General features: G+C 49.3%; 2 protein-coding genes and 1 long non-coding RNA gene across 6 annotated transcripts; 2 read left to right on the top strand and 1 right to left on the bottom strand.

The window, feature by feature from the left end:
• Positions 1-34,680: 34,680 nt before the first annotated feature.
• NDST1 (N-deacetylase and N-sulfotransferase 1) lies at positions 34,681-108,693 on the bottom strand. Of its 3 annotated transcripts, XM_070045211.1 has the most exons (16): positions 107,926-108,070; positions 106,755-106,949; positions 77,041-77,943; positions 70,138-70,632; positions 67,187-67,274; positions 59,863-60,017; positions 59,027-59,212; positions 57,272-57,400; positions 55,824-56,006; positions 54,801-54,897; positions 53,452-53,575; positions 51,353-51,527; positions 48,488-48,658; positions 47,711-47,820; positions 45,893-45,995; positions 34,681-42,326 (listed from the first exon to the last, which is right to left on the bottom strand). In XM_070045211.1, exons 3-16 carry the CDS (start codon positions 77,551-77,553, stop codon positions 42,207-42,209), a joined length of 2,649 nt encoding a protein of 882 aa, XP_069901312.1. In that variant the 5' UTR covers positions 77,554-77,943; positions 106,755-106,949; positions 107,926-108,070; the 3' UTR covers positions 34,681-42,206. The 3 variants fall into 3 exon arrangements, with proteins under 3 accessions (XP_069901312.1, XP_030689964.1, XP_030689963.1); XM_030834104.3 differs by lacking the exons at positions 106,755-106,949; positions 107,926-108,070 and adding an exon at positions 108,371-108,693; XM_030834103.2 differs by lacking the exon at positions 106,755-106,949 and having other exon boundaries at positions 107,926-108,073.
• Positions 106,616-118,176, top strand: LOC115840765 (uncharacterized). 2 transcript variants are annotated; one of them, XR_011377349.1, is made up of 5 exons: positions 106,616-106,760; positions 107,132-107,205; positions 114,130-114,331; positions 115,288-115,322; positions 116,031-118,176. It is a non-coding gene; the product is annotated as an uncharacterized lncRNA (long non-coding RNA). The 2 variants fall into 2 exon arrangements; XR_009563494.1 differs by lacking the exons at positions 106,616-106,760; positions 107,132-107,205 and adding an exon at positions 108,230-108,631.
• Positions 118,177-132,129: 13,953 nt separating this feature from the next.
• On the top strand, positions 132,130-138,638 carry RPS14 (ribosomal protein S14). Its single transcript, XM_030834115.2, has 6 exons — positions 132,130-132,287; positions 133,155-133,305; positions 133,810-133,971; positions 135,505-135,581; positions 136,518-136,631; positions 137,219-138,638. The coding sequence occupies exons 2-5, from the start codon at positions 133,157-133,159 to the stop codon at positions 136,583-136,585; spliced, it is 456 nt and encodes a 151-aa protein (XP_030689975.1). The 5' UTR covers positions 132,130-132,287; positions 133,155-133,156; the 3' UTR covers positions 136,586-136,631; positions 137,219-138,638.
• The last annotated feature ends 4,218 nt before the right edge of the window (positions 138,639-142,856 follow it).

The raw sequence follows: 142,856 nt of genomic DNA, 5'->3' as shown, positions 1-142,856 counted from the left end.
CTGCAGACCTGGGGCCTCATGCACCACACTCCCAGGGGCTTGGAGTCCACCCCGACAGCTCCACCGGGCCTTGACGAAGGTGGAGGGTGTCTGTACCAGGCCTGACAAAATCCAGAGAGGCTGGCCTTCCCAAGAATGCGAAGGAAACCCTAGATTTTGCAACCTCTTCTTTTAAAGGGAAAATAGAGGTCCAGTGACTCATCCCAGATCACACAGAAACCACAGAAGAGACAGGACTGGCACAAGGGATTTTGACCCCATTTTCAGAGGCTGTTTTTGTATGATAGTTAGAAAACAGGGATTTAGAGTCACCAAATTTGCTGTGTGATCTTAGATAAATCTACTTTACCTTTCTGGGCCTGTCCATCTCTTATAAGAGAGACTTGAACTCTGTAATTGTCCCTTCTAATTATAATGCTGAGCTGTTTTATTCTAATGATATAATAAATAAAGAGCATCTGACTTTAGCAATCTAGAGTTGTATGATTATAAACATTCTAACAATCTAACTTCTGAAGTTCCGCCTAACCATCCTTCTGCTCATGCTTCTGTCCATCCACCCATTCATCTACCTTCCCACCCAGGACCCATCCATCCACCCATCCATCCATCCGTCCATATATACATACAACCCTTCCACCCACCCATTTGTTCAGCAAATATCTATCAGGTTTTTCCTATTTGCCGGGAGCTGTAGGTACACCCAGTGAACATGACAGACACATCTCCTGCCCTCTCAGAGCTTGAAGCTAGAAGGTACCCAATATCAACCGAAGAATCCCACAGATGAGAGTATAATTACAAACCGTTCTAGGAGAAGCCCCGGTTCTGTAAATGCTATTCCAGAGGAATTTGGCTGCACCTCCAGTGTGTGGTGGGGCTTGCGGGCAGGTATCAAGGTGGGCTTCCCCAAGGAGGGGTCGCTTGAGCTGAGACCTGAAAGAGGAGGGGGCATTAACCAGAAGACAGGAAATCGGGGTGGACAGTGACCCCACAGGTTGTGGTTTAGAGGGTTCCTGCCTGAATTGCCCTCTGCTTCTCCTACAGTGCGATGGATTCTAACCCCTGTGCCTTGGGGATCAGGCTGAGCACATCACAGTGCTGGTCTCAGCTGCCCCGGCCTAGATGGAGACAGCTGGGGAGGTGGGGTTCCCCTTCTCCCTCCTCCATTCCCAGCCTTTGCCTGGCACACTGGCCCGCAGTCAGCCCTGTGCCAGGGAGCTTGATGTCAATGTGTCCCAAGGACCTTCAGAGCCTGGTACCTGTACCAGCCGGCAGTGTCCCTCTCTGGGGGTGGCACAGCCACTAGGGGCCTCTTGGCTACTCATGGTCCGCTAACCATGGGTCCTGGTTAGTGACACCAGGGAGACCTTTGCCTGGCTAAGGGCCTCCTGTGGTTCCTCCAGGGCTAACCCTGGCAGAGTCCCCAGGAGCAACCCAGACCAGGGTACCAGGGTCAGGCTTGCCTGTCGGCCCCTCCTTCAAGAAAGAAGGAGGATGGACAAAGGTCTGTGTGACTCCTCAGCCACGAGCCTCCCCTCAGGTTGGTCTGTCCCCTGGCTGGTGCGGGGCTCACAGGGACATTCCATCCCTATCCCTTGACTCAAGCCGTGCCCACTTCCTAGAATGCTCCTCTCTTTCCTCCCATCCTTTCCCCCAACCCTTTAAAAGACCGCTCAAATCCCAGTTTCTCAAAGCCATCAACTGTTTGGTGCCCCAGTCTCTTCCTCATTCAAGCCAGTGAGTGCAGCCTAGCGAGAGAGCTTGGGTTTTGGAGAAACAATCCTGGGTTTGAGTCCTGAATGGCTGTAAGCTTTGGTTTCCTTATCTGTAAAATGGGGGAAAGATAGTAATAATAATATCTACCTTAGTGGGTTCCTAGGAGGAGTAAATAAGAGAAGCCGTGAAAAGTACCTGCCACCAAGCTGTACCCAGCTACAATCAGTGTTCGTGCTGCTCTGATCTCCTGTAGTGTTCCATGTCCGAGCCCCAAATTCAGAAAGCAACACAACCGTTAGTTCTCCTGGCGGGGAGAGGCTGTACTATGTCTCCTCAAATAAAAGCCCCAGCCTGGGCGTGGGGAGACTTCGCTATTAGGCCTGGCTCTGCCGCTCACTCCTTGTGTGACCTTGAGCAAGCCCGTCCTCCGGGCCTCCTATGACTGACGGAGCTGTCAGTCCCTCGAGGATGGGAACCTGGGCTACCCTCCCCACTATAGCCCAGCATTGACCTCAGTGCCAGGCACACAGGAAGTAGGTCCTCAAGGTTGGCTTGAGAGGGCAAAGGAGGAGAAAGAGGGGAGAGGAGGAGGGAGGGAGAGGAAAGGAGAAGGGAAGGAGGAGGGGGAGACCTGGGAAGGTAAAGGACTCAGGGACGGGGTTGGGGGTGTGGGGCTGCCCCTTTCCAGCTCAGAAGCACAGGGCTGGGGAGAACTCTGGGTCTACACAAGAAGCTGAGGAGATGGTTGACAGCCTGGATTTACTGCATCTCCAGCTGCCTGAATCTGGACAAGCCAGGTCTGTTCATTGTGTACCAAGGATTGGGAGAGGTGTGGAGGGATTTGTGTGGCCAGCACCCAGCCTGAGCAGGAAGGCAGCAGTCAGGGAATGGGAGTGGGCCGGGTGTGTGTGCGCCAAGGGCGGGGCTCCTCTCTCATCTGTGCAATGGAGCCAGTGATGGTGCCTGCTGTTGGGAGGATCAAACAGTGCCTGGGAAGTGCCTGGCACGTAGTAAACGCTCAATCAATGTATTAGTAAAAATATTGTTTTTTACCATTATTATTAATTATTATTATTACTCTTATTGTGGGTCTAAGTACGATCGAGCGTGCAAGGCAAGGCAAGTATAGGCTTCAGCGTGCATGTATGCGCATGCCCGCACATGCGCACATGTGAAGGAAAGAGATGGCTGGAATGCTTCGGGAGTAGTTGATGCTGAGTGGGAGTGTGCAGGGGAATGTGTCACGAAAGGTGCGGGGAACTGATGCTGAGTGGGAGTGTGTCACCCAAGGTGCGAGTTCCACGCAGTTCACGGGATTCTTGGGTTCCAGGAACTCTTGAGAGGTCACCTCCAAGACCATTCGCCTTGTCCAGTGTTTTTCCGAGACATCACGGCTCCTGCCGAACTGTCACACACCCCTCTCCCCAAGGACCCCGGGAGTCTTCCTCAGCGACTCGTTCGAGGCTGCACTGCTCACCCAGCCTGGTCTTCCGTGTCTGTCGGGGGTAAGCAGGCCTGTCAGTACCCAGGCCCAGGCCTGGGGTAGGTGCTCAGGAGATGATGTCCTGCCCTCGTGGCTGCCACCGTCCCCACCTGAGTCACAGAAGTCCCTGCCAGCTGGGCGGGATCATAGTGGAGATGCTGTGGTTCACAGACCCTATGAGCTAGAAGAGAACTGTGATACCGGCTCCCCCACTTTGCAGATGGGCAAAGTGAGGACCAGACAGGACTTACCCAAGGTCCCCTCAGTTCCCATCCAGGACTCCCCGACCCCCAGCTGCCTTCTTAAGAACAGCAGGGAAGGATGTGTTTCTGGTCCCACAGGCAGACCCCTGCAGGCACGGCCAGCCACCTGCCTCCAAAGGTGGAGCCAGGCTTGGTGGACATGGAGGGCAGGTCCGGGATGAAGCAGGTGAGCCGAGTTGGGGGAACAAGGGCCTGCGTGTGTGCGTGAAATAGGCTCAGGCTTTCAGGAAGTCGGTTTCATCACGCGTCTCCCAAACCCCATACAACATACTCTTCAACCGACCAATTTTACTTCTTGGAATTTATCCTAAGGAAATAATCCACATGTGTACAAAGGTATAGGTATTATACAGAGGGATTCAGTGTCTCACTGTCCACATTAGGGAGAATTAGGAAATCACCCAAAGCCGACAACATGGGGCAGCTGCACAATGGAAAGGCACCAAGGCTGCCGTGGAGTTCCTGGATGCGGCCAGGTGGTCGTCGTGGGCTGCTGAGTGGAGGAAGGCAGGTTACAGGTCCAGGAAGCTGGACGCATACGATGAGCCCACTTTTGGGGAAACTGCAAACGTAACTGTTTATATACATAAGCCCAGAATATAAGTAAGAGTTTACACAAATATGTTAGCACTTAATTATTCTCCATGGTGAATCTTGGGGTGATGTTCTCTTTTTTGTTGTTGTTCCTTATATGTATATTTTTCCTGTTCTCCTCTAATTATTACGTGTTTAATACAACAAATCATTAGCAGGCCTGGAGATGATGCCCTGTAAGTCTTTGCTACAGTCATGGGACTTGAGAGGAGCACGAGGCAATAAGCCTTGGGTCTTATCTTAGCGCTGGTGGAACCACCTTCTTGCCCAGAATCTGCCTTCAGCCCCACTCCCCAAATCACAAATCCGGGGGCCTCACTGGAGTCTCCTGACCCCATGGAGGGCTCAGGCCCCGGTCATACCTCTCCATGTGGCTCTGGGGGGAATAACACAAGAGCCTTGGGCAGGATTTGGGGAACATTTTTCTCTTTGGACCTTAAAGCCCTTTCCTGGGCAGCTACGTGCCTCTCCCAGCAGGACAGGGTAGGGGAAGACCATCATCCCCAATTCTGAACAGAGTCAAGTCCCAGGGAGATGTGGCCACTGGCCCAAAGTTCAAAGCAGAACCAAAGCCACCTGAGTCCAGCTGCCAAAGAGGAGGAGGCAGAAGCTCGACTTCAGGGCGGCTGCCCCCTGGCCCACTGCCAGCCTTCCCTGCCCCCATCCCCGGTCCCCAAAGACCAGGAACATCTGGCTGCTGGCCTTGCTCCAGGAGGGGTGAGCGGCGGAGGGGCCTCCTTCCGCCAGGCCCTAACGCTGCTGTGATGCAAGGCACATCAATCAAGGCTGCAGGGCTGGCTGGTGCTGGGAAGGGAGCCGGCTCCTTCCCACCTCCTCCCCAGACATTCCTGCGTAATGGAATCTCCTTTCCTGTCCATTTATTACCAACCCGCAGAGCTCTGCCAAGCACAGTCTGCACATTCAAACCTCAGCAGCCCTGCCTTTTCCTGGGGAAAGGGGTTCCCCAGGGGGGACCTAGGAGGAACGCCAGACCCTAACCCTCACTAGCATGTCCCACCCTGTCCATGGGTTTGCTCAAGGGGCCGGATCCAAGCTAAGCACTTCACATAAGGTTATCTTGCATGTCCATACCTGTGAGATGGGCACTCTCTCATATCGTTGTGTTAACAGATGAGAAAACTCAGGCTCAGAGAGATGAACTCACTTGCTCAGAGTCACACAGCAAGACAATGGCAGAGACTGCCTGATACCCCAACCCAAACTCCTTGCTCTTCTCTTCTTGAAAATACTACTCTTTCCTCATTGAATGGTCTTGGTGCCCTTGTCAAAAATCGGTAGAGCGCAGATGTATGGATTTATTTCAGGACTCTGACTTCTATTCCATTGATCTAAATGTCTAGCCTTGGGCTGATACCACACCTGTGTGTGATACCACACACAGCCAGGAGTTTGATAGGCATTGCATTGAATCTGTAGATCAGCTTAAGGAGTATTGCCATCTTAATAATGTTAATGGAGTCTTCCAACCCAGGAATACATGATGTTTTTCCACTTTTTGAGATCTTTAGTTTACTTCAGCAATGTTTTATAGCTTTCAGAGGTAAATTTTGCATTTCTTTTGTTGAATGTATTTTATTCTTTTGGATGCTATTGTGAGTGGAATTGTTTTCTTAATTTCATTTTCAGATTGTTCATTGCAAATGTATAGAGATACAATCGATTTTGGTAGATTGAACTTGTATCCTGCAAACTTGTGGAACTCGTTTATTAGTTCTAATAATTATTCTTTTTTAATATTTATTTATTTATTTGGTTGTGTCAGGTCTTAGTTGTGGCAGGCGGGTTCCTTAGTTGTGGCTTGCCACCTTATTTGTGGTACGTGGGCTCCTCAGTTGCAGCAGGTGGGCTCCTTAGTTGCAGCTCACTGGCTCCTTAGTTGTGGCATGTGAACTCTTAGTTATGGCATGCATGTGGGAATAGTTCCCAGACCAGGGATCAAACCCTGGCCCCCTGCATTGGGAGCACAGAGTCTTAACCACTGCGCCACCAGGGAAGTCCCTCTGATAGTTTTTTAGTGAATTCCTTGGGCTGTCTATATACAAGATCACGTCATTTGCAAAAGAAGATTAGTTTTACTTCCTCCTTTCCAATCTGGATGTCTTTTATTTCTTTTTCTTGTCTAGTTGTCCCAATTAGAATATCCAGTACAACACTGAGAGAAGAGGCAAGAGCAGGCATCCTTGCCTTGGCCCTTCTCTTCTGTCTGTACCGTGTCTCCCCTTCCTTTCTCAAGCTGCCTTTTCCTCTCCTCCCACCCCAAACAGGGGTGAGTTTAGGGGTATCAGGAGAGAATGTATGTACAGGTAGGTGACAAGTGTAAAATGAGAAAAAAGGAAATCAACTGGACACCTGAAACTTCAAGGAATGTATCAGGATCCCCACTGTATAACTGAGAAAACTGAGGCCTAGAGAAAAGATGTAATATTTATTGAACACCTGCTATGTACCGAATAGTCAGGATATAAAGATGAATCAGGCACTGAAGCGTCAAAGCTGGAATTCAAACTGAGATCAAAGCTCAAGGAAACCCACTTTACCATCTTGTAAAGAGGGAAAACATAAAAGGAACCTAACATCATCACTCCAAAACCTCTTTTAGTTTCTAGAAGGGGCAGGCCCAGAGCCGTCATGAAGGCAGCAGGAGGAAGAATCTGATTCAGGTTGGGGCCCTGCTCCTTTACTTCCTGGCTGTGGGATCTTGGGCACACAATGAGCTTCCCTGTGACTTAGTTTCCCCTTCTGTAAAATGGGGAGAATTATAGTCCCTACTTCAGAGGGCGTTATGAAGATTAAATTAGTTAATATGTTAAGTGTTTAGTAGAGGTCCTGGGGCTATGTGTGTGTGTTTGGCACCCACAGATGCCAACCTAGTTATGATATGGGGTCGTGAAGCTGCTTGTTTCTGGGGACTTGGGAAGGGTCTTGTCCTTGTGGCTTGGGCCCCTTTGGAGTCATGAAAGAAACTGACATGACTTCTGCTCCCTTATAAGACAGGGGCTCCATGTTATTTTCCAAGAGCCTACTACGTGCAGGCCCACTGCTGTGAACTTCTCAGAGAAGATGATAGTAACTGTTTTATTTTTATTTTAGTTTACTATGTGCAAGAGTCAGGGTCCAGCCAGAGAAACAGAACCAGTAGGAGGGACATATTAAGAGATTTATTACAAGGAATTGGTTTATACAACTGTAGCAGCTGGCTAGGCAAGTATGAAATCCATAGGTGATGGTTAATTTCATGTCAACTTGATCTGGTGCCCAGATATTTTGTCAGACATTATTCTGGGTATTTCTGTGAGGATGCTTTTAGATGATATTGACATTTTATCAGTAGCCTGAGTAAAGCAGATTGTCCTCCCTAATGTGGGTGGGCTTCATCTAATCAGTTGAAAGTCTGAGTAGAACAAAAGTCTGAGGTCAGCCTTGTGAGTAAGGGAGAATTCTTTCTGCCTGACTGTCTTTGAACTAAGACATTGGCTTTTTCCTGCCTTTGGACTCAAACTGAAACATTGGCTCTCCCGGTTCTCAGGCTTTTAGACTCAAACTAGAACTACACCATCAGCTCTCCTGAGCTTGCCAACTCACTAGACGTGTGTGTTTGTGTGTACATATGTATGTATACATTCTATTGGTTCTGTTTCTCTGGAGGACTCTGCGTAATACAGTAGGGCAGGATGTCAGGAAGGGCAGGCCGGAACTCTCAGGCACAGGTGGAGTATCTTCTTCAGGGAAACCTCAGCTCTGTTACCAGGGCCTTCCAACTGATTCAATCAGGGCCACCCAGATTATCTAGGATAATCTCCCTTACTTAAACTCAACTGATTATGGACTTTAATTACATGTATAAGATACTGTCCCAGCAACACCTAGATTAGTGTTTGACTGAATTAGTGTTTGACTGGGGACGGCAGCCCAGCCTGGTTGGCACATAAAACTGACCACCACAGCATTGGTCAGATGTAATGCCAAGCCCAAGCCGGCCAGTTTGCTTTTCCAACAATCCCATAAGGAAGATTTTTTTTAACTCTTTTTTTCTAGAAGAAAGTAACTTGCTCGAGCTCACACAGCTGAGAGGTGGGAGCTGGGGCTTGAACCCAGGTTCCCTCCAGCACATTGCTCCCACCTCTCTCCGGTTCTGCATCACAGCCCTCGTTACAGCCCTGTGTGGTGGCTTCTCTTCTCTGCTTTAGAAGCAGCTGGAGGCCCAGAGGAGGGTACGTGGCCGCCCCAGGCACTCAGCTGGGAAGTGGAGGGCTGTTCCACATCAGCTCAGGTTCCTCTCTTCAAGACAGCCATCTGCTCGCTCCCCCTACCTCAGCCACCCACCCTAAAGGAAAATACTTCTGCCCCTGGATGCTCTGTGAGACACGGGCCCCGCTCCATCCTGGCCTCAGCATTGCCCTGTGTCAGGAGGGGCAGGGCTCTTCCAGGTTTGTCCTAGGAAGGCCTGGCCTTGGAGTACAGAGTGGAGTCTGGGGACCCCTGTCTCCAGGGAGCTCGATTTGGGGCCTAGTCTCATCCTTGGGGATGTCTCAAGGGCATCCCGTGGGAGATGCCCAGCCAGGACCAAATGCCCTCAGAGTGTCTGTCTCCCGAGCCTCAGGCCAGACAAGGCCTGAGCTGCCCAGCAGAATGTGCATTCCTTGGGAAACCAGGGCGCCTTCTGGGACACCAAGCCCCTGAAGGGTCCCAGCTCAGCCAAGCCTGCGGTCAGTGCTGGCCGTGGCCTGGCCTGCCCACCCCTTCCTTTGGGGGCCTCGGTGCCAGGGAGGAGGCCCTGTGAACAATGCCCCACTCTGTTCTCGGCCCGGGAGGGGGTGTGGCTAATTCAGCCGCACTTCACACTGGCTGGGGATCCAGTGCTCCCCGGCTCACCCTCACTAACTGGCACCTTGGGCCTCAGAGGAAAGCCAGACACACCCTCCCAGACACACCCTGTGCTTAGCACCCTCCCAACTCCCAGACAGGCCACAGCTCAGAGGTCAGGAGTCAGGGCTAAAATGACTTCAGAGGCCCTGGGGCTGGGGGCTAGGGCCCAAACCCCACCCCAGAGTGTCCTTGCTTGGGCGTTTTGACCAGGCCCCAGGCCTCACTTGGTGAGTGAGGAGAGGAGCTCAGAGAGGCTGGGCAGCGTGCTTCGGGTCACACAGCCAGGAAGCAGCAGAGGTGGAACTCCAGCCCAGGCCTGTGAGCCTCCAGATTCCATCAGAGAGCCCTATGGAAGCCCTGAAGTGACCATGAGTCCAAGGGCTCAGGGCACCCTCCATGGAGGTCAGCACACGGGTGCACACACACACGGGCACACGCACAGGCACACGCGAGCACACAGTCCTCAGTTGCCAAACCATGCCAAGGACAGCCCTGGGAAGGACCTTGAGGTGCTCCAGGCCCAGTTCCCCACCCTCACCTGGAGGGGCCTCTCTACTTCCCACATTCCCAGCCTGGGCACAGGAGTCAGGGCCGCAGCCCAGGGACCCCTTGCTGTGTGCATAGCAGCGGGGAGGTCAGTCTTGCACTGGAGCTCCCGCCAGCCCGCCAGGCCTGTGGGTCAGCTGGACCTCCTTCCCCAGGGCCCCCAGGCCCCCGGCCAGGCCCGGCTTCCGGAGCTGCCGCCACCTTGGCCGGCCTCACCACACATGGTTTCAATTAGCAGCCTGCCGGGATGAATGGTGCCTTGTGAGAGCGAGGCAGGCTTCACCTGCGCACAGGCTGGGCCAGGTGGGCAGCCTTGGAGAGGGAGGAGTGCAGGGGCGGGGGGACCTCAGTGGGGGCTGTGCTGGGGGCGACAAGGCAGCACCCCAGGTAAGAGCCAGGGCCTGTGGTCAGACAGAGGAGGGCGGGGTCCTGGGCCTGCCACCCACAGGCTCCGTCTGGGCGACACACAGAAGTTTTCTGGGCTGTGGCACCAACCTCCGTGTAAAGGGGGGTAACAGAGCCCCTTCCCGGGGCTGTGAGGATTCAGGGAGACGGGGCTTGGCATGGAGAAAGGGCCTGGCACATAGCGTGCACTTTGTACCCAGAGTCCAGCCTGTCAGGGGCTCGCAAACTCAATTTAATGAGGAAGGGTAAGGACCCCAGCTTGGAGCAAGGGGGCTGGTCTCCGTTGTGACTTCCTTTGTGACGCGGGGAAGGCTACAGTCCCCTCTGTAGTTCCATCAGCTCCCTCCACACTTCAAAAGGCCTCACCCAGGGAGCTTGAGAAGCAGACCTCAGCTCCATGAGGAGGCGGGCCAGGAGGGGCTGGCTGGCCTCCCACCTCCATTGCAGCGGGAGGGGCTCAGGGCAGACAGGACGGGAGTAATGAATGTCCATTGAGCCCTTGCTGGGCGCTGCGCTCTGTGCATTGCATGCAGCATCTTACTTAATTCTCCTCCTCCTTCGATTAATGTTTGCATTACACAGAGCCAAACGGATTCAGAAAGGGTAAGCAACCAGGCTGCAGCCACACAGCTGGGGAGAGGCCGAGCGCACAAGGAGCTCCAGAGCCCGGGCTGGAGCTTCCACACCACCTGCGGCACGGGTGGCCGGCACAGGGCAGCCTGCCTGAGGGAGCTGAGAGCTCCTTCCCTGAGGGTCTCCAGTGCCTGGGGCTTTTGGAGGGCAGTGGTCCCGGCTCAGATTCCTTTCCCACCCACAGAGCTTCCCAAGGCCCAGTCTAGAGGCCCGGAGGACCCGTGTGCTCCTTCCAGCACCCAGCACAGCCTGGCACAGAGGAGAGGCTCCTGGGCATCTGAGAACAGAGCGGAGGGAGGAGGAAGTGTCTAGGGGAGGCGCAAACCTTGTCACGTCTCTCTGTACCAAACCACGGTGGCAGTCCTGCCCCCGTCTGGATAAAGCGCAGACTCCTTGCCCCTTGGACGAGGTCCCAAGGACCTGGCAAAAGTCTCTGGCTTCATCACCCTTCCTCCCTCACCCCTGCCCCAACCTCCACTCCCCAGGCTAAGGCCTTCAGCTTCTCGGTAGCCCTTGGTCCTCTGTCCCTCACCTTCAGGCTTTGCTCCTGCTTCCACCTGCCTGGAACCTTTCCTTTTCCACCCAGGCTAACCAGGCCTTCAAGACTGAGCCAAGCACCCGGTGCACCAGGATACCCCATCTGCCCCACTGGGCTCCAGAGCATGCCTTCCCCCCTCTTCCGAGGGCCAGGAGCAGAGCCCTGGGGCCTCGTGGGCCATTCTATGGGCCTGGCCCCAAATTCCGAATCTATCTCTGTGGAGGAATGAGAGGCTTCCGCTCCCCTCTGTTGAAGATGGGGCACTGCCTCTTTAGATCGGTCTTCTCTGGGCCTCTTCTAACTCAACCATCTAGGGAGTCCAGGGCGTCATTTGCTGAACGGGTCCCTTCTAGCTCTAAGCCTTTCAGTGGTTCTGTCAGCGGTTCTCTCAGCTCTGCTGAGAAACCACTTCTGGAGGATGGTTTTATGATGAGCCGTCCCTTTTGTCTGTTCCATATACTACGCTATCTCCCTCAAAGTGAGCTGAAGCAGCCAACAGCTGGTGCTCACATCTCACTCGTTGTCCTCCTTCACCCTGACCCCCATGCCCTTTGGTGTGAAGGGTCAGCGAGGGCCATTGGAGAAAGCAGCCCTGTGGAAATAACTATGGATGTGCTTAAGAGTTAGGCCGCAAAAATATTGAAGTGGCTTTGTTTATGATACTAAAAATCCATCATGTTCAACAATTAAATAAGAATGGGACAGTCACAAAACTGAATCCCAAGAATGTTTAATGATACCGGGAGATAGAGAAAAAAAAGCAAAAGAGGAAAACCCCCATGCAGACATGTAGAAGTAAAAGAAGCAGGAGGTGCAGTGTAAAAGCATAGACTCAGAAGCTACAAGGCCTGGTCCACAGGCAGAGTCTGCCACCCTGTAGCCAGGAGACGATGGACAAGGCACCAAACCTCAGAGCCGAGTTGTATCACCTGTAAGATGGGGATGACACTGCTTTTATGATTATAGACAGCAAAGTGTGTTATGAGTGATTTTAATTTTCTTAGGTTTGCTTATTTAACTTTTTTTCTGTAATGAATGTGTATTACTTGTATTAATTTGAAAAATAAAAACAAACATGACTTCCTAAGGAAGCAGACTAGTGGGACTCATGCCTGTGTTTCCTGCCAGCGTGTTGTTGAGGACATTGCTCATTATGATGCGCTGATGAGATTTTTCTGGGAGAAACTGATCTGTTTTTGGTACCAGGTGGTTTCCCTGATCACACTGGCTGCCCGTGGGCTTCAAGCCACAGCCAGGCACCTAACCCCAGTGTTCAGGGTGAGGGGATCATTTAAATAAACTACAACACAGCTCTACAGTGTGCATAGGAGAGCGTGTGAAGGAGTCCCACCAAAGAGAAGTGTTAGCCCAGGGACCGGGGCAAGAGAGACACTTATGATTTGGAGTTTGTGCACTTCACTGATGACTGCAATTCTTTCACAATAATCTTGTATCACAATAATAATAGAAATAAGTTGATGTAGTAGAAAAATATTTAGTAACATGTAAAGATGTTGACAATTTATCACGATTAAAAAGTGTTTTGCAAAATAGAATGTTGGTATATTCTCATTTCTACAAAAACGATTTTATACATCAGACAGAAAGGAGAAGTCCTAAAATATGAACAGTGGTTATCCTGGAGTCATGGGGTACAGACATTTTCATTCTAATTTGTCTGTATGTTCTCAGTTTTCCACAATGGACATCTATAACTTTTGTGATTAAAAAAAATGTATTTTCTTTAAAGGAAGGATATGGCCCAAGGCTTTGCCTGCATTAAGTGTCTAAGTCACGGCAGCCTGCATTTTTAGCCTTTTTCTTGCCTCTACTTTCCCCTCCTTCTCTGTGCGCCTGTTTTCTCACCCACTTTTAATTGGTGCCATCTTGCTGTCCTTCCTGCGTCCTTGAAAGAGGTCTGAAATCCTTGTTAAACCGAGGCTAGGGGGCTTCCCTGGTGGCGCAGTGGTTGGGAGTCTGCCTGCCACTGCAGGGGACACGGGTTCGAGCCCCGGGCCAGGAAGATTCCATATGCTGCGGAGCAACTGGGCCAGTGCACCACAACTGCTGAGCCTGCGCTCTAGAACCACGAGCCACAATTACTGAAGCCCGCGTGCCTGGAGCTCGTGCTCTGCAACGGGGGAGGCCACCGCAATGAGAAGCCCGCGCACCACCACGAAGAGCGGTCTCCGCTCGCTGCAACTGGAGAAAGCCTGCGAGCAGCAACAAGGACCCCGTGCGGCCAAAAATAAATAAATAAATAAATTTATTAAAAACAAAACAAAACCGAGGCTAGGCAGAAGCCAGGGCTTAGGTCCAGCCGATGGTTTCCCATCCAGTGGTCCCCCAGGACCCCATGCCGCCTCCAGGAGTATTGTTCTAATTAGAGTGGGGATGCAAAGCAGACCCGAAGGCGGAACTATAAACACCAGAACTATAAACATCTGGGTAAGTGACTGCAGCTGTGTAGATGGCCCTGGCCCTTGTGCACACTGGGAGCTGGATGGGGGCTGGGCTGACCATTGAGGACTTGCCTTGGCCTCACCTCCTTAGACCACAAGCTGCTATGAGCTGGGCAGTTAGAGAACTAGGTGCGTCAATCGTGGGTGAGCGGGTGTGCTTACATCTAAGTGAGCTGGGGGTGTAGGGGCCAAGCATCCTCAAAGTCATTTGAATTCTATTATCTATTCCCCTTGGCCTCAATATCCCCTTCTGTAAAATGGGAGAGAGAGGAACCAAGAGACTAGACGGGCCTTCTCAGCCCTACCACATCATGCTTGACTCATAAATCTAGGCACTGGGACTAAATGCCTGTAATTATCTGTAATAAAAATATATACCATGTGATACTATAAACATGGTATAATAAATTATCTCCAGTATAACTCATACATTATATTATATATTATATTACCATATCATACTCTTTAATATTATATTTCTATATTTTTAAAGTGACTGTGAATATCTGTGATCAGAGAGTATGTAGAGGCAAGCCAGGAAGACTTCCTGTAGGAAGAGAGATTTAAGGGTTATAAATTTGACAGGCAGAGGAAAGGAGAGCAGAAAGGGAAGAAAGAGACTTGAAAGAGAGATTTATGGGTCTTTTTGGAGGGGTCATCTGGGACAGGGATCCATGTCTATATTCCACCCCAGAAACACACAGCCTGGTATAGTGGAGGGCAGGAAGAAAGCACACTGGATTAAAATGATCAAGACTTGCCAGCCCCAGCAGCTCCCAAACCTGGCTGCACAACGGAAACCTTGGGGAACTTGGTAAAACACAGATTCCTGGGCCCTTTGCAGAGTTCCTGAATTAGAATCTGGAGCAGCAGCGCCAGGTATTTGAATTTTGGAAATTGCCCAGTTGATTCTGAGGCCAGAAGTGTCTGTGTCTGGCACAGGTGGGTGTTTGGGAACCTTGGCCCAGAGTTCCCAGTGTCTGTGGATAGAACGTGGGGTGGGGAGTCACTCACAGTTCTCACATCCTCCTCTCTTCCTGGCTATCCACATGCAAAAGAATGAAACTGGACCCCAACCCTACACGCTATACAAAAATCAACTCAAAATGGATCAAAGACCTAAATGACCTATCTGTTAAGGGTCCAGTATCCAGAATATATAAAGAACTCTTACAATTCAAGAAAAAAAAAAGACAACCCAATTCAAAAATGGGCAAAGGGGGACTTCCCTTGTGGCGCAGTGGTTAAGAATCTGCCTGCCAATGCAGGAGACACGGGCTCGAGCCCTGGTCTGGGAAGATCCCACATGCTGCGGAGCAGCTAAGCCCGTGCGCCACAACTAATGAAGCCCGCATGCCTAGAGCCCGTGCTCCACAACAAGAGAAGCCACCGCAATGAGAAGCCCGTGCACCAAAACAAAGAGTAGCCCCCGCTCACCACAGCTAGAGAAAGTCTGCGCGCAGCAACAAAGACCCCATGCAGCCAAAAATAAATATTAAAAAAATAAATAAATTTACATTAAAAAAAGAATGAATTAGAAAAACGGGAAAAGTTCTTGAATAGACCTTTCTCCAAAGGCATACAAATGGCCAACGAACACGTGAAAAGATGCTCAACACCATTAGTTACCAGGGAAATGCAAATCAAAAACCACTTTGCACCCACTAGGATAGATACAGTTTTTAAAAATGGAAAATAAGTTTGGGCAAGGATATGGAAAAACTGGAACACTTGTACATCGCTGGCAGGAATGCAAACTGGCTTGGCCACTGTGGAAAACAGTTTGAAGTACTGATTCATTCTACAACGTGGATGAACTTCGAAAACATTATGTTTTAGTGAAAGAAACCAGACACAAAAGGCCATAAATTGTAGGATTCCATTTATGTGAAATGTTCAGAATAAGCGACCCATAGAAACAAAGTAACTGAGTGTTTGCCAGAGGCTGGGAAGAAGGAAGAATGGGGAATGGCTGCTAATGGATATGAGCTTTCTTTTTGAGGTGATTAAATGTTCTGGAATTCGATAGTGGCGATGGCTGCACATCTTTGTGAATACTAAAACCCACTGGTTGTACACTTTAAAGGATTATTTTATGGCATGTGAATTTTATCTCAATTTTTAAAAACCAGAGCTGCCTTTAATGATGTATGTGTATCTTTATTGTGCTAAAAATATATATATCATAAGATTTCCCATTTTAACCACTTTTAAGCATTAATTACATTCCCAGTGTTGTATAACCATCACTCTCTATTTCTAACATTTTCCATCACCCCAAGCAGGAACCCTGGATCCATTAAGCGACAACTCCCCATTCCCTCTCCCCTCAACCTCTGGTAACCTCTAATTTACTTTCTGTCCCTATGAATTTTCCCATTCTAGATATTTCATATAGGAGGAGTCATACAATATTTGTCCTTTTGCCTGTCTGCCTGTATGGTCAGGCCACTCAAGATGGCTGTTCTCTTGCTTTGTGTACATCCCCTGCTTGACCAGTCTCTGCTTCTCCTGCACCTACTCACTCGAACGTGCTTCCCCCTGCTTTAGCCAGTGATTGTTCTAATCCTCAAGGCAGAGTGGCTCTACCTGCTAGTTTATTAAACGGAAACGTCTGCCCTCGTGATGGTCATTAACCTGAGGGCTGTGAGGGAGGTGCCCCAGCCGCTGGTTTCCTTGGTAACTGATGAGCCAACGTGACGTCACTTCCCCTATAAATGGCAGCCTCCATCTCCCCATAGCAGTGCAGATAGCTTGTAACGTCCTGCCTGCCGGCTGTCGTTCGCAGTGGGGGTGTTGCTCCAGGCCCCTTTGTTTTGGATGTGTAAGATTCCCCCACCCGATAAACCACTGATGTCTCTGTCACTGTTTCCAGGCCCTTTCTTCCGTCTCGAGGCTGAGCAACTACAACACTTGCTGGGGTGCAGCCCAACAATTGGCGAGCCAGCCAAGGAAACTCCTGGGAGCCTTGAGATGTCCGGAAATAAGGACGGGGAACGGAAGGTTGTGAGAGTGATCCCCGGGGTGGCCGTCCACTTGCATGTGGAGCCCTGTGGCAGCTGACTACCATGAGAAACGTCTTTCTCTTCCGTTATGTTGATGCTATCCTGTTAAACCTTCCCAGTTTAAAAGTAGCAGCCCCGTGCTCGTGGCTCATCTGACTACGTGAGGTTGGCTGGTGAATACAGACAAAATGTAAGAACCTGGGTTATCTTGGATGTTAACTGGTTGGGTAAAACAAGCATACCCCCGAGCTACCATCCCTAAACAATTACAGACACAGGCTTTAGGGATATTAACTCAGGGACAAGCTTGTGAATTGGACATGGCCAGTTACCTGGAAGGATTTGGGTGCCGCCTGCAGCAGTGGCAAAATAATATGAGTACCCTTGGTCCCAGCTATGGGAGGGTGCAGAGCAGTGGTATAGTGTGATGGAACACTATCTATACACGGTCTACAATGTGTTACAACAGGTGAAAGACGTGACGAAAGTCAAACAATGCAAAAAGCCACTATTTTGGATCTAGAACAGCTGTGCGTGACATACAGGACCTCCACGGACATTGACAGCGACCAAGGAACCCACTCTACCAGCCGTGAAGTTCAGGAATGAGCCGATAAAAATGACACACTGGCACTTCCAGCTGCCTTACAAGCCCACTGCTGCCGGGCTATGAATGGACTGAAACGACTCTAGAGACGGGAAACCCCCTCTGTCAACACATGGACACATCGCAGGAGCAATCCTCCCAGTGCTCATGCCGTGTTAACCCAGAGGCAACCAATCAACACAATCAGAGTTCAGCTGTTGACCACCAAAGGACCGTTGCCAACTATTCATCAGGACAACAACTAGCTTCTGCCCTTTGCCACAGCATCTGCCCCCAGAGGAACACGTTACAAAATGGCCCTGGAACTGGCAGGTAAGTGTCTGGTGGTTTGGGTTTGCCGCCTCGTGGGGAATAGGATTAGAAAGGGATTTACAGATTTCACCTGTGTTCTACCTGGCCCCGCCTAAGACTACTAAGGTAATTAACCTGGGCCCCTCACCGGAGAAAGGCACCATTATATTAACCCTGTGGTCTGTTGTTAAACTACCTCCCCGGTATTCCACACTGGCTGTGGGTACTGAGGGTGGACGGAGGGTATGGTAAGGCAGGCCAGGACAAAAACCACAGGCAGGGCTGCTATTATCTCAGAATCCTCTTACTTCTTGTATTTTGCTTAATGGTCATGATCGTCCGTCCCTGTGTTGTGCCTGTTAAACAGCTTACATTTCGTCCTGTTACCGAACCAAACTTGGGTCCCCTTGCCCACATTGCAGCAAAGCCAATCTACCAACACCAGGTTGCGATGAAGGAAAGTGCAGTGTTGATTGCAGGGCACCGAGCAAGGAGTCCAGCAGCTATGCTTAAAAGGCCTGAATTCCCCCAGGGCTTTATTAAAGACAGGGTGAGGGAGGGGGTTACTGGGTATGCACCTTCTTCTGATTGGTTGGTGGAGAGGTGATTGGGAGTCAACACCATCCACCTTCTGGTTCCACTGGGTCTGGGGTCTACATGCTTGTGGTCAGCATACAGTTAACTTTTCCACCTGGGTGGGATTTCAGTATCTGCAAAACAGCTCAAAGGACTTGGCTCAGAGTATTATCTATAGCCCTTGAGGAGGGGCTAAAGGTCCTTGACTTTGTTTAATAGCTAAATTATTATTTTGCTTGCTTGACTGTTTTCCTTTTGTTTCTGCATTTTCTTACTTCTCTGAGTAAATTTATGCTGTGGAACTTGGGGAAGGCCTAGGAGGCTCAAGTTTTTCTACAAAGAGATAGGCAGAGGAGACTCTGTCCCAGGAAGGCCCCACTGGGTCCTGCTCACTTACAGTCCATAGTCTGAGGGGAGGGAATCTGTTGGCCAACTGGGGGGCAACGGTGGCCTCACTGCGAAAATACTCTGTTTGCTGGGTCTACAGTGAGATGCTGTTGTCAGCCTCCTCGAATTCCATGAAACATTGATCCGATATGCGCCTGGCTCCAAAGTTTGCCCACCTCTTAGACTCTAGACACTCTCTAGCTGCTGGTGTCTGTATTGCATTTGTGGTATTTGGTTGCAGTGCACCTCTGCACACCTGACCTCATGGATAGAGTGGAAGACGGGCGGACTGAGACAGTAAGGGTCGTGCAGGACATACACGGGTGGAGTGTAGGGTCAGGCCACTCAAGATGGCTGTTCTCTTGCTCTCTGTACATCCCCTGCTCGACCAGTGCCCGCTTCTCCTGCACCTACTCACGTGAACGTGCTTGCCCGCTGCCCCAGCTGGTGATTGTTCTAATCCCCAGGCCAGAGACGCTCCACCTGCTAGTTTGTTAAAGGGAAACACCTGCTCTCGTGACGGTCATTAACCTGAGGGGCTGTGAGGGAGGTGCCCAGGCTGCTGGTTTCCCTGGTAACTAGTGAGCCAACCTAATGTCAATTCTCCCTGTAAATGGTGGCCTCCGCCCCCCAGTAGCAAATTGCTACCGTGGCCTGCCTGCCGTCTGCCGTACTTGGTGGGCTATCCATCTAGGACCCTTAGTTTTGGAGGTGGAAGATTCCCCTGTCCACAAAATCTTTATCTCTGTCACCGTCTCAAGGCTCTTTCTCCTGTCTCGAGGCTGGGCAAATACAAGCCTTGCTGGCTGGTAGGGTACAGCCCAACACTGCCATATTTCACTTAGTATAATGCTCTCAAGGTTAATTCACACTGTTCACATGTACCAGAATGTCATTCCTTTTTTTGACAGAAACGTTTCACCGTATGTATATACCACATTTTGACAGAAACGTTTCACCGTATGTATGTACCACATTTTGTTTATCTGTTCATCTATTGATGCTTAGCTTGTTCCCACCTTAGGCTATTGTGAATAATGTTTAACTCTTTGAGGAACTGTTTGCCATAGCAGCTGTACCATTTTAGAGACACACCAGCAACGTCTGAGGGTTCACATTTGTCAACATCCTCAGCAAAACTTTTCATTTAAAAAAAATTATAGTGATTCTAGCAGGTGTGAAGTGGTGTTGATTTAAATTCCCTTATGACTAATAATAAATTTCCTTGATGTCTACACTAATGCAGTACCACATTTTTGCAGGATTATTTTGGCCCTTTGGCCTCCCTTGGAACTCCATATGAATATTAGCATCGTTTATCCCATTAAAAAAAAACACTCTGAGATTTAATAGGGATTGAATTGAATCTGTATATTGTTCTGGGTAGTTATTATTATTTGAACAATATTAAGCATTCTGATCCTTAAACATGGGTTATTTTCCATTTACTTAGGTCCTCTGTAAATTAAGCAATGTGTTGTAGCTTTCAGCGTACAAATCTTTCACCTCCTTGATTAAATTATGTAATATATTTTAAAAAATTTTTATTGGAGTATAGTTGATTTACAATGTTGTGTTAGTTTTAGGTGTACAGCAGAGTGATTCAGTTATACATATACATATATTCACTCATTTTTAGATTCTTTCCCCATATAGGTTATTCAAAAATATTGAGTAGAGTTCCCTGTGCCACACAGTAGGTCCTTATTAGTTATCTATTTTATATATATATATATATATATATATATATATATATATAGTAGTGTGTGTATGTTGATTCCAGTCTCCTAACTGATCCCCCCCACCCCCTTCGGTAACAATAAGTTTGTTTTCTACAACTGTGACTCTATTTCTGTGTTGTAAATAAGTTCATTTGTACCATTTTTTTAAGATTCTGCATATAAGCGATAACATGTGACATTTGTCTCACTTAGTATGAGAATCTCTAGGTCCATCCATTTTGCTGCAAATGGCATTATTTTGTTCATTTTTATGGCTGAGTAATATTCCATTGTATATATGTACCACTTCTTTACCCATTTGTCTTTCGATGGACATTTAGTTTGCTTCCATGTCTTGGCTATTGTCAGTAGTGCTGCAGTGAACACTGGGGTGCATGTATCTTTTTGAATTATAGTTTTCTCCAGATGTACACCCAGGAGTAGGATTGCTGGATCATATTGTAGTTCTATATTTAGTTTTTTAAGGAACTTCCATACTGTTCTCCATAATGGATATACCAATTTACATTCCCACCAACAGTGTAGGACGGTTCCCTTTTTTCCACACCCCCTCCAGCATTTATTGTTTGTAGATTTTTTGATGATGGCCATTCTGACTGGTGTGAGGTGATATCTCAGTGTAGGTTTGATTGGCATTTCTCTAATAACAGCAATGTTGAGCATCATTTCAAGTGCTGTTGGCCATGTGTTTGTCTTCTTTGGAGAAATGTCTGTTCAGGTTTTTGGCCAATTTTTGAATTGAGTTGTTGGCATTCTTTACATATACTGGATATTAAACCCTTAGCAGACCTATCGTTTGCACACATTTTCTGTCGTTCTGTAGGATGTCTTTTTGCTCTGTTGATAATGTCCTGTGATGCACAGAAGTTTTTAATTTTTATGAAGACCAATGTATCTATTTTTCATTGTTTTCTGTGCCTCTGGTGTCATATTTAAGAAACCATGGCCAAATCTAAGGTCATGGAGATGTGCACCTATGTTTTCTTCAATAGTTCTCTAGCTTAGCTTTAAAATTTAGGCCTTTGGTTGATTTTGAGTTAAGTTTTGTATATGGTATGAGGTAGGGTCCAACCTCAAGGTTCTGCATGTGAGATCCAGGTTTTTCAGTACCATTTGTTGAGTCTGTTCTTTGCCCAGTGAGCAGTCTTTGCACTCCTATCAAAAATCAAGTGAAAATCGATGTGAGGGTTTGTTTCTGGGGTTTCAAGTGTATTCCATGGTCTGTACGTCTATGCTAATGCAGTACCACAATTCTGCAAGATTATTTTGGCTCTTCGGCCTCCCTTGGAACTCTATATGAATATTAGCATTGTTTTTCCCATTTCTAAAGAAAACAACTCTGCGATTTAATAGAGATTGAATTGAATTTGTATATTGATCTGGGTCGTAGTATTATTTGAACAATATTAAGCGTTCTAATCTTTAAACATGGGTTGTTTCCATTTATTTAGGTCCTCTTTAAATTAAGCAGTGTGTTGTAGTTTTCAGGATACAAGTCTTTCACCTCCTTGATTAAATTCTGTAATATTTTAATTTTATTTTTTAATTTTTATTGGAGTATAGTTGATTTACAATGTTGTGTTTCAGGTGTATAGCAGAGTGATTCAGTTATACATATATTCACGCATTTTTAGATTCTTTCCCCATATAGGTTATTAAAAAATATTGAGTAGAGTTCCCTGTGCTACACAGAAGGTCCTTATTAGTTATGTATTATGTATATAATAGTGTTTATATGTTGATCCCAATCTCCTAATTGACCCCTCCCCCCTTCCCTTTTGGTAACCATAAGTTTGTTTTCTACATCTGTGACTGTATTTCTTTTTTGTAAATAAGTTCATTTGTGCCATTTTTTTAGATTCTGCATATAAGTGATATCATATGACATTTGTCTTTCTCTGTCTGACTTCACTTAGTATGAGAATCTCGAGGTCCATCCATGTTGCTGCAAATGGCATTATTTCCTTCACTTTTATGGATGAATAATATTCCATTGTATATAAGTACCACTTCTTCTTCACCTGTTCATTTGTTGATGGACATTTAGGTTGTTTCCGTGTCTTGGCTATTGTAAATAGTGCTACAGTGAACATTGGGTGCATGTATCTTTTCAAATTATGATTTTCTCCAGATGTATGCCCCGGAGTGAGATTGCTGGATCATATGGTAGTTCTATATTTAGTTTTTTAAGGAACATCCATACTGTTCTCCATGATGGGTGTACCAATTTACATTCCCACCAACAGTGTAGGACGGTTCCCTTTTCTCCACACTCTCTCCAGCATTTATCCTTTATAGATTTTTTTGATGATGGCCATTCTGAATCGTGTGAGGTTATATCTCATTGTAGTTTGGACTTGCATTTCTCTAATAATTAGCAATGTTGAGCATATTTTCATGTACTTTTTGGCCATCTGTATGTTCTTTGGAGAAATGTTTAGATCTTCTGCTCATTATGACTGGGTTGTTTGTTTGGGTTTTTTTTTTTTTTGATGTTGAGCTGCATGAGCTGTTTGTATATTTTGGAGATTAATCCCTTGTTGGTCACTTCATTTGCAAATATTTTCTCCCATTCTGTGGGTTGTCTTTTCATTTTGTTTATGGTTTCCTTTTCTGTGCAAAAGCTTTTAATTAGGTCCCATTTGTTTATTTCTGTTTTGATTTTCATTACCCTAGCAGGTGCATCAAAGCAGATATTTCTGCAATTTATGTCAGAGAGTGTTCTGCCTTTGTTTTCCTCTAAGAGTTTTATAGTATCTGGCCTTACATTTAGGTCTTCAATCTGTTTTGAGTTTATTTTTGTGTATGGTGTTAGATAGTGTTCTAATTTCATTCTTTACATGTAGCTGTCCAGTTTCCCAGCACCACTTATTGAAGAGACTGTCATTTCTCCATTGTATATTCTTGCCTCCTTTTTCATAGGTTAGTTGACCATTGGTGTGTACGTTTATCTCTGGACATTCTATCCTGTTCCATTGATCTCTATATCTGTTTTTGTACCAGTAGCATACTGTTTTGATGACTGTAGCTTTGTACTATAGTCTGAAGTCAGGGAGCCTGATTCCTCCAGCTTTGTTTTTCTTTCTCAAGTTTGCTTTAGCTATTCAGGGTCTTTTTTGTTTCCATACAAATTGTAAAAATTTTTGTTCTGATTCTGTGAAAAATGCCGTTGATAATTTGATAGGGATTGCATTGTACCTGTATTTTGCTTTGGGTAGTAGAGTCATTTTGACAATATAGATTCTTACAGTCCAAAATCATGGTATATTCTTCCATCTGTTTGTGTCATCTTTGATTACTTTCATCAGGAACTTATAGTTTTCTCAGTACAGGTCTTTTGCCTTCTTAGGTGGGTTTATTCCTAGGTATTCTTTTTGATGTGATGGTAAATGGGATGGTTTCTTTAATTCCTCCTTCTGATCCTTCATTGTTAGTGTATAGGAATGTAAGAGATTTCTGTGTATTAATTTTGTATCATGCAACTTTACCGAATTCATTGAGCTCTAGTAGTTTTCTGGTAGCATCTTTATGATTTTTTTATGTGTAGTATCATGTCATCTGCAAACCTTGACAGTTTTACTTCTTTTCCAGTTTGGATTCCTTTTTTTTTTTTTTTTTTTTTTTGCGGTATGCGGGCCTCTCACTGTTGTGGCCTCTCCCGTTGCGGGGCACAGGCTCCAGATGCGCAGGCTCAGCGGCCATGGCTCACGGGCCCAGCCGCTCCGCGGCATGTGGGATCTTCCCGGACTGGGGCACGAACCCACGTCCCCTGCATCAGCAGGTGGACTCTCAACCACTGCACCATGAGGGAAGCCCTGGATTCCTTTTATTTCTTTCTTTTCTCTGACTGCTGAGGCTAGGACTTCCAAAACTATGCTGAATGAAAGTGGCAAGAGTGGATGTCCTTTTCTTCTTCCTGATGTTAGAGAAAATACTTTCAGCTTTTCACCATTGAGAATGATGTTAGCTGTGGATTTGTCATATATGGCCTTTATCATGTTGAGGTACGTTCCCTCTATGCCCACTTTCTGGAGAGTTTTTATCATAAATGGGTGTTGCATTTTGTCAAGAGCTTTTTCTGCATCTGTTGAGATGATCGTTTGGTTTTTATTCAATTTGTTGATGTGGTGTATCACACTGATTGATTTGCGTATATTGAAGAATCCTTGCATCCCTGGGATAATTCCCACTTGACCATGGTGTATGATCATTTTAATGTACTGTTGGATTTGGTTTGCTAGTATTTTGTTGAGGATTTTTGTGGCTGTGTTCATCAGTGATATTGGCCTGTAATTTTCTGTTTTGTGGTATCTTTGTCTGGTTTTGGTATCAGGTTAATGGTGGCCTTGTAGAATGAGCTTCGGAGTGGTTTTTCCTCTAATTTTTTGGAAGAGTTTCAGAAGTATAGGTAGTAACTCTGCTATAAATGTTTGATAGAATTTACCTGTGAAACCATCTGGTCCTGGACTTCTGTTTGTTGGAAGTTTTTAAACCGCAGTTTCAATTTCAGTACTTGTGATTGGTCTGTTCATATTTTCTATTTCTTCCTGGTTCAGTCTTGGAAGGTTGTATCTTGCTAAGAATTTCTCCATTTCTTCTAGGTTGTCCATTTTATTGGTGTATAGTTGTTTGTAGTAATGTCTTTTTTAAAAAAATTTATTTTTTTAAACAAGTTCTTATTAGTTATCCATTTTATACATATTAGTGTATATGTGTCAATCCCAATGTCCCCATTTATCACACCACCAGCACACACACACCCCCACCACTTTCCCCCCTTGGTGTTCATACATTTGTTCTCTACATCTGTGCCTCTATTTCTGCCCTGCAAACCAGTTCATCTGTACCATTTTTCTAGGTTCCACATATATGCGTTAATATACGATATTTGTTTTTCTCTTTCTGACTTACTTCACTCTGTATGACAGTCTCTAGATCCATCCACATCCTTACAAATGACCCAATTTCCTTCCTTTTTATGGCTGAGTAATAGCCCATTGTATATATATACCATACCTTCTTTATCCATTCATCTGTCAATGGGCATTTAGGTTGCTTCCATGACCTAGCTATTGTAAATAGTGCTGCAATGAACATTGGGATGCATGTGTCTTTTTGAATTATGGTTTTCTCTGGGTATGTGCCCAGTAGTGGGATTGCTGGGTCATATGTTAATTCTATTTTTAATTCTTTAAGGAACCTCCATACTGTTCTCCTTAGTGGCTGTATCAATTTACATTCCCACCAACAGTGCAAGAGGGTTGCCTTTTCTCCACACCCTCTCCAGCATTTGTTGTTTGTAGATTTTCTGATGATGCCCATTCTAACTGTTGTGAGGTGATACCTCATTGTGCTTTTGATTTGCATTTCTCTAATAATTAGTGATGTTGAGCAGCTTTTCATGTGCTTCTTAGCCATCTGTATGTCTTCTTTGGAGAAATGTCTCTTTAGGTCTTCTGCCCATTTTTTGATTGGGTTGTTTGTTTTTTTAATATTGAGCTGCATGACCTGTTTATATATTTTGGAGATGAATCCTTTGTTTGTTGATTCGTTTGCAAATATTTTCTCCCATTCTGAGGGTTGTCTTTTCATCTTGTTTGTAGTTTCCTTTGCTTTGCAAAAGCTTGTACATTTCATTAGGTCCCATTTGTTTATTTTCGTTTTTATTCCCATTACTCTAGGAGGTGGATCAAAAAAGAACTTGCTGTGATTTATGTCAAAGAGTGTTCTTCTTATGTTTTCCTCTGAGTTTTATGGTGTCCAGTCTTACATTTAGGTCTCTAATCCATTTTGAGTTTATTTTTGTGTGTGGTGTTAGGGAGTGTTCTAATTTCATTCTTTTACATGTAGCTGTCCAGTCTTCCCAGCACCACTTATTGAAGAGACTGTCTTTTCTCCATTGTATATCCTTGCCTCCTTTGTCATAGATTAGTTGACCATAGGTGCGTGGGTTTATCTCTGGGCTTTCAATCCTGTTCCATTGATCTATATTTCTGTTTTTGTGCCAGTACCATATTGTCTTGATTACTGTAGCTTTGTAGTACAGTCTGAAGTCAGGGAGTCTGATTCCTCCAGCTCCGTTTTTTCCCCTCAATTCTGCTTTGGCTATTCGGGGTCTTTTGTGTCTTCATACAAATTTTAAGATTTTTTGTTCTAGTTCTGTAAAAAATGCCATTGGTAATTCGATAGGGATTGCATTGAATCTGTAGATTGCTTTGAGTTGTATATTCACTTTCACAATGTTGATCCTTCCAGTCCAAGAACATGGTATATCACTCCATCTGTGTGTATCATCTTTAATTTCTTTCATCAGTGTCTTATAGTTTTCTGCATACAGGTCTTTTGTCTCCCTAGGTAGGTTTATTCCTGGGTATTTTATTCTTTTTGTTGCAGTGGTAAATGGGAGTGTTTCTTTAATTTCTCTTTCAGATTTTTCATCATTAGTGTATAGGAATGCAAGAGATTTCTGTGCATTAATTTTGTGTCCTGCAACTTTACCAAATTGATTAATTGGCTCTAGTAGTTTTCTGGTGGCATCTTTAGGATTCTCTATGTATAGTGTCATGTCATCTGCAAACAGTGACAGTTTTATTTCTTCTTTTTCAATTTGTATTCCTTTTGCTGTGGCTAGGACTTCCAAAACTATGTTGAATAATAGTGACTAGAGTGGACATCCTGGTCTTGTTCCTGATCTTAGAGGAAATGCTTTCAGTTTTTTACCATTGAGAATGATGTTTGCTGTGGGTTTGTCGTACATGGCCTTTATTACGTTGAGGTAGGTTCCCTCTTCGCTCACTTTCTGGAGAGTTTTTATCATAAATGGGAGTTGAATTTTGTCAACAGATTTTTCTGCATCTGTTGAGATGATCATATGGTTTTTCTTCTTCAATTTGTTAATATGGTGTATCACATTGATTGATTTGCATATATTGAAGAATCCTTGCATCCCTGGGATAAATCCCACTTGATCATAGTGTATGATCCTTTAAATCTGTTGTCAGATTCTGTTTGCTAGTATTTTGTTGAGGATTTTTATATCTATATTCATCAGTGATACTGGTCTGTAATTTTCTTTTTTTGTAGTATCTTTGTCTGGTTTTGGTATCAGGGTGATGGTGGCGTCATAGAATGAGTTTGAGAGTGTTCCTTCCTCTGCAATTTTTTGGAAGAGTTTGAGAAGGATGGGTATTAGCTCTTCTCTAAATATTTCATAGAATTCATCTGTGAAGCCATCTGGCCCTGGACTTTTGTTTGTTGGAAGATTTTTAATCACAGTTTCAATTTCATTACTTGTGATTGGTCTGTTCATATTTTCTATTTTTTCCTGCTTCAGTCTTGGAAGGTTATAGCTTGCTAAGAATTTGTCCATTTCTTCCAGGTTGTCCATTTTATTGGCATAGAGTTGCTTGTAGTAGTCTCTTAGGATGTTTTTTTTTCCTGTGGTGTCTGTTGTAACTTCTCCTTTTTCATTTCTAGTTTTATTGATTTGAGTCCTCTCCCTCTTTTTCTTGATGAGTGTGGCTAATGGTTATCAATGTTGTTTATCTTGTCAAAGAACCAGCTTTTAGTTTTATTGGTCTTTGCTGTTGTTTTCTTTGTTTCTATTTCATTTATTTCCGCTCTGGTCTTTATGATTTCTTTCCTTCTACTTACTTTGGGTTTTGTTTGCTCTTCTTTTCTCTAGTTGCTTTAGGTGTAAGTTTAAATTGTTTATTTGAGATTTTTCTTGTTTCTTGAGGTAGGCTTGTATTGCTATAAACTTCCCTCTTAGAACTGCTTTTGCTGCATCCCATAGATTTTGGATCATCATGTTTTCATTGTAATTTGTCTCTAGGTATTTTTTGATTTCTTCACTGATCTCTTTGTTATTTAGTAATGTATTGTTTACCCTCCATGTGTTTGTGTTTTTTACGTTTTTTTCCCTGTAATTGATTTCTAATCTTATAGCGTTGTGGTCAGAAAATAGGCTTGATATGATTTCAATTTTCTTAAATTTACTGAGGCTTGATTTGTGACCCAAGATGTGATCTATCCTGGAGAATGTTCCGTGCGCACTTGAGAAGAAAGTGTAATCTTCAGTTTTTGGATGGAATGTCCTATAAATAGCAATTAAATCTGTCTGGTCTGTTGTGTCATTTAAAGCTTGTGTTTCGTTATTAATTTTCTGTTTGGATGATCTGTCCATTGGTGTAAGTGAGGAGTTAAAGTCCTGTACTTTTATTGTGTTACTGTTGATTTCCTCTTTTATAGCTGTTAGCAGTTGCCTTATGTATTGAGGTGCTCCTATGTTGGGTGCATATATATTTACAATTGTTATATCTTCTTCTTGGATTGATCCCTTGATCATTATGTTGTTTCTTTCTCTTGTAACATTCTTTATTTTAAAGTCTATTTTATCTGATATGAGTATTGCTACTCCAGCTTTCTTCTGATTTCCATTTGCATGGAATATCTTTTTCCATCCCCTCAATTTCAGTCTGTATGTGTCCCTAGGTCTGAAGTGGGTCTCTTGTAGACAGCATATAGATGGGTCTTGTTTTGTATCCATTCAGCAAGCCTGTGTCTTTTGGTTGGAGCATTTAATCCATTCACGTTTAAGGTAATTATCGATAAATATGTTCCTATTACCATTTTCTTAATTGTTATGGGTTTGTTTTTGTAGGTCCTTTTCTTCTCTTGTGTTTCCCACTTAGAGAAGTTCCTTTAGCATTTGTTGTAGAGCTGGTTTGGTGGTGCTGAATTCTCTTAGCTTTTGCTTGTCTGTAAAGCTTTTGATTTCTCCTTCAAATCTGAATGAGATCTTTGCTGGGTAGAGTAATCTTGGTTGTACGGTCTTCCCTTTCATCACTTTAAATATATCATGCCACTCCCTTCTGGCTTGTAGAGTCTGTGCTGAGAAATCAGCTATTAACCTTATGGGAGTTCCCTTTTATGTTATTTCTCGTTTTTCCCTTGTTGCTTTCAATAATTTTTCTTTGTCTTTAATTTTTGTCCATTTGATTACTATGTGTCTCAGCATGTTTCTCCTTGGGTTTATCCTATATGGGACTCTCTGTGCTTCCTGGACTTGGGTGGCTATTTCCTTTCCCATGTTGGGGAAGTTTTCGACTATAATCTCTTCAGATATTTTCTTGGGTTCTTTCTCTCTCTCTTCTCCTTCTGGGACCCCTGTAATGCAAACGTTGTTGCGTTTAATGTTGTCCCAGAGGTCTCCTAGGCTGTCTTCATTTCTTTTCATTCTTTATTATGTTCTGTGACAGTGAATTCCACTTTTCTGTCTTCCAGGTCACTTATCTGTTCTTCTGCCTCAGTTATTCTGCTATTCATTCCTTCTAGTGTATTTTTCCTTTCAGTTATTGTAGTTTTCATCTCTGTTTGTTTGTTCTTTAATTCTTCTAGGTCTTTATTAAACATTTCTTGCATCTTCTCGATCTTTGCCTCCACTCTTTTTCCGAGGTCCTGGATCATCTTCACTATCATTATTCTGAATTCTTTTTCTGGAAGGTTGCCTATCTCCACTTCATTTAGTTGTTTTTCTGGGGTTTTATCTTGTTCCTTCATCTGGTACATAGCCCTCTGCCTTTTCATCTTGTCTGTCTTTCTGTGAATCTGGTTTTTGTTCCACAGGCTGCAGGATTGTAGTCCTTGCTTCTGTTGTCTGCCCTCTGGTGGATGAGGCTATCTAAGAGGCTTATGCAAGTTTCTTGATGGGAGGGGCTGGTGGTAGGTAGAGCTGGTTGTTGCTGTCATGGGCAGAGCTGTGTAAAACTTTAATCTGCTTGTCTACTGATGGGTGGGGCTGGGTTCCCTCCCTGTTGGTTGTTTGGCCTGAGGCGACCCAGCACTGGAACCTACGCAGCTCTTTGGTGGGGCTAATGGTGGACTCTGGGAGGGCTCACGCCAAGGAGTACTTCCCAGAATTTCTGCTGCCAGCATCCTTGTCCTCATTGTGAGCCACCCCCACCTCTGCAGGAGACCCTCCAACACTAGCAGGTAGGTCTGGTTCAGTCTCCTATGGGGTCACTGCTCCTTCCCCTGGGTCCTGATGTGTGCACTACTTTGTGTGTGCCCTCCAAGAGTGGAGTCTCTGTTTCCCCCAGTCCTGCCAAAGTCCTGCAATCAAATCCTGCTAGCCTTCAAAGTCTGATTCTTTAGGAATTCCTCCTCCCATTGCCAGACCCCCAGGTCGGGAAGCCTGACGTGGGCCTCAGAACCTTCACTCCAGTGGGTGGACTTGTGTGGTATAAGTGTTCTCCAGTTTGTGAGTCACCCACCCAGCATTTATGGGATTTGATTTTATTGTGATTGCGCCCCTCCTACCATCTCACTGGGGCTTCTCCTTTGTCTTTGGATGTGGGGTATCTTTTTTGGTGAGTTCCAGCATCTTCCTGTCAATGACTGTTCAGCAGTTAGTTGTGATTCTGGTGCTCTCGCAAGAGGGAGTGAGCACACATCCTTCTACTCCGCCACCTTGAACCATCCTGTAGTAATGTCTTATGATCTGTGTATTTCTGTGGTGTCCATTGTAACTTCTCCTTTTTCATTTCTAATTTTATTGATTTGAGCCCTCTTCCTTTTTTTCCTGATAGTCTGGCTAAAGGGTTATCAATTTCAATTTTTATTATCTTTTCAAAGAACCAGGTTTTAGTTTCATTGATCTTTTCTATTGTTTTCTTCATCTCTCTTTCATTTATTTCTGCTCTGATCTTTACAATTTCTTTCTTTCTACTAACTTTGGGTTTTATTTGTTCTTTCTCTGGTTGCTTTAGGTGTAAGGTTAGGTTGTTTATTTGAGATTTTTCTTGTTTCCTAAGGTAAAATTGTATTGCTATAAACTTCCCTCTTAGAACTGCTTTTGCTGCATCCCATAGGTTTTGGATCATCATGTTTTCATTGTCATTTGTCTCTAGGTATTTTTTGACTTCCTCTTTGATTTCTTCAGTGATCCATTGGTTGTTTAGAAGCATATTGTTTAGCCTCCACGTGTTTGTGTTTTTTACATTTTTTTCCCCCTGTAGTTGATTTCTAATCTCATAGCTTTGTGGTCAGAAAAGATGCCTGATATGATTTCAATTTTTATTAAACTGACTGAGGCTTGATTTGTGGCCCATGACGTGATCTACCCTGGAGAATCTTCCATGTGCACTTGAGAAGAAAGTGTATTCTGCTGCTTTTGGATGGAATGCCCTATAAATATCAATTAAGTCCATCTGGTCTGTTATTTAAAGCTTGTGTTTCCTTATTGATTTTCTGTCTGGATGATCTGTCCATTGGTGTTAGTGGGGTGTTAAAGTCCCCCAATATTATTGTGTTACTGTTGATTTCCCCTTTTATGGCTGTTAGCATTTGCCTTATATACTGAGATTCTCCTATGGTGGTTGCATATATATTTACAATTGTTATATCTTCTTCTTGGACTGAACCCTTGATCATTATGTTGTGTCCTTCCTTGTGTCTTTTAAGAATTTTTATTTTAAAGTCTATTTTGTCTACGCATTGCTACTCCAGCTTTCTTTTGATTTCCATTTGAATGTAATATCTTTTTCCATTCCCTCACTTTTAGTATGTATGTGTCCCTAGGCCTGAAGTGGGTCTCTTGTAGACAGCATATATACAGGTCTTGTTTTTGTACCCATTCAGCCAGTCTATATCTTTTGGTTGGAACATTTAATCCATTTACATTTAAGGTAATTATCTATATGTATGTTCCTATTGCCATTTTCTTGTTTTGGATTTATTTTTTTAGGTCTTTTTTCTTCCCTTCCTCCTGTTCTCCTCTCTTTTGGCTTGATGAGTATCTTTAGTGTTGTGTTTGGATTGCTTTTTCTTTTGTGTGTGTGTATCTATTGTAGTTTTTTAGTTTGCAGTTCCCATGAGGTTTTGATATAGCAGTCTATATATATATACAAGGTTGTTTTAAGTTGCTGGTCTCTTAATTTCAAATGCAATTCCCATTTCTCACATTTGTACTCTCCTCTTCTCATGGCTGCTGGTTTTGATATCATATTTGTGTGTGGATGATTTCCTACTTGACGTATTTTATTTTTTGATAGTATTATAAACTGAATTCTTTTTAATTTCCTTTGAGTTATTGATAGTGTACAGAAGTAAAATTGATTTCTGTGTGTTGATTTTGTCACCTGCAACTTTACTGAATTGATTAGTTCTAAGGGTGTTTGTGTGTAGATTCTTTAGGGTGTTATAGATATAAGATCACGTCATTTCCAAGTAAAGATAGTTTTACTTCCTTTCCAGTTTAGGTGTCTTTTATTTCTTTTTCTTGCCTACTTGCTCTGGCTAGAAATTCCAGTATACTGAATAGAAATTCCTGATCTTAAATAGAAGGGGGAAAAATGCAGTCAGTCTTGTCTTTGCCCGATCCAAGGGGGAAAGTTTTCTGTTTTATAACCATCGAGAATGATGCAAGCTGTGTTTCTCATATATGGCCTTTGTTGAGAAAGTTCCATTCCATTCCTAGTTTGAGTGTTTTTATCATGAAAGGGTGTTGGATTTTTCCAAATGTTCTTTTTTTTTCTGCATCAATTGAGATGATCATGTGGTTTTTCCACCTTCATTCTATTAATGTGGTATATTACCTTGATTTTTATATTGAACCACCTTTGCATTCCTGAGGTAAATCCCACTTGATACTGGCATATAATCCTTCTAGTTAGCTGCTGAGTTTTGTTTATTATTATTTTGTTAAGAATTTTTTGCATATGTTTTGATAAGGGATGTTGTAGTTTTATTTTCTTGTAGAATCTGTGTCTAGTTCAGTATCAGGGTAATGCTAGACTTACAGAATGAGTTAGGAAGTGTTCCCACCACTTCAGTTTTTTTGGAAAGAGTTTGAGAAGGATTGTTGTTAATTCCCCTTTAAATACATGGTTAAATTAATCAGCAAGGCCATTTGATCCTAGGCTTTTCTTTGCTGGGAGTTTTTTGATGAGTGATTCAATCTCCTGACTTGTTGTAGGTCTATTCAGATTTTCTATTTCTTCTTGAGTCACTTTTGTTAGTCACTTTTGTTTGTATTTCTAGGAATTTGCCCATTTCATCTAAGTTATCCTATTTGTTGACATGCAGTTCATAGTGGTCTTTGATGATCCTTTGTATTTCTGTGAAGTTGGTAGTTGTATATTTTGAGGGGTCATTCTCAGTGTCCTAGATCACCTAACCAATTTGATTTCAAGGGTCCCAGAAAGAACAGTCATATGCGATGAGTTTCCACTTTGGGTGTGCCTCTTGGCCCTTCAGCCCCATCTTCATCAGCCTCAGGACAAAGGTGGCAGTGCCACCCCCAGGCTGAGTCATGGGAGCTGCATGAGTCTGATGACAAGAACTGAATCAGGCTTTACTGAGCGCTCAGCATGAAGCAGGTTCAGGTGAGGGCTTTCCAAGCACTGGAAAAGTAAGGCACCCCTTACTCTTCACAATAGCCCTGGCACCTGCCACCCATTACTATTCCCATTTCACCAATGAGAAGACAGCCTCAGAGACATGAGGTACTTGCTCAAGATCAGATAACCAATATGAACCTATTTGACATCAGGTCTGCCTGTCTGTGCATATTTCGACAACTATGCTATGCAGCCTCCTCCCTTCCCGAGGGACAACACCCTAGAATGGGGCAAAGGCTAGAGAATTTAAGCTCCAGCCTGTCCCTCCCTCCCTCCCTAAAGGTTTGACAGAGTGGAGCCTCCCCAGGTACCTCTAGCGGAGGAGAACCTCCATCTGTTACTACACAAAGCAGCAAATACCCCTCTACCCAGTCCCCAGTACCAGTGACAAGGGAAGTGCAGAATAGCATGAGGAGTACGAGCCAGCAGAGGATGTATGTGTACTTAGCTACTCATATTTGTAAAAAAAAAAAAACTTCTGGAAAGATCCACAGAAACTGGTGGTAGTGGTTTCCCCTGAAGAGGTGAGAGGGGGGTGGGTTAGAGGTGAGGGGTGGGGGTGGGGTGAGCTGTTTAGAGGGAGACTTAGATCTCACTGTAGGCAGTGTTTGCTTTATCTTTGTGGATATATATACACACACATACACACACACACATACATACATACATACATACTTTTAAATGTCCAGCCTGGAGAGGGACAGGGTCAGGCTCAGTGAGTTCTCCCCACTTTGCCTCATGACAGGAGGCAGGACTACCCAGGGGGCTTAAGGCGGTGGAGTCTCACAGACCAAGGACTCGCAGCTCTGTGACCCTGGCAGAATCACTTAACCTCTCTGAATCTCAGACTCCTCATCTACATAATGGGAATGATGACAATCCCTACCTCAGAGTTGTGGCAAGGATGAAGAGAGACAGCACTTGACAAGCAGAAGGCCTTCCCGACAGTGAGAAATAGTTTTTATTATTCATGTCATTGAATTCTTTATGATATCATCACCTCAACACCATTAACTACCAGCCCAGTCTTTCCCGGGGAGGCTCAGGCCGACTCTAGCCCGTCAGAGCCTGGGATGACAGTGTCCCCTGGTGGACATGTTGTGAACTGCACCAGATAAGTCTGACCCATTGGAAAAAGAACATCAGTTAAAATTCAGCTTTATTTTTCCCTTTTACCCATCAATATTTCAGCATGTACGACTTAAGAGCAATGACATACTCTAACAGAACAGTAATCAAAATCACGTAACTTAACATTGATAAAGTACTATTACCCAGTGTACACAGTCCATATTCACATTTTGCCGGTTGTCAATATGGTGCTCTTTATAGTAACTCTTTCCTGGTCTAGGACCCCTCCAGGATCATAAGTGACATTTGATTGCCAGGTCTCTTCAGTATCCTTTAATCTTGAACCATTTCTCCGCCTTTCTTTATCCTCCATGACCCTGACAATTTTAGAATTCAGGCCAGTTATTTTGCATAATGTCCCTCAACGTGGATGTGCCAGTGTTTCTCCTTGGGTAGATTCATGTTGATGTGTTTGTCAGGAATTTCACAGGCGTTAGGCTGTGTCCTTCTCAGGCAAGCAATGTCGGTTTGTCCCAACACTGGTGTTCACTCTAACTCCCCCATTTGTGAGCATGTGGGAGCTGAGTCACCTATAGTCACACAGCGAGTCGGAATCCTCAGCTCAGGGGCTTGACAAGTGCTCAGGGTACCTGCAGCAAGGCAAGAACTTCCCCCCAACAGCCAGGGCCTCCTCAGGCCCCACACTTTGGGTGCCTGTGGGCTGGGGGAACAGCAGGGCTGCTTTCACGGTAGCATCCCACAACAGTCCAGCTGCCTGGACCCCCTTTCTGCTTCACCCATTTCTAATTACTTTCAAGACTTTTTCATTCCACAACTGATACATGCATTTTCATTGTGTTTAGTAAAGTATTTCAGCCAAAGCTAAAGTCCCCTTTGAAATCTTCTCCCCTTTCCCTGCGCCCTCTTCCAGAACTAACCAGTTAACAGTTTGGCGTGAGAGAGAGAGAGATAGCTACATTGCCAGGAAAAAAAATGCAGAATAGCATAAGCAGTACGAGCCAGCAGAGTATGTATGTGTACTTAGTTAGGGAGCATTCTCTTTCCACAAATGGTCACACTTAGGTCAGTCTCAAAGATATTTCCTGGTGGGACCTGGAGACTGAGCTGATTATTCTCTCCTCCATCGTCATGTTTCAGCATGTGGCCACACGAGTGGCTACTTAGCTGATCCCCTCTAGATGGACATCTAAGTTGTTTCTTGGGCTTTGCTACGACGGAACACACTGCCCTGTGCACCTGACCCAGGGCTTCTCTGAGGGAAATGCCCACTTCCAGGATCCAGCACTGCTCCTGGGGCACCATGTCCCCTGAGTGGTCTCCTCACTTAGGGGGTGAGGAGGGTTCGATGTGTCTTTGTTCACTCAACCTATTAGAATTGCAGGACTCTTGGGACCTCTGAGAGCACCTGGGCTGGGCTTTCATAGTGTGTTTCAAGGATTTCTAGGGTTCCAAGATAGTATGGTGACAGAGAGCAGTTGAACTGATGACAGTCCAGATACTCACCCCAAATCCAACCAGAAACACCCTTCCTGCCTCTACCTGGTTTTAATTAAGTTTCTCTTTAAAAAACAAAAGGCTGTTTTAAAATTCAAAAATCTCTGATGTAGCCTGACCACCTACCCAGCACCGAAGCGCACCTGTATCATGCAGATCCACTGCTCCCATTAATGCAGCCTCCACCCATGTTCTTGTTGCCCCACGACCCATACCAAGCTCCCAGCTGACAAACCCCAAACAGGGGTCTGCAAGTGCTGCCCTTGTACCATTGGGGTTGGTGTTTTGATGTGCTCCCAGCTGTGTCCCAGCATGCCCCAGGGCAGCCGTCCACAATTCTGTGGAGTTTCTCTGGCTCATCCTTTGTGGCCTGATTCAGTGTTCCCACACTTTCCTGTGCGGCAGGGAGTTTGTTTAAAAGCCACATTTCTGGGTCTCCCTGCCAGAGGTTCTGACTGAGTGGACGGGACTGGGGGAGCCTGGGAATGTGCATTTCGTAAAGTTCCACAGAGGCTCCTGCCTCTCTGCTCCCTGCCTCTGCCCCTCCCCCGCAAATCTCAAACTCAACCAGGCTGGGAGGGCTAGGAAGTCATTGGTTTTTACCCAAAGTTTTCATTCCTCGGGCAGTGGGACTCTGAATTAATTAGAACCCGTAGAAGCCCTCTATCTGAGCCAGCGTTTCCCAGAGTGCTGGAGAGGTTGTTAAAATGCAGGTGCTCGGGCCGCACCCCACATCTGCCAGAGAGGAATCTCTAGGGGCACAGCCGGAGAATCTGCATTTTAAGCAAGTTCGCCAGAGTAGCCACTGAGTCCAACTCCTTCCACACCCCTAAGGGATGAGGGAAACCGAGGATCAAAGCATAAGAGTGACTTGGCCCGGTCACTTCACACACTGATAGCAGAACTAATTCTAGACTGAGGCTCTTCTCAGTGCAGTGCTCCAGCCCCAGCACTTCTCAACCATCTAGCGTGGCTGAGGGCTCTTTGTCACCTGAGACACCCCACTGGCTGTCCTGGGACAGGCCTCTGCTATCTAGAGAAGCTTCAGTTTACAATCCATTGAACTGATCTTTCACAGTCGCCTTGTGTGTACGGGGGTGGCCAGACTGGCCGTGCATGTGAACATCCTTCTTTCCACCCTCCCCTGCGGGCCTTGCAAAAACGTCAGACAGACGGACAGACAGGACCAATGTGTACAAACAGAACCCCACTTTATTAGCAGTTAGTTCAAGATTGTACATTAATGGAGGGAAGGTTCCCACTTTTAACACAACCCAAAACGGCTGGTTTGAGAGCCCTGACCAGGTGAGCGGGGTAGCGCCCCCCTCTCTACTCCTCTCCGCACTCCCACGAGGGAAGGAAACCTCTGCCTGCTCCCCTAATGTGCCCCGCACCCTCTCCAGTCAGCCCTCTCCTCTCCCCAGGAAATGACATGAATTTCATGCACAAATTACAAAAGGAGCCCTCTTGCTGATAACAAAAGCTAGCACAGTCATAGAAAACCCTCTCGGCCCTCATTCTCCTCAAGGGCCACAGAGAGGAAGGAGAGAGGGAGGGGTGAACTTATTAGGATAAAACACAGCCAGAGTCCCCCCACAGGCCCTTGACATTGACCCCACACAAAGCCCATGCCTCTCCCTTGTGGGAACTAAAAAATGTCTCTGGCTGTCTGAGCTGGCGAGGGAAAGCCTCTGGGGGCAGGCAGCCCTGGGGACCCAGCAGTGCCTCGTGGGCAGCGGTGCGGGGGGCCTGGGACCTCCGTCCTCACTTCAACTACAGCAGACCTGCTTCCTTCTTTGAGGTCTGAAAATCCATGCTGTAGGCCCATCTGCTCATTCTAGATGGGGAAATTGAGTCCCTGGGAGGAAAACTGTCACTCAGCTACTCAGTGTACTCAACTGGGACAAAATTTCACATCTCCTGCCTCCAGCCCAGTGCTCTTCTCTGCAACCGCAGTTTGGGTGGGGCAGCGCCCCCCGCGGAGCCCTTCGTTGGTGCATCCCAGGGGCTGGCTCTGCTCCAGTGCACACAGACCATGGGCCTCCAGGAAATGAAAACCCAGAGACCACAAAACAGAGAGAAAGAGAGATGCTCTTTGGTGCCCTGTGCTCCATCACCAGGAGCAAAGGGGGCAGCACAGGATCTTCTGAGTCCGGGATGTCTCATTCCCGACAGGCCCACACTGCGTGGTCCAGCCTCTTCTTTCTAGACCCTCCCAGGCGCGGCTGTGATGCCTCCTCCCTCGCCCTCTCCAGCTCTGGCAGGCCCCTCTGCTGACTTGGCACTTGGTACAGGTGACAGCAGAGGGGCATCTTAGGATGGACTGAAGTTTTCAAGTCAGCACAAAAGGTACCAATCCCCATAGCCTAAATCACCCTTGCCAATACAGGGGTTAGAGGAACTTGTTCTGTGACACCGTGAAGAAACAGACAAATCCAGCATGTGGGACTTCTATAGGACAGCAGCCTGCTAGCCTCCGAAATAATGTCACTCAAACAACCAGAGTGAGCAGAAGGGAAAGTTTACTGACTTGAAAGAGATTTTAGGAAACACAGTTCGATGCAACATGTGTACCTTAACTAGTTCCCGATTCCAAAACCAGGTGTAAGTTATTTGGGAGAACTGTGAATATGGGCTGATTAGCAGATGTTGCTGGGAAATTACTGTTGTGATACTGGGTGTGATACTGGGCCAATTGTAGGAGAATGTCCTAGCTCTTAGGAGATGCAGGCTGAAGCATTTGGGGTGGAGTCTCCTTCTGTTTGCAACTTTTAAACTAGTTCAGAGAAAATATGCTTGTACGGAAGGAAAGATTAAAATGTGGCAAAACACTAATTTTAAGTCTGAATGGTGGGCAGTGGGAGCTCATGATAAAATACTTGGTACAACACTTACTTATTTACTTGCTCTTTCTCCTAACAAACCTGTGGGGACGGCTCGATGTTGGGACCAGCAATCTCTGCGAGTCAACCTAGTAGTGTTCTTCTACTGGGAACAGACCACTGCTCCCTCAGCTGGGCCCCAGAGGCACCGGCTGCTCCTACGTAGGGGCTCGAAAGAGACCAGTCTTTAAACCTCAGACTCCTTCTCCAGGTGCAAGATGCCCGCACTGTGGGCAGCTCTAGAGCCCCGAGTGACGGAGGCAGCTGCACATCCCACCTGCACCGAGCTTGAGGCACAGGTGTGTGGAGGAGATGGCAGAAGGGATGGTAGAGGTTTTTTTCTTGTTTTTGGCCAGTGACTTAGTAAACATGGAAGATGCTGAGGATACTGCACCCACTGACCTCTGGTTTTCTCCTCTCGTGGTGGTGGTGGTGGTGGTGGTGGTGGGGAATCTGTGTGCTCAGCAGCTGAGAGAACCTAGAGGGACTTCTCTCCTCTCTCCAGTACCTACCGGTCCTGGAAGTGGATTCTCGAGAGAGATTCGTTAGTGGGAAGGGAAAAAGTAGCAGTGACAAGACAGACTGAGAACATGTGACAGGTCAAGTCCCCAGCCTCCCAGAAGGGCCTGGACAAAAGTCTCCAGCACTTCCTCTGCTACCACAGGGCCTCAAACCTGCCTGTTTCTTCCTCAGGCCAGAGGACGAGGGGAGCGGACCTGCCCGCCCCACGAGGACAGGCTCTGGGCAGCCTGCCCAGGTGTCCAGGCCCAGAGGGAAGATCTCAGATGGTGGGAGCTGTGACATCCTCACGGGTCATGCAGCAGAGCCCCGCGCTGACAGACGGGAAGTGAGGCCCAGGTTTTGCACTATGGAAGCTGCTGCCTGCTCTGGGAGTCTGGTTCCTGGTGCAGGTAAGTCTTCACAAGCGTACACGCAGACATGCCACCCTGTCCTCAGACACTCTGCTTCTCATCCCCTGCAGGGTTAGCAGCAACCAGGGTTCCCGGGTTCTAAGGCCCCAATGAGAAGCATGATGGAAACGCTTCACTCGGGAGGCAGTAGAGCCAGATGCAGCTGGCCCCGTAGGACATTCCACTTCTCCATCCCAGTGGAGACCCTGGGAACTAAGATCCAGGCTCCCAGGCTGGGAAAGAACCTTTTGAGGTGGGGAGAGCACGACAGGGATGCAAATGCAGATCTGGAACTGAGAAGGCTCAAAGGCACCCTGGCTGGGAAGGAGTGGTTTGTCCCCATATCCTGGAATGACCAAGGGCGTGACTAAAGGAGGGACAGCAACCTGGCACAGAGTAGGGTCCCAAGGACGGGCTCAGAGGCAGTGTGGCACTGGAAGAAGAGCACTGGGCGCGGCATTGGGAGCCTCGAGTTCAATTCTTGGCCCTGCTCCCAATCGGTTCTGTGACATCAGCCCCGGAGGCCACCTCCCATTTCTGGACCTGTGTCCACACCCATTGAAGGACCCTTCAGCCCCAACATGGTAGAGTCTTCTGAACAAGACAAGGCTCTCCAGAAAGGATTTCCCAGGTGTCAGTTCAAAGCTGAACTGGCAGTGGGAGGGGCTGGGGAAAGGCACCCCAGCCTTAGTCACTTCACATTGTTAAAAGATGGGGGCGGGAGGGGTGGGTAGGAGCAGGCCCCAACCAGAAAATAGCCCAGAGACCCCCCCCCCTTGTCGGCAGGGGGCCTGGAGACAGTTCTGTGGCTCCCAGGGCAGCTCCCAACCTAGCACCATGTGAGGGGAAGGGGAACAGGCCAGCCTTTAAGCCCCGGGGTCTCCTACCCCAGCCTGGCTGTTTCCTTTGGCCAAAAGTGCCCCAGGGTCACCGCGCTTCATGAAGCCAGATCTCCTGGAAAGAGTAGGTCTTCCTTATGCATCCCGCCACCTGTTCACCTGGGGCAGCCCCGGGGCGGCCATGGCACTTGCCCTCTCCCAGGGCACTTCCATGCTGTGTCCTTGAGGCCTCCGCACATGAACACGCCCCCCCCCCCTTCCATCCCATTCTCTAGCACTGAGATACGACGCCCTTTGGGACTGGGGCCTGCCACCATTTTGTACGACTGAATTAAAAACAAACCCAACCAAAAAAAATATAATATATATATATATATATATATATACACACATGTTATATATATATATGTAACACAGTGCGACCCCAGCACCCAGGGTATAAACTCTGGCACCAAGAAAAAAAAATATTAAAATACTTTAGCTTCTTAGTATTTGGGAGGTTAAGGGGCTCTCTAGAAACCCTTGGCCACAGGCAGTTGGCGCAGAGCAGGGATGGCAGTCTCATCAAGTCTGCCCAGCATCTGCCAGGGGCCAAGGCCAGGGGGGCTTAGGGACAACATATGTACACTGGGACATGTATACGGCCGACTCCACGACCGCCTCAGTCCTTTACCACAGGAAACACCACACATGTCGCATCCCAGGGGGAAGGACGGGGTAGGGTTGAGGCCTGGGTCTCTGGGTCCAAAAGCGTGGCAGTGCCCCAGGGCCCTGAAGGAGGCCTTTGGGACCGGGTGGGTACTGTAGGGACCAGCGATTCTCTCTCTAAAGAGGGAAGGTGAGATGGGAAGGTATGAAGCAGAATGGGTGTGGAGGTCCAGCGTTCTCTCGAGCTGGACACGCTCACACCCAGCCTAGGGACCACCTCTGGGTTCCCAGCTGACCCCTCTGAAGAGCCTGGCTTGAACCATCACGGAAACGTCCAATCTCTCTCCCCGGTTTGGCAAAAGCCCCAGCTGGGCTCTTCTCCTCGTTGTCTGGAGGACAGGGAAAATACTACTGAGTGGACACCCTACTGGAGCAGGGAGTGATGGGATGGAGAGGGTAGGGTGGGTGGAACACAGGGACGGAAAACAGAGTCCTGTGGACTGCTTCCTACCAGCTTGTGGTCTTCCACCAACAGGAAGTGGCCTCCCCATGAAAAACTATGAGCAGAATGGACCCTGGTTGGCGAAGGAGGTCCTAGAGGCCACCAACCCAGCACTGGACGCTCTGAGGTGCGTGTGGACCTGCCTGGGCTCTTCTCCTGGCCCTACCTGGGCTGCAGCAGAGTATTGCTTGTAAGTACTTGGCCAGCCCGGGCCCAGCTCCCCACTCTGCAGGTCAGTCTGGCTCAGCGTGTGGCGGGACGTCCCTGCCGTCACATTCAGTCTGGCTGTGGTGGCCGTGGCTACCTGGTGTTCTGGAGCTCCTCCCGTAGCCAGGTGGGCAGTGTCTGGCCCATCTTGTACAGCAGCTTGGAAAGCTCGATGTTGTGGTCCCGGTAATAGTCCTTCAGGAAGGCACGGGACTGTAACAGGAAGGAAAGCTCAGATCTTGGTCATGTGCTGACTCAAGAGTGACCCCCCCCCTTCTTTAAAAACCACCATTCTGTTGGCATCATCCCACACTCCCATTATTTATTCACAATCTTCTTCAAAATCACAACCTTCAAAAGAAAACTCATATAGTAGGAGCACCAAAATACAGCACACAAGGTCAAAATTCTTGTGATTGACAGGGAGAAGAGAGAGAATTAAAACCAGGGGCAAACAAGAAAAGGGAAACATAGTATTTTGTTGAGGATTTTTGCATCTATGTTCACTAGTGATACTGGCCTGTAATTTCCTTTTTTTGTGGTATCTTTGTCTGGTTTTGGTATCAGAGTGATGGTGGCCTCGTAGAATGAGTTTGGGAGTGTTCCTTCCTGTGTGATTTTTGGGAAGAGTTTCAGAAGGATAGGTGTTAACTCTTCTCTAAATGTTTGATAGAATTCACCTGTGAAGACATCTGGTCATGGACTTTGGTTGGGAGTTTTTTAATCACTGTTTCAATTTCAGTACTTGTGATTGGTATGTTCATATTTTCTATTCCTTTCTGGTTCAGTCTTGGAAGATTGTACCTTGCTAAGAATTTGTCCGTTTTTTCTAGGTTGTCCATTTTATTGGCATATAGGTGCTTGTCGTAGTCTCTTAGGATCCTTTGTATTTCTGTGGTGTCAGTTGTTACGTCTCCTTTTTCATTTCTAATTTCATTGATTTGAGTCCTCTCTTTTTAAAAAAAACTTTTATTTTTTATTTTTGGCTGTGTTGGGTCTTCGTTGCTGTGCGTGGGGCTGTCTCTAGTTGCGGCGAGCCGGGGCTACTCTTCATGGTGTTGCGCAGGCTTCTCACTGCGGTGGCTTCTCTTGTTGCGGAGCACTAGCTCTAGGTGCCTGGGCTTCAGTAGTTGCAGAGCACAGGCTTCGTTGGTCCGCAGCATGTGGGATCTTCCCGGACCAGGGCTTGAACCCATGTCCCCTGCATTGGCAGGTGGATTCTTAACCACTGCGCCACCAGGGAAGCCCTCCTTTTTTTCTTGGTTTATCAATTTTGTGTATCTTCTCAAAGAACCAGCTTTTAGTTTTATTGATCTTTGCTATTGTTTTCATCTCTATTTCTGCTCTGATCTTTATCCTCAACAAAATACTAGCAAACTGAATCCAACAATACATTTAAAGGAGCATGATCAAGTGGGATTTATCCCAGGGATGCAAGGATTTTTCAATATCTGCAAATCAATCAATGTGATACACCATATTAACAACTTGAAGAATAAAAACCATATGATCATCTCAATAGATGCAGAAAAAGCTTTTGACAAAATGCAACACCCATTTATGATTAAAAACTCTCCAGAAAGTAGGCATAGAAGGAACCTACCTTAACATAATAAAGTCCACATATGAAAAACCTACAGCTAACATCATTCTCAATGGTGAAAAGCTGAAAGCATTTCCTCTAAGATCAGGAACAAGACAGTGATGTCCACTCTCACCATTTTTATTCAACATAGTTTTTAGAAGTCCTAGCCACGGCAATTAGAGAAAAAGAAGAAATAAAAGGAATCCAAATTGGAAAAGAAGAAGTAAAACTGTCACTGTTTGCAGATGACATGATACTATACACAGAAAATGCTAAAGATGCTACCAGAAAACTACTAGACCTCATCAATGAATTCGATAAAGTTGCAGGATACAAAATTAATACACAAATCTCTTGCATTCCTATACACTAACAAACAATGAAAGATCAGAAAGAGAAATTAAGGAAACAATCCCATTTACCATCGCATCAAAAAGAATGAAATACCTAGATGTAAGGCCGGATACTATAAAACTCTTAGAGGAAAACATAGGCAGAACACTCTCTGACATAAATCGCGGCAAGATCTTTTTTGACCCACCTCCTAGAGTAATGAAAATAAAACCAAAAATAAACAAATGGGAACTAATTAAAAGCTTTTGCACAGCAAATGAAACCATGAACAAAACAAAAAGACAACCCTCAGAATGGGAGAAAATATTTGCAAATGAAGCAACCAACGAAGGATTAATCTCCAAAATATATAAACAGCCCATGCGGCTCAATATCAAAACAACCCAATCAAAAACTGGGCAGAAGCCATAAATAGACGTTTCTCCAAAGAAGACATACAGATGGCCAGAGGCACATGAAAAGATGCTCAGCATTGCTAATTATTAGAGAAATGCAAATCAAAACTACAATGAGACAGCTCCTCACACCAGTCAAAATGGCCATCATTAAAATATCTACAAATGACAAATGCTGGAGAGGGTGTGGAGAAAAGGGAACCTTCCTACACTGTTGGTGGGAATATAAATTGGTGCAGCCACTACGGAGAACAGTATGGAAGTTCCTTAAAAAACTAAAACTAGATCTATACAATATGATCCAACAATCCCCTCCTGGGCATATATCCAGAAAAGACAAAAACTCTAATTTGAAAAGATACATGCACCCCAATTTAATAGCAGCACTATTTACAATAGTCAAGATGTGGAAGCAACCTAAGTGTCCATCAACAGATGAACGGATAAAGAAGATGTGGTGTGTATATATATATATATATATATATACACACACACACACACACTATAAAATACTCAGCCATTAAAAAGAATGAAATATTGCCATTTGCAGCAATGTGGATGGACCTAGAGAATATCATACTAAGTGAAGTAAGTCAGACAGAAAGACAAATACCGTATGATATCACTTATATGTGGAATCTAAAGAATAAATCTATTTACAAAACAGACTCAGAAAACAAACTTATGGTTACCAAAGGGGAAAGGGAAGGGGGAGGGACAAATTAGGAGTATGGGATTAACAGGTATACTGCTATATATAAAACAGATAAGCAACAAGAATTTACTGTATACCACAGGGAACAAGAAACTACCACAATATTATAAATCAACTATACTTCAGGTTTTAAAAAATTATCAAGGGGTAATGGAAAAAAAAGGGAAATGTAACCAGAGTCACAGTGTGTGCCCTTTCCCCTATATCCTTATACATGCCATCCCCTCCTACAAGAATGCCTTATCCTTCCATGCCATAGGTCCAAATACCACCCCATCCTTCCAGACCCAACTCGAGAGACACCCCCCCACCCCCCCACCTCATCTGAGAAGCCTTCTTACCCATCCAACTTCAAGTGGCATGTCCTTGTTCTGAAGTCTCACAGCACTTGTTCATACCTAACTACACAAAACACTTCCTCCCTTGTATTCTACTTATTGGCACATGTGACTCATTTCCCTCCTAGACTAGGAGCTCCTTGAAGGCAAAGAGCAGGTCTGATTCATTCTCAAAGCCCCATTGCATTCAGCCCTTGTAGAAGAAATACTCATTTGACTAAATCAATTCTGATCCACTATATCCCCTAGCCCACATTTCCTCCTGTTAAGAACACCACCCAAGAAATGCCAAGACCATTGAGTGCTGGGTGTCAGGTAAAGAGAAGACTCCCTCCAGTACAGGGACCCCCAACATTTATTCCCCTGCCACAGGCAGCAGGTCTGCTACTTACATCCAAGTCCATCTCTGGGTATTTCCGGCCCTTGCTTTTGCCTAGACACTTGGTTTTTCCTCCTTCGAGCAGCTGGCACCAAAATCCTTTCTTTGGATCAAACCTGTGAAGGTGGGGAAAGCCTGTGGGTGGGAGCTGGCCCGGCCGAGCCCAGCCCCTTCCCACTTCAGGCAATGTTCACAGACCTCAGGAATGGCAGAGCCTCCTAGAAAATCACAGGATCCACTCCCATAGGCAAACTCTGGTCTGTGGGACTGATACTTGCATCTGTTTGCCCAAGCTCTGGCTCTGGGCTCCACTAAACACACCTGCCCCCTCTTCTCAGCAGAAGGCAGGCCGCACGCTCTGAGATCTCTCTTCTCCTGACTGGGCAGGCTCAGTTGCTGCAGCAAGTCCCTAACATGAACACTTCCCATCCTTCCTTATTCTGGGGGTCCTCTTAGCACTCTCCAGCTCAGGGGTGAGAACCCAGTAGGGGGAAAAAAGTTTAGTGGAGGTTCTTTTGCTTTTTAATAAATTCAATCTTTATCAAGAAATGCTGTATCTACAGTTGCCTTTAAGCATGTGCATCACTGGAAAGTTGTGGTTTTTTTCTAATGAATTTCAGAAATGATAGAGCAAGACTGCCTTCAGAATTGAAGTCATGCTGGACCTTCAAAGGTATTTTGGGGAGAGGAGATCTGATGCTGTCATGGGGAGGAGAGGGATAATGGCATCAGAATTCAGTCCCAGACCAGGAACCATTAGGAGGTTCTTGGGCATGAGGACAGAAGGAAAACACAGTTCACATTTGGCAGGAGAGGGAGATAGGGATTTTTGAATGGGTCCCAGGGTAGGCACATGTGATGGTAATGGTGGTGATGATGATGATGAGAGTAGCTATCATTTACTGAGATTAGTACATCCCGGGCACTGAGCCAAGAGCCCCACCCACATGCTTTCATTCAAGACAGTGACCCTCCGGAGGTGGGAATTATTACCTTTATCCCCAACTTACGGAGAAGGAAAGTGAGGCTTGAAGGAACTACGACACATGTCCGAGGCCCACAGTTAACGAAGAGGTCTGGGATCCTAACCCAGGCATCTCTACTGCCACAGCCATACCCGCAGCTGCTGCTCCTTTCTACCCTCAAAGGGAAGGACTGACTACCGTTTTCCACCTTCCGTTTTCAACTTCCAAAGTAAGGAGAAGGGAATATTCTTGCTGAAGGGCTTTCCTAAGAAGGTAGCTGGGGAAGGTCACTGTTTCTCCTTCTCTTGAGACTCCCTCATTCAGATGAGTGTGTCACCTGTCTGTGATATACCCTAGGAGACAGCCTCTCCCCAGCCCTGAGCCCCCTCAACACAGGCTGGCACTTATCCATCTTGGGACAGCGTTCTCAGTGCACTTGCACTGGGTTTTGAGTGATGGGAATGATTAGTCAATGACAATATTTATAGTATCTTTTTCCTTAAATTATATTGAAGTCATAATCTAATGATAAGAAACCCTTGTGGGAACTGGAATTGCTCATTGCTGGTCTAACTTACTTAGGTAAAACACTGAAAATGTTCAGCCCAGAGTGAAAAGAACACCCCAGGTGTAGGACTGACCAGAGTAGAACAGAGTCATCACCTCCCTTTTTCCTGAGTCAATATCTTTATTAATATGACTCAAGTCACGTTAACTTTCCTGCTAGACTGCCATCAGGGACATGCGTACTTCCTCACATTTGCTGACTAATCTGTGTTTTTCTCCTAATCATTCAAGCCTTTGGCTTTTGGGCCCAGGTGCCTGCTCAGGACATCCCCCCGTTGAAAGGCCAGGGTAACACTCACGCCAAGGTTTTGTGGTAGTCAATGGTGTTCGTCACCCCAAGGAACTTTTGCACTGTGTCCATCACTTTGGCAGGTTCCGTTCGCAGCAGTTTGCCATCCAAGACCAGAATCTGGAAAAAAAAGCAAAAGGAGAGTGTGATCTGAACCTGTTTTCACTCCAGTGGCAAACAGGCCCCCAGTCTTCTGGGTCAGCAGCCATGGTTATAAATTGGGGACCCCACACTCTGTAGACTGCTTCTTCCTCCACCTGTGGACGGGAGGTGCCCCCATGCCTCAGTCCTGGGCAGTCTAACTAACTCCCTGCTTTCTGCCAGCTTCCTCTGACCAATGCCATCCTCTCCTAGGGTTTAGGCTATCGGCAAAACCCTGCCTGCCCCTCATATCCCTATGACACCCCCTCTCTGCCTCTCTCCAAGTTTTTGGACCACATGTCACTCTCCTGCCTAAATCCTCCAAGGGTTTCCCTAAAATGCCTCAGCAATCTGGCCCCATCTACCTCTGCAACCAGGCTCTCCCTCCGTCACACACGCCTGTCTCCCTCACTCCCAGGGGCCTATCCCAGAGCTTTTTGGGTCCCCTTAGGGATAAAGAGCCTGTTGTGATGGGACAAGGGCTTGGGATAAACAAGACTGAAACCTTTGAAGGCCCCAAAGATCTAACTCTCCAATGACACCATGTCTGGCCCTGTAACTGGTAAAAGAGATTTTGAGGCGCTCTGCTAACCGCCCAGAGCCAGGGCCGTGATTGCCCTCCCGAGGGTCAGGGACAGGCAGCTACCTGGTTGGCGTGAAAGGCGCTGAGCCAGCGCTCAATGTGGGTGGCATACCAGCCGGGGACCAGGCAGCGGTTCTGGAGGGCGCGCAGTTTCAAGGATGCATCGGGCGCAGCTGTGATCACCTCGTGAAAGGTGTACTTCAGGGCTACTGGGTCATCATGGGCTCGCTGGTGCTGCAGACAAGGGGAGAGAGAGGGTCAGCATGTCACGTGGAGGGACCAAGGGAAGAGGCTTTTGTGGGACAGAAACCAGGAGGCAGCCAGAAGACCCTGAGCTGGAACCAGGAGCCCTGGGTTCAAGTTCTGGTTCTACCTGTCATTACCCTGTGACTTCAGGGAAGTCATAGCCCCTGGGAGCCCTAGTTTCCCCATCTTTGAGAGATGGGAGTTGGACTAGATCAGAGCTTCCAAATGCTGGTTGCTTCACACCACCTCTGTGATTTCTGCCATATCCATAAACCACCTGTACGTGACAAGTCAACGTAAGTTTCTTTGCATTGAATCATCTTTCTTATTCACGTAAATGTATTTCAAAATAAAACTCAATACTGTCTCCATAAATAGAAAATTAGAATCAGTTGTCATATATAAAGGTAATCATTCATAAATACAATAAAAATAAAGCAATGTTCTGAAACACCAGGCAGATACAAATGTCTGCTACAGGTCCTGATACAGTCATGAGGGTGGGGCCCCTGTGATGGGATTGGTGCCCTTGTAAGAAGAGGCACCAAAGTTTGCTTGCTTGCTCTGCCATGTGAGGACACAGAAGGTGGCTGTCTAAAAGCCAGAAAGAGAGCTCTCACCAGGAACCAAATCGACTGTCACCTTGATCTTGGATTTAGACTTCTAGGCTCCAGGACCGTGAGAAAAAAATTCTGTTGTTTAATCCACCCAACCTATAATATTTTGCTATGGCAACCCAAGCAGTCTAAGACAGAAGGATTGGGAAAGAATTGGAAAGGGGAAAACACCAGGTTTGAACCACCTAAAATAATGCCACGGGCAGTCGGCATCTGCATAATTCCCAAGTCCAGAGATCAGGAACCTGTCCACCAGGGGTAACCCTCAAGAGCCCCTACACCTCCACTGAGGATCACAGAGCTCGGGTGGGGGAGGTGCAATAATGGTGCATAACAGCTCCCCCTCCTGACCTCCCCTCTGAGGCAGGCCACTGTCCTACCTCTCCCTCCAGCACCTTCCTGGATCCTCCTGGTAGGAATTAGTCCCCCTTCTCCTTATCCCACCTCGACCATGGACAGAAGAAAGAACAGGGTCTTAGACCTCGAGGAGCTGGGTTCAAAATGGCAGCACATGAACTTGAGCTAGTCACCTGGCTTGCTGAACCTTGGTCTTCTCATCTATGCGAGGGGACATGCACAAAGCCCTCTGCCCTCTAGAAAACTGCCGTGACGTTCCAATGAGGTGAAGAGGTAGAGCAGGAGCATTAGAACAGAATGGGGACGGACTTCAGCCAGGGCCACTTTCCCTCTACAGCCTTCTCCTTCCTCTTTCCTTCCCCTGATAAGAGCAGACAGCCAATCTCTGCTCATTGCCAGGAGGTGGGGAACACTCGGCAGAGCAGAAAAGAGAAGTGGCCTTTATTCCCCCAAAGACAAAGCCCAGAGGGAAGGAGAATACTGAGGTATAGACAGAAAGTCCTAGAGAAGCAAGTGGAGGAGAGAGATTGCCCACCAGACGAGGAGGGTCCCCAGGCTTGGGGAGTGAGAAGAGAGAGAGAGGTCTGTGGGAACAGGGAGCAAAGAGGGTCTGCACCTGCCTCCTACCAGCCTGTGGCCACAATGAGGCCCCAGAGAGGAGGCTCAGAGGGTGGCCAGACCTAGAGGGGCCTTCCTTTATCGGCTCTAGACGAGGAAGCCCCACACCCTGGCACTGTGGCATAATCCTAGGAAGACTGGCAGGCAGGGGAGGAAAACCCCCAAACGGCCAGAGCCTAAGCTTTCCTGTAAGCCCAGTGGAATGATGTTCAGAAAAAATTAAGTCAGGTCATTGAAATTAAAGAAAATTCTAGTTCTTACATAGTCAAGTAGGAACTAGGAGTCACACTCTCTAGCACAAACCGCATTCCACGTAACTTCCTTACCTGATCGAGCATTTGCATTCTCCACTAAGAATGGCAGGTCCTGTGTCTTGTCCTTCTCTGATGTCCCACCCCCCTTCCACCCCGTGCCCAGCAAGGAGGCCACAGTTAGTATGAGCCCAGATCACTGTTCACCGAATCTAGGCTTCATCAAGATGGAATCAGCCTCCACCTCTTGTTGGTGTCAGAGTCAGAGGCAGGTCCCCAGACGAAGCTGGGAGGGTGAGCAGGTAACTCGGCTGGTATTCAACATGGATTTCTGCCTGGCTTCTCCTCCGGGCTAGAAGTGCAGTGGAGGCGGGACCATTCTTACCCACCACGGCATTCCAGGAGCCTACTGAGGGCTGGCACAAAGGAGGCGCAAAATAAATATTTGCTGAGGGACTTCCCTGGTGGCCCAGGGGTTAAGAATCCGCCTGCCAGTGCAGGGGACACGGGTTCGAGCCCTGGTCCAGGAAGATCCCACATGCCGCGGAGCAACTAAGCCCGTGCGACACAACTACTGAGCTTGTGCTCTAGAGCCCGTGAGCCACAACTACTGAAGCCCAAGCGCCTAGAGCCCGTGCTCCGCAACGAGAGAAGCCACTGCAATGAGAAGCCCATGCACCACAATGAAGACCCAACACAGCCAAAAATAAATAAATAAAATTTAAATAAATAAAATTTAAATAAATAAATAAATTTTAAATAAATATTTGCTGGTATTTATTGGTGGCTGAGCGGTAGACAGAGCCCGTACCCCCACCCAGGGCCCCACCCCGGCTCACCTGGTACCAGGAATAGGCTCGGTCTGCTGGGTTGATGAGGATGGTCAAGACCTTGGCCTTGGGTAACAGGGCAGCCGCCCGCCGGGGAGCCACTTCCGAATCAAAGTAGTTGGCGCTTTTCTCAAAGTAGAAGTCAGAGGTGGTGTTGGAGGGGATAGGGAAGAACTCCATGTACCTAGAGGAAGCCCAGAGAGCAGGGCTCGCAGGCAAGACCCAGGATGAAGGGGCCTGAGGGATGCAGCTGGGAGGGCCGCGGTGGCTGGGGGTGGAACTTGAGAAAGCAAGCAGGCACATGGCTCTCAGTCAAACAAGGACTCACTTCTGGCAGGGGTCCTAGACGGAGTGGTCACTTGGCAGTCTCCCTTTTATGAATTCAGTCCTTTTTCGGGGAGACTCTGGGGTCAGGAGGATGTGAAGACTTGTGGGTGTGGTATGGGTGGCAGGGTATGGGAAGAGGGCTGCATCTTTCCATCCTAAATGGGATGGTCCCAGAGTGAAACTGGCAGGGCCCTAACTCTCACTGCCGCTAGGGGGCAAGCGGGGATGCCTCTGAGCTGGGGACGCCAGCACTGAGGGGAGGGACGCCCTCTGCTGCCTCCAGACTGACCTCTGATGGTGCTTTCTAAGCTGCTACTGTGGACCAGGAGACAAGGCGGGGACGGGGTTCACCTCCTGCCACCCATACCCCCTCCCCGGCCTCATACGGGTGAACCTGATAGCTTCCCAGATGAACCTCCCACATTACACCCAGAGTGACTGTCCACACCAGTCCTTTGAGATCACCTGTAGGTTGAGGGGCCCTCAGAAAACTAACTGAACACTCCAGACCCTCCCAGGAGCACCTACTGAGGCAAAATAGAGGTACAACTTCAGGGGTTTGAGGGAGCCAAACCCCACAAAGCCTACCCCAGTTAAGGACGTAGGATCCCTACTCTATCCTGTGAGATAGGGTTTCTCTTAGGTGGTCCCAGGGACCCCTTTATCAGAAATCAGAATCACCTGGGGGCTTGTGAGATTTCTGCACCCCTACAAACAAAATCAAAATCTTGAGAATGGAGCCGAGAAACTGCTAGCTCTCTCACATTTCTGAATTTTCTCTACAAAATAGCATTTTTACGTCCACGATCCATCGTTTGTTATATCTAAATGGAGAAAGCTCTGAGAAAGAAGCTTTTTTCCTAAGTTTGTAGCAAAGACGTTTGGCAGCAAAACCGGACTTATGAATCTTACTTGGCATAAATATTGACATACTTTGCTACAGATATATTAATGTATTTGCTAATGGGCACTGCCCCAGACCTTGGTGAAGGTGCTGTTAAATATACTGTGTCTCTCTAAATCCGGAAAGAGATGACTTTCAATAATGCATCTGGCTACAGTGGGTTTTAGATAAGAGATTGTGGCAATATTGGAGCGAGAAATAGACAGGTAGATTGACAGACAGATGATTGGTTAATTGAAAGACAGCTAGAAAGAGACGGATGGAAATACACACAGAAAAATACCACAACACAAACAGAAGAATGCCCATGATCTCTCTACTCAGGTAAACCACTGACATAAAAATAATAAACAAGAGTAATACATGTGTTACAACCGCTGGTGACAGGTTCTGGTGAGAATCTGCAATTTCAACCACCTCCCCAGGAGACTCCCTGAAGGCTAGAAGGCCACCTCGGAAGGGCTCACAAGAACACCTCCTGCTCCACAGTCAGCCATCCACAGTGGGAAGGGCCAGCCTTCGGGTCAGAACCCTTGGATTTCAGCCCCAGCTCTCGGGACCTCGGGCATGTTCCTCTTCTCCTCTGGGACTCAGGGTGTTTCTGTGCAGGCAAGGGAGGGGCTGGACTTTGATTTCTAGTATTCTCAGAGCCCAGGCAATAATGTAAAGGGGCAAAGGGCTTCCTCATCAACTATCCCATCTGTGACCAGGCTCCAGCATCATGACTCAAGGGTCACCGTGTTTTGTCCCTGTTTACAGGAACTAGCTGTGTGTAAGCGAGCGCCAGCTGCTTCCTGCTGTGGCCACAGCAGACCTCCTCCTGGGCAAACTCCATGGTGACCATCCCATCCCACTGTTGACAGAAAGGCCCACTCACCAGTCGATGCCTTTGTGATAGTTGTGGCCATTAAAAAACTGGATCTCCTCAAAGGTCTCAGAGCTGGGGTAGTTGCTGCTGAGGTCGGGGTGCATGCCCAGGAACAGGTAGAGGGCCGTGGTGCCTGCGGGGAGGGAAGGTAGGTGAGACCTGGGCCCAGCACGCCAACACAAAGATGGAGTCTGAAATTCTGGGTTCTGGTCCTGGCTCTCCATTACTCACTGGGAGATACTGGAAAAGTCCCTTCCCTTCTCTGGGTTTAGTTTCCTCATCTCTACCATGAAGGAATCATACTAAACTCAGGATGGACAAATACATGGCTTGAACGTGGGCACGCCAACGCCTGCATCCACTGCAGACATCACTAAACCATCACAGCATTCTTCATCACTAAACAAAGACTTGGCCTCAGAATCCTCTCACCACTGTACTCCAGCAGTCATGTCCACTGGATTACTGTCTCCTCATAATCCAGGAATTAGACGGTTTCTGCTGGTCCCTCTGGTTCTGGGCCTCTGTGCTCTCTGGCACTTGGGAGGAACTCAAGGACAAGGGAGTTCCAGACTCTCCAGTGTGCTGATATGAAATTCTTGAAGGGCTAAGAAATCTGGCTCAGATGCCTCCTCTTTGGGTACCCTTCCTTCACTCATACTCCCTCCCCTAATTGACAGTACAGGACCGACCCCCTCCTTTAGAGAGTTCATTCCTTTCCTACATGTGAGTCTACAGTTAATATGCTATAATGAGAGGTTCCAGAAGAGATGGAGACTACAGAGTTTGGTGATCAAGAGTATAAGTTTTGGGGTCACAGAGACCAGGGTTCCAGACCTGGATCTGCCATTTCCTAACTAAATGTGTTAGGGAAATCACTTAACTTCTCTGAGCCTTGAGTGTTTTGTCTGTAACATGGGAGTACCCGTCCATGCCATATAGTGCACATGGTAAATACTTAGCAACCATCTCTTCTCTGCTCCCTCCTGTACCTCTGGCAGACGTGACTAATTGATCACAGTCTTCTTTGCTCTGAACCAGTTTTGCCTGGCACTGCTCCAACATGCAGAGTAGCCGATCTGGGCTTCTCTGATTTTACTCTGAGACTCCCAGCAGGACACAGGGAGAGCTCCCTGAGGCTGTGGTTCAGGACAGATAGGAGAATCCAATGCCCATCCTCTATCCTCTTCCCACCTCCACACTGATGGGCAATTCATGTTCACCCCAGCTTCACTCTCACTTCCTGGGAAAGAGGGGGCAGATTACTGGGGAGTGGGACTAGGGCATGGTGGCCCCCAGAATCCTGTGGCTGAGAGAGCAGGCACTGGGGGAGGCTGGTCAAGAATGGAGAGACCTGCCTGTTTTCTGGGGGCCAATGATGAGGAGCTTTGGGAAGCGGTCACACGTCTTCTCCTTGGACCAGATGTCCTTATGGCGTTTGTCTTCACAGGGATCCTAAAACAACAGGGGAAGAGATGTCAGGGGTGCCCAAGAATGGACACTGGACTCCCACTGCACATGGATATGTGGCTCTTACAGCCCTGAATGACAAGTGTAACTGCATGTGCCCTTGTCACATCCCCATCTCGGGACACTGAACGGCTGGCAGGCAGCGACCATTTCTAGTCAGTCTCACGCTCCCAGACATAGCCTAGTAAAATGCTCAGCACAACACTTGGCTCACGAGCTCCTATTGTTGAATTTAAAAGTTCAGCAAGAGGTCAGCAAACTTCCTCTATAAAGTTTAGTAAATCTTTTGAAATGTTTAGTAAATATTGTATTTTAGGCTTGGGTACTATCCGGTCTGTTGCAACTACTCAGCTCTGCTGTTGTAGCTTGAAAGCAGCCACAGATGGTACGTACAAGAATGAGTGTGGCCATGTTCCAATAAAACTTTATTTACAAAAACAGACTGCAGGCCAGACTGGCTCACAAGCCATGGTTTGTGGACCCCTGAGACCATCAATTCCAGCTTCTGCTTCCAGTTTTTTACAGCGCCCTGGGGCAACTTCCCCAAGAACTGTCCCCCAAGCCCTCTGATCAGTCCCCTTTCCCATGCTCAGAGCCTGCTGGAGTGAGAAGGTACATGCCAGGCAGGGCAGCTGCTTTCCACACTTGTGTACACTGTGTTCACCTACAGTTCTGTGGTGCTGTTTTTCAGAGGTGAGTATGCATGCACACAGGTCTGCATGGAAGGTCTAGTGTGCACAAGAACAAGCAAGCATGCCCACGCTGGTGAGCAAGTGTGCCCCTGAGTTTACACTTGAGAGAGCATGAGGGCCTGAGGACTGAGTCCCTGAGACCATACCTGGAATGCATGCCCGTGGGTGGTAGGCCTTCCATCCCTGCAATGAGGCACCCAGGCCACCCATCCCACCCACCTGCCAGAGCGGGTCCTTCTCCTCAGAGAAGATCTGGAAGTACTTCTGGGCCAGCTGCACCGGGGGCAGTGTCTGCAGCCGGAGGTTGGTCCAAGAGTGCAGGAAACGCACCAGGTGCTTGAAGGTGTACAGGCCCAGGCGGTCGTTCCCGTAGTTGGACAGGTGCGTCATGAAGATGCTAATCTGCTCCGGGGAGGGAAGATGCGAGGCGGGGCCAGTCAGCCTCTGAGCCCCTTTCACTACCTTCACCCCCACTTCTGACCCTCTGGTCTTGCTTGAGCTTGTAGGGCCGCGCTCAATGACCAGTCCAAGGTTCACCGGGGCCGTCAATAAACTCACCGTGTGAGCTTGGGCTAGGTACAGCCAGGTGAATCTGGTCTGACACCTGAAGGGGGAAGCTGACCTCCTGTGCAGTCATATGGGTGCTCTTTTCTACTTTTTTGGCAGGAGGGTGAGGGGGTGCATGGAAGATAAGGGGTACACGGTTACCCCATAAAGCTGATAACACCACCACTTGATATCTATCTAATATTATTAAAGCATGGATGATTATTTCCATTTTACAGATAAGGAAAGAGAGACCCAGAAAGTTCAGCTGAACTTTCAGCTGAGCTATATATATAGTGCATTTTAAACTATCTATCTATGTAGATATGTAGTTTGATATATAGCTTAACAGATTCAGTTTACTATGTATATTTATACAATATTTATATATTTATACACAAACACAGAGATTGGAAAACGAACAGACAAAAATGCCAACACTAATGGACTTCCCTGGTGGTGCAGACTAATAAGAACCTGCTGTATAAAAAAAAATCAATTCATTAAATTCAAAAATTAAAAAAAAATAATAACAAGTTAAAAAAAAAGGGGGGCTTCCCTGGTGGCACAGTGGTTCAGAGTCCGCCTGCCGATGCAGGGGACACAGGTTCGATCCCTGGTCCAGGAAGATCCCACATGCCGCGGAGCAACTAAGCCTGTGTGCCACAACTACCGAGCCTGCGCTCTAGAGCCCGTGAGCCACAACTACTGAGCCTGCATGCTGCAACTACTGAAGCCCGTGTGCCTAGAGCCCGTGCTCCGCAACGAAGAGTAGCCCCCGCTCACTGCAATCAGAGAAAACCTGTGTGCAACAACGAAGACCCAACGCAGCCAAAAATAAATAAACAAATAAATAAATGTATTTTTTAAAAAGTGCCAACACTATTGTATGGAAGTGCAAGATTATAAAAGGGACAAAAAGACTGCTCAGATTCTCCACCAAGGTCATGCAGAGGAGCGGGGACACAGCCAGGGCTAGAGTGCAGGTTTCCCAACTCCTGGCTGCACACTTGCTCCTGCCCCTCCCCCCAGGCCAGGGAAGGCCTGCCTCGGCTGCAGCCGACTGTCCGACTGTCCGGCAGCCCCTCCTCACCGCCAGCCAAGGGCTGTGGAGCACTCACAGGGTTGAGGAGCACTGTAAGGAAGAGCTCGCCCCCGTTGATGATCTTGTCCAGCTCGCTGGAGCCGCCTGGGTACTCGTTGTAGAAGATCGTGTGTGTGAAGAGGCCGCAGGTCTGCCGCGGGAGGACCTGAGGATGGGGCGGGAGAGAGGAGCTATGGCTTCTCCAGGCACGGATGGTGACGAGCAGGGTCACCAGAAAGGGGACCTCAGAAAGGCAGCCTCTTGTGTGACCACACACACCCCAACCCCTGGGGGTCTTCTCCACCAAAGACCTGCAGCCTGTGACACTCCCCCACGTAAGCCCAGGGGCCCTTGCCATTTTACATATGTAAACACTTTTCATATTTCTCTGTACAAAATGAGCAGACTCCAAAGTAACAGGGACAGGCAAGTGAGAATGTTTCTGGAAACTTGGACTGTGCGCCCAGCGAGGGTCCCTGCCCCTCTCTAGAGCAGCTCTCCCAGGCACACTCGGTGACTTCTCTCCTGGCTTTACAACCTGCCTCGTAGCACTCTTGGTTGTACATTAGTTTAGCTGTTTAGTATGCGATCCAGGAGGGCAGAGAACTCACCCGTCTCGTCACCGCCTCATCCCCAGAGTCAGTAGGAACGCCTGGGAGGTCAGAGGATAGATGGATGCAGGCATGAATCTGGCCTTCCCATGACTGCCCATCTGGACTGATGAGAACCGTCTAGCCACTCCAGTGGCTGAGGCCAAAAACCTGGAGTCATCCTTGCCTTACCTCTCTCTCCCATACTCTATATCCAAGTCATCAGCAATTCCTGTTGGCTGTAACTTCTAAGTATGTCCAGAATGTGATCACGATCCAGCATTGCACCCTGGTCCAAGCCACTATGCCTCAATGGGAAGACTGCAGCAGCCTCCTAACTGGTCTCCCTGCTCCCCACTTGGCCCCCTACAGGCTTTGCAACTCATAGCAGCCAGAATGATGGAAATCCTCTTAAAATATGAGTTAGATCATAAGAGCACTCCATTCAAAACCCTCCCATCACAGACTAAAAGCTAAAGTCCATCCAGTGGCCTTATGTTGCCCTGCATGATCTGGTCCATCAATCACCCCTCTGACCTCATCTCCTACCACCTCCTCCCAATTTGCTCCCTTCCAGCCATACTTGTCTCTTAGTTGGTCCTCAAAACCACGCAGCACAAGCCTGCCTCAGGGCCTTTGCACTTGTTTTCTCTGCCACGCATGCTCTTCCTCATGTAGCAGCATGGCTCATTCCCAGGAAGGCTCTCCCTAACCGTCCTGTTTAAGCTTCTCCTCTCCTCAGTACTCCCTGTCTCCATTCCCTGTTTGATTTTTCTCCACAGCATTTATGCCATCTGACCATTGCATACTTTACACAGTTATGAATGCACTGTCTCCTGCCACTAGAATGTCAGGTCTACAAAGGTGAGGACTTTTGATTTTGTGCACTTCAGTATTCCCAGTGTGTAGAAAAGCGATAAACACACATTTTACATAAGCCAACAAACGGATGAGACAGAGGGCTTTCCAGGGCCTCACTAGAGGCCCATTAAAGAATGCTCATCTCCTGATCCCCTGTCACAAAAGCATAGGAGTAGCTCACGAAAGAGGCAGACTGGTAGTCCTCCTTCCCTGGGATAGAGAGCCTCAGGTGACAGAGGGGACAGTACAAAGTGGCCTGAAACCCCTAACCAGCTCCCCAGACTCATGCTTCCCAGGATAGCATGTGCATACCCGCCTCCCAGGCTCTGGGCCACACTCACCATGATGCCATTGTGGATGAAGCCGCGGCGGTAGCGGGCTGGCTTCAGGTGGGGGTACTCCTCCGTGCTGGTCACGCGGATGTTCCACACCTGCTTCCAGGCCTCGTACAGCTGCACGTGCACAGGGTACACGCCCGAGTGGTGGGGCGCCACTGCGTACCCCATGTCTGTGGGAATGCCGTGCTCCTGGGGAGAGGAGGGCCAGGGCAGGGTGAGCAGAGGATTTCTTCCCCTCTGGGCTTTATCTCCCCTTTGCAGAGAAAAATCAGAGGCTAGAACGGCAGAGCAGCGGGTCTGAGCCCTTGAGGTGCAGATGGGGAAGCTGAGGCTCAGGGCCCAGAGTCTCGGAAAGAGGCACCAGCCGAGCCGGGACTCCAGTTCGGCCCAGCATTCACTTCCTCCAGCACCAGGAGTGAGGAACAAGGACGGGTGCTGTTCCTGCCTCTCTTGGCCTCTGACTGGCTGGTGGCTCAGGCTGAGCCAGCAAGCAGGCTTCATCCCCTCCTTGCTGGGCATCTCCTCCAGCCTTCTGGGGTACCCACTCTAGCCTGAAGATGAGAGCTTGGGCTCAGGAAGCAAACAGGCCTGGGTTTAAGTCCTGCACGGACCTCTTATTAGCTGGTATGGCCTCCCAGAGCTCCAGTTTCTTGTTTAAAATGAGGCTATTGAGATACCAGCCTCTTGGGATCCCTGTGAGGCTTCAACGAGACAGCAGCTATAAAGATGTTAATAAACAGCTGTCAGACGAACTGCAGAAGCAGCACAAGGCCAGTAGTTCTGACCCCCAGCCCCGCCCCGAGCCCTCCCGGCTCTGCCCTGTAGGGAATCTTACTCACGACAGCGAACTTCTTGTTCAGGGCCATCTGCTCAGCCAGTACGGACTGGTTGTGGAAAAGGTGCGGCTGCATGTGGCTCCACATGTGGGGGAACCACCAAAACTCCTTCACGTACGACAGCAGCAGGTCGTCCCCCGCGTCCTCAGCATCAGTACCTACAGCCCGAGCACAGGCAGCTCAGCCCGGCCCACCTGCCATGAGGCCCGGTGATGGGTGTGCACGGCCACAGCCCACCTGAGAGCTGCTTAGAGCGGTTCCGTGAGCTACAGTGTGGGGCAGATAGAGCCCCAGTCCAGGGCCCTGGATTTGAGTATGGCCTTGACTCAGTGGGTGACTTTGGCTAAGTACTCCCCATCTCTGGCCCTTGGGGCCTGTCTATGCAATATGCAGTTCAGAGGCAATGATTCTAATGGTTTCTTCTAGCTCTGACTTGCCTGCTGTGATCCTATTCCTATTTTTCTACTGGGTCATTTGTCTTTTACTTATTGACTTGTAGATGCTCTTTGTATATGTACAAGATGTTTAACCCTGTCTTGTGTATATCACTACAACTACATTTGATATGCTAAGGGTTAAGAATATAAAAATACACACAGACAACCAAGTGTCGCTCTTATTTGGCTTTGGAGCTATGCTGCAGACTTTCCTCCCAGAACTGCAGACTAATAGGGTTTGCCTAGAACTCAAGAGAGGCTGTCCTCACTGTGGCCCACGCAAAAGGCAGCTCGAGGGAATGCTCACTACAGATGACTACTCAGAGGCTGTTCCTTTCTGCCCAGTCCCAAGGGGCAGCTTGTGAGGACCTTGGGAAAGCCCCCAAGAGGAGGGCAAGTATGAACCAGGCAACCCTGAGCCTTCAACCTCAACCCTTAAGGCTCAAAAATAAAAAATAAACTCATTCCAGATGAAGGAACAAGATAAAAACCCACAAGAACAATTAAATGAAATGAAGACAGGCAACCTACCTGAAGAAGAATTTAGAGTAATGATAGTAAAGATGATCCAAGATCTCGGAAAAAGAATAGAAGCACAGATTGTGAAGATACACAAGATGTTTAACAAAGAGCTAGAGATTTAAAGAACAAGCAGAGATGAAGAATACAATAACTGGAATGAAAAATACACTAGAAGGAATCAACAGCAGAATAACTGAAGCAGAAGAATGAATCAGTGAGCTGGAAGACAGAATGGTGGAAATCACTGCCACAGAAAAGAATAAAGAAAAAAGAATGAAAAGAAATGAGGACAGTCTCAGAGACTTCTGGAACAACATTAAATGCACCAACATTTGCATTATAGGGGTCCCAGAAGGAGAAGAGAGAGAGAAAGGGCCTGAGGAAATATATGAAGATATTATAGCAGAAAACTTCCCTAACAGGAGAAGGAAACAGTCACTCAAGTCCAGGAAATGCAGAGTCCAATACAAGATAAACCCAAGGAGGAGCATGCCGAGACACATATTAATCAAACTGACAAAAATTAAAGACAAAGAAAAATTATTAAAAGCAACAAATAACATACAAGGGAATCCCCAAAAGGTCATCAGCTGATTTTTCAGCAGAAACTCTGCAGGCCAGAAGGGAGTGGCACGATATATTTAAAGTGATAAAAGGGAAAAACCTACAACCAAGAATACCCAGCAAGGCTCTCGTTCAGATTTGATGGAGAAATCAAAGCTTTACAGACAAGTAAAAGCAAAGTGAATTCAGCACCACCAAACCAGCCTTAGAACAAATCCTAAAGGAACTTCTCTAGGCAGAAAAGAAAAGGCCACAACTAGAATCAAGAGAATTACAAATAGGAAAGCTCACCAGTAAAGGCAACATAATGTAAAGGTAGGAAATCATCCACACACAAATATATCAAAACCAGCAATCATGAGAAGAGAGTACAAATGCAGGATATTGGAAATGCACTGGAAATTAAGAGACCAGCAACTTAAAACAATCTTGTACATATATAGTCTGCTATATCAAAACCTCATGGGAACTGCAAACCAAAAGTCTACAACAGACACACACACAAAAAAAGAAAAAGCAATCCAAACACAACACTAAAGATAGACATCAAATCACAAGAGAAGAGGACAAAAGAGGAAGGGAAGAAAAAAGACCTCCCAAAACAATTAACAAAATGGCAATAGGAACATACATTTCAATAATTACCTTAAATTAAATGGATTAAATGCTTCAACCAAAAGACATGGGCTCGCTGAATGGATACAAAAACAAGACCCATATATATGTTGTCTACAAGAGACCCACTTCAGACACAGGGACACAGACAGACTGAAAGTGAGGGGACAGAAAAAGATATTCCATGCAAATGAAAATCAAAAGAAAGCTGGAGTAGCAATACTCATATCAAACAAAATAGACTTTAAAATAAAGACTCTTACAAGAGACAAGGAAGGACACTACATAATGATCAAGGGATCAATCCAAGAAGAAGATACAACAATTGTAAATATATATGCACCCAACATAGGAGCACCTCAATACATAAGGCAAATGCTAACAGCCATAAAAGGGGAAATGAACAGTAACACAATAATAGTAGGGGACTTTACAACCCACACCAATGGACAGATGATCCAGACAGAAAATCTACAAGGAAACACAAGCCTTAGACCAGATGAACTTAACTGATATTTATAGGACATTCCATCTGAAAGCAGCAGAATACACTTTCTTCTCAAGTGCACATGGAACATTCTCCAGGATAGATCACATGCTGGGCCACAAATCAAGCCTTGGTAAATTTAAGAAAATTGAAATCACATCAAGCATCTTTTCTGACCACAACACTATGAGAGTAGAAATTCATAACAGGAAAAAAAACTTTAAAAAACACAAACACATGGAGGCTAAACAATATGTTACTAAACAACCAACGGATCTCTGAAGAAGTCAAAGAGGAAATCAAAAAATACCTAGAGACAAGTGACAATGAAAATACAACAGTCCAAAACCTATGGGATGCAGCAAAAGCTGTTCTAAGAGGGACGTTTTCAGCAATACAATCTTACCTCGGGAAACAAGAAAAATCTCTGAATAAAGGTTATTCAGAGATTAATAGGCTAATAAACAACCTAACCTTACACCTAGGGCAACTAGAGAAAGAAGAACAAAGAAAACCCAAAATTAGTAGAAGAAAAGAAACCATAAAGATCAGAGCAGAAATAAATGAAATAGAGACAAAGAAAACAATAGAAAAGATCAATGAAACTAAAAGCTGGTTCTTTAAAAAGATAAACAAAATTGATAAACATTTTGCCATACTCATCAGGAAAAAAAGGGAGAATTCAAATCAATAAAATTAGAAATGAAAAAGGAGAAGTTACAGTGGACACGACAGAAATACAAAGGATCATAGACAATGCTACAGGTAACTATGGGCCAATAAAATGGACAACCTAGAAGAAATGGAAAAATTCTTAAAAAGCTACAACTTTCCAAGACTGAACCAGGAAGAAATAGAAAATATGAACATACCAATCACAAGTACTGAAATTGAAACAGTGATTAAAAAACTCCCAACCAAAGTCCATGACCAGATGGCTTCACAGGTGAATTCTATCAAACATTTAGAGAAGAGTTAACACCTATCCTTCTGAAACTCTTCCAAAAAATTACACAGGAAGGAATACTCCCAAGCTCATTCTATGAGGTCACCATCACCCTGATACCAACACCTGGCAAAGATACCACAAAAAAAGAAAATTAAAGGCCAATATCACTGATGAACATAGATGCAAAAATACTCAACAGAATACTAGCAAATCGAATCTGGCAACAGATTAAAAGGATCACACACCATGATCAAGGGGATTTATCCCAAGGATGCAAGGATTCTTCAGTATCTGCAAATCAATCAGTGTGATACACCACATTAATAAACTGAAGAATAAACTGAAAATCATACGATCATCTCAATAGATGCAGAAAAAGCTTTTGACAAAATTCAACACCTATTTATGATAAAAACTCTCAAGAAAGTAGGCATAGAGGGAACTTACCCCAACATAATAAAGGCCATATATGACAAACCCACAGCTAACATCATTCTCAATGGTGGAAAGCTGAAAGCATTCCCTGTAAGATCAGGAACAAGGCAAGGATGTCCACCATCACCACTTTTATTCAACATGCTTTTGAAGTCCTAGCTATGGCAATCAGAGAAGAAAAAGAAATAAAAGGAATCCAAATTGGAAAAGAAGAAGTAAACCTGTCACTGTTTGAAGATGACATTATACTATACATAGAATATCCTAAAGATGATACAAGAAAACTACTAGAGCTCATCAATGAATTTGGTAAAGTTGCAGGATACAAAATGAATACAGAGAAATCTCTTACATTACTACACACTAACAACAAAAGATGAGAAAGAGAAATTAATGGGACTTCCCTGGCAGTGCAGTGGTTAAGACTCCATGCTTCCAATGCAGGGGGCACAGGTTCGATCACTGGTCGGGGAACTAAGATCCCACATGCCGCATGGCGCAGCCAAAAAGAAAGAGATATTAAGGAAACAATCCCATTTACCATTGCATCAAAAAGAATAAAATACCTAGGAATAAAAGTACCTAACGAGGCAAAAGACCTGTACTCTGAAAACTATAAGATGCTGATGAAAGAAACTGAAAATGACACAAACAGATGGAAAGATATACCATGTTCTTGGATTGGAAGAATCAATATTGTCAAAAGGACTATACTACCCAAGGCAATCTACAGATTCAATGCAATCCCTATCAAACTACCAATGGCATTTTTCACAGAACTACAACAAAAATATTTTAAAATTTGTATGGAAAAACAGAAGACCCTAAATAGCCAAAGCAATCCTGAGAAAGAAAAACGGAGCTGGAGGCATCAAGCTCCCTGACTTCAGGCTATACTACAAAGCTACAGTAATCAAAACAGTATGCTACTGGTGCAAAAACAGAAATATAGATCAATGGAACAGGACAGAAAGCCCAGAAGTAAACTCATGCACCTATGGTCAATTAATCTATAACAAAAGAGACAAGAATATACAATGGAGAAAAGACAGTCTCTTCAATAAGTGGTGCTGGGAAAACTGGACAGCTACATGTTAAAGAATGAAATTAGAACATTCCTTAACACCATACACAAAAATAAACTCAAAATGGATCAAATAATGTAAGGCCAGACACTATAGAACTCTTAGAGGAAAACAAAGGCAGAACACTCTTTGACATAAATCACAGCAATATCTTTTCTGATCCACCTCCTAGAGTAATGAAAATAAAAACAAAAATAAACAAATGTGACCTAATTAAACTTAAAAGCTCTGCACAGCAAAAGAAACCATAAACAAAATGAAAAGAAAACCCACAGAATGGGAGAAAATATTTGCAAAGGAAGTGATTGACAAGGGTTAATCTCCAAAATATACAAAACAGCTCAGGCAGCTCTATGTCAAAAAAACAAACCACTCAATCAAAAAATGGACAGAGGGCTTCCCTGGTGGCACAGTGGTTAAGAGTCTGCCTGCCGATGCAGGGGACGCGGGTTCATGTCCCGGTCCGGGAAGATACCACATGCCGCGGAGCGGCTGGGCCCGTAAGCCATGGCCGCTGAGCCTGCGCGTCCAGAGCCTGTGCTCCGCTACGGGAGAGGCCACAACAGTGAGAGGCCCGTGTACCGGAAAAAAAAAAAAAGGGCAGAAGATTTAAATAGACATTTTTCCAAAGAAGATATACAGAAAGCCAAAAAGCACTTGAAAAGATGCTCAACATCACTAATTAGTGGAGAAATGCAAATCAAAACTACAATGAGGTATCACCTCACACTGGTCAATATGGCTATCATCAAAAAGTCTACAAACAGGGACTTCCCTGGGGGTCCAGTGGTTAAGACTCCGTGCTTCCAATGCAGGGGATGTGGATTCAATCTCTGATCAGGGAACTAAGGTCCCACATGCCACGCAGTGCAACCAAAAAAAGTCTACAAATAATAAATGCTGGAGAGGGTGCAGAGAAAAGGGAACCCTCCTGTACTGTTGGTGGGAATGTAAATTAGTACAACCACTATGGAAATCAGTATGTAGGTTCCTTAAAAAACTAAAAATAGAACTACCATATGATCCAGCAATCCCAGTCCTGGGCATATATCCAGAGAAAACCATAATTTGAAAAGATACACGCACCCCAATGTTCGCTGCAGCACTATTTACAACAGCCAAGACACGGAAGCCACCTAAATGTCCATCAACAGACAAATGGATTAAAAAGATGTGGTACATATATACAATGGAATATTACACAGCCATAAAAAAGAATGAAATAATGCCATTTGCAGCAACATGGATGGACCTAGAGATTATCATACTAACTAAGCCATACAGAGAAAGGCAAATATCATATCACTCATATGTGGAAGCTAATTTTTTAAAAAATGATACAAATGAACTTATTTACAAAACAGAAACAGACTTACAGATATCAAAAATGGTTACCTTACTTATGGTTACCTAAGGGGAAACATGGTGGGGAAGGATAAATCAGGAGCTTGGGATTAACATACACTACCATGTATAAAATAGATAACCAACAAGGACCTACTGAATAGCACAGGGAACTATACTCAATAGTCTGTGATGAGGGAATTCCCTGGTGGTGCAGTGTTTAGGACTCCACACTTTCACTGCTGAGGGCCTGGGTTCAATCCCTGGTCAGGGAACTAAGATCCCACAAGCCAGGCAGCACAGCCAAAAAACAAAAAAAATTCTGTGATAACCTATGTGAAGAAAGAATCTAAAAAAGAATAAATATATGTATAACTGAATGACTCTGCTGTACACCTGAAACTAACACAACACTGTAAATTAACTATACTCCAATAAAATTAAGAAAAAAGAAAAACTCGTGACAGTGCTCATCTCTGGGGTGGGTACAGTTATAGGGCATTTTCATTTTCTCTGCTACATATTTCTGTAAAATTCTTAAAATTCAACTAATTCCTTTCTAAGGCTGAAGTAGTACAAAGAATATTAAAAGGTGGTGGTGAGAGGGAGACAGGAGGGAGAAGATGCCCACCCCCCTGAACAGCAGAGCCTGAGGCCCAGGGACAGATGAGTGGGGGCCGTCGTGTGTTACCGCTGTCTCCAAATGCCCTCTGCCTGGGGCTGCGACTGCTCTGTGGGCTGTCTGGCTCTGGGAGAGGCCACAGAGGTCAAATGTGGCCCTAAGTGGGCCCATCCGCCCACCTGCTGACCCCACGGCATAGCACTCCGAGGGTCTGGATGTTGAGGGCCCCTGGAAGTTGCTAGTGGGGGCAGAGCCAGGCCCACTTACCTGTGTGGAAGAATTTCCCTGAGTAGCCCAGGTTGAAAGTGAAGTTTGGGATGTGTGTCCGTAGTTCGTTCTGCGTATCAAATAGGGCCTAGGATAGGCAGAGTGGGGAGAAAGGGGTGAGGGGAAGCCAGAAGTTCCCTGCTCCTCCCAGAAGGGTTCAGCTCCTGCAGGACCAACTATAAAGTTGGCAGGGCCCATAGAAAAATGAAAATAGGGACCCTTGCTCAAAGATTGTTGAAAATGTCAAGAAGGAAATAGCAGAGCATTATCTTGAATATGGGCCCCTTCCAAGCATGGGGCCCTGTGTGACTATACAGGTCCCATACCCACGAAGCCAGCCCTGTGCTGCCACCTCCACCAGGCCTCTGGCAAGACAAGACATAGACTCTAGCCTGGTTCTGCCATGCCCTTGAGAAAGCTATGCAAATTCTCCAGGCCCCAGTTTCCCCAGGTGTGAAATAGGGATAATAATAGCTCCCTTATGGGGCTCTTGGGAGGATTAAATGAGATACTACATGTAAAACAGCCTGGCATTTTGGTAAGTGATGAAAAACAGTGCCATTATCATGTCTGTGGTCACTGCCACTGTGAGCCTCACGTCTTCATCTGTCAAATGTGGGGGATTTCACCTCGTTGGTGACTGCAAGGCTGATGTCAAAGGACCACGACTTTTCCAGAGACGTACTGTGTGCCCAGCAATGCAGTGTTTCCAGGCACAGCTCACCCACTGCTTTGCAAGTCAATGAAGGGATGCTGACACTTGTGAAACAAACATACAGTTGTCCTCTGGAGTCAGGACTCAAAAAAATCCCTACCAGGTATGATGCACAAGCCTGCTAGGAAACCTGTAAGAAGAGCCCGCTATCAGAACACTTTGCAAACAAAAAGTCCTGGCCCTCCTTGGGGCCACCACCGGCATCTTACCAAGGCCATGCACTACCTGGTGGACGCCCATGCTCTAGCTGTGTGGCCTTGGGCCAGTTACTTCACCTCTCTGAGTCTTAGTGTCTGTAAAATGGGCTTTAAAACAATACCCACCTCACAGAGCTGCTGTGAGGATCAGATGATGCAACGCACAGAAAGGGCTGAGCACAGAGCCTGGCACTTGCCAAGCCTTGAATAAGCACTGCTGTTGGTATCATTTAAGTTGCACTGTACAGCCCGTACTGGACAAGTTAATGAGGCAACATTCATGTCTCTGCAAGGAAAGCTCAGTTGTAGCCAGTCCTTGGGATTAAAGGAAAAAAAAACCCTGCCCTTTCTGACTCAAAAGGATGTTTAAAGCAAATGGGACCTGGTTGGCACAGAGCTCTACAGTTTGCACTGAGCTGGCACTGAGCTGAGTACACTGAAGAGGGCATCTCTTTTGGTATTCTTCTACAGAAAAGGCTCCAAACTGCTAGCATTCCTCTCATTCCAATAATGGGGAAAATAAAAACGAAGAAGGGCAAGCCCAGGGTTCACAGGAGACACAGTGAGCCTGGCAGCCTGATTTCCTCATGGGGTTGACCCTGGACCAGTCTCAAGGACTCATCCTGGACACGAAGCAAAGACCTAGGTTACAGCAGGAGACAGCAAGGTTGGGCCACCTGAAGAACATCCTAAGGAGAAAACAGAGTAATCTACTTTGCTAGAGGTGGGTCGGGGCATTGCATGACGCCTCAGAGCTGGAAGGCTCAACAGGAGTCGTCTCAAAACTTTCTTTCAGTGGGGGAGCCCCTGAGGAAGTGAAATCTCAGGAGCAAACCCAATGGGTAAAGCAGATCAACGCAACACTGCTGTGTCCCAGAGGTAGATCCGGAAGGGCTCAGAGCCTGGCATCTGCACATGCCCCCTCACCCCAGCCAGCCAGGTCCTTCCCATCCACCCCATCTTGTCATTTCACCGCTGAAGCTCAGACAGTGGAAGGGACTTGCCCAAGTCACCCAGTCAGGGGCAGATTGGGACTGGAACCCAGGTCTTGACTCCCCAGACAGTGCCTGCTCCTCAGCAGCATCTACTCTGCTCTCCCCTGCAGGTGTACGGAGGAGCAGAGAGTTCACTCCAGACCAAGGCAGGAGGACGATGGACCCCGCCCCCTGCCCCAGCCCAGGGCCTTCCTTCCAGGACCCACGGCCAGTCCCAACACAGCACCCACACGGAAGAAAGCATTCCTCTTAATTAAGTTCCCTTTTCCATCCTCCTCCTGTCGTCAAAAAGAAGTCTTGGTTTGGTGCTAATACGTTTCTAACCCTCACTAATCTCGTATAAGAGAGGACAGGTCATCGGTAGGCAGCAGTACTTCGCTAGAATTTAATCCTCTGTTTCGTTTTCATTGGATCTATTGTTACGGTTGCCCTCTATTTATGGCAACTAATACCGATTTCCCCATTTACACTAGTGATGTTGTTCCTTTTGCATCCAACTCTGAGTAAAGTAGTGAGTAGATGAAAATGGTCTTAATTTGCAGGCTTCTCTTTTATAGTGATACATGTGTAAAATTTCATGGTTTGCAAAATGCTTTTACATACAGGTAGTTTAGTTTGGTAAACATTTTTTGAATTAAACACATGCCTTTCACTATCTATACAGACCGCAGTTAAAGTATGCCTTGTGTATGATTCACACTCTAATTCTTGTTTTATGAGTTTTGTAGGAGCTTTGGTACTGACACAAACATTTTTGAGAGTTAAAAATCATGTCTGGATTAAGAGGTAGGTACTCTCTGCACAGCTACCATCTCTCCGTAGTTACATTCTTGAGCTCCATATAACCAGATGCAAAATTCCTGTATATTCAATACTTCAAATAATTTTAAATGGCACTTGCTCCTAATAAGACAATAAAACCAAGTGGCCAAGGGAGGGGGACTGACAGCACAGAGGAGGTGCAGACAGCAAAGTCACGATGGGGACAGTAAGGTCTGAAGGTGGCGAGGCCCACCCTACACGGTCTGGCGCCCCCAGCCATACCTTCACGTCCTCCACCTTCATGCGCGTGCCCTCCTTGCCCACAAAGATGTCGTCAATGTCCACCAGGATGTAGCGGTCCAGAGGCAGCGAGAGGCGCTTGCCTGTGAGGAAGGCCACAGCGTCGACGAAGACGAGCTTGTGCAGCCAGAAGTTGAGGTTGTTGCCGAACAGCACGCGCTGGATTCCGTCGTGGAGGCCCAGGTCCTGGACCACAGTGGCATGCAGTGCGGCGTGAAGGCCGGCATCCGCGCCCAGGTGCGGGATGGACTCGGACGACCGCGTCTTGGCCAGGAGCACAGGTTCGTAGGTGGAGTGGTTTGACTGGAATACAGTCCAGTCCTCGCCGGGCAGCACGCCCTTCTCCACCTCGCTGGGCCGCGTCACGTACAGCAGCGGGGACTTGGGGTTGATGCTGCCGTCCTTCAGGCCCAGGTTGGAGTGCAGGAACAGGGGGAAACCTTTGAGCTGCGCGCTCAGCAGGCTGTTCTCATTGGCCTGCAGCCGGGTGGGGTGGGGCAGGGCGGGGGAGGGGGGGAAGAGAGCCGTCAGAACCACAGCCCCAAGGGACCACGGAGTATCAGTTGTGGACTCATAACAGTCATGTCAACAGTACTCACATTCACAGAGGGCTCGTCACATTCCTGATCCTGTGCTGACCTAGCGGTGCAAACCCCGCTCTGCCTGTCATCGTAATATACCAGCTAACACACATGCCGTGCTCACCAAAGCCAGGAACCAAGCTCGTGCACTTTACATGAAGGGGTGCCGTAATCCTCACAGTGACCCCACGATGGAGGCATCACTGCCATTCCCATTATACAGACAAGGAGACTGGGCCCAGAAAGGCTAAGTAACTTGTCCAAAATCACACACAGGAAAGTCTAGCAGTGGAGAGCATGGATTCTGCCACCAGACTGCGTGGCCTTGGGCAAGTCAGGTAACCTCCCCGCGCCTCAGTTTCCTCTGCTGTAAAACATGGCCAAGAATGGTAACTCCCTCAAGGGGTGATGGAGGAGGCTGAGCGTTGACTCCCGCAAAGTGCTTAGAACAGGGCCAGCGGCATCGCCCATTGCTCGTTCAGTCCTCACATCAGCCTCAGGAGGAGGGTTCCTCTGTCATCCCCGCTTCACAGACGAGGATACCCAGGCTCTGAGGGCGGTGCTGCCCTGAGTTGCACTGTGGTCAGGACGAGCCACACCTCACAGCCAGATGGCTGACCCCTGAGCCCACACACCTGACCACCAGGCTCCCCTGCCTGGGGTTTCCAAGCTGGCTTTTATCACAATCTTTTCTTCAGGAGAAATCCTGGGCGGATGCCAACAGAGAAGAGATCAAAGACGAGGTATCTTCTGGGAGTGCAGGAGCAGACACTCTGCCCACTGTGCTCCCAACCCCCATGTGCCCCCAGCACTCCCAAGGCTATGTCCCAGAGGAGCCCAGCTCCCTGTGCCTCCCTCTCCTCCCAGGACCCGCTGCTGTCAGCTCCCTGGGAACCTGCAGGCAGTACCCACAGCACCCCCTTTTCCTCTTCCCTAGACTCACAGCCCCTGCTCCTTATCCCTCACCCTCCCAGCCACCTGCCTCTGGATACAGTACAATTTGTCCTTGTCCCTGTGCCAACTCCTTTTGGTCTTCTTGGCCTGACAAACTGCTCATCCTTCAAAACCCCATGCATCAGGACCTCCCTGGTGGCGCAGTGGTTAAGAATCCACCTGCCAATGCAGGGGACACAGGTTTGAGCCCTGGTCTGGGAAGATCCCACATGCCACGGAGCAACTAAGCCCGTGCGCCACAACTACCGAGCCTGCGCTCTAGAGCCCGCATGCCACAACTACTGAAGCTCAAGCACCTAGAGCCTGTGCTCTGCAAAAAGAGAAGCCACGGCAATGAGAAGCCCGCACATCGCAATGCAGATTAGCCCCCGCCCAAGCCCACATGCAGCAACGAAGACCCAACGCAGCAAGAAAGGAAGGAAGGAAGGAAGGAAGGAGGGAAGGAGGGAGGGAGGGAGGGAGGGAGGGGAGGGGAGGGAGGGAGGGAGGGAGGGAGGGAGGGAGGGAGGGAGGGAGGGAGGGAGGGAGGGAGGGAGGAAGGAAGGAAGGAAGGAAGGAAGGAAGGAAGGAAGGAAGGAAGGAAGGAAGGAAGGAAGGAAGGAAGGAAGGAGCCTCCCTGGGGCATTAAAGCCTCAGCTGTAGCACTTCTCACCTTGGCTGCTGCATTATCTGTTCAGAGTCTCCCCCACCAGTCTGCACCCTCTCAAGGGCAAGTACTATGTCACTTCCACCTTGGATCCCTGGTGCCAGCACAGGCTTGACACCCAGTGGGAGCAAACGCATATCGGATGAGTAACTGGATTTTTAAAAAGAAAGAAGAACAGACAGATCCCAAATACCTGGCACATGACAGCTTTTCATTACGGGTTTCATTTGTTTATCCCACAATTGTTCACTATGCCAGGCACTGTGTTAAGTAACAGGGATACAGTGAGAAAAACAGACATGGCTCCTGCCCTCGTGAACTGTAAAGGCGAGCAGAGAAGAGAGAGAGTAGTCAATATAGCAGAAATATACGTAAACTTCAGTGTGACACATGCTACACAGAGGAGGTTCATAGTCCTAGAAGAGTAGATAACTGGGCATAGTCAGCTGGCTCAAGAGAGGCTTCCTGGAGAAAGGGATTGAGTAAGCATCAACTAGGGGAGAGGTGGGAGCCAAGTTCAAAGAACAGCAAGTGCAAAGGCCCTGAGGTTGGCGAGAGCTCAGCACAGTCAAGGAATATCAAGAGGCCAGCAGAGTGATCAAGAGGGAGGAGAGGAGATGAGGCAGAAAGGTCAGCTGGGACCAGACCTGCAGGACCCTCGAGGCTTGAAGTGGCAGTGGGAAGCCATCAAAGACTCCATCAAAGGGTTGTGAACAGAGGGATGACAGGTTCCAATTTGCATGTTAAAAAGGTCCATCTGGCCACTGTGTGAAGAACGAGTGGGGTGGGATGAATCAAGAGTGGACAAAGGGCAGCAAATGAGGTTGGAGAGGCAGGCACAGTGGTCCACAGGGCCACCCTGGAGAGCTCACCACGTGAGCACTGAACAAGGACACTCAGCTGAGGGCTGAGCCCTGGGCCTCAAGTAGAGCGACATCTGCCCAGGGTGCCTTTTAGTAATAACCTTCATGCAGAAGTGCTTTTTTCTAATTCCCACGAAGGCTCTGCAGGGCCCTTGCCTCGTAAACTGAGATAAAGGGCCTGCATTTGACTCTCCACACACCAGGAGTACCTGCCAACTCCCACCCTGTCCTGAGCCAGCCTCTGTCTGGTGTTGACAGCCCCAAACTGAGAGGCCCCTCCCTCAGCCCCCGGCTCCCCAAGACCACTAAGCCAGCACTGGGGACAAAGGCAGGGGGGGCCAGTGACATTTCAGGCCCTGTCCATCACCTGCTGTGGCCTGGGAGGCCACACTGGATCACAGGCACTGAGGGATCCCATTTCAAAGCCCCGACTCTGAGCTGACTGCCAGGCGCTGGCAGCTCAGCCAGCTGCCCAGCTGGGAGGCATGAAGGAAGGGAGGAAGCCAAGTTGCCGACTGTCCACCCCAGTCCGCAGCGAAAGCAACCATCTGGGGAAGGGAATGGAGAGTAAGCCTAAGCATCGCAGAGACTGACCCCCACTGCGGGCCTCGTCCCACGGGAGGGGAATCCCTCCTGTTGTTCGGCGCTGGGGACCCACGCAGGAGACACCAAATCTTCCAGTGGGGTCATCAGGCAGAGGAAGGAAGAGCCCTGATCAGGGAATGGGAGACCTAGTACAGACTTAGGTAGTAACTGGCTGCGTGACCTTGGGAACCTCGGGGTCCCCAAGGTGCTACCTCTCAGGGCCTCACGTCCCACATCCGTCGGTCAGTTTGCTCCGACGCGCTCACCCGTGGTTGGCTTAGAAGGGCTGAGCGTGGTGGTCGAGTCCTGGCTCTGACTGATGAGCTGTGTCGGTCCAGAGGGCCATGTAACTTTCTGAGCCTTGAGTCCTCACCTGAAGATAAAGCGCCCACTTCACAGGGTAGCTGTGAGAATTACATACGATAAGGTCTGCAAAGCCATGAGCTCAGGGTCTGGCATGTAGCACGTGTGCAGTCAAGCGTCAGTGGCCCTTGTCAGGCCTCCACCGGGATGTGCTCAACCCCGGGGCACCTGGAGCTGCAAGGCTGAGCCAGGAAGTGGGGCTACTGATGAAGAGCCGCTCCCACCCTCAGGGTCCTCAGGGGCACATGCTGGCCAAGCCACAAGACAGAGAAAGAGCTACCACCAGCTGTGTGTGCCGAGGTGAGATGACAAGGCATGCCAGCTGCCATTTATTGGGTGGCTCTGGGTACCAGGCACTGGGCTAATGCTTCCCATCCACTGTCCCGTCTTCAACATGGCACAGTGAGGTGGTGCTGGGATTGGCCCCCACTTCACAGATGGGTGGAATATCCTGCCCAAGGTCACTCTGCCTATAAGTGACAGAACGAGTTGAACCAGAGTCTGGACTTTTCAGCCCCTGCTCTCCCACTGACCTGGGAATCCAGTGCCAGCGGGCATTGGAAAGTGAGTGTCTCCAGATCCCTGGAGTCCCAAGCCCGATGCACAGCACTGAAGCAGGCCTTGCGGAAGAGCAGAAGGATGCAGCTTGACCACCAGATGGCTCCCGTTAGAGCAGAAAGTCACAGGCCCCTGATCAAAACCAAGGAGGGGTCTCGTCTTACACAGCAGGGTAGGAAGAGCACGGAGACCTGGAATTGCCACTGACCCCACAGGGAGACTCTGAGCACCTCCCTGCCCTTCCTTGGGCCTCGTGTTCACCTTCTGTAGAGCAAGGAACTGGGGCCTGATAGGATCCAAGCTATGTTGTACCGACCGTGCCCAATGACCACAGCCCACTGCTTGGTCCCCACAGACTGTGGGAGCTCTGTGCACCAGTTGTGGCCTCTGATGCAAATTCTACTAAATAGAATAAATGGTATTTGAAGTTCCTGGACTCATCCCACAGTGTAGGAATAAGCCTCTGGAGCCAGACCACCTGGGTTCAAATCCTAGGTCTGTGCTTACTAGAGGTGTGAGTGTGGCCACATTGCTTCACCCCTCTTTGCCTCAGTTTCCTTCTCTCAAATCAGATGCCATCCACCTGGCTTGGAGGATGGTTTATGAGGGTCAAACGTGTTAATTCACATAAAGCATGTAGGACGTGCGTGGCACTGGGTGAGCACTCGGCAAGTGTCGGCCATTGTGATGTTTTTCAGGCCTGGGGCTCTGAATCAAGCCAAATGAAGTTCATGGCAGGGAAGGGAACAGAGTCCAGGAGCAAAGGGAAACAGACAATGAAGCTGTCTGACGCTATGCCACTACCCAGCCATAAACCGGGCCAGCGTTTCCCAGACAGTGAGCCATGAAATAAAGGGTTTGTCATTAAGCCAGACGGGGAACAAATCTCACCAGGTTGCTCTACTGCAGGACTTCTAAGGGCCTTCAATTTCTTGGCCCACAAAACCTGTTTTAGTGGCAGAGCAACCCGATCCATTAGTGCATGAAAGAACACAGCCGTGAGAAACCCTCAGCGAGACCAGGCTCCTCCCAGCACGGAGCACGGGTCCAGGGCGAGGCTGTGCCGCCAACGCCTGGGGACGAACGAGCAGCCATCGGTGGACACGGCCCACTTCTGACCCATCTCCTGCTCCTCTCCCCACTCACACCAAGCAAGAGCCGGCCTTGGGACCCGTGTGTTTACTGTCCCCTCTGCCTGGAAGGCCCTTTGCACAGAGAGCCGCGGGCTCCTCTCACTCCCTTCTGGTCACTTTATCAAAGATGACATCACTGGTAATGCATTCTATCAAAACCAGCACCAACTGCCCATATCCATCACCCAGTGCCCTTCCCCGCTTTCTTTTTTCTTTTTGTACTTATCACCACCTGTCACATGGTATGTTTATCTGTTCACTGTCTAGTCACCCACTGCACTGAAATGTCCGCAGCACCACAGCCGGGACTTTGCACACTTCGATAACCACTGTGTCCCCAGTGCCTAGCAAAGGACCTGGAACATGGCAAGCACTCAGTATTTGCTGAATGATGGAACAAACACCCCCGAGCACCCAACTACAGTCCCAACCACCCAGCTTGCGCGTCAGAGTTCTCTGACCAGAGCCTCTGGATCCCCCATCCAGCTGTTCACAACCTCCTCCCCAAGGACAGCTCCTCCACGACACTTTCAGCAAGGGCTGTGGTCCTAGCAGTTGCTCTGGGTACCCCGCGGAGCCCAGAGCAGCTCACCGGTCCACTGGGATTTCTTTCTTCCAACGCAAAATGGCTCTGGTTCAAGAGGTACATAAACTCCACACCCCTCCACAGCCAAGAGGAAAGGGTGCGGGACCCAGAGCCCCCAACTGTCTAAGTCTGGGTTCAGACCCTGGCTCTCCCACTTACTGGCTACATGGCCTCCTGTGACCTAACTTAATCCTCCTGAGCCTTGGTTTGCCCATCTGCAAAACAGGGACACACCTCATCCACTGGGAGGACCGACATGAAAGGTTTTGAGGAACCCAGCAGGGCATATGCTCTCCTCCCTTGCACCCATCCCTGGGGCCTCCCTTAGGCACGAGCCTGCTGTGTGCCGGGCCCCATGCATGGAAGGCAATGCCCCTGTCGTGTGCTCCCAATGAAAGCTAATACTTAAAAAGTACCTACTAGACGCCAGGCACCAGGCGCTCCAAGTGCCTTACCTACACTCACCCACTTACCTTTCATGACAACCTAGGAGGAGGCGTTACCATTACACCCATTTTTCAGGTGAGGAGAGTCAGACACCCAGTTAGCAAGTGTGGGGATAAGAATCAAACTCAGCTGGAGCTCTCCACAGCTCGGGGACCCGCTCCCCACATACCTTGAAGAAGCCGATGATGCCCACGCCGTAGGCCACGCAATACTTGTCCAGCAGCTCCCTGTTCCAGGCATCCAGGTTGACGTACTTGAGGATGTTCTCATAGATGATGAGGGCGAAGCGGCCGCGGCCCTTGTCGGTGAGTGTGGGCATGTCACCCTTGCCCGGTGCAATCTCTGTGCGGTACTTGAAGCGGCTAGACTCCAGGATGGCCACCACCTCCTGGCCCAGCTGGGAGTAGAGGCTCTCCACGAACACCAGCACCAACGGGTCCGTGCGGGAAGGGGCAGCCACCTGTATGGGCTTGAGTGGCAGCAGGCGGCTGGGGGCCACGGGCGGCGGGTCCCCACAGTCAGGCTCGGGGGCGTCCACCGAGGGCTCCAGGCCCCGCTTCCAGCCATATAGGTAGTAGGCCGAGACAAAAACGCTGAACAGGCAGAAGGCGAACAGCAGGAAAAGTACAGCCTGCGGGGACATGTGCCGACACAGCCTGCGGAGGCGCGCCAGGGCGGGCATCCTGGCCCCCGAGACCTCGGCCACCGGGGGCCCGGCCGCCCCGGCTGCCCCAAGGCCCCACGCAGGAGAAGACTCCCAAGTTGTCCACCGACCAACAAGTTCACAGAGACTCAGCGAGCAAGGCCCGAAGTGGGCAGTGGCAGTGGCAGTGGAGGATCCGGGCCCCAGCCCTTCCTCCCAGCCAGGGGTGCAGTCCGCGGCTGGTTGCGCTCCTTCCTTCCTCCGCGCCCCTTTATGTCACCATGGCAAACCCCCACGTGGTCCTGTGCACAGCAGAAGTGCCCCAGGGCGTTAGGGCCTCCTGGGGGGGCTGGGCAGTGGGCTGAGGGATGCTGGGCATGCCTGGGGGTGCCGCATGCCGCTCGCTCGGTGGGGCCCCCGGGGCTAAGGCTGTGGAGAGAGGAGGAGAGTCAGAAGGCGGAAAGTCAGAGTGTGGGCTCCGGGGGTCCGCTGACTGTGGACCCACACTGACCTCGCGGTGGGCCCAGATTCAATGACCGCTACCCAACCTGAGTTCATGATTTGGGGCAAGCTTGTCAATCTCTCTGAGCCTCAGCCTCCCCGTTTGTTGACAACAGTACCTGCCTCACAAGAGGCTGGGAGATTACATCCACTAATGTGTATAAATCACACTGGGCAGTACCTAGCATATGATGTCTACAATGATAGTTGCTATTTACCATAATGATCAGTCCAAGACTAAACCAAGAAAACTCCAGAAGCAGGAAGGACAAAGTGAGACAATAAACATTTGCAAGGCCTAGGAGCTAGAGGTGGAATTCTAAATCACGACCCAACACCGCGTTCTCACCATCTTACCATCTTCCCCTCACTTCCCCACGTGCTTCCCCACCCATTTCTCTGAATGCACCCAGCAGCCCCATCTGACAGACGAAAAGACTAAGGCTCAGGCTAGGATTCAAACTCAGGGCTGTCCTCAGAATGGCAGAAAATATTTGCAAATGAAGCAACTGACAAAGGATTAATCTCCAAAATTTATAAGCAGCTCATGCAGCTCAATAACAAAAAAACAAACAAACCAATCCAAAAAAGGGCAGAAGACCTAAATAGACATTTCTCCAAAGAAGATATACAGAGTGCCAACAAACACATGAAAGAATGCTCAACATCACTAATCATTAGAGAAATGCAAATCAAAACTACAATGAGATATCATCTCACACCAGTCAGAATGGCCATCATCAAAAAATCTAGAAACAATAAATACTGGGGAGGGTGTGGAGAAAAGGGAACACTCTTGCACTGTTGGTGGGAATGTAAATTGATACAGCCACTGTGGAGAACAGTATGGAGGTTCCTTAAAAAACTACAAATAGAACTACCATATGACCCAGCAATCCCACTACTGGGCATATACCCTGAGAAAACCATAATTCAAAAAGAGTCAGGTACCAAAATGTTCATTGCAGCTCTATCTACAATAGCCCAGAGATGGAAACAACCTACGTGTCCATCATCGGATGAATGGATAAAGAAGATGTGGCACATATATACAATGGAATATTACTCAGCCATAAAAAGAAACGAAATTGAGCTATTTGTAATGAGGTGGATGGACCTAGAGTCTGTCATACAGAGTGAAGTAAGTCAGAAAGAAAAAGACAAATACCGTATGCTAACACATATATATGGAATTTAAGAAAAAAAAAATGTCATGAAAAACCTAGGGGTGAAACAGGAATAAAGACACAGACTTACTAGAGAATGGACTTGAGGCTATGGGGAGGGGGAAGGGTAAACGGTGACAAAGCGAGAGAGAGGCATGGACATATATACACTACCAAACGTAAGGTAGATAGCTAGTGGGAAGCAGCCACATAGCACAGGGAGATCAGCTTGGTGCTTTGTGACCGCCTGGAGGGGTGGGATAGGGAGGGTGGGAGGGAGGGAGACGCAAGCGGGAAGAGATATGGGAACATATGTATATATATAACTGATTCATTTTGTTGTGAAGCTGAAACTAACATACCATTGTAAAGCAATTATACTCCAATAAAGATGTTAAAAAAAAAAAAAAAAAAAAAAACTCAGGGCTGTGAGGCATCAACAGCTTGGCTGTGCTAGGAGCCCCTCTCAAACACCAGTGGTCTCATCTGGAAAGCACCACCCCTGCAGCATCGGGGTGGGGCCAAGGGACAAGTGAGTGAACCTGTCAGAGGAGCCTGGCATAAGCAACACTCAAGAAATCGCAGCTGTCGCTATCTGCCCCTTAACGCAACAGGCATCTCTCATCCTCAGGGTACGTGCCCACAGTGGCACAAGGACAGCAGGCGACTGAGCCCCCCAACCTGAGGATCCCAAGTTGCCCAACATCCTCACCCAAACAGCGCCCCCCCATACCACGGTCCTCCAGTCTCCCTTTAACATGAGTGGAGGCAGCTGCTGAAAGCTGGCAGAAGAGCTCCCCTGGAGATGGGAGACGGGGACAAGGACAGAAGGTGTGAGGGACTGGGCTGCTGCCAGGGAGGGAATGTGAGCCTCAGACCCAGAATCGGGGTTGCAGGGAAGATCTTCAAAATCCCTCCCAGCCCAAGACTATATGGTATGCTTAGCGTGGATACAGTATACTAGAGACCCTACAATTGTACTTCTAGGAATTTATCCTACAGGGAGTAATTGCAGAAGTGTGTCAAGATTTCCCCACAAGAATACGACTCCCAGTGCTGTTTATAACAGCAACGGATGTTTATAATAGCAAATGCCCAACCATAGGGGATTGTCTTTAGCAATTATAATGCAAGCATGTGATGAAATCCCAGGCAGCCATTTACAATATGTTGAAGGAGGACATTTACTGACATAGAAATATAATTACCAGGACTTCCCTGGTGGCGCAGTGGTTAAGAAGCTGCCTGCCAATGCAGGGGACATGGGTTCGAGCCCTGGTCCAGGAAGATCCCACATGCCGCGCAAAGCAACTAAGCCCGTGAGCCACAGCTACCGAGCCCATGCGCCACAACTACTGAAGCCTGCGCGCCTAGAGCCCACGCTCCGCAACGAGAAGTCACTGCAATGAGAAGCCCGCGCACCGCAAAGAAGAGTAGCCCCCACTCATCGCAACCAGAGGAAGCCTGCACGGAGCAACGAAGACCCAATGCAGCCAAAAATTTAAAAAAAAAAAAAAAAAAAAAAAAAAGAAAGAAATATAATTACCATATATATTGTTAAAGTGGAAAACATTTATAAGACCGTATGCATGGTCATATTTTTGTGAAAAATTTTATGCATAAGCCAGAAACTGGTATGAATCCAAAAAACAAAACAAAAATGGTAACAATTATCTCTGGTTTTTATTTGCCTTTGTTTCCTAAATTTTCTACAATAATCATTTATTATTTTTGTGAATATAAGAAAACAAATGTTTTTAAAAGATGTGCTCAGAAGCAAGAGGCAGGGGTGTGAAATGAGGACATGTCTTGGACATCGGGTCTGCTCCCAGTTCTGCCATAACGTGCTGTGTGACCCCAGGCACACCCTGCCCCTTTCTGGGCTTCTTGCCTGTTAGAGAGGGGCCTGGGCCAGATGGCGTCTGGGGGCTCTTCCACCTCTGATATTCTACAGTTCAGTCTCTACTATGTGCCAGCGTCACAGGGAAGCTGGGGCAGCCAAGAAAGCAAGCACCTACAATGCAGGGAGTGTGACAGGGGAAGGGAGGGTATTTGAGAGAACTGAGGGGCACTTAATCCCCCTGCAGGAGGAAGGGGGAGGACAACGGAAGGCTTCTTGGAGGAAGTGGTAGCTGAACTGGCCAGAAGACCAAGAAAGGGTTGACCAGGGGTTGGAACAGTGAGGGACACATACACAGCTTGGAGCTAAGGCAGTAGGCAGAGCTTTCCAGGGAGTCCCTGCAATTCCACCTGAGAGCAGGACCAGAAGGGGCAGGCTTCCTGGGTGGAGCCACAAGAGCTGAGGTGACTGGCCCTGCAATTATTCCCAAAGGGCACCCATGTCCCACTTCCCATTGGTAAGGGCAGCCCTCTGCCCTGCAGCCACAGCGAGCCCCACCCCTTGGCCCGGGGCCAGGGCAGGAACACAGTGGGTGGGGAGGCAGAGCTGCCTCGAAGGTGCCCTGCCTGCTGCCTGGGGGCACCTGCCTACTCGGGCCAACTAGCCCCACATCCCCTGCAGGCCTGGGCACTGCGGGTCTCCGGCCTTTGGTCTATTGCATTAACAGCCTTTCCACATGTGTGCTAATGATGACACAACCAGCAGTCTCAGGCGTCTCGGGGGCACAGACCCCTGTGTGAATCTGACAACACTTCTCCATAAAAAATATGCACACATGCTAGAAAATGTTTTAACAATTTCAGAGTCCAAACCCCGTGTCCCCTACCCCATCCATGGACCTAAAGCCCTAGTTAGTAGAGCCTAAGGATTACGTGGGCAGACTAGAGCCAGGCAGCTTCGTTCAAACCCAAGCCCTACCACCCAGTAATTTTGTAATCTTGGGCAAGTTATTTAACTTCTCAGTGCCCCCAGCTTCCTAATCTGTAAAATGGGAAAACTTGACATACTTCCCAAAGTTGTGAAAATTAAATGAGTGGATACCTAGGAGGTGCCGTGCCTGGCACACAGTGCTGAGCAAGGGTCAGCCGCTGTTTTCATGCACTCCTGTTGCCTATTTAACATACTCACGATGTGGGTAACACCTGAGCGCACAAAGCACCATCAAGTTCCGTGCTCTCTCTCTCTCTCAAGTCTCTAACAGCCCTTGGAATCCCAAATCCCCATTCTGAGAAGCCGTGTCTTGCTCGGGAGCTGGATGGACGAGCAGAGGCCAGAGAGAGGCCAGCAGGCTAGGGAGAAGGCCATGCAAAGCCCAGGCCCGAGAGAGGGTAAAGGGAGAAAGAGAGTGGGCCAACTAGCCCCCGTCCCCAGAGAAGGCCGAATACCCTGGCAAAGTGCTGACCACCAGTGAGCTGGCAACGGGGGCCTCCAGCACTGGCCCCACTGCGACCCCTCAAAGGCCGGGCACCAGCCATTCAAGGCCCTCCGTGCCCGCCTGAATTCCTGTACCCCTGTAGCTCAAGGGATGGCAAACTGGGGGTTTCTAACCCCTCTGCAGCCACCCAGGCCTCAAGGACAGCTGGGGGGCTGAGGCCTCAACACCTCCCTCCCACCGTGGGCCTGCCTGGGCCTTGCCGACATCACCAGCCGTTTTCCTCAACTCCAGCCTCGCCCAACCAGTCACCAATCTTGGTCATGCATCTAAGCCTTTGCTAATGAAGTTCCCATTGCTTGGAACGCCTCCCCCTACCCCTTGGGACACTTACTCATCCTTCAAGACCCTAGTTCCAATGTCATCACCTCTCTGAAGTCATCTCCACCCATCACCCCATTTCCCGCCCCCATGTCCCATTCCTTAGGCTCCCACCCCATCCCTAAGCTATAGCATGGAAGCTGAAAACCAGGACCCTCAAGCTAAAACAGGATGCAGCATTCTTGTTCCTTGACAGCATTTTTCTTGGAGATTAGCTATCAACATCTTAAAATCAGGAGATTTCATATAAAAGTCAGAACTTCTGACTTCTTTAAAAAGAGTACATTTTAGGGACTTCCCTGGCAGTCCAGTGGTTAAGACTCCGAGCTTCCACTGCAGGGGCACGGGTTCGATCCCCGTTCAGGGAACAGAGCTCCCGCATGCAGCACAGCATGGCCAAAAAAATAAAAATAAAATAAATACATAAAATTAAAAAAAGAAATATAAAAAGCACATTTTGGTAACACGCGCCCACTGGCCACCATCAGCTGACACTATAAAGCGCCCACCTCAGATGGGTTAACACAGTCCCATAACCAACCTCCCTCTCTCATGTGGCTTCCTGCCCAGCCCGAGCACATCTGAGTGTGTGGTCCATGCAGAGCAGACTTGGGGCATTTCTACACATGGCTCTGTGCCCTGGAACCTGCAGATCACGGGGCAGAACCAGGATATACTGACCTGTGCATGGGCAGGCCCTGCCTGGTACCTGGCACACAGAGGGCTTCCCCACATGCCTGGGTGCCCCAAAGGGCAGGGACAAGTCTGATTCATTGTGGAAGCTCCCATCACTTTTCCCAGCAATGGTCCTTACTGAATACTCAGGATATAAATGATGAGCAGCTGTTATTATTCCCAGTTTACAGATAAGGAGACTGAGGCCCAAGGTGAAGTGACTTTCAGTCCTCCATGAAGCCCAGGTGTTTCTATAATAAAAATAATAGCAATAATACCATTATAATTATCATCATTGTTATTTTTAACTGCATTTACCCTGAGCCAGGCACTGTGCTAAGCACTTTTACATACTTTCTCTCAATTAATCCTTACAACTAGTACTGTCATTATTCACATTTACAGTGGCAGAAAATAAGGCTCAGAGATGCTAAGTCACTTGCCCAAAACCATATAGCTAGTCAGTGACAGAGCTGAAATTTGAACCCAGACCCCAAGAAATGGTGATGGATCCAGAGCCCATAGGGGAATCTTGGCAGGGACAGGGGAGAGCATGAGGGGGCCTCAGCTACCAAGGCCTCCAGCCCTCGGCCAGGCTTCCACTGTGCTCTCCCAGCCCTAGGCCTAGCTTTCCCTGCCAAGGTGCTGGGGATAATGAATGAGATGCTCTGGTTGTCATGGAGATGCCATGGCAACACTGCACTTTCGGGAAATACCACGGTAACTGTGGCCACTGCTCTGGAGTTGAAAGTCATTCACAACCCCACCCATCACTCCAAAATGCTCTGGTGCCCCCACAATCCTCTCTAGGACCCAAAGGAAAAGGAGGCAGAGGTACAAGGGACTTCGCGGAGACCAAGCTGTCTAGAGAGCAGGACTGGGGAGGAGGTCCAGCTCTGCCATGGATAGACAGGTGGGCTCCAGGAATGAGACCAAGAGCTCCCTGTGCCTTTTATGGTAAAATGCACTTAACAACCCAACTCCCATGTACTTGCTGCCTGCCATGTGCAGCAGGCCTCTTGTGACGGGCCGAATGCATCATGCTGTTTCACCCCAACCGTCTGAGGGGCAGTGATGCAATGGCTGCTAGCATCTCTGTTAAAGGCTCAGACTGGAGCCAGCTTACGTGGTCTTGAACCTTGCCTCCATTATTTACCAGCCTGTGACCTTTGCACAAATCTCTCAACCTCTCTGAGTCTCCATTTCCCCAAGTATAAAATAGGGTTTATACTAATCTATCTTGCAGGGCTGTTGCCAAGAGTAAGAGAGATGATATGTGTAAAGCTGCTCAGTGCCTGGCACATAGTGATACAGGCTAACAAAATGATTATCCATTTAATGGAGTTGGAAACTGAGGCTCAGGAAGGAACTGACCCAAGGCCCCATATCAAATTGATAGTGGATCCAGAAAGAGGAAGAGACGTCAGGCTCGGGAGCACACTGGAAGTTGGGGACAAGCAGAGGATCCATTCCCTGCTCCCTCATTGTGTACCTGAGCACCGCCAGGTACCAAGCCTGGCACTGGGCACTGAAGATGCAGGCCTTTGGGCTCCAAGGTTTTATCTGGTGTGATGCTGTTGCCGGGTGAATGGAGCAGGTCCCCAGAGCCCCGCATGCTCACCCAGCCCATGCTCACCCTGCCTGGGTCACTCCTGACCATGCCCCCTACTCCCTCCCCTCTCACAGGCACACGAATGGACAGGCAAACTCACATGGTGCCGAGATGTTCCAATGGTGTCATCACGGGCATCTGGGTCACAGGCACGAGTATGGGGCAGGGAGCTGAGAGGAGTTCAGGGAGAGCCCCACAAGGAGGCTCAAAATTATTTGAATGGGCACCTGGCCTCGGGGAGGAGGAGTGGCTGCCAGCCAGGCACTGGTAGCCCCACATGCAATCCCAGGGCCACTCCCCAGAGCTGACTGGGCCCCTCCCATCCTGTCACACCCCCAGCACAGTCACGCCACCACCCATTACCCAGCCATACCCCACAGCCATGCTGCTCCACCAGCTACCCCGCCCTAGCCTGCCCCACCCACCACGTACAGCAAAGAAAATCCTCCACATTTGCTTCCCAGCTGTGCAGGAGTTTCTCCAGCGCAATTACACCCTTGGGAGGCGGAGACCAGAAGCAAATCCCTTCCTCTGCTGTAATCTGCTGCACACACCATCCCCCATAGCCCCGCAGTACCGCCTGGCTGGGGGCTAAGGTGCCGCCCATCAGTCACCCCGGAGTCCACGGTTGCCACCAAGGGACTGGCAGGAGTCTGGCTCAAGGGTCTCAGGGTGACAGAGTGTACAGTCCATCTTGCAGTGAACACATGGGGACACTGAGGTCCAGAGAGAGAAAAGGACCCCCCCCCCCGGTGGCGTTGCCAGGCCTGCCCCACCCCCACCTGCCTTGGCCCATTTTCTTACCCACTAAAACCCTGCACGTCCTCCTCCGAGGCCAGCCTCAGCCGCGAGCTGGACTCTGCCAGCTGTGGATGTCAGAAGTCCTAGATGAGCTCTCCGGCTCCACACCCCACCATGCAGTGGATTTATGCTGCCAGATGTCGGCTGCAATTATAACTAGAACACTGGTCCCCAACTTCACCTAAAGCCTTCCAAGGCAGAAGCGGTCTCCCACCCACAGCAGGTACTTAAGAGCAAAGTGCCCTTGCCGACGACCTTTCCCTTTTTGAATGTGCTATGAGGAATCGCCAAGCTAAATGCATTAAAACATGAACTTCCATTTATTAGACATGATATGCCTGCACTACATGCCACTATTAATCCTTACAAGAGCACCATGACCTACGTTCCCTTCATTTTACAGATGAGGAAACCGAGGCCCAGAGGGGGCCCATGACTTGCCCAGCCACAGAGCTAACAAGCGGGTAACTGGGAGTCTCAGCACAGAGGCGCCAGCTCATCATCCTTCAGCAACACACGCCCTCCGTGTTCACCTAGGACAGCTGACATAAGCCAGCGCCCATACACCCCATGCTCCACTCCCTTTGAATACCACTTTCCGTTTTCATTTTCATGCATTTTACGTGTGTTTTAACATCAAAAGCAGCCTCTAACGATCCTTCTTGGAAGCAGACCCACAAATCACGCATCAGTTGACAGGCAAACAAAGCATAAAGCGCCGGTTCACTCCCCAGTTCTCAACCTGGCGTTTGTTCTGGGTTCCCCGGAGGGGGATGCCCAACAAAAACCTCAAGAACTTATACCCGCCACTTGTTGAGAATTTGTGTTTCTTCCAACAAGCCCTGAGTTGAGAGTTTATCTTTGCACCAGCTCTGAAGAAAAGAGTTTACTGAGCAAACAAACAAGACAGCTGGGGGCAAGGGGGTTTGCAGAGTGGGGAACAAGACAGGTCAGGACCAGCTGCCCTCTGGTGCCACTGACGCTCTAGGGCAGACCAAGGTGGGCAGGACCCTCACAAGGCAAGCTCTTCGTTAGCCCACGGAACTCCCCAAAATAGGACTCTCTCCACCCAACCCCCAAATCCATCTACGCAGAGTCAAATCCATTCCTAGCTATTTTTCTTAGGCTCAGATCACAGGCACTTGAAAAAAACAGAAAGATATTTCTTTGCAAATATCATAACCTCCCTCGCTGACAGCAGCCAGCACTGACTGAGCTCCTGGTAACCTGCCAGCCCCACACCAGCTTTCCCTGATTTATCACACCCAATCCTCACGCTGAGAGCTGGTGTCGCCGATATACGCGCTCTCACAGGCAGGAAACCTAGGCTCAGAGAGGGTACGAAGCAACTGACTCAAGGTCACACAGCTGGGCAGAGGGAGAACCAGGACAACCCCAAGCCGGCCCACCTCGGAGCCCCTGCTTGTAACCTCCGGGCAGCTGCCCAGCATTCCACACCATTCCTGAACCAGGTCGGCGGCCCAGAACGTACCCAGAGACAGGCTTCCTGCAGGTAACCAGCCCCAGCTGCCTCAGCGCAGGCTGATTGGCTCCTCTGGCAATGGGAAAGCCTTCCTTCACGGGCAGACAGGGGCACCACAGATCCCCAGAGGCAGGACCTCAGCCACAGGGTCTTCACCTTCCCCCGCCCCGGGGGCCTGTGTCATCCCCAGATAGGCAGAGACCCCACATGAGAAAGGGAGGCTGCCTCTATGCCCCAGGCAGAGGCCTCATGCTGAGGAATGGGAGAGAGAGGTGGTGAGGCTCAGACGCAGGAGATCTCAGCTAAAAGGGCCACAACTCAAAGGACAATGGTGACTGGACAGCCTCACAGGTCTGCTGCACGCCAGGTACAAGCACTTCCCAATCACGACCTCAGTTATTTGTCATCTTCTCTCAAAGAAGTACAGACAAGTTTACCATTATTCATTCCCCCATCTGCCACCCCTGCAGAGGAGCCGGGAAATGCTGGTCAGCCCCGGCCCCTGCCCTCCCACTTGCCCACTCCAGGTTGCCATATGATCCCTGACAGAGAAACAGGTGTATGGGGGGTGGGGGAGCCCTCCATCTCTAGGATGTGGAAGCAAACTCCGCGTGGGCCTGGAGTCCACATCAGCATTCCAGTGCTTTCATTGGCTCCCTCTGGGCAATACCCTTCCCTTCTCTGAGCCCGTTTCCTTACCTGGACAGCAAGGGGTAGAGATTAGATCAGAAGTTTGTGACCTCCTGCGGTTACAGAACCCTTTGAGAGGACTTCCCTAACCAGTGCAGTGGTTAAGAATCCGCCTGCCAATGCAGGGGACGTGGGTTCAAGCCCTGGTCCGGGAAGATCTCACATGCCGCGGAGCAAGTAAGCCTGTGCGCCAAAACTACTGAGCCTGCGCTCTAGAGCCCACGAGCCACAACTACTGAAGTCCACGCGCCAAGAGTCCGTGCTCCGGAACAAGAGAAGCCACCGCAATGAGAAACCCGCACACCACAACGAAGAGTAGCCCCCACTTGCCACAACTAAAGCCCATGCGCAGCAAAGAAGACCCAACGCAAAAAAACCAAAGAAATAAAAAATAAATTAAATTAAATTAAAAACAAGAACCCTTTGAGAGTATCATGAAGGCTGTTAGTGGACTCTCCCCAGACAGATGCCATACTCCATACAAATTCAGGGAGGTTGTGACCGCCCCCCTCTCCAAAAGCCAAGTGGAAAAAGCCAAATGGAAACTCTATAGCAGCCCCTCTGACTTAAACAAGCCATAGCCTCACCGTCAAGATAGGACTGAAGCCATGAATGTAACATCTGAGCCCCGGGGACCTCGTCATTCCAGCTCCCCCCATGGCCTTGCAGTAAATCTTTAACTCGCAGACCTGCTGGCTTCAGGTGGATTTGTGAACTTGCTGAGCTGTCAGGAGAAGCTCAAAGAGAAGCTAAGCCCTTCCTTCCCACCCCTCAGCCATGGTCTCCTTTTCCATCAGGAATCTGCCAGGTCAGCCCTGGCCCATCTCCCTGGTGCAGTACTGGGGGCTGGGACACTTGAGGAACCCACTTCTGGTCCTGAATGCAGACAGGACCCGGTGCCAGGCTTAGGGGCCAGCTCGCCCTAACCCCTGCACCCCCTGGCCCCCTCCTGCATTGGTATGAACACGTACACACTGTGGGTACACACACATCAGACAGACCTGGGAGGACTGGACGGGAGGGAGGGGACACGGGGCTGTGGTCAGAGGGTACAGGGAGGCTGGGGAGAAAATGACAGGACCCACCCGAGCTCCAGGCAGTAGCCGCTCAGCTCCACTCCACTTCGCATCACCGCATCCTCTTAATGGCTCCACGCTCCTCACGTAACACAGTCACAACTAATCCCAGAGCCAGGACAAATAGCATGACTGTCCACCCAATTCCCTCTCTGGGAGGGAGCGGGTGGCCCTAGGGCACCCTGAGCCACCAACCACGTTCCCAGAAGCCTCCAGGCCTCCTCACCACCATGTCCCTTACGAGAGGCCACCGACCCCTACCTCCTGAACCTCAGGAAGATGATGTCTTGTCTGACTCTGCCCCATGCCCAGGGGACCCCTCAGCAGGCAGGGATCCCGCTCGCTCACCCCTGCCCTGCCAGAGGTGCCTTCCATGGAAGAGGAGAAAGCATGTCCCTGACCCTGATGCCAATGGGCCCTAGGCTTCCTCTCAAGAAAGGTGGCAGCCAGGAGCAGCTGAGCCCTCACTGTCAGCAAGGGTAACCGGGCTCTGGCTGCAGCCCTGCCTGACTGCCTATGCGATCCAAGCAGGGCCCTTCCCCCACCCCAGGCCTCAGTTTCCCTGCCTGTCCTGAGAAGAGGAAGAAGGACTGATATCTCCTATCAGGCCAGCAGGTGGTCAAAGCGCCTGTGATGTTGGCTTTTGGTCCCTGACCCAACCCCACTCAGTGGCCAGGCCCTTCCATTGTCCTCCCTGCCCCGTCCCCTAACCCCCGCAAAGAAAGAAGGGTAACTGCCAGAGTGCGGAGGTGCTAGGGCTGAAGAGGGCCTTACAAAGCCCAGAGAGGAGAAGCAACTCGGCCATGATCACACAGTTGTGGTGTGTGGGCTTCTCATTGCGGTGGCTTCTCTTGTTGTGGAGCACAGGCTCTAGGCGCGTGGGCTTCAGTAGTTGTGGCTCACGGACTCAGCAGTTGTGGCTCACGGCCTCTAGAGCGCAGGCTCAGTAGTTGTGGAACACGGGCTTAGTTGCTCTGCCGCATGTGGGATCTTCCTGGACCAGGGCTCGAACCCATGTCCCTTGCATTGGCAGGTGGATTCTTAACCACTGCATCACCAGGGAAGCCCTGGTATTTGCCTTTTTAGAGGACACCAAGGAGAGTACCAGGAAACTTGCTAAGTAGCAGAATTTCAGGTCCCAAGAGCAGCAGTGGGGAAAATAATGGCATGTCTGTACATGTAGGACCTGGGGATGGAAACTGCTGACTGTCCAAGGCCCCTGACATCAAACCACAAGGGTGGCCTAGGCTCCTGCCAGTGCAGGGTGATCCCAGGAACCCCTGCAGGGATTAGCAGCTGTGGCCACCTCTTCACAGGTCACCTGAGGCCCAGCCTGCAGGCCTGGAGGTGGTGACGGGGAGATTGGCCCAGATGGACACCCCAAGACCAAGGTTCCCAGAAGCCTTGGGGAAACTGAAAAGGCTCCAGGCCCTGTGGCCAGAGTGGAGGGAAGCCAGGTGCACTGGGGGCAACAAAGACGAAGGGAAAGCCTTGAGGCACTTGGAGCCACAGAAGCCCCCTAATCTCCTGGAGGCCTGGTGGGCACAAACCAGGCCTGCTAAGACCAGGGAAGCTTCATCAGGGCCCGCATGAAAGCAGCCTCGTCCCTCCAGACTCGCTGGGGCTTGTCCCATGACAGAAGCCCGCCGCTAACATGCCTCCCCTCCAGGGTGAGGGGCTCAAATGCTTACATGGAGGCGCAGCTGGCACGGGAAGGGGCAGCAGGTTGGGAGAGGGGGCGGGAGGACCTCGCTTTCTCTGCATCACAGACCGCTAGAGAGCAGAGACAGAGTAAAAAGCACCGGGCAGGTGACCTATTTATCGAAGGTCCTTTTTAAAGGGGCCAGGGGACCTTGGTGAGCCTCTACAAGGTAGCTGACAGGTGTCCCCAGACCCCCAAGGTTCGGGGACCAGTTCCTGGGGTCAGGAGACTGGCGCTCTAGTCCTAGACTGGGCTAGGGTGAGGCATCCAGGCAGCAGGCACAAACATGAAGGAGGCACCCACTCCCAGGCGCTGGCATGCACCTGCATGACACTGGTCAGAGTCGCACTGCGGCCCCTGAGTCCCCCTCACAGTCTGCCTCTAAGGGCCTCCCTCGCCTCGCCCTAGGCCCAGCCTTGCACTAACCTGCCAGTGACCCCACCAAGTACCTGTTCCTGTCAGGCCTCGCTCTGTTCACCAGTAAAGTGGAATGGTGCCAGATGACTCCAGGGGCCCTTCTAACTCGAAGCTGGGCAATTCTGGAGTGTAAGTGACCTCCACTGCTCATCCCCAGAAATGGGCACAATGACCCCCACTCCCGCCACCCGTAAGCCCATCAGGCACCATGCTCCACCACGATACAACCTCTCCCTATAACCGTGTGCTCTGCCCTTTGCTAAACGCTTGGCCTCTGCTTCATCAAGGCCTCATTTTACAAATGTGGAAACAGGCTCATGGAAGTTAAGCAGCTGGCTCGAGCTTCCAGTTGGGAAGTGCGGAGCTGAGATTTGAACCAGTGCCTGGCTGTAATCCTACATTCCATGGGATCTGCCACAGATAACCCAAAACTCACTATGGCTCAGAAGATGCCATCGGGTCTTTGCACCTCCTACATCTTCGAGTGTGCGATGCTGAGGCTAATGCTAAAGGCGGGCTGCTGGAGGCGGGAGCAGGCAGGCAGGAACGGGAAGCCTGTGTGGGTGCTGAGCATTTGCAGACTGACCAGCCTCCAACCCAGCCAGTTGTCCACTGCTGTGGCTACAACGTCCTCGTCACCATCGGCACACCACAGCCACCACGGTGCCATTTTTAAATCACTGCACAGATGCAAAGCTTTTTCACAGATGCTGCTCTGGCATCACATGACAAGCTTCTAAGATCATGGCAGGGATTTCTTCCCTCCTTCTCAAATGAGGAAAGTGGGGTTCCTGGAGGAAGAGTGACTTCCCAAAAGTACACGGTGAGGCAACGTTTGGCAATGAACTTGGAGCCCACATCTTCTTCCTCCAGGTCCAGAGCTTTGTCTACTCTACCATGCCCTCCTTGACTTTTCAGTTCAACCAGCACTGATGGGTCTTTGTAACAATGACCTTTTTTTTTTTTTTTTTGGCTGCGTGATCTCAGTTCCCCGACCAGGGATTGAACCCAGGCCACGGCAGTGAAAGTGTCAAATCCTAACCACTAGACCACCAGGGAACTCCCAACAATGACCATTTTTGAGAGCTCATTCTGGGCAGGTATTATACCCAGCACTTCACGTATTATCTCATTTAGTCATGAAGACAACCTCATAAACTACGTACTGCTACTGTTTTCATTTCGTAGACAGAGACACTGAGGCTCAGAAGTGTGGAGTATCTTGCCCCAGTTCGCCGTGTTAGGAAGGGGCAGAGCTGGGATTCAAACTGAGGTCGGTCTGGCTCTGGGGCCTGCGCTCAGAGCCTCCGTGCTTTGTCTGGGACCAGAGGGGAAAGGAAGGCAGACACACTCGAACAGCATGTGTGCCTGGCAGGTTATGGCAAGATTAGGATAATAGGAAGACAAACAAAGCTCTTAGAGAGCCCAGAAGATGGAGGTTGTTTCAAACGTCCGGGCAGGAGGCCAGGAGTCTGAGCAAGGGACACGGGAACAGAGGGAGGTGACAGATAGGAGGGAGGCGGCCTTGTGAGACCTTGGTCAAGTGCCTTGCTCTCTCTGGATCTCAATTTACCCAGCTGTTAAGAAAAGTTCCTGGAATATCTCCAGAGCCCTCTCCATCCCGAAAAGCCCTTGGACCCTGGGAAAACAAGCAATGGCTGGTGACAGCCTGGCTGCCAGCCCTGGCGGAATCTGAAATGTCCTTGGCCGTCCGGACACGATTCAACTGCTGGGTAACAGGCTTGCAAAAGCACAGGGCTCGGCCAGCATGCCTGGGCACCACTGAAGTGTGGGTCCTAAGGGGGCCACATTCCGCCCATTGTCAACCTCTCCATGGTCCCAGTGGAGCAAGCACCACCCAGCCGGGACCCAGACCAGCAACCGAGGTCACATCCAAGTGCCCAGTGGAATGTCACTCCAGGCCTGCCCTGCCCCCGCTGATCCTGTCCAGACAACTCGAGTACATTCAACATCACCCACCCTCAGAGCCCCACACTCACATTCCCTAAGGTCAGCCATTGGGACGTAGAGACAAAGGGTTCTGTAGGAGATCTTCGGGAAAATGACCACCCCCATCCCCAAGGGACCTGTTCAAGACAGAGGTTGCCAGGGCTTCCCTGGTGGCGCAGTGGTTGAGAGTCCGCCTGCCGATGCAGCGGACACGGGTTCTTGCCCCGGTCCGGGAAGATCCCACATGCCGCGGAGCGGCTGGGCCCGTGAGCCATGGCCGCTGAGCCTGCGCGTCCGGAGCCTGTGCTCCGCAACGGGAGAGGCCACAACAGTGAGAGGCCCGCGTACCGCAAAAAAAAAAAAAAAAAAAGACAGAGGTTGCCCATGCCAAGTCAGTGAAGACCCACAATTAAAGGAAGGGCAGGAGAGTCCATCAGGGCTGGCCCTCAGTTCTCACTCCGGCAGGTGGAAGGGGCTCAGCCCAAGTCTCCAAACTCACAGCAGCCTCCTCAGACCACATGAGTACCAGGTTTCTACTCAATAGCCTTCCATGGCCCCCACCACCTACCAGGCAAAACCCCTTCACCTGACCGACTGCACAGTCACTAACAGCCCCTGATAACTGGGTGTGGTGTATACCAGGGCCTTGGCTAAGTGCTTCGTGTGCATTTTCTCATTTAACCCTCACAGCAACTCTGGGATGCACGTACTATGGTTGGCCCATTTTCACAGATGAGAAAACTGAGGCTCGGAGAGGTTATGTCACTGGCCCAGAGTCTCACAGCCAGGCGGCCAAGCAAGGATTCGCACCCACACTGGACTTCAAGCCAGGTTCTTCACCTCTGCGCATCCAGCCTCCTCAAGGCTCCCTGCCACCCTCAGAACCCGGGGGGCCAGCTTAGCACGTCAGTGTGCAGGAGAGGAAACCAAGGCACAGAGAGAAACCTCTCTCTGTTGGCAGCCGAGCCAGGGCAAGGCCTGAGGCCTCTGGCCTCCCCTTCCAGGGCTCCCCCAGCCCCCCACCCAAGAAGCACGGCAGGCAGAAAGGCCAGGGCCACCACCAAGACAGTAAGTCCTCAGAATCGGCCTTTTTCCTCTGTCCAGGAGGAAGGGAAAACCAGGGGGAGGTTTACAAAGAAAGAAAAAGAACACGAGAGGCCCAGGAAATACTGATTCTTACAGACAGATTCTCAGAGTTCGGGAGGTCCTACAGGGCACCCCTCACACCCCTTCAACGACAGGAACGTGCAGGCCCAGGACCAACCTCTACCCATGTGTCTCCCCTCCCACCAGGTATGCTCCAACCTAAAACATCTGACCTGAAATCTCCATTTCTCTCCCCAAACCTGCTGTCCTGCAGCCTTCCAGTCCCTCAGGCCAGAAACCTTGCCATTGACACCTTCTTCCTCTCACAGCCCACACCTAATCCATCGGCACATCCAGTGATACCAATTCAGAATCTGACCCCGGGCCGCCTCCCACTCTCCACGCTGAGCCGTCCTCCCTCACCTGTGGCACCCACTGGCTGGCGGGCATCCCGCTTCCAGCCTCCAGGCTTCTCTCCACGCAGCAGCCCACAGGATCCCTCTCAAACATGTGTCAAAACAAGGCAGCCCTCAGCCCCAGCCGCTCAGCAGCTTTTCTTTACTTTACCCTTTACTCAGACCAAATGGCGAAGTCCTCTCGAAGGGCAGGAGGCCTTAGGCAATCCCCTCCGCCCCTGGGCAGACTCCCTATGGCCACATCTCCTCCCAGGACGGTTCTTATTCTTCCGCCCCTGCCACACCAGCCTCCTTGCTGCTGCTCCTCGAGCACACCCTGCACCCTCTTGCCTCAAAGCCTTGCGTTGCTGTTCCCTCTGCCTGGAATGCTCTTCCCCACATACCCCGTGGCTCCCTAGCTCCCCTCCTGGAGTCTCCTGTCCCCTTACCAGAGACTTTCCATGATCCCCAACACAGCAGCGCCACTCCCTTAAGTCACACTGTCCACCCCCAACCCAGCTTTATTTTTGTGGCAGGTACTTCTTGCCAGTTGACAGGTAGCTAGTATTCTTTGGTTTGTTGACTCTCTCCCACTGCCAGAGTGTCACCCCCAAGTCCAAAACAGGGACTGGGCTGTTTTGTTCACTGCTGTGTCCCAGTGCCCAGAAAAGTGCCTGGAACAAAGTAGATGCTCAATAAAAATGTGTTGGATGAGGGACTATGGCTGCCCTCATCTGAGCACCTTTTAGTTTCTGCAGTCCCCTAGGAGACCAGGGTTGCCTGGAGGCGGAAATGAAACTCCACCTGTGCCAGCTGGAATCTTGATGGCTGTCACATGAACAGCCCTGGGACAAGTAACTGCTTGGACCAGAACAGGACTTACGTCGGTCCCTGTCCGATACCTTTGCCCACCACTTTGGCCACTTTTGGGTCTGACAGCTGGGCCCACAGGGCAGCTCCAGCCCCAGCGGGAACATGGACTGGGCTGCAGCTGGGCTCCCTCCCAGCCCACCAGTGCTGCTGGGGTCCAGCATCTGACAAAGCCTGCCCCATGCTCCCAGCTAGAGGAGGCGGAGGAGGGAGGCCCCGTGCCATGCCTGCCCTTTTCCCGTTGTCGGCAGGAGGACTGTCAGAAGGAAGCTTTGTTCTCAGAATAAAGAGCGTGAAGCCCAGTGCCAGGCGGAAACGGGCACAGAGGCAGCCGGCCCATCAGAGACAGTTTAAGGAAAAAAAAAAAAAATGGGATGGAGGATGTTTGAGAGGTAATTTGCACACCCAACCGGTTTCATGCCTCCAGGGTGGCTATGACGATGGTGGCTTTACTTTTCCAGGCCCAAGCCTCAAGGCTGTCACAGACAAGCAGACTGTCCCAGCTGGGAGATCTGGCAGCGACCCTGCAGAGTGAGGTGAGGACAGAGGAGTGGGTTCTTGCCCAGGAGTCAGAAGATCTGGGGTTCAAGCCCGGCTTTCCACACACTCACGTGTGACACGGGGGCAGTCCCTCCCTCCATGTACCTTAGTTTACCCTTCTGTAAATGGCTTGTATAGGCTTGTGCTTGAAGCCTCAGCCTGCCTGACACAGGATCACACATCAAGGTGCCCCTCAGCCTGTGGCCAGGTCACTGGGCAGCCCAGGCCAGTCCTCCAACCTCGTTGGGCACAGACCCTGCCCACTCAGACCGGGGCTTCCAGTCTGCCTCCTGCCCTGACATCAGGGCATTCCTCTTCTGAGCTGTTAGCTGAACAATGTGAAATCTCTGTAGGCCCTGCCCAGACACTGGCACCTGCCCGGATCCCCCGTCATCCCGTCCAAGGATGGCTCACCAGACGCTTTCAGCCACAACCAACAGGAGGAGCCCAGCGTATGAGTGCACCCAGGGTAAGAGAGAAGCCCGCAGAGGGAAAGGGGTAGGCGATGTCACACAGCTGCCATTCAGGGGTCCTCCCTACCAGCCCTGGCCTCCCTGAGCTAAGGCAGGGTCCTCAAAGCGTGTCCACAGACCCTTGCGTCTGAATCTTCTAGGGAGGGGGACACTGTACCCTGAAGGAATCAAAGATGGGGGCCAGAAACCTGCATGCTTTTTTTCTTTCTACAAGCTTCCCAGGTTTTTCTTGTCCCCAGCACAATTGTGACCTCTCAGCTAAGACCTCTTCAAAGAGGAGATAGCTTAGCCGGCCTCTAGGGAAGGTTCGGATTTCAATTAAAAGAGTGAAATACGCCTTGGACAGACAGATAGCTGGACAAAGAAGCTGGTGGCTAAAGCGCACACTCTAGGAGCAGAATACAGCAGAGAAAGGCCTGAAGGAGGGGAAGCCTAGTCCACGAAACACCTGAACTGATCCTTCCCCCCATCCCGCTGTCTCCCCAGGATGCCGAGGTCTGCACTCGATGCCACCTGAAGGCTGCTGATCCCAGCCTCCCTCTCCCCGCAAGCTCCTCCAAGCCCCCTGGGAGAGTGAAACGTGGGGACAGCTTCAGGAGAAACGTCTCTCTCCTTGCTTATACCGCACCATGGGGACAACCCTCTGAGTGACGGTTTATCCGCAGCTTAAGAAGCTGCCTGGGTCAGTGGCTAAGCAGCCACAGCTTATCTGGGAGGAGGATTCTCTGGCCATGGGACAGGCTGATCCAGAGGCTTCCATTAAATGGAATCTTCACAGCTGGTGAGGAGTAGCAATGCCCCGCCTTCATTCATAAAGGAAGCACTTATTATGCTCCTGCTGTGTACACAGTCCCGAGCCTGAGGGACACAGAGATGAGTCAGACCCCCATCCACCACCACCACCAACGAGCCCACAGAGCAGACAGACGGGGGACCACACCACGGCGCAGGAGAGAAAGCTGGCCGTGCCTACAGGACGGGGTCAAAATTCAGACACCTGGGGGCTAGAAAGACTGTGTAAGTGGGCGAAGTGGGCGGGGGAGTGGGGCAAAGAGGAGCTTACGTGCTTCATCTCCAGTAGTGGCCACTGGAGCACTACACTCAAAGTTGTATGATCTTCTCATTTTTGAAGCCAGAAGTTGGGATTCTTACGTAAAATCTCCCGTTAGCAACTAGCTCAAGATTGGGCATGGGTCAAGTAAAAGCTGCCCGTGGGGCGGACATGGCCTGCCAGTTTGTGGCCTTTGTTTTCTTAAAGAGAAGAGAATGCAAAGCTCAGTAGATGAGACTTCCCTGCAGCCAGGGTACCAGGGAAGGCTTTCTGGGAGAGGAGGCTTGGCGCTGGGCTGCAAGGATGGGTAGGTCACTCGTGGGGAGGGAGTCATGGTGGGGGAGGGTACCCGTTCAAGCCATAGGGGCCATGGGTCAAGGGTGCCACCCCCCAGCTTATAGCCTGCCTATCCCCCTAAAAAGGGGTTCCGGTCTCCACCCCCAAAGCAGGCACAGAGGCATCAGCTCTGTCTGTCCCCAGGTAGCCAGGGGAGGGGCCGCTTGCCCAGCAAACCTCCAGACTAAATCAATTGGTGGCAGAATAGCACGGGTTCGATTTCATCCCTGGAGCCTGGGGAACAGGTCAGCTAATGCAATAGCCCTGTGGGGGGAAGGGAGAGGAAGAGACAATGGAGGACAAAACGAGGTTGAGAATCATGTCCTGCCTGGCCGGGCCCCACTGGTTACATAATCTTGCCTTAGGACAAAGCTATGTTCAAGGCACCAGTGAGGGCCTGGGCTGGGGAGCCGGGGGATGAGGAAGGTTCCTCCTCCCTCCCCTATTCTCCAACCTCGCCCTGCAGCTCCTGAAAAGCCCAACAGAGCTGCAGGTGGAGACTAAGACCCCAAGATAAGGCACTTAACAGGATCACACAGCAAATTAGCAGCCAAGCTGAAACTGATAATAATAGCAAACTTTAACCAAGTGGTTACTTTGTACCAGGCACCAGGATAAATTCTTTAAACACATTATCTTATTTGAAAGCCTATAACACTGTGAGATAACTATTCTTATTTTTCCCATTTTACAGATGGGGAAATTGATGCACAGACACAGTAACTTATCCAAGGTCACACAGGAGCTGGCTTAGAGGAAGAGCCAGTTTAGCGAAGCAAACAGTGGCCTCCAAGACCATACTCTGAACCAGGACACTACACTGCCACCACGCTACTTTCGACTAGAACCATACTGCCTCTCCAGCAGCCTTCTCTCAAGGCTGTAGAGCATGCATTCGGCCCCCTGCCCTCCCATCAGCACTTTGGGTGACACCCAGCCCTCCGACAACCTGATGAGACCTACAGATTTTCTCTGCAGAAAAAGAATCCACGGAAATGCCCACAAAATGTTGCAGAAGATTTTAGGGGCTTACATACCCCTGCACTAGTGAGAACAGATGGGTCCAGATCGTGGAATACTCCAGAGATAGGAGGTAGCAGAGGAAGAGCACTCCCCCAGGTTCTCTGGTCTCCTCATGTCTGAACTTGGAGCCCAAACGGTTGGCCACTTTAGTCCACAGGCGTGGGCACTTATCAGGGCTCAGGGCCTAGTCATCCCCTCAGGGCTAGGAGAACAGAATGAACCACGATATACAATAGTCCCTGCCTCTGCACCCACTGGGTGTGACTCTCAGCTCCCAGCTGCTGGGCAGACAGTGCACAGCTGGGCCCCAGCATCTGGACGGGGGTGGCATCACCAAGCATACCACCACGCTTCCCCACCATGCAGGTCACCATCCAATGGGCACACCTCACCACAGACTGGACCTGGCCTTGTCCTGACTCTAGCAGCTCTGAGTGTTTCCAAGAGGGGACCCTTCACAGTCCCCGCGAGCCTCCAGGCCAGCCAAGGCCACGGGAACAGTAAGTCGAGACAACTGCCCCTTAAAAGGCGCCACAAGACCCAGGCTCCCATCCCAAGTCTTCTGTGCCTCACTGTGCAGCCTAAGGCAGCAGCCTCCTCACCGCACCTCTCAGAGCCTCAGTTTCACCAACTGTAAAGTGGGAAGACTACCCTATCAAGTCTTTCCCAGCTCCACAGCCCTGAGTCTATAAACAACAGCATCTGAGAAACTTCACAGAGCCCTGGGATCCTGCTTTCAGGAAGTTACATAAACATCCTTCAGAGAAACAAAAGTCAAACCTAAAGACTCTACTTTCTTTTTTTGTAAGGATATCAAGAAGCCCTTTTTATAGTCTGACTTCCCCCATTCTACTTCCATTGTTCCAGATATCCTCTCAGGACCTAGAAAATACATTTGGTTTCCGTCTGGGGTCTGGGCTTCTTGGTGTTCTTTCTCCTGGATGCTGCCCCACCCTCCTCGGCAGCTCTCTCCCCCAGACACACCCATCTCTACCCCCAGCACTGGTCTGGGCCACTCTGAGGGCTACAGCTACCCAGCCTGCCAAAGGAGGGGTGGGGGACAGGGACAGTTTTCAGGAAACAAACCCTTCCCTGGTCAGAACAGAGACAGCTCTGTGTCTGGTCCCAATCGTGACGCGGTGTGTGGCCCTGTGCGAGTCCCTGCTCCTCTCTGGGCCTCTGTTCCCCGCTGAGAGATGAAGGGGCTCCTGCACTGTGTCAGGAAAGCCCTTGGGCTCCTGGACCGTATCCTGGAGACACTGAGGCAGAAGAGGAGTGCAGGGTGGACACTGGGCACTGATCTTGACACCCCACCTCTCCTGCGAGAACCAGAGAAGACCCTGGTTTTTTCTCTCCGATTCCATCTCTTGCCCTGTGGGACCCTGAAGTCAGCACTGTGCCTCTTTGTGCCTCAAATGGTCCATCCATAAGAGGAGAATGACAGTGTCTGCAGTGGAGGCCCCAACTTGGAGGCTTGAGCCCTAACCATCCCAACACAATCCCATCACCCCCCCATGGTAAAGCCCAATTTACTCATTTGATAGAATATATATTTCTGCAGCTTTATAAAGCCTGCTACCCAAACACTCCAAGACAACCGTCCACCGCCCTTCTTCCAATGGGATCATGTTTCCAAGCACCCCTCAAGGATTCCTAGATTCTACCTCCTTATGCCTGTGTGCCCTCAGTATTTTCACCTATAAAATGGGGCCAATAATGATGTTGACCTCATAAGATTACTTTGGGGATTACTCCAGATAAGATTACATGGAAGTGCTTATCCAGCACAGACAAGCTCTCCACAAATTGAGCAGCAATTATATGATCACCATTATTAAATTACTGAGATGCTTAAAACCACTGGGCTGGTGACAGCTAAGGCCCCTTGGCCCTCTTGGACCACATCTGGACACTGTAATCACACATGCATGCACATACCCCCGGCCCCAGCACACACCCTTCTCTGAGGCAGGACCCACTCTCTGACCCCAGCCCTGGCCCCAACCCTAGAACACAGCCAGCTTGTTCCCAGCACCCATCCTTGCCACCCACAAAGCCTCCCACCTTCGAGTCCCCCAATCCCACCTTCTTTAAGTGGCCCCAGCACTGTCTCCTGTAACCATGTTGGGGTTCTGTTCAACGGAACCCCATCACTGTGGCACAAGATCGTTTCCTGGGCAGGAGAAGCTGTTATAAGATGGTGGCTCTTTGAAGACAGGGTAGAGAGAAACTGGGCTTTCCTTTGGGTCCCCGACCTTTGCTGGTGTCTGAATACGTTAAGAGCCCAAAGAAAGAAGCATCAATTTTTTTTTTTATTACCTAACCAAGTGTTTGTGGATGTTTAGCAGGCACTGGAATCACCTGAAGAACTTCAACAGCTTGTTGGGTCCTCCTCCTCACCCCCGCCACCCCGCCCAGTTTCTGATTTAGTAGGTCTGGGGTGGGGCTAGATAATCTGCGTTCCTAATAAATTCCCAGGTAATGCCGACGTTACTAATCCAGAGACCAACCTTGAGAACCACTGACTTAACCTGCAGGTGAATCAGGGAGCGCTTCTGTGAACAGGTGATGCTAACAGTCCTGTAAACGCACAAGCAGGAGCTGCCAGGTGTGAGGAGAGGAGGGCGGGGACCTGGGCAGAGGGTGCAGCCTGAGTGAAGGCCCTGCAATGACACTCATTTCTCCTCACCTGGCCTCTGCCTGGGCACGCAGCATAAACCAGCAGTGGCTGAGCAATAACCACAGCAAACCTCCAGCGACCGACAGCCCGGACCTGCCCGGACAGGCCGGTCCTCGGTCAGCCCACAGGTGAGGAGAATCCAAGCTACGCCTCGCGGACCAGACCTCGGCTCCCCACCACTGCTCAACCGCGTGAGCACCAGGATTCTGCCCCACACCTCCAGACACAATCCCTTCCATCCTGGCCAGCTCTGTTTCCTCGTTCCCAGTGCCTCACACAAGTCAGTTTCATCCGACCAGAGCAGACCCTCGAAATCACCAGACCCCGATGGCAGTCCCCCGTGTCTGAACCTCTCCAGGCCGAGCCGTCCGCCTTGCCGGGACTTAGTCACCGTATCTGCTAAAAGGGGGTGGTAACACTGCCCGTCTCCCTACTGCTGTTGGGAGGATTAAAATAAGCTTCTTAGTCATTAACTACATCATCAACTACAACAATAACCATAACTAACATGGATTGGGCTTGTAGTTAAGCACCTTCCCTGCATTTTCTTTCTAAATGCTGTGAGATGGGGACAATTATTATCCCCCTTGTACAGATGAAGAAACTAAAAACAGCTTGCCCAAGGTCCCATAAGTACGAAGTGGCCCATCAGAGATTTGAACCCAGATCATCCAGCCCCAGAGCCTAGTTCCCAGCCTCTTCTCTATCTGTGTCCTAGTCACCCACCTTGAGTGAGATCTAGCCCAGGGCACCTCTCCCTGCCACCGTCCTCTCCCCCTTCCTGGGGCCCAGGGAGGCTGAGCAGGAGGTCTCTGGAGGCTGCAGCCTCCACAGTGTCCACAGTCTAGGGTATGGGTCCCTGGTCTCGAGGGCAGTCACAAGGCCTGCCAGCCAGGCCAACTTAACTGGCCCAAGTTTTAGACACCACTCAACGTGGCCACCAGGGAGGAGGCTGGCACTACAGAACTTGAGCACCTTAACCTTGATGAAAGAAGAGAAGAGGAAAAACAGGTGTAACCGAGAGAGGAAATCCTGCCAGGCTTCCAGGATAAGACGGGCAGGTCCCACACCCTAGGCAAATTGCCCTTTCTCTCCAGGCCTCAGTTTCCTCATCCATACAAGCCTCAAGTCATTAGACAGAAAGTTTAGAAACTCAGACTCCAGAGATTCTTCCCTCTATCTCTAAAAGGATAGATCATCTCCTAGGTATAAATAGTAATTATGACAACCATTGTTAGCTTTGAAAAGCTCCCACTTACTGGGTTCTTACAGTGGGTCAGGCACTGATCTGCTCAATCTCCCCAGCAAAACAGGACTGTTACTATCCTCACTCTGCAGCTGAGGAAAACGATGCCCAGAGAGATTTAGGTACTTTGATCAGGATCCCACAGTTAATGGTGGCAGAGCTGGGATGTGAAGCCAGGACTTCTGACTCCGCTCTGCAATGCTGCCCACACCCAGTGGGGCAGGAATGGGCTGCCCACAGCCACTGCCTCCAGAGCACAGAGCCTGGAGGAGATGAGAACCGGAATTCAAGACCAGGTGTGTGAAGGGCCCTGAAGAGGCCCAGATAACAGACTGTGCACATGGAAAGCAGGGAGCAGGCAGCGCGAGCTCTGCGGAATTAGGAAGAGGTCACACTGGAGCTGGGCTGGGGGGGGATTTTGGGGTGGGTGAGGGGAAGTGACTGGGGGGCAGCACCCTCACTGTGAGCAGAAATGTGGAGGCAGGAGGGGGTAGGCGCACACAGGGAGGGAAAAGTGGCAGTGGGTGAGGGGCACTGGGAGGTGAGGCACTGTGGTCACAGAGCAGGCCACCTCCCACGCCTTGGCCTCAAATAAATAAATGTTCATTTGCAATGCACATTTTAAAATTAGACTAATCCAATCTGTATCAACAAATAAACAGGTAGGAATAAAAAGGGCCAGGAGGCAACTTGACACAAACCCTCCATCAAGATAAGAGCTTCAGGCCCCTCTGTAACTCCTTGGGTGACAGACTGGCTTTAGCCCTGAGGCCACACAGTCCAAGACATCCACATCCAGCCCTTCCTCGAAGTTCCCAACCTCCAAGCTGAAGCTGATGGACAGAGCTTTGTGCCAGCCCCACACGCAGGAGAAAGCACCTTGGCTTGTGACCCCTCAGGCCGGGAGGCCCGGCTTTACCCTCTAATGAGGGGAAGGAGGGGGACAGCCCTGCCCCCCAGCCCACGCACCCCACCCCTCCCACTCCTCACTTTCAAATCCATCAGCCCTTTCCTCCAGCCCCTACTGATTCATCCTGACCCGTGATTCAGCCTTGTTTCCTCACATTTGAGGAACGAGAGACTGAACCCATTTCACAGACTGAGAAACGAAAGCAGAAGGTTCCAGTCCTCTGTGAAACCACAGTCCCTGGCAACCCAGACTTTGGTGGCTGATCCAGAAATTCTGAGGGGCCCCTCAAAGGTCAGCTGGGCTGAGTGTTTTCCATGGGGCAAGGGCTCTCCCAGGCAGAGCGCTGCAGGGGAACTTCTAGAAGGGGCAGCTATGAAAAGCTATGAGAAAAACGGAGTAGAAGTGGGCCGAGCACCACCCTAAGATTCTCGGGTGAAAAGGGAACTGAGAGAGGTCACCCAGCCATGACCCTCCGGTACATGCCTCCGGCACCCTAACTCTCTGGCCTCTTTGCATATACTGTCAGCAATGGGGACCTTGCTGCCTCCCCAGGCACTTAATTCCCGTTAGCTTCATTGTCACCCTTGGTGCTGTCTCTGCCCTTGAGAGCCACACAGGACAAGACTATGCCCTCTGCCAGTAGACAGCCCTGCAGGGAATTGAAAGCAGTGACACTGCCACTTAAGGGTCCTTCCCCAAACCCTAGACCACCTGTGATGACCCTATCCCCAAGATACCTACAAAGTCCTGCAGCCTCCCTCTCCTTCCCTCTCAGTCCCATGGCCTGAGTCAGACCTTTGGTCAACTTTCTGCAAGACCACAATTAGCATCATCTCTGAACTGGTCTCAACCCTGCCAGTCTTGGCACCACCTTTGGCCAAATGACCCCTGAGAGGAGCAGCACGACAGGGCAGAAACTGTTCAAGCCTGTTCACTTACAGTTCTGTAAGTGACTCGACCCCTCGGAGCCTCCACTTCCTCATCTGAAAATGGGGTGGGGCTGGGGGTGGCCAGCAGCAGCTACTTTGCGGGGTATTGTGAGATCTCAATGGAGCGTCTGTAAGGAGCCTGGCACAAGACACAGTAACAGGCATCGACTCAACGAGCTGCTTACAACCCTCTGTCCTCTCCACCAGCCACAGACTGAAATCCAAACCCCCGAGGAGGACACTGCAAGCTCCCCACGACCCCATCTTGCCTCCCACAGCCCCCTTTCCCACTGCCTGCACCCTCACAAACACTTCCTCCCCCAGGAAGCCCTGTCGACATAAACTACCAGAAGAGCTTTTCCCCTCCACTGACCTTCCAAAGCCCGTCTATCACTGATCACATCCTGCCTCTTCGCCATCACTTGATCCTTGCCTTCCCTCACCTGTCAGATTAGCGGCCTCTCCAGCCAGAAAGCAGGAGCATCTCACCTCATTTCATTTCCCAGTCACCCCCGTCCACAGACATTTTCCATACATATTTAACAAATTACCCTAACGTTCCAAGTAAAGAATGTCCAAGTCCTCCAAACAGTCCAGATATTTCAAGCCATACCCAAAACCAAATTCCAAGCCAGCAGAAGTCTGCCCAGTCTCTAGGGACTCGCAGGCCTGGCTTTGACACCAAAGTGCAGAAGATGGGTCAAGCAGGCCCAAAGCCCAGGGCAGAGAAAGCTCTGGGCTGCTAAGACCAGAGTCCATTTCTAAGTGTCTCACGTGCAGGTCTCTCAGTTGGCCCCTAGGTCAACCCCCAGCCTATGATTTCATATTCTTAACCACATTCTCAACTTGTGATTGTAAAACTGTTCTTTGTATACCCCTTGTGATAGGAGACTCACTACCCATCTTTTCATTCTTGCTGGCTCCTCCTCCCTTCACCTGTTGATTCTCTTGCTCTGATCTCAAGGAGAGTCTGACCACACGCCTAGGGTCATCCCCATCCCTCAGGAATCTTTTCAGCCCCTCCACTCAATCCCCCACACTTCTGGGCCCCCTTAAAGTCTAGCTAAGTAGTGGAATTTCCACTCTTGTTCCTACCAGCTGGCAGTGAACCGTCAGCCCAGGAGGACCCCCTATCCTCAGGGCCCAGGAAAAGCCTACGGACACTGCAAATTCCAGAAGCAGTGCTGGCACAGCCCTGGGAGAAGTTAGAAGAGTAATGCACAAACTTTCCTCTCCCCAGGACTTTTTTTCGCTATCTGCTCCCACTCCATTGTTTTAAGATATCATTCACTAACTAGCAATTTGTTTTCCATTTTTTTAGAAATTACTCAAGGCCCCCGCTCAGAGCCTGACCCACAGTCATGGGATGGTACCCCCACCAAAAGGCTAGGCCAGCACAGGGCACTAAGGTGAGTGAAAGTCTGGGCCACCCCACATTCACTCCTGGGCTATTTACATGGAAAATGCATGCCCTAGGCTCAGAAACCCACACACGTATGCATTTTCCATAAGGATTCTGCAATTGAGACATGTGCTCAGAGTCCACCCTTCATTACTGCTCTCAAGGACCCTTGGGGCTGGGGCATTACTTTCGCAATGAGGACCCTGCTGATGAGTCAAACAAGAGGACACCTGCAATATAAATCCCATCACCCCACGGGCTCCACTCCTGGCCCTACCTCTGCCCCCTGCTGATCTGAAAGTGACCTGGTCTGGATGGAGTAGAAAGGCTCTTCGGTCCCCTGGGTGCTGAGGAGAGGCCTGTTGACAAAGCCACCAGCTGTCCCCAGCCAGAGCCAGGGAGCACTCCTCCCTGCACCACCCATACTATGAAAGCGTTCCTACCACGGACCCAGCCAGCAACAGAACTTGGACCCTTAACGGAGCTCCAGGCCTGGGCTCCAGCTGCCCACAATAACAAGAGCCAGGGCACAAGACCTCAGCCCACACCAGTACCAGACAGAAGGAGCATCACCTGAGGGTAAGGGTAAAGGGAAGAGCGGCCTGTGTCCTCATGATTTCAATGGAAAATGAGCTCGGTCACAGCAGGATCTTATAAAGCCTTGTAGTTGAGACTCAGGCTGGGGGAGGGGAGTCAAATCCAAGTTCCACCACATCACAGCTGTGCGACCTTTAGGATTCTGTGCCTCTGCCCCGCTGTAAAATGCTGCTAATAGTAACATGGGAGAATTAAATGAGATAATGTATCTAAAGCAATTGGCCCAGGGCCTGACATATAGTACACATGCAACAAATACTTGTTGAATATAAACATGCCACCATTTACTAAGGTACCACAGGTTCTCATTTCATCCTTATTCTGGCTGATTCTATACTTTGCCCATTTTACAGGTGAGGAAACTGAGGCTAGGGGAAGGTAAGGAACCAGCCCAAGGCTACAGAGCTGGGAAGTGACAGACATCCAGGTCAGTCTGAACCTCAAACCAGGGACAGTAATGCCGCAGGCCATTCCAAACGCTCTGGGGCAGGGGTTGGGGGTGGGGGCGGTTTTACAGCACCCGGGTGTGATGGTGGGATTCTGTATCCCCTGGGCCTGGCACGGCTCCTAGCTGACCCGCGTGCTTAAATCTGGGAAAGAGCCAATTTCCCAGTCTGTCCCAGAGCCCACGCGTCCACGTACGCCCCCTCCTACCCCGTCCCAGGGTGTTAAAGGGCAGCGTTCAAAGCAGGGGTACAGTTGCTCCCGAGAACCTGAGGGAGAAGGGGAGTTAGAGACCAGGCCGATCACAGCCCACAGAAAACCGGTCCGGCTGCCTTACACTTTCCGAAGCGGGGACCTAGCCTCTAACCCCGTCCCTCGCCAGACAAAAGTTTCCCCTGTTCGGGAGTAGAGGAGGGGGAGGGGGCATTCCTCGTGAGTGACATTATCCGTGACCTACAGCTGCCGCGCTGCCCTCACCGGCACCCCGGCCTGCCCCCGGCCCCCGCCCGCTCCCCCACCCCTTTGTCCTCCCACCCGGTTGCGCGGGGCCCGGCAGACTCTCCGAGCCCGCCCGGCGCCCGCCCGCACCAAACTTGCGCCGGCGGCCGCTTGGGCCCCGCGCGGCCTGCACGCCCAGCTCGGCTCGGGCCCCGCAGGCTCGGCGACAGGGGACTGGCCCGCCCCGGCCCTCTCAGCCTCTTACCTGCCACGGCTGGGGCGCCACCCGGGGCAGGGGGCACTCCCGGCGAGCTGCCGGACGCCTGGGTCCCCTGGGCTGTGTGTGCGCTGCCAGGCAGTGGCCCAGACCGGGCTTAACCCCTTCGCGTCCGCCTCCCGCAGCTCCCACCCACGCTCCACGCCGCAGCCGGCGTTGCCGCCGCCCGCCCCGCCTCCCGCCCGCTCTCCTCCCCCTCCCCCTCCCCCTCCCTCTCGGTGCCCAGCCCCCAGTCCCGGTCCCCGGCACTGCGCTGAGGCAGCGCGCACCCTCCCCCCTCATCCCGCGGTGGGAGGTGGGGGTCTCCCTTTAGACTGCAAGTTGGGGCGCGCCGCCTCGCTCACCGCGGGCCCGCGGAGCACAGAGGGGCGAACCCGCGCGCCAAGGGGCCCCCAGCCTGTCTCCCCTTACCCACTCCGTCCCTGGCGCCTACCTCCCCGAATGTCGGCGGAGGGAGCGGGGTTCGATCCCGTGATGGAGCGTGGGTGCCGGCCGGAGATCTGCTCCACAGGCCCGAGCGGCCGGCTGGCGTGCGGCGCGCACCCCGGGGCGGGGGCCGGGGCGGGACCGGGCGCTGCTATCGGAGCTGGATTTCTCGGCTTCCACCCGGATTCTCCCTCGGCTCTCCCGGCCGATTCGGTGCTGCTCGGCGACCACGTGACGCAGGCTGCCTTTGACCCCAGTCTCAGAGCGGGTAGGGGGTGGGGGCCGGAGGGGGTGTCAGATGCGGGACCCACGAGGGCCCGAGGCGGCTGCCGGGAGTCCGGGAGGCGGTGACCCTGGGGAAACAAAGCCCGGGGGAAGCCAACAAGTTATTCGGGGGTCAAAGAGGGAACAGCACTGGGGGTCGGAGAGGCTGCAGAGAGACCGAGAGAGACAAAGACCCGCGCCCGCCGGGAGCGCCCTGGCTGGCCCGAGGGGGCCTCCTGGCTCTACCAACACTGGGCCGATGACAACCCTCCAGGGCCTCCTCAGACGGCTCCCCAACAGCCAGGTCTCTGCTGGAGTGACCCCTTCTGGGCAGTCCTTCCCAGCCCCACCTACCCCTTTGCCCTTACTCTCGAAAACCCCTTTATTTCCTTTTTCGTGATTATCTGGTTCACTTACTGGTTGCATTGTTTACTAGAATGTCATCTCCCCCAACAAGTTGTTCCCAGCTGAATTCCCAGCGCCTGGCACATAACAGGCAAATGAAGAGGTTGATGACATTGTGCAAATCTCTTCTCCCACTGCGCCTCAGTTTCCCACCCCCAGTGCAACCATCTCAAGGACCCTGCAAATTAGGCAAGATTACACTGGTCATCGTCATTACACAGATGAGAACAGCGAGGCCCAGAAACACAAAATGATTTCTGGGAGTCTCTGAAGTGGCTGAGAGCCCCAGCCTGCACTCAGATCTGACTGTTCCAGGTGGGGCTTTTTACCATCCATGAGCCTGCCTGTAATGAGGGACTGGGTCATTAGTTGATTGGTTGATTAGTGAGCCATAAGGAGCTTGCTAATGATGTAGATCACCAGGCCACCCTAGAGATCCCGACTCTGTGGGCCTGGGGTGAGACTAGCAAATTTGGAAAACAATGGATCGGTGGTTTCCGAAGGACCTTCAGAGGCTCGAGATTACCTAATTGTAGGAGCAAAGCTTAAAAAAAAATATGAGCAACCAAAGCAGAGCCAAGAGAGGTAGAAAAGCCAAGCTTGACATGCGAAAATAGGACAGAATCATCCCAATTCCCCTAACGGGTAACCTCCTGTGCTGGGGGGAGGGGGGGAAGGGGTTTCAGCCAGCCCATTCATGTCTCGGAGGAGGAAAGACGCTGAGGCCTGAGCAAGGTTGATGCTGGGGAATGGGACCAGGCTCTGGACTCCCAGTCATGCCCATGTGACAGCTTTGCATGGAGTGTAGTCAGTAGGACTAAGCCTAAGGGTGGTGATCACAGGCCCACACTGATGTTCAAAGATAGGCTTGTGACTTCCTAGTGCACACTCCAGCCATGCCACCAATTTAGCCAGGGAAAGCAACATCCACTAGCAAATTCTCTTCTATAATCTACGTTCCTGTGGTCAATGATCTAAAGTTCTTGAATACTGTCTGGGTCTTGGGCAGGTTAAACAAGCCCCTAGAATCTTATTTTCATCCACATGAGGTCCTGTAGCATCTTCCCTGTGCCAGGCACTGTGTTCTTGGTAACAGGGTTGAAAGAGACATGGGTCTGCACTCTCAAGAAGTGTCGGGGTGTGTTTGGAGGTGATCTGCATGTCCCTCCCTGTGTCCGGAGGCTGGCTGAGCTGAGGGCCTGCTGGGGAGACCCAGGGCAAGTGCTATGGCCTACAATAAGAGGGGAGCAGAACAAGGGAACTTTGGGGGGAGGCAGCCTCTGAGCAGGATCTGGAGGGACCGGAGGGGATCAGGGCGGGGATACGGACATTCCTGGTACAAGGAACAACCTGTTACAGGCCACATGGAAAGCGTTCAGGAAAAGCTGAGTGTTGCATGGAGGGGGGTGGGGGGAAGGGTAGAGGAAGCAGGAAGGAAAGAATGAGCAAGAAAACTGGAGAGGTGGGTTAGGAGCAGTTTATGGGTGACCTTCTCTGAGGGGCCCAAAGGAAAGGACATTATCCTGAGGGCCAGGTGGAGTGAGAAGGCTATAAGTAGGTGAGGGAGGTAATAAGAGCGATGCTATGGGAGGGTAGAGAGGGATGGAGGCCAGTCAGGTCACGGAGCTATTCTCCTGCCCAAGCTGAGCGAAAGCCAGTATCTCACCAATGGAGTTGCAGGTCCCGAGCATTGGCAGGGGGGAGGGGGGACAGCTGTGAGCTGGGGTGACTCCCCATCACCGACAGCTCTTCCTACTCTTTTCAAATCTTCAGTTACCGTTCACCAAGTTGGGCCCAAGGCCCTCCAGCTCACTGTTACCCAGAAAGCCTGCAAAAAGGCAAGGCCCAGGCTCCACCCTGGGCATTGGCCTCCATGGGTCTAGGTGAAGCTGAGGACTCGCATTTCTAACCATACCCTGGGAGGTTCTGAGGAAGATTGTCGAGGTGCCCTGCTCCTCCACCCCCTCAGGACCCACCCACACCTCCCAGAGCTTTGGGGCCCTTCTTTGTTCTGGTAACTTCCCCTGCCCACACCCCCTCCTCAGTCCAGTGTCCTCCCCACTGGCCACTTGACATGCTCCTTGGCTGCCCCAAGGTCCCCTTTATCCAACTCTGTAAACCAAAGGCTGAACTTCCAAACCTGCATCCACCCAAACCCGCTTCTCTCCCTCCTCCTATGTGTCCAGTTCACGTGTCCAGTCCAGAAATCTGTCACCAGCCCCTGTCCCCACATCCCATCCATGAGCCAGGGCCACTGGTTCCGCCTCCAGTTTTCTGCTCTAACCCAACCCCATCCCTTCCTCTTCATCACTACCACCCTAGTCCAATCCAACATCTTGTCTCTGCCTCAGCCCGTGTTAACAGCCCCTTCATTGCTCTCCCTCCCCCCCACTTTGCCTCTTCTAATGCAACCTAATCATGCCCATTTCTTACTTAAAGCCACCAATGCCTTCCCATTGCTCTCAGGATAAATTCCCCACCTTGTTGTCCAGCCTTACCTCTTGTCCTAAGTGGTATGCCTGGCCTTCCCCTTTACCTGACTAATTCCTCGTTCAGAGTGTGGACTACCTGGGTTTGAATGCTGGCTCTGCCACTTACAAGCTGTGTGACCGTGGGCCAGTTTTTATTTTTTTTAAAATAAATTTATTTATCTTTTTTTTTTTGGCTCGTTGGGTCTTCGTTGCTGCAGGCAGGCTTTCTCTAGTTGTGGCGAGTGGGGACTACTCTTTGTTGCGGTGCGTGCGCCTCTCATTGAGGTGGCTTCCCTTGTTGCAGAGCACGGGCTCTAGGTGTGCAGGCTTCATTAGTTGTGGCATGGGGGCTCAGTAGTCGTGGCTTGCAGGCTCTAGAGCGCAGGCTCAATTGTTGTGGCGCACGGGCTTTGTTGCCCCGCGGCATATGGGATCTTCCTGGACCAGGGCTTGAACCCATGTCCCCTGCACTGGCAGGCGGATTCTTTGCCACCAGGGAAGTCCCGGTGGGCCAGTTTTTCAAACTTTCTATGTTCATCTCTAAAATGGGATAACAGTCTGTACTTCCTAGGACAATCGTGAGAATTAAATGAGTTAAACATGTAAAGCCCTCAGAGTGGTGTCTGTCACATGATAAGCACTATTAAAATGTTAGCTAAATGGTTAATTTTTATTTTTGGGGTATCAGGTTAAATTTCATTTCCTCCTGGGGCTTTTCCTCTGTCCCTAACCCAGACCACTTCCTGGTCTACATGTCACAATCCCTCTTCATCATCCTTGTAGTTACTTGTCGGCTGCCTCTCTCTAGAGTGTAAGCTGTGTGTGAGCAGGACCACATTTGTCTCAGACACAGCTGAGCTCTGGAACCCCACACAGAGCTACAGTCACAGGGCAGGCAACCAGCACATATTTGCTAACTAAACAGATAAAATGAAAGTCAACAGATTCATCACAAAACAAAGAACACTGCCTCCCTACAACATGCCCATCCATGGTACTTCATTCATTTAGTCATTTGACATTGATTAGTACCTCTCCTATAGTCTTCCTCACACCATCCTGGTGGGGGAGGAAAAGTAGAGGGACATAGAGATGAACATGACAGATGTGGGCCCTGTCCTCAAGGAATGTATGGTCTACTGCAGAGACAAACATGTAAATGCACCAGAAGATATGACGCAATGTAACCATGTCGTTATACTGGCCTGAAACAATTCTGCTTCCCAGGAGGTCTTTGGGACAGGAAAGTGAAAAGTAAATGAAAACAGACACTGTTGCCTACTTTAGCCCCTACCGCCAGGTCCTAGCAGGGTTGTCTATAACAGAGCAGGAAGGGTAGGTCCTGTCCCAAGGGCATTAAGATCACCCCCTCTTTCCCTGCCTGGAGACCTCCTATTCAGCCTTCAAGGCCCCACTTAAGCAGCACCTCCTCTGGGAAGTCTTCCGGTTCCTGCCAGGGCTCTCTATGGGACTTCGTCACGGCTCTAGTGATTTTCTGGGACTATGGTGGGATTTGTCACAGAGAACCCAAATTTCATGTCATTTGCTTCTTAAAAAAGTAAAAGGTGATTCAATGAATGTGTAACTACATGTGATTTCACGGTTTGGACTTCAGTGGAGGCAGAAAATAGCCTCTGTCAGACCATGTGACCTGATTTGTGGTTTGGAGAACATGGTCACCGTAATTACAGCATTGACCACATGGTGTAACAGTTTCCTCTCTCCTCTCTCCCCTCTCTCTCTCTCTCTCTCTCTCTCTCTCTCTCTCTCTCTCACACACACACACACACACACACACACACACACACACACACGCACACACACGCAGTTCTTCAAGGACAGGGACTATTTGCTTTCTGGCAGACCTTGATATCTGTTAAGCAAATGAAGGAGAAAAATCTGTGAAATGGGCAGGTTATCCATGCTTCAGATGGACAATGGATATAAACTGTTCTGAAAAGCAACCAAAGACTGTCTGAGGTGGGGGATGGGAGTAATTAACAGCAATTAATTGCTTACTCTGGTGCATACTACCTGCTTTCCGCCATTTGTTATTGAGCAGCCCAGAGAGTTGTAGCTCAGAGAGGTGAAGCAACTTTCCCAAGGTCACCCAGACAGGCGTGGCAGAGGAGGTTTCGAATCCAGCCCCACCTAACTCGAAGGTTAAGTTCTTAGCACTATTACCGCACCTCCCAGTGCCCGGGGGCAGTGAGCCTCCAAACTGTGCAGGACCACCTGGGTTCTGTGCCCTAGTCCCCCGCTTCCACAGGGTTCGCCCACCCTTCCCTGTTGCACCCCCACTTTCATCTACGCTGCTGCTGTCTGAAGAGCACTTGCAGCTGGTTTCCAAAGCAGTCCCGTCTCTGGGGCCAGGTTTCCTGTTTCAGGCAGAACCCACCCAAGGATGTGTGTCCCGCCTTCCCCAGCCCATTCCTCACTCCCAGGAGCTGCCTGGGCCAAGGACTCAGCTAGCACAATCCCTTGCACGTGCAGCACTCTTCCTGTGTTTTCTAAAGCATTTCCCAATTCTGTAAACCAATTCCCGGGGACTCCACAGCAGTCCTGAGGATTTTTCACAGTGGAGGCTTTTTCACCCCCATTTGATGATGATTTTCCACCCCCAAAGGTGAGAAAATGGAGGTTTGGCCAAACCGTGGGAGATCCCCTCAGCTGATCAGAGAGCCGAGCTGCAGCTAAACACCATTTCAGACCACCGCCTCCTTCTTCCAAGTCCCTGGAAGGTTCAACTTGACCAAGAGAACGGAGATGAAGGGTGAAAGATCTTTGGAATCCTCACACAGAGAAGATAATAGCTTCTGCAAACAAATGTAAATCGGTTAATTTCCCTTTTTACTGTGTTGATTGTGATGCACTAATTACAACCTGGCGAAAGAAAAATACAAGTGTGTGTGGTCTCTAAATGACGCTACCACAATAGGCTCAAAGTCCTCTGAGGGCAAGGCAGGGTCCGGGGCTCAGTTCCAGCCTGATAATCTGGGAGCAGAACCCTCTACATGTGAGGGCAGAAGCTAAGGGCGGCGGCGGAACTGTTCCTTCCCAAACCTCTCCAGAGGAGCTCAGCACTGGCCTTGCCCTCACCCCCAGGCCATTTCTCATCCACTCCTCCACTATCTGGCCTCCTCATTCTTCAATTTCTTCACTTGACCACCAGGAGCTAACTCCTTTTTTAAAAAATTGAAGTAAAGTTGATTTACAATATTGTGTTAGTTTCAGGTGTATAGCAAAGTGATTCCGTTATATATTATTTTTCAGATTATATTCCATTGTAGGTTATTATAAGAATAATATTGAATATGGTTCCCTGAGCTATACAGTAAATTCTTGTTGCTTATATATTTTATGTATAGTAGCGTGTATGTGTTAATCCTATACTCCTAATTTATCCTTCCCCCACCTTCTCCTTTGGTAACCATAAATTTGTTTTCTATGTCTGTGAGTCTATTTCTGTTTTGTATACAGATTCATTTGTATTATTCTTTTAGATTCCACATATAAGTGATATCATATGGCATTTGTCTTTCTCTTTCTGACTTCTCTTAGTATGATAATCTCTAGGTCCATCCATGTTGCTGCAAATGGCATTATTTCATTCTTTTTTATGGCTGAGTAATATTCCATTGTGCATATATACCACACTTTCTTTATCCAGTCATCTGTTGATGGACACTTAGGTTGCTTCCATGTCTTGGCTATTGTAAATAGTGCTGCTATGAACATTGGTGTGCATGTATCTTTTTTAATTTAGAGTTTTCATTGTTTCCAGATATATACCCAGGAGTGAGATTGCTGGATTATATGGTAACTTTTTTTTTAGTTTTTTAAGGAACCTCTATACTGTTTTCCATAGTGGCTTCACCAATTTACGTTCCCACCAACAGTGTAGGAGTGTTCCCTTTTCTCCACACCCTCTGCAGCATTTATTATTTGTAGACTTTTTGATGATGGCCATTCTGACTGGTGTGAGGTGATCCCTCACTGTGGCTTTGATTTGCATTTCTCTAATAATTAGTGATGATGAGCATCTTTTCATGTGCCTGTCGACCATCTGTATGTCATCTTTGGAGAAATGCCTATTTAGGTCTTCTGCCCGTTTTTAAATTGGATTGTTTTTTTTTTGATATTGAGCTGTATGAGCTTGGAGCTAAATCCTTTTAACATGACTCAGATCAAAAGATTACATTCATCAAAGGCAGGGGGGGACATTTCTTCTCAAGATTCCCATCAATTATTCCAGTTAATTCTCACCACTCCCATGGGGTAGGGGGTGGGCACCACAACCCCCACTTTCTAGTTAAAGAAAATGTGGCTCAGGGTCCCAGCACCTCTGGCAAGTGAAGCAGGGAGGCTGGGCCAGGCCACCTGGTCTGGAGGTTGCTGTCCAGTTCTCCTGGGTCCCTGCACTCCTTACACATACCCAGCCTCCCTCATTCGTTTGCATTCTCCTCCTGGGCTACCTTGTCATCTTCGTTTATGATTCCTGAACTAATCCAAACTGCCTTTTTACAGATATGGAGACACTGAGGCCCAGAGAGGAACAGGGGTCTGCCCCCATCACCAGCGAGGCAGCCGAGCTACGACGACCCTTCCCCATTGCCCAGCTGTGTGTGCATCAGAAGCTGAGAAGAAGGGGGCACCAGTAAGGCAAGGATGCCCAGGGTCAAGTCTAGACATCATTCCTGGGCCCTTGGAGATGTGCCAGCGTATGGGGGGAAGGGCAGTGTTGACCCCAGTGGGAAGTTGGCTCTGGAACTGGCATGGTGGCCAGACTCTTGTCTGGGGCTATCTGCTCCAACAGGCATGGAAATTCTTATCATTCCAAGGCCTCCTCTTCACACAGACCTGTCTGGGCTGGGTCTGTCCTGAGATGGAGCTGGGGTTGCGGGAGGGGGCAGGAGGGAAATGGCAGGGATACCGCCCCCCATTCACACACAACATGGTCACACGCATTCACCCATCCACTGCATACACCACTCACCCCACCCACCTCCCTTTCCCCCAACCTGCCCTCCTTCCAGTGCTTAAGAGCTCTGGAGCCAGACTATTCTGTGTGGAAATCCAAGGTCAGCCTTCACTTACTGTCACTTAACGTGGCTTCAATTGTTTATTTGTAGAATGGGGATAATAGTACTTACATCGTAGGGTTATTGAGAAGATTAAAGGAAATATTAGGAAACCACTTAGCACCATGCCTGGCATAGCTATAGTTGTTACTGTTGTTTTATCCAGCACTCCCCTATAGCTCACTGGAGTTCCCCCTCTATTGTACATACACACCCCTCCCCAGAGGCCAACTCCCAGGCTGCCCTCAGCCAGCTGAGCCCACCCTCACAGCCCTACCGCCCGCCCTCTTACCCCTCTACTCCAGGCAGCCTGGGACCCTCAAGGCCTGGGTACCGGCCACGTGTGCCCAGCATTCCTTCTGCCCAGAATACCCTCCTCTCCACCTCTTCACAACTCTAACTACCCTCTCCTTTCCTTCAAGTCCCAGCTCCAGTCCCACTTCCTCTAGGACGCCTTCCCTGACTGACCTCTGATCTTCCTCCTCTGAATTGCTGAGGTGCTCTGAGTGAGTCATTGCCACTTAGTACTGCCTTGGAATTCCTGACTCTGTCAGTAGGAAAGCCTCTTCCTTCTTCCTCCCCACAATCTCTTAAAATTGAAAACAGCATTCTACAGGCAGATTTGAAGCACCCTAAATCAACCTGCTGATTCCTGTGTCACCCCACATCCTAGCACCTGGAGTCACCCATCACACATCTTCCTAGAGCTGGGAACAGGGTGGGGCTCAGAGACCACGCAGTGCAGGCCAGTTACCCAGACAGACAAACAGAATACTCTACAAACTGGGAGAGGCTGGAAGGATCCTCACTCTGTCACTGGGGTCCGTCCCAGGAACAGTTCTGCTGAGGAATGGGGAAGCAGAGAGGGCCATCTGGAGCAGAGGCTCCCTGAAACTCACCTGTAGGAACAGGTGTCGAGGTAGACCCTGCAGCCTGTAGAACAGTGGCCTGGGGGGAGAGGAGGGAGGGGCAGGACTCAGACTCCACACCTTTCATGGGGAGAAGGATGCAGACCTGTTCTGGGAGGCCCTGGAAGATGCTCTGGGAACCAACCATGAGGGTGGAAGAAGCTGCAGGAAGCAGATCCCACTCGACACCCAGGAACTCTAACCATTCCAAAAGCCCAGCAGCCACGGCGGCAGTGAGTTCTCCACGGGGAAGGTGGGGGGAAGGGGTAGGCAGAGGCTGGTCAGTGCTGGTCAGGGTGGGCTAGAGGATCCTTGCACTGGGTGGGAGAAGGATCAGGATTCTTCTCAGATTCTTTTAGGCTCTGAGAGTTAGTGTCTAAGACTCAAAGTCAGCTAGCAATATAAAGATCTGGAAATCTGGTTCTAAAATTCTATTTAAAATTCTGAAATGAAATACATGAAATTAAAAATTTTCCAGTAGCCATGTTTTAAAAGCAAAAAAAAAAAAAAAAGGTGAGATTCATTTTAGTAATACATTGTATTGAACCCAATATATTTAAAATATTATCATTTTGACATGTAATTAATATAAAGAAATTATTAATGAGATGTTTAAAATTCTTTCTTTTATACCAGGTCTTCAAAATCCACTGTCCACTTTGTATTTTACACTGTCCACTGTGTAATTAATATAAAGAAATTATTAATGAGATGTTTAAAATTCTTTCTTTTGTACCAAGTCTTCAAAATCCACTGTCCACTGTGTATTTTACATGTACGGCCCATCCCATTCAGAGTAGTCACATATCAAAGGCTCAATAACCACATGTGGTTAGTGGCTACAGTGTTGGATGGCACCGTTTGGAAACCTAAAATCTATGACTCACTTGTCTGAAATTCTGGGATGCTGTGCCTCTGAGATTCTAGAATTCTGCAGCATACTCACGTTCTATAATGCTACAACTGCGATTCCACCAGATTAAAATGTTGCCCCAAGTCTGCGTATGGAGAAGGCTTCTCCCCACATGTCTTTTGTGTGGAAAGAAATCTAGGCCCCTTCAAAGCCCCTGGGTCGGGGGAGAGGGGAGCAAGGAACCCTCCCCTCAGCTGCCTCCACCATCTGGCCCAGCCGGTGTTAGAGGGGTGGGCGTGCCCGTGTGACCAGGGCACTGGCCTCTCCACGTGGAGCTGCCTCTCCCACCATCCCTCCGGCTCGTCATTTCTCCATCCGTGCACACAAGCCTGGCAGTGGGACTCCTGCCTTTGAGTCCTCCTGGGGAGGGGGCGTGACCCGGCCCCCCAGCCTTGGTTTCTGTCCACTCTGGAGAGCATCTGGGGAGGCTGCTGGAGCAGATGGAGCTGGGGAGTGTGGTTCAAATCCCAGATGGAAGCCCCTGAGGATGGATCTAGTCTCCATCTGCTCGAGCCTAGGGCCCAGAGACCCACCCATTGCACCTCAGAAGGTTCAGAGTGGTCCTGTGATATAGCCTCAACAATGCAGATGGGGAAAGTGAGGCCCAAAAGCAGAAGAGATTTCCCCCCCAGGCATAAGTCGAGTGTTGTGATCTGCCAGAAGGATGCCTCCTGCTTAGCCATGGGCCTCCTCTTCCTACTCTCAAACTCCCGGTTCCACCTCTGCCTGTGGGGAAAGTCAAGACGCAAACCTGGAATGGCAGGGTGTTAGCGAGGCTGCTGGAAGGCCCCACAGGGGTTTATCCAGGCGGGTGACTTCTTGGCTTCGGGATGCTTGTGCAAGGCCCGGAGTGTCCTGCTTCCAACCAGGCTCTTCCCAGGCTCCCGCTGCAGCAGGCCCGTAGGCCCTACAAAGGGTCCCGAGTATGGGCACTGGGGCACAGGCAGGAGTCTGGGTGAGGCAGAAGCTGGAGCTGGGTGGGGAGGGTCTCGGTTGACATCAATCAGCTTCTGCATCTGCTGGTATCCAGTTCTGTCCTCTATTTCAAAGTCCTTTCACAGCCACAGTCCCATTTAACCTCATGAGAGCCCAAGAGGAAAGGTGGGAGGGAGGGTGTGCCGTCAGCCCATCAACTCCCAGCACGAAGGCCATGCAGAGGACCTGGTGCTGGAGTTTTGTTACTGCCCCACATTTCACAGGTGGGGAAACTGAGGCCCAGAGTGGGGCTATGACCTGTCTCGGACTATAGAGCCAGAGGGAGGCTGGGTCTAGGCCCCTGGGGAATCATTGGCTCAGCACCCATTCAGGGAGTACACCCACCCCACCCCCGCCCCCCCATCCTGCTCCACTCCCAGGCACCCAGACGCTCTGCAGCTGAGGAGACAAAGGTCAGCAGTTACCCGTAGCCATATTTTCCAGGCTGGGCTGCTTCCAGGCTGGGTTTCCCCTCGGAGGAAAGCCCCAAGGTTGTTCTGCGTGGTCAGGAGAACCAGAGAGGAAATGACAAAAATCCTGCTACAACGGGCCGCAGAAAACAGTCCGACCTTTGGCCTCTAGGGATCTGGTTCTGCCAACGTGGAGGCGCGGAGGTGGGGGGAAGGGGCGTGCCGCAGGAAGGTAGCCCTGGAATCCTGATTTGGAAAGGCATCAGCTTTGGAGTGAGGTGGACCTGGGTTGAGTCCCAGCACTGCTATGTAGTAGCTCTGTGATCTCGTGTCTGTGACTTCAGCTGGGCTCTCTCCGGGGGAACTGGCTGATACCCATCTCCAGGGCAGTGGGCGTCTGAGTGTACATCAACTAAGCCCATAGTTAGTTCTTGCTCAAATGCCCTTCCAAGAACTGATCAGTTTTGGGGGCCCCCATCTGCCATACTTCGCTGTCATAAAAATGCTCCATAAATATTTTTTGAATAAGGAAATGAATGAATGATTTTTGCCAGCCAAGAATATAGCAAAATATAGGGGAAGGCTTTGAACTAGTCTCTCCGGAGATCTGACAGATTCTGTCACAGCTCACAGGGTAGCCTCATTTTTTAAAGCCCTTAATAATAACTAACCTTTCTGAAGCATTCACTATGTCACGCTTTGTTAAGAACCTTAAGAGCACCTAGTTCTCCCAGCAACACTCTGAGGTGTGACTATTATCGCCATGTTTCAGATGAGGAAACTGAGGCACAGAGAGGCTAAGTAACCCCGTGGTCACATTGCTGGTTTGCCGTAGCACCTAGACGTGGAGCCAGCCTTCCTGCCCCCAGACCCCATGGTTCTCACTTGCGGATGGCCGAGGACCCCTTTAGCTCTCCCTTCCAGGCTCCTCTGGCCAGGACTCCCGTCACGGAGGGTGCTCCCCTTCCCGGGCTAGTGCTGGTGCTGTTCAGGGCTTCCCATGGGTTTCGGAGGCTCCCGCAAATCAGCCTTTGGGGGTGTATGTGGGAGATGAAGTGGGAGCTCTACCCACTCCAAGACTGTCACCCCGGTCCTTTGTCAGAGATTAATTCTCACAGCTTTCTGGCTACTTCCTGCCCAGAGGGAGGCAGGAAGTAAGGCCACCTGGTACTTGGGCTCCAACTCCTTTGTTTTCCTTTAGCTTATCCTCCCCCTCCCCTGCCCCAGCTGTGGACCTTCCTCTTCCTTGCCCAACCTCAGACCTTGACCCTGAGGTTCACTCCCAGGCAGACTTTCCAGTGTGAGGACAAGAACTCAGGGCTGGGAATCCAGGGACTGGGTTCTATGTGCTGCCAAGAATGGGGGAGGCGGAGCCTATTTTCTCTCTGTGGAGGGGGCATATTTGGAGAAAGCCTGCCCCGAGATGGGGGAGGTGGGGGTCGGGAAAGTGCCAACAACTCACATGGGCACATCAGTTCTCAAAGAAGCTCCACAGTGAATGTGTGGGATCACCCTGACCACCCTGGTTAGAGATGAGTTGGTTTATTATCACCCCAATTTAACAGAAGAGGAAGCTGTGGCCCAGGAGGATTTAAGGGACTTGTTCATGATTATGCAGACATTTAGGGGCAGGAGCAAATGTTTACCCAAGTCTCCAGAGAGTGTATGATTATAATAACTATTATTATTATTGCAAATATTTACCAAGCTCTGACTCTGCCAAGAACTTTCCTCTCATTACCTCTTTTAATCCTCTCAGGAATTCTAAGTAGTGATCCCCATTTTACAGATGAGGAAACTTGAGGATCAGAGAAGCAAATCACACGCCCAAAGTCCAGTTATTTGCATCCACTAGTCAGGATGTGAACGAGATCTGAACTCAAATCTGTCCGGCTTCAAAGTCTCAGGTCTTACAGGAAAGACAGGGCCACCTCCACCTGGGGTAGAGGAGTCATCTTATTTCCCAAAACAGGGCCTGGAGCAAGCCTGGCCTCACCATCCCCTGTTTAGGGTGCTGCTTTGGGCCTGGTGCACATAGCCCCTCGGAGCCCCTCCGGCAACGGGCCCTGGGAAATGTAGCAGGTACTGCAGGACTCTGGGACATGTTGGGGCCATGTCTGTGTGTGAGCAGCATACCTGGTCTAGGCCTACGTGACCCTGTGACACCCTCACAGATGAGGTTGCACATGTGTGCACACAAATTCCTTCCTTCCTTCCTTCATTTACCAAATGTTAGCGCACCAGCCTTCATACCTTCATATTTCTACAGACATTCCTGTTTTTTTTAGACATTCACGTCGTTTGCTGACCTCCCCAAGTAGGGACAGCTACATAATTGATGGGGCCCAGTACAAAATGGAAATGCAGAACCCCTTGCTCAAAACTTAAGAATTCAAAGACAGGGACAACAGAGCATTCAATGATGCATGAGGCCCGGGTGAGTGCACAGGGGGCCTGCATACCTCAGCTCACCTTGGCCTCTTCCTCTGGGCCTCCCTTCCTGCCACCTCATCCTCCTTTCACATCCTCACAAGGTCCATGATCTTCTCCACCTCAGGGCTTTTGCAAAGGCTGTTCTCCCTGCCCTGAACACTTTTCTCAATCATTCTCTCATGAGGTCCTTCTCATTATTCAGCTCTCAGCCCAAACACCACCTCCTCAGGGATGCCCCCCTGGTCCTCCAGCCTCAAGTGGCCACCCACTTAGCTCTTCATCATATCTGCTGTTTATCCCTTCCAAGTGGGCATCAATCTGTGACCTCAAGTGTACTTGTCAGTTTACTGTCTATTATCCATCTTCCCCGGTAGAATGTCAGCTCCCCAGCGCAGGGTCGTGTCTGTCCTGGTCGGCACTGAATCCCAGAGGCCCAAGCCAGTGCTTGGCACACAGTAGGTGTTCAATAACTATTTGTAAAACAGTGAATGAATGAATGGACATAGACATCCTTCCACCCCCCTCTCCCCACAACATTGCCCCACACCCTCCCTGTGCACCCCAGATAAGCACAGGGGTTCTCCCTGAATGTCCTGGTGCTCCAGACATCCCAACACAGAAAGCTGATGAGATCCAGATGGGCAGGCGGATCCTGAGGCCTTGAAATGAGGACAGACAGAAGAGGCAAGGCCTGGAGAAAAAGAAAAGAAGATAGAGGGAGGGAGGAGAGGGGAAGAAGGAGGAAAAGTGGAAAGAGAAAGGAAATGGAGCCAGAGGAAGGACAGAAGAGGTAGACAAAGAGGGGAGGATGCGTTGGGCTTGGTGATAATCCCGTTTCTCCTCTTTATTAGTGAAACTAATAATTACTATTAATACCTGGCCCCTCCCTCGTCCCTTCATCCAGGCTGGTGGGGAAGTTTTGAAGATGAAAGTCTGGGGGCGCCTCTCAGATGCAGGTTTCAGGGCTTCACAACCACTAATTAAACTTGGCAGCCCCTTCCAATTACCACCCCACACCCCCTCCCCTGGGATGCTCTGTTACCTGACTCAATGTCGGTCCAAGTGGAATGCTACCTGGGCCTTGAGGAAGGCTCAGTAGCTGCAGCTGGGGAGTGCAGGGTGGGGATGTCGGCAGAGACAGTCATGGGGGAGGTGCTAGAAAGAGGAACCTCACACCAGGTGGCACTGAAACTCAGGAGCCCTGCTCCCAGCTGAAATTACAGCCCCATCCCAGAGGCTGCCCTCCCCCCAGTCCCACCCCAGGGTCTGTGTCTCTGGGCCCTGCCAGATGGCAGTGGGGGAAGTGCTACTGGGAAGGAAGATCTCACCAGGCAAAGAGGCAGAGTCGGCATGTCCAGCTCCTCCACGCGGCCTCAGGGCCACCCGGAGTCCTTCAGAGGCCATTTCATTGCACCTCCCTCAGAGAGGCCCCCCCTGCTCTCTAGCAGTCATGAGAGACATCAGCCCGGCTCCCCTGCACACCTGCAGCAATGGGACCCTCACTACCTCCCGTTACTGAGCTGCCTGGACTTTGGGCTCAGTGAGCTCATCCAATCCCTTGGTATTAAATACAATCTAGAGGCTCCTGAAGTTACATCAGCAGCTTTCGACCTTTCCAACGAGCCCCAACTGCCTGCCCCATCTTTCTACTAGGATGTCACATTGGTGGCTTCAAAGATAACAGGGCCTGAGCTTGGTTCCCTCCCTCCACCCACGTCACGACCTCCCCAGGCTCTCCCACCTTGGGAAATGGACCCCCTGTCCATCCATTGCTCAAGCTTGGTACCTCGAATCATCCTCACCCCTGCATCCAATCCATCTGAAAATCCTACCAATTCTACTTCCAAAGTCACTCTCAGATCTAGATATCGTCCTTCACCTTCACAGCTGCCATCGTGCTCCGAGCCATCAACGTCTCTCACCTGCGTGATCATCTTCACCTGAATCTCTAAACAAAGTCAGTGGACTTTGAAATACACAAATCACAACATGCCTGCCACGCCCTGCTTAAAGCTCCTCTCCCTTCTCACAGTATGTAGGTTATAACACACGCTCCTCATTCGCCAGGCTCCCGGCCTCCTGGATGATTCCTCGCCAGCCCCCCACCTCCATGCGGTCCGTCAGCTCTTTTCCACCTTGGCTGCTTTTGCACTGGCTTTCGCCTCTGCCCGAATGCTGTTTCTTCTGCCGGCCTCATGTCTGCACTCAAAGTCCTGTCCCTGCCCCTCTAAGTGTGAACCCACCCTGTGACCTTCTCGGGTCCGCCTGTTTCCACAGCACTTACCATAATCTGTAATGTTGTCAGCTGGCTTACTGGTATGATGTCTGGCTGTCTCCCCCACTAGACTGTACCTTCATGTCTACGCTACTCATTGCTTTATCACTCACCAATGCCCAGCACAGTGCCTGGCACATAGCAGGTACTCAACAAATATGCTAAATGGATAAATGTCCAGGATCCGTAACCTGGTACCACCAGCCCATTGGGTCCTGTTCTTCCATTTGGGGTGACTCAGAACAGGTCCTGCCACGTGGCAAAGAGCACAGGGGCCCAGATCCGTCCTAGGAGGCCTGGTGGCGATCTCTGTCCACTTACTCCACTCTGCACCAGCCGAGCGACCTTGGGCTCATCCCCAACCTTCTTCTGCCCCAGCTTCCCACTCTGGAAAATGAGTATAATAATCTGAGCTCCTGGGGGTGTGATGAGGCACTAAGGGAGAATGTACACCAAGGCCACATCACAACCACGTCCCAGGTGGACGTCCTGAAAGAAGCGAAGATTTACACACACACACTCACTCACTTACATTTACATTCCCTAACCAACCTTGGGGCTCAGAAACTACAAAGCTAACTCCCCGGCCCTCCTCTCCCCAGTATACCAGCCCCAGCCAAGGCCTGTCCTTCCCCCAGGAGCGTGGTGATCGGGCGCCATCTAGCGGGCACCTAGGCGAGAGCCGGCATTCCAGCCCTCCCTTCCACTCCTCAGGCCCCATGGGCCTCCTCACCCCATGTTGCTAAACTAGATCCACACACTGTGTTTCTTGCCCCCATTCCTCCTTAGACAAAGACATTGATTGCAGACCCTGTAACGCTCCCCTCTGCATGCTAAGTGCTGAGAGAGTCTGGGGCCCATAAGCTCAGACTGCGGGTGAGTTCTGTAAAAATCCGAAGCAGGGGAATCCCCTGGTGGTCCAGTGGTTAGGACTCTGGGCTCTCACTGCAGAAGGCCTGGGTTCAATCCCTGATTGGGGAACTAAAATTCCACAAGCTCTGCAGCGTGGCAAAAAAAAAAAAAAAAAAAAAAAAATCTGAAGCAGGCGGGTCACAGCCTGTGGAAGATGGAAACTGAGGGGTTTCAGGAAGGATTCAGGGTGCTGCTTCAGGCTGGGCCCCATCTTCAAGCCCCAGAAACCCACTAAGCTGCCGTTAGTCTCTGACCTCTGGCTGTGTTTCTCTGGTGACCTAACTCACCCTCTCTGGGCCACAGCTTCTTCTCCCCACTCTCCCCTTGCGCGCTCATGCAGAACTTCCTTCCAAGGGATGAAGCCCATGGGCAAATTAAAATATGAGTTGTTGCTAAGAATGGGAAGTATGGGGCCTTCCAGGCTGTCCTTGAGGGTGCAGGAAAAGGTCTGGATTTCTCAAAGCCAATTCTCTGTTCTCCCTTCATCCACTCAACAAATACGTAAAAAATGCCTGGATCCGAGATTAAAAGTACTGGGGCTCTGGAGTCAGATTGTCTGGGCTCCGATCCTGGCACCACTGCTGATGGCTGTTGGCTGCTTGTTTCCTTAGCTGTAAAATGAGGGGGATAAAAATTTCTGTCTTACAGGGTTATCGAGAGGATTCAATGAGAGGATATATGCAACTCAGTACGGGCTCTGGTCTGTCGTAAGGGTTCAATGTGAGGGCTATTGTTGCTACCACTATTCACGGAGCAACTTCGGTGTCAGGTCACTGATCTCACACTGCATCTCTCCTCCACACCACACCTAGGGCCTCCCTTGTCTCCTGCACTCCGGTCCCTAGGGGCTCTGGGCAGCCCCTCCCCAGTTCCCCGTCGGACTCCTCCTCAACGCCCGCCTTAAGGCCTTCGGATGCCCTCAGGAATTCCAGAACACCTGCAGTGGAACCTCCTCTCTCCCAGTCTTTTCTCTGAACGCTTCCGTCTTGCCGTAGGAAACCCGCTCTCCCCTGAGGATGCTGCGTTCCCCTGCAGACCTCCCAGTGGCTTCTCCTTTCTCTTCCATAGCCCATGGACAGGAGAAAAAATGGGGAGAGTGGAGGGAGAAACCACAGGCATGTTGTCCTCCTTGCCCCTCACTGTCCCTTTCAGGCTGTCTGTGTTCCCACCTCCCTAAAGGATGCCCGTTTTGAATCTCGTCTCCACCCTGCAGCACCCACACCTTCCCCTGGGAGCAGATGTCTACCAGCCTCTGGGGCACAGCCTCCCGTCTTTGAGGGCTTGCCCCTGGCCTCAGTGTCACTCTCAATCAGCTTGTTCCTGTTGTAGCTCTTGGTCATTCCAATATTCACAGAGATGCTGCTGCCATCACCTTGGCCTCTGGTACATTGACCTGTTCCTATTGATCTTGTCCCCCCCTCCCCCCGCCCATGTCAGCCACTCACTGCCATGGTCTGAAACTCCTCCCCAATCCATTATCTCAATCTCACGCCCCCTGTCCCTGATCGCCAGCTCAAAGTATCAGCTGGTACCTGGACTTCAGCCATCCCTTACCCCAATGGGACCTCGAATCCATTGTTCCCACCACCTTTCTGCTCCCCCTCACCCCCTTGATGCTCTCACTACCCCAATTACCCCAGCTTCAGTGCCTGCTCAGTGGCGAAAATCATTCCTGTACATTCAGCCTCCAATCCCCTGTTCTTCTCTCAAGTTGTCTTCTCTTGGCAAAAACCACAACCCTGGTTAAATCCAGCCCTCTGCCTACTCCATGCCTGCGTCCATGCAGCAGAACATGGCTGGAGAAAACGTCCAGTGGACCCTTAATGCTGCCCTGGAATCACCCCCTAGTCCCCTAGCTCTTGGTGAGGTTTCAAACCTTCTCTCCACCTTCAATCTTCAATATCCACCCACCCCCAGCCTCACAGCTGTTCGCCTCCTACTTCCCTGACGAGAACGTTCTCAAGCTCCCACTCCCAAGTGTGCTTACCCTCCAGCATCTCCCTACTCCCCGTTTGCACAGATGTGCTATCCACGCTCCTATCTAAAGCTGCTACCTCCATCTGTGCACTAGAGTGGGTCACCTCTTCCTGCTCAAGGACACGGCACCATCATCAACTTTTTTCAGTCTCTACTAGACCATTCCCATTGGTATACAAATATCTGTTACTGATGCAATCTTAAAACAGAAAACAGAAAAGAGCCTCTTGATCCTGCTTCCTCATTCTTCTGCCCTTTTGCACACCTTCGCAGCAAAACTCAAGTGCTGTCTATACCTCCCTTCCTCTCTTGAATCGGCTCCATTCAAGCTTTTGCACTCCCCTCCCCCGACCCCTGCCACACACACCTTGACCTCTTGCCAAGGTCCCCAGTGGCCTCCAAGCTGCTACATAAGTGGTCATTCTCAGCCCTCATCTTATTTTACCTCTCAGCAGGCGGACACAGCTGCCTGCTCCCTTCTCCTTGATTCCCTTTCTTCACCTGGCTTCCTGGACACCCCCTCTCTGGGTTTTCCTCCCATCTCACTGCTCCCCACTGCTTTCTCCTTGGCTATCTCCTTCTTGTCCCCACGCTTTAAAGGTCCATCCTTGTACCTCTTCTCTATCTGCACTCAGCCCCTGGGTGGTCACAAGTAGTCTCATACCATCTAGATGCTGAAGACTCCCAAATTTACACCTCCAGCCGAGACCCTCTCCTCAATTCCAAACTCACCTACCCCCAAAACCTTAGATATACAATAGACATCTCAAACTCAGGCCTAAGACTGAACACCTAATCTCCACCCCACCCTCCCCAAATTTACTCCACCCTTGGCCTCCCCACCCCAGCTCATGGTGACTCTGGAGTTAATTTTTTTTTTAAATGTATGTTGAAACTTATGTCTTCATTGGGCACTTACTCAGTGCCAAGCTCTGAGATACAATAATAATGGCACAAAGCTAGGACTTGAAAACTGGGTAGGAATTACCTAAACAAAGGCAAAACGAATGGTCTGGGTGGGGAACATGTATACACAAAGGTCCTGGGGTGGGAAGGCACTTGGAGAGCTGAAGGAATTAAAAACAGCTGGGGGGGCTTCCCTGGTGGTGCAGTGGTTGAGAGTCCGCCTGCCGATGCAGGGGACGCGGGTTCGTGTCCCGGTCCGGGAGGATCCCACATGCCGCGGAGCGGCTGGGCCCATGAGCCACGGCCGCTGAGCCTGAGCGTCGGAGCCTGTGCTCCGCAACGGGAGAGGCCCGAGTACTGCAAAAACAAACAAACAAACAAATAAACAAACAAAAAAACAGCTGAGGCGTTGTATGTGAGGGAGGAGGGATGGGAGATCAGGCTGGAGGAATTGCAGGAACCACTTTCTGCGGGCTCTTACTTCGCAGTTGCCTTGTCTGTTTTTCCCATCCCACCCAACCCCACGCGCTATCAGTACTGTGAGCACAGGAAACATATCTACCACCACCGCTCATAGGTGATTCATTCATTTAGTAAATACTTACTGATCACCTAGTAGGTACCTGGCACTGTTCTAGATACTTGGGATACATCGATGACCAGAACAGATAAAGATCCCGACCAACTTGGAGTTTACATTCTGGCAGGAAAGGCAGGCGTAGTACCTAAGTAAATGTCCTATTATGTTAGAAGATGACCAGTACTATGAAAGAAGAAGTCAAGCAAGGTAAAGGGTATAGGGGTGTGAGGAAAGGGGTGGGGCAGGTGCAGAATTAAATAGAGAGGGCAGGGTAGCCTTGTTGAGGAGAGATTTGAGCAGAGGCATGAAGGAGGAAAGGGAGCAAGCCTTTCCATTATTAGCGATAATCTAAGGGAAGATTATTACTGGAAGAGGGAACAGCATGTGCAAAGGCCCAAAGGTGGAAACACCACTGACATATTCTAGGAAGAGCAAGGAGGCTGGTATGACTGGAGTAGAGTTAGTGAGGGGAGACAGGTGGGTGACAAGGGGATGTAATGATGAGAGAAAATGGGTGGTGGGGGCAGATTATATAGGCCTTTAGGTCATTGTGAGGATTTTGGCTTTTGCTTTGACTGAAGCCATTTGGAGGGTTTGAGCAGAGGACTGACAGAATCTGACTCATGTTTTAATAGGATCAGTACGGATGCTCTGTGGAGGATAGTCCCTCAGGCATGAGGGACTAAAGTAGAAGCAGGGGTCACAGTTAAGAGGTGAAAGATAACTGGTACCTGAGACCAAGGTGGCATTAGTTGGGAGAGAAGGAAGTGCTCAAAATTTGGTTATATTTTGCAAGTAGATCCAACAGGATTTCCTGGTAGATTAAACATGGGACATGAGAGAAAGGGCTGTCAAAGAAGACTCCTCTCATCCAAAGCAGGAACTTACACCACACTGCTCCAGACTCAGCCAACAAACCTCCTTTACTGCGGAACTCAGTGTTCGAGAACAAAAAAGGTTTTTCTTTCAAAGAATATAAACAGACAATTCACAAGAGAGACGCAAATGCGCAAAGCAATCCACAAAGAGGTGTCTGACCTTATTAATTATGGAATAAATACAATACAGCAAGGAGACAGATTTAGTTTCTCAGTTTAGCAGAAGTGAAAATTGATATCAACTTTCTGGAGGGCAGTTTAGCAACAAATATCAAAACTTAAAATATATGTTCCTTCTGACTGCTGGTAGTTTACCCAAGGAAGGACTATCACAAGTGTGTTGCTGACACTTTTGTTTATATTTGAAAATTCCGGAAATAAATGTCCTACAATAGAGAACTGACTAAATAAACAATGGTATAGCTATAGAGAGGAATATCATATAGTAATAAAAAGTAACGCAATACAGGTATTCCTGGTTGCTTGCAAAGAAGAGGATTGAGTTGCTGGGGACAGAAATGACAGGAGTAGGGTTTTTGGGGTTTTTCTTGTTTTTTTGGAGTAGGGTTTTTTAAAACATACTTTTTGATAACTGCAATTTTTAATTTGTGTGAATACATGTAATATTCAAAATAATAAATGAAAATTTAAATATCTGTAAAAAAAGTATTGTAGATCTCTATTAGTTGTTACGGGAGGATGTCCACAATGTTGAGTGAGAAAAAAAGTTACCAAATGGCATATAGAATACAATTCATTTACATGAGATTGTATATTATATACTAAAAATATAGGTATAGATATAAGTATAGAAAGTTATTTCTGGAATGATGCTCCAATTTAATAATAGTGGTATCTCTAGAAGAAAAAATTTAGAGATGATTTTTACTTTTTTGCTATACACTTTTCTGTATTGTGTGGATTGTTTATAATGAGCATGGATTTTTTTTTTTATATTATCAGGGGAAAATATTGTAAGGTTATTTTCTTTTAAAAAGGAAGTGCAAAAAAAAAAAAAAAGGAAGTGCCTCGGACTTCCCTGGTGGTGCAGTGGTTAAGAATCTGCCTGCCAATGCAGGGGACACGGGTTCGAGCCCTGGTCAGGGAAGATCCCACATGCTGCGGAGCAACTAGGCCCGTGTGCCACAACTACTGAGCCCACAGGCCACAACTACTGAAGCCCGTGAGCCTAGAGCCCATGCTCCACAATGAGAGAAGCCACCACAATGAGAAGCCTGCGTACTGCAACGAAGACCCAACACAGCCAAAAATAAATAAATAAAATAAATAAATATATTAAAAAAAAAAAAAACTAGAAACAGAACTACCATATGATCCAGCAATCCCACTCCTGGGCATATATATCTGGAGAAAACCATAATTTGAAAAGATACCTGAACCCCTATGTTCATAGCAGCACTATTTACAATAACCAAGACATGGAAGCCACCTTCGACAGAGGAATGGATAAAGAAGAAGTGGTACGTGCATACAATGGAGTGTTACTCAGCCATAAAAAAAGAACGAAATAATTCCATTTGCATCAACGTGGATGACCTAGAGATTATCATCCTAAGTGAAGTAAGTCATACAGAGAAAGACAAATATCATATGCTATCACTCATATGTGGAAACTATTTTTTTTTAAATGATACAAATGAACTTATTTACAAAACAGAAACAGACTTACAGACATCGAAAACAAACTTATGGTTACCAAAGGGGAAACGTGGTGGTGTAGGGATAAATCAGGAGTTTGGGATTAACATACACACACTACTATATATAAGATGGATAAGCAACACAGGTCTACTGTATAGCACAGGGAGCTCAGTGTTCTGTGATAACCTATATGAGAAAAGAATCTGAAAAAGAATGAGTATATGTATATGTATAACTGAATGACTTTGCTGTACACCTGAAACTAACACAACATTGTAAATCAACTATACTCCAATAAAACTTTAAAAAATAAAATAAAATCGCTTTCTTTAAAAGGGAAGTCAAAACAGTATCTATTTGATAATGTGGTGAGGACTAAATGAGGCAATGCATATGAATCGCTTATCCCAGGCTGGTATACAATGCTAAGTATTGAATAATTTTGCCAAGTACACAGAAGTTGAAAGTCTACGATCACCGTGGTTTTGTTGTTGTTGTTCACCTCCACACCACGAGGGGCGCTGCCGCCCCCAGGCTGACCAGGCTCAGGGTCAGGGAAGTCTGTCTAGCCGCGGTCGCCGCCATCTTAGGACACAGGCCTTCCACACCCACCGTGTGCGGCTGCCTCATGCAGTCTTAGAAGCAGACCCGCTCGCCAAGACACCCAGCCTCTTACCTCTTTAGGCGCTCCTTTAAGTAAGCTGTATTCTCGAGGGCGTTTTAATCTCCTTGGAAACGCTAAAATCGGCGTCTTCCGGGAGCCTGCCTCGCCCCGTGACCGCAGACGTACACTTCCGGTGACACGTGCGTGACCCGTCGCCCCGCCCCCTTCTTCTCTTTCTTTCTGGTGGCTGATTCTGGATAAGACGAGTAGGTAGGAACCCTGGGCGAGGAAAATCGGGTGGCATCCTGCGGCACGGGGACCCGCCGGGGCCGGGGGCGCGGGGCTGGGGTCTTTCCGTGGAAGACAAACCAAGTGCTGGGCGAGAGGAGCTCGGCGGGCCGACCCAGACTCTGGTTCGCGCCCCGTCTCGGGAGGCGGCGGTCTTGCTTCAGGGAAAAGCCGGTAAAGCAGGGGTGAGTTCAGGTCTAGCCTCGAAGGCATAGGCCCTGCGCCACGACCACACCTGCGCTGAAAAGGCAGCACAGCATGGTTGGTTGGGAAAGGAGCGGAAAATTTAGTCCTTTGTGACCTCCCACCTTTACCCCACCAGCTTTTTCGTGAGCGGTCGGAGGCCGGTCCCCTGATTTCTAGTTTATTTTCGATCTGGAAAGTAAGAGTAGTCGTAGGAATTCCGTGGGGATGTAGTGAGGATTCCAGAGGGGAATGCAGAAAAAATGGCCCTTCGTTAGGTGTTTCCTAAATCTCAGTGACTGCTAAGTCGGGCACGTTTTAATTTCTGGGCGCTCAGGGCAGGTTTCTCAAAGCCAGAAATTAGGAGAAGGCTTAATTTCTCTTAACATCAGTGTTTGTTGAGCATCTACCGTGCGCCTATTGCCGCTGAAGGCCGAGACGAGGGACGTTCAAGTCTTGCCACGGTGGGCTGGGAGGTGCAGGGCAGGGTTAGCCTCCAGCAAGCGACACCTGGAAATCCTGAGCGCTGGCGTGTTCGCGGCGTGGAGCGGGAGCGCAAGTGCCCGCGTGTCCCGCGCACCTTTCTCGGGGGAGCAGTTATTCCCAGAGAAGTAAACCTTGGGGTTTTCTGTCGTTAACACTGGGATTCTTTTTTCTTTCCTTAAGAAATGGCACCTCGCAAGGGGAAAGAAAAGAAGGAAGAACAGGTCATCAGCCTTGGTCCTCAGGTGGCCGAAGGAGAAAATGTATTTGGTGTGTGCCACATTTTTGCATCCTTCAATGACACTTTCGTCCATGTCACCGATCTTTCTGGCAAGTGAGTACCTAGGTGGAGAGGCCCAGGACCCAATTAACAAGGGTTGGGGTTAGAAACGACCCTGGAACTGGGTGGCAGTTTAAGGGAATCTCTTGAAATAAATGTTGTAAAATGTTCAAATAAGGATATGTGCTTGGTTGATGAATCCACAGATGGTGTGATCTCCTAGGTACTGGAGTTCTGAGAGAGAAGGAGACATTTTGTGCTCTTATGGGCTTACAGCATGGGGACCTCGTATGTAACATGAGGAGGAATTACTCATGGAGTAATAGGAGGATTAAATGTAAAAGTACATGTAAATCGTCGATACAGAGCTTAGTTATCTAGGATCTGAACCCCATCAAGGCAGAGCCCATGGCAGTCTTGTTAGATCAGGATGCATGTTCAATTGACCTTCATTCTCTGCCCTACCTGAGTAGTAGTGCTTTTTATTCATTAGGATGTGGTATGCACTCTGAATCCTTGTTGGGTAGGAAAGAAAGGACCCTGTGCATTTGTCCCCAGGGAAACCATCTGCCGTGTAACTGGTGGGATGAAGGTGAAGGCTGACCGAGATGAGTCATCTCCATATGCTGCCATGTTGGCTGCCCAGGATGTAGCCCAGAGGTGCAAGGAGCTGGGCATCACTGCCCTCCACATCAAACTCCGGGCCACAGGAGGAAATAGGTAAGGCTGGGACTGGGCAGTGAGGTCACTGGGCTTGGGCAAGACATCCTAGGTGTGTACATAATTAATACAGGCATACCTCAAAGATGCTGTGGGTTTGGTTCCAGACCACTGTGTTAAAGCAAATATATCAGTAAAGCAAATCATGTGAATTTTTTGTTATCCCAGCATGTATAAAAGTTACGTTTACACTGTACTGTATGTAGCCTACTGAGTGTGCAGTAGCATCATGTCTTTAAAAAAAAAAAAAAACCAGTTACATAACCGTAAGTTAAAAATAATTTGCAACTAAAAAAAATTTCTAACTATCTGACAATGAAGGGTTGCCATAAGCCTTCAATTTGTTTTTTTAAAAAAGGCATTATCTGTGAAGTGCAGTAAAATGAGATATGCCTGTAACTGGTTCCTGCACCCTCCCCTGCGCTAACTTACTGTGTTAATTGAGCACTCAGCATACGAGGTACTGTGTTCTAAGTACTAGAAGAGAGTGATGGGGGAAAATAGATATGGTCTCCATCCTCTTACGTGGCTCTTAGGCTGGTGGAGAGACAGGCTTTAAGCAGTATAGAGAAGGGGAGCATGTGGTTTCTTTTTGCAGCAAGTGCTGGGAAGCAAAAATGTGTCAAGGATAGGTTGGTAATAAAGTTTAAACTAAGACCTAATGTTGTGGTTAGAAGTCAGTCCAGTGAAGGAAGGACAGGGGAGAGTATTCCAGCCAGGAACAACTGGAAGGAAAAGGTCTTGGGGTGGAAATGAGCTTGGCACATCTGTGGAAAAGTGGCATGAGGTGTGATAAGATAGGAGCGGGTGAGGTCCTGCTGGGTCTTGAAGAACCTGGTTAAGATTTGGACTTGGGCTGGGGGCGGGGGGGCATGAAAACTTGTTAACAGTAATGACCTGTTGAGGTTGGGTTGTATGATATTTATTTTATTGTTGTTATTTGTCTTTTTTTTTTTTTTTTTGGTAGTACGCGGGCCTCTCACTGTTGTGGCCTCTCCCGTTGCGGAGCACAGGCTCTGGACGCACAGGCTCAGCGGCCATGGCTTACGGGCCCAGCCGCTGCGCGGCATGTGGGATCTTCCCGGACCGGGGCACAAACCTGTGTCCCCTGCATCGGCAGGTGGACTCTCAACCACTGCGCCACCCGGGAAGCTCTGTGATTTGTCTTTTAAGATGACTGCTGTGTTGGGAACAGACCAGATAGGAAGTTGTTAAAGTGGTCCAGTGGACCGTTGATAGTGTTTGTGGTCTTGGGAGGATGGAAAAGGACAGATCACCAGAAACACTTAGAATCACAGCATGTGACCAAAAGGGGCACTTCTTTAAACAGGGTGCAGGCAGAGCAGGATACAAACTGTGACCCATGGTGCTGGGGGGAGTGTGTGACAAAAAGTAAGTGGCATACTAAGCCTGAAGTATTTACGGTCTGGCCCTTTGCAGAAAGAAAGTTTGTAGAGCCCTGAACTAGAGGGTTGTGGGATCTTCTCATGACTTGGCCAAAAGCTTTTCTTAATTTAGATATTCATATCCTAGGACCAAGACTCCTGGACCAGGGGCCCAGTCAGCCCTTAGAGCCCTCGCCCGCTCAGGAATGAAGATTGGGCGGATTGGTGAGTGCCCCTCTTTGGCTTATGCTTGGATTTGCTTTGAAGCACTGACCCCGGAAAGCATGTGGTCTGCTCAGTGGATACAGGGCCTAGTCTGGTAACTTTTGGCAGTTAGGTTTGTTAATAGGGAGTGCAAGAGGCACCATGTGACATAAACTCTCTCCCTGAACACCCTTGTTGCCTTGATGTGAATGTCCTGCATTGGGACAGCGCCGTCTCATTTCTGAACTTCTGTGCCTGATGGTGACTGGTGGAACTGACAGGAGATGAATTGTCCTTTCCAGTGTTCTCATGGGGGTTGCTGTTGGTATTTGGGGGGGGGGTGTCTCCTGTGTGATCATTGACTACTCAATATCAGTAGGGCAGGCCAGGCATTGTGACAAGAGTGTATGGAGGGGGCAGTAGCTCCCATGGTTGAGAATCACAGCAGTTCTCTACACTTGTGTAGTATTTATACCCTCACGTCTGATCTGGCCACTTATAGCTCTTAGGAGGGAGATGTTAGCCCTTCCCTATTGTTTCTGTGGCAACGTGTACTGATCCCTCAGTCGAATGGTCTAGCCCTCTCAAGATTTTTTCAGAACATTTTCAGCCTCCTAGCTATTAAAAAGGAGATATTCTTCAGTTTATGAGGATTTTTCCACTAGAGTCAGTGCGCTAGGTGTCAGAAACCTGGATTTATCACCTGCCTCTGACATCCTGTGCAAGTGACCCACTCTGAGCCTCAGTTTCCCCTTCTGGTAAGTTGAGTTCAAACCACATCAGAAATTTTGAGGAAGCAGTAGATGGGGCAGCTCCACATCTATCTGTTAAATACTGAGGACTTAACTTGTGAAGCAGCAGGATCCACTGCTGATCCGTTAGACCAATTGGCCTAGGGAGGCCTGAACCCCTTCCCATCCAGCTCCAGGCAATGATGTTTTCTCTTCCTCCCCACAGAGGATGTCACCCCCATCCCCTCCGACAGCACCCGCAGGAAGGGGGGTCGCCGTGGTCGCCGTCTGTGAACAGGACTCCTCAAATTATTGTTTTCTGTTAATAAATTGCCTTGATGTAAGTTCTTTTCGACTCTAGTCTTTTCTCCTTTGTGTAGGGGCCACCCTTGGGGATATTTTGATTCCTTCCTTCTGTATTTAACCAGGGTGTGGGACTGTCTTGAGGTCATGGGTGCGTTGATAAACCAGCAGCCATTTAATAGATACATTGCTTCAGAGAATGTATCTAGCCTGTCAAAGAGGAGCACAAGAGGTACTGATTCAGCCCCTACCATGGGACAGGGTGAGCCTGTGTTCTGGGAACTGGTTTCCTGGGAGGAGGAGCCTAAGGAAAGGTGAGATAATGGTGGCTGCGGTTGGGTCTTTTCTACACTGCTTGTTGTGGTGTTAAGTTACCTCAGTCATCTAAAGCCGACCAAGGCCTTGGAGACCTTGTTTTGAAAGTGAAGGTGTTGATTCCAAAAGTGGACCAGTTCTTAAAGAGCGGGAGTGGAGTGGAAACTGTTGAGCTAAGTGTATGTAGCCTGAGCAGAAGAGCCTTCCAGACAGCCATATATAAACACGTGTGGGTGTGTACTCGCCCCCCACACCTTCTGTGCAAAAAAGGGATCGCACTCTTCCATCTTGCTTTTTCTCACTTGGCAGATCTTGGAGGTTGTTCCACATCAGTACATAAAGTACATAAAGATTTGGTCACCCACAAATACACACCAAGCCCTATTTTCGTCGGTGATGAAAAAGAAAGTTTCTGCTTTCCGGAAGCATGCATCCAGCTCCAAGGACCCAGTGGCACCAGATGGTACTGAGTGTTCTACAGAGGCTTAGCATAGTGCTGTGTGATAGTGACTGCTGCCCCAAGGCAAGACAATGGCATAATGTTTTCAGGGTTCATCACAGCATGTTTCAGGACTTCATTCCTTTTTATTGCTGATTAACGTTCCATTACCTTGATACACAGATCTCTTCACAGTTCTCTTCCAACTTGGAAGAACCTTGGAGAGGTGGGTCTTGCCATGGCTCCTACCAACTTACCCTGTGTGATGGACAAGCCATCTTTTTTGAGTCTCTTTGTTTCTTCATCTTAAAAATGAGTGATTACAACCCAAAGTATAAAATGAGTCCATGCTGCTGCAGGTGATTTGAATAAATTAAGCCATAAATCTTAAAAAGGATTCTAAATAAAAGTAGATGCTCCCCCTTCCAGTAAGTGGGACTTACTGTGGGCTAGACTTAGTGACTCACGAACATGGAAGAGGGAAAATGTTAACTTTGTTCTGGAGAGACCTTAACCAAACTATTAAGGTTGCTTAACACTTCTGATATATCATGTTGATAGTACTCTGATTTGACAAGATGAGCACTTCACTTCTGAATTCTCTCTGAAAACCCATAGTCCAGTTAGAGGACGTTCTACTGCGTTATCAACATTTAAATGGTCAAAAGTTACGAAAAACAAGGACTTAAGACCAGAGGAGGGACTTCCCTGGCGGCACAGTGGTTAAGAATCCACCTGCCAATGCAGGAGACAGGGGTTCGAGCCCTGGTCCAGGAAGATCCCACATTCCAAGGAGCAGCTAAGCCCGTGCGCCACAACTACTGAGCCTGCGCTCTAGAGCCCACGAGCCACAACTACTGAAGCCCGCGCACCTAGAGCCCGTGGTCCACGACAAGGGAAGCCACTGCAATGAGAAGCCCGTGCACCACAACGAAGAGTAGCCCCCACTCTTCGCAATTAGACAGGCCGCACGCAGCAACGAAGACCCAATGCAGCCAAAAATAAATAAATAAATTTATTTAAAAAAAAAAAGACCAAAGGAGCTGAAGGAGATGTGATATAATGCATTGGATCCTGGACCAGAAGAGGCATTAGTATAAAAGCTAATATCTAATCTGGAGTCCAATTAGTAGTAATGTACCTATGCTCATTAGTTTTGACAAATGTATTGTTATAATGTAAGATGTTAACATGAGGAAACCAAATGAGTGTTATACAGAAACACCATACCTTTGCAACTTTTTGGTAAATCTTAAAGGATTCCAAAATAAACATTAGGGGAAAAAATGAGGGTACTTTTCTACTGTCATTCTGGTTTCTAAGGCAGCACGTGGTGCACAGACCCTCAGGTATGCATTCCAGGATGAAAATCCCAGTTCCCCAGATTTAGGCTCTAACCTCAGGCAAATTATTTAACCCCTCAGCCCTTCAGTGAAAATTCCTGTGATAAGGGCAGCCTCATAGGGCATCACAAAAATAAGATTGAAGCGTTTAGCACAGTGCCTGGCGCTGAAGAAGCTGCTGCTATTCTTATGCCTGTTCAGTTCTTCTGCCAAGCAGCATGAATGACAGCTGGCTGGAATCCTGGTGGGAAAATGCTGGCGCTTGCTGGAGCGTTCTTTTTATTTCCTGTAATGGGACTTTGCAACCTGTCCTGCTGTTTCCTGGTAACAAGGGATGCAGTCAGCCAGGTCTTTGAAAGCAGTTCATTTCTAGGTTTTGTTTGCAAGTTACAAGGAGAGCTAATTGGTGCAGCCCAGGTTGGAACGTAAGCAGCCTCCTGGCCACTGAGGTGGACAGGGCAGGACTCGAGATGTTGCCCCACCCCGAGACTGCAGACCATGGAAGCCCAGCTGCTGGCTGTAAGTGCAGCCTCAACCAGGGCCATGGAGATGGTCCCTACTTCTCGATCCTTTCTCTTACCTGAGCTCCTGCAACAGTCTCTCCAAGTCTCCCTGTCTTCCCCCAAGCCCCTGCCTATCCCTAGGCCACACTGCAGCTGTGTGATCTAAAATTAATTGGATTCTGTCACTATCCTGCTATTTTATCCCTGCCCCACTCTTCAGTCTAGAAGCCAGTCTCCACGAATCTCCAGTGTTTTATCTAACCCTGCCATACCCTTCACCCTCTCTGCCCAAGCCAAACCTAGTTCCTTTCAGTTTTCCAATTCTCCATGCCTTCAGTCTTTTGCTCATGCTTCCCCCTCCCAGCCTGGCTCCTTCAGTATCTCCTCTCCCCAGCTTGGCCTCACTACCTTCTGTTCACCTGTTGGAATCAGCTTTTCATCACTCGCAAAGTTATCTTCCTGGATGCCCCTCAAGATGCTTCTCCACTCAGTTCCCCCAACACCCTTACTCTCCTCGTGGTACCACTAGTCTCCCTCTGTTCTAATAGCCTATTTCCCCACTAATCTGTGAGCTCTGAGAGGGCAGAGAGTATGTCTTGTTCAGTATCTGCCAGCCCAGTCTGCAAAAGTAGGGGCTCTATGAAGATTTGTTTGCTGAATCATTGAAAGAATGGGCTTCGCCTTCTGTAGTCAATTAGATAGTTGAAGGACTTCTCTAGATCCTGGATACATTAAAACAAACATGCATTCTTGGGCTCTATTCTCAGGGGAGTTAAAGAAATGAGAAAGAAAAGGACATTAAGATGAAATGCGTTAGGGAGCAGAGAGCTGTAGGCAAAGAAAGTTGGGGTAGCCCTCTGGGCACATACTGGAGTTAGTGCCCAAAGATTAAGTTTAGGTTCTGCCCTCAGCCCCACCCATAGCCCCAAGGTGAGGGAACTGAACTTGACCTTCAATTTAAGCCAGAAATCCTCAGATTTCAGAGCTAATGTGGTCCCAGGTGGGAGTGTCTGGGCTCTTTGTAGAAAAGCAAGTCCTCTGGAGAAAACCATCTATATTTGAGGTCTTGCCAGTTGTGTCTTCTTCCGGTTCGCTTCATTGACCTGGGTGATGGTGTCATGGCTCCCTTTTGCCCAGGAGAATACTATCAAGGCCATTCTCAGTCTCTTAATGAAGGATCTGGAAAACCTTTCCCCAAACGTGGTCTCAGGGGAGCATTGCTGACCTTAAGTGGGCCAAAGAGAAGATGTATAAGGGACTTTAAGTTCTGTCTTGGGGAAGAGGGAGCAAGCAGTCTTGTTGCTTGTAGTTCTTAAGTGGTAGAACTTGGCCAGTGGGTGGGTAGGAGTTGTAGAGAGATTTAAGCATCAGATAAAGAAGAGTTTTCTACAAGAGAGCTGCTAAGAGGAAATAAAACTGCTTCATGAAGAGTGGATCTCCTAATCATTGGAGGCATACACGTGTAAGCCAGACCCCCAAAGGCTAGTTACATCAGAATCACTTAGTGTGGCAGAGACAGTTCCCTAAAGTGCTGCTTTTTTCATTATGAATAGCAGTCTCAATTTTTAGCTGGATGTATAGTTGATCAGAATAGAGATTACAGTTCCTAACTATAGTCACCATGCTGTATATTACATGGACTTATTTTATAAATAAAGGAAACATCTAAAAGGGAACATTCCCTTTCCTCTAGATAATTGCTTTCAGATCTTTGCTGGAACTTGTCACCTTATCAAACAGCCCTTCCTTGATCATCACAGATCAGTTAATGTTTCTGCCCGCTGCCCCACCTCTAGCCATCATTCTTAAGCTGTTTACCTGCCACATTCATAACACTTAACCCCAACTGATAGTCCGGAGCCTGTGCCTCTTGAGTCCAGTGGTTCTCAACCTTGAGCGTGCATCAGATTCAGTAGATCTGGGATGGAGGCCTGAGAATTTCTATTTCTAACAAGTCCCCAGGTAGTGCTGATGTCAGTGGTCTGGAGACCACACTTTGAGAACCACTGGACTTGTCTGTTTAGGTCACTGCTGTATCCCAGCACCAGGAACAGTGCGTTAAGTTGTGTTCTCTAAATATTTGTTGACTCAAATTGCAGATATTATCTCATTCAGTAGCTTTAAGGCAAGTACTGTTATCCGCATTTTACATATGGGGAAACTGAGGGTCAGAGTAAGTGAGTTGTCCAGGGCCACATAGCTAGAAAGGATCAGAGTAGAGATTCAAACCTGCGCTTGTTTGTAACCGGGGAGCGTGCCTTCCTCAGTCATTGTGCTGTCATACCTTTGTCAGGCTGGGGCTCAGTACAGTCTGGTTGAGGAGCAGGAAGAGGAGGACCCTCCCTGTCCTTGCAGAGGATTGGGGAGTAGATGGCAGCAGAGTGCCCCTCCTGAAGGGAGCCCAGTGGCTGTTGAGTTTGCAGCCGTCATATATGGATGGCCACCAGGTGGCAGCATCGTACAGATAGGAAGCCACCTGCTGGGATGGGGGGAGGTGTCTGGGTTCTGCCACCATTAACTTCTGTGGCCCTAGGCATATCCCATTTCTTATGGGCTTTAATTTCCCCATCTTCACAGACAGAAGACTGGATCTCTATAATACATAAAGAAAACTTGCAGCTCAAATACCACCTATAAGAGACAGGTGCAGCTACTGAAAATCAAATGCCCCCAAACCAAATATACTGTTTCTCTTCTCCTACACTGAAAAAAAACCCCCAAACCCAAAAAACCCACCACCAACAAACCCCCCGACATAACACTCCACTGTACTATCACTGTCCAAAACAAATATGCAAACCACAAAACCGAGCCACATGTAATTTCAAATTCTCTAGTAGCTATATTAATAAACTATAGAAAGTGACATTAATTGTAATAATACATTTTATCTAACCCAATATATCCAAAATATTTTCACTTCAATGTATAATCGATATAGAAAATTATTACCAAGATATTTTACATTTTCTTTCTCTACTAAATCTTTGAAACCCAGTGTGTGTTTTACACTTAACAGCACATCTCAATTCAGACTAGCCATGTTTCAAGGCTTCAACTGCCACATGTGGCTAGTGGCTGCCCTGTTAGACAGCACAGCCCTAGGATATTAATCGCAAATGTTTATTGAGATAGGCACTGTACTGTTTTATATACATTATCTTAATCAGTCCCCATAATACCCTATAAATCAGGCAAGATTATTATCAGTCAAATTTTGCAGATAGGGACTTCCCTGGTGCTCCAGCAGCTAACCCCATGACCCTTGGGGAGTTCATCTGGGCTGGGGCAGATGGAGAAGGCTTTGGATGGGAGAAAAGTGAGGGCGATGGTAGCTTGGGCCAGGAAAGCTGTTTGAACAAAGCAGTGGAGTGAGACTTTGTGGATGATGGGGAATTGGTGGCTGGCTTCATGAGAGGTGGGGCTGAGGGTCCTGAATCCAAGATCTCACTTTGATGCGGCAGGGACCAAGGCAGGCAGGTGAGGGTTTCTGAACAGGGGGATCAGTTGAGCCAGGATCAGGTATCTGGGATTTGGAAGGTGAATCCAACAGCCACAGGAGATCAGAGGAGAGACTTGGGCAGGGAGACGGGAAGGTAGCAGAGACTCTAGGAGACAATAGGGATTTCTGGTTTATCCTCTGGGATCAGCTCCAGGAAGTT

Source organism: Globicephala melas, chromosome 3 (assembly GCF_963455315.2).
Source record: "Globicephala melas chromosome 3, mGloMel1.2, whole genome shotgun sequence".
In the NCBI taxonomy this organism is placed as follows: Eukaryota; Metazoa; Chordata; class Mammalia; order Artiodactyla; family Delphinidae; genus Globicephala; species Globicephala melas.
Note: the sequence above shows the minus strand (reverse complement) of the source record. Positions and strands in the feature narration are given on the sequence as shown.

What these genes read in the sequence shown, in the direction of transcription:
- NDST1 (XM_030834104.3), bottom strand. Translation starts at nt 77,553, where the DNA reads ATGCCCGCCCTGGCGCGCCTCCGCAGGCTGTGTCGGCACATGTCCCCG. An exon ending in AGAAGGACCCGCTCTGGCAG is followed by an intron (nt 54,898 to 55,823) that starts GTGGGTGGGATG and finishes CTGTTGTTTTAG; the next exon opens with GATCCCTGTGAAGACAAACG. An exon ending in GAGCCTATTCCTGGTACCAG is followed by an intron (nt 48,659 to 51,352) that starts GTGAGCCGGGGT and finishes CCTTGTCTGCAG; the next exon opens with CACCAGCGAGCCCATGATGA.
- RPS14 (XM_030834115.2), top strand. Translation starts at nt 133,157, where the DNA reads ATGGCACCTCGCAAGGGGAAAGAAAAGAAGGAAGAACAGGTCATCAGC. An exon ending in GTCACCGATCTTTCTGGCAA is followed by an intron (nt 133,306 to 133,809) that starts GTGAGTACCTAG and finishes ATTTGTCCCCAG; the next exon opens with GGAAACCATCTGCCGTGTAA. An exon ending in CGGGCCACAGGAGGAAATAG is followed by an intron (nt 133,972 to 135,504) that starts GTAAGGCTGGGA and finishes TTCATATCCTAG; the next exon opens with GACCAAGACTCCTGGACCAG.